General features: G+C 40.2%; 1 protein-coding gene, 1 non-coding gene and 1 pseudogene across 2 annotated transcripts; 2 read left to right on the top strand and 1 right to left on the bottom strand.

Moving 5' to 3' along the window:
- Positions 1-47104: 47104 nt before the first annotated feature.
- On the bottom strand, positions 47105-129559 carry RNF144B (ring finger protein 144B). The gene is made up of 8 exons (XM_032140538.2): positions 129305-129559; positions 117277-117477; positions 89189-89293; positions 77227-77287; positions 58839-59043; positions 56443-56587; positions 52817-52906; positions 47105-51281 (listed from the first exon to the last, which is right to left on the bottom strand). The coding sequence occupies exons 2-8, from the start codon at positions 117439-117441 to the stop codon at positions 51141-51143; spliced, it is 912 nt and encodes a 303-aa protein (XP_031996429.1). The 5' UTR covers positions 117442-117477; positions 129305-129559; the 3' UTR covers positions 47105-51140.
- LOC116460548 (small nucleolar RNA U13) lies at positions 114956-115057 on the top strand. The gene has a single exon (XR_004245850.1). It is a non-coding gene; the product is annotated as a small nucleolar RNA U13 (small nucleolar RNA).
- Positions 129560-143922: 14363 nt separating the features above from the next.
- Positions 143923-144179, top strand: part of LOC116460426 (inosine-5'-monophosphate dehydrogenase 1-like) — a 1687-nt pseudogene continuing 1430 nt past the window's right edge.

Here is a 144179-nt window from a genome sequence, read left to right as displayed (position 1 = left end):
TCTCACAATTCTAACCTATCAGAACATTCACAAAGTTCACCAGCCCAAGTGGCAATTGCAATAGCAGCTTCCCTAATGGCTGATGTTTAATCTTCTTGAAAAAACATAAAATAAAAACAGGGTCTAACGCCAAGTCTGGACTTGACAGCCTGCAGTCAAAATCTCCCTGATATATGCCATCAGGCACTGGTAAACAAGCAGATCCTGTTCAGTACGCTTAGCTCACGGAGAATGGCAGTGCTAAATCCCTCTCCCTTCCTGCAGATTTATAGCACAAGAGAAAGTCGAGTCAGATTCTTACTTTGGAGGCATCATAACTAGCCATTATGTTGTACATGGCCCAGTAGATTCACACTCAACCATCAGCAATTTATCTTCCTTTGGAGAGGATAAGTAAAAGGTGATCAGAGAAACAAGAAATGTTCACTCCAGAACTACCTAGAACTGAAGCGATTCTGTGAATGACTAGGTTAGAGGCCTGATAGAATTGGGTACCTGGACACATAAATCTTAAAAACCACAATTTACTACAGAGCTCAAAGGATACACTTTCATCACATGTTTATAGAGTACATCAAACTGGGGAGATGCGTGGGGAGGGGGAATTTGCAAGTGACCTTGGTTTCTGATACGAGGTATGCACAGGTCAGGGGCAATGGTATTCTGGCCATCCAAGGAGAAATCTTGCCAGGTTGCCAGAAGGCCTGCCACTGTGAAGCTCTGAATAATTGCCTTATATGGCTGCAAAAACTAACACTAGTCAGCCACATTAGTTGGCTCTACCATCCAGTTCTTTTTTTCTTTTTTTTTTTTGAGACGGAGTCTTGCTCTGTCACCAAGCTGGAGTGTAGTGGTGCAATCTGGGCTCACCACAGCCTCCGACTCCCTGGTTCAGGCAATTCTCCTGCTTCAGCCTCCCAAGTAGCTGAGATTACAGGCATGTGCCACCATGCCCAGCTAAATTTTGTATTTTTAGTAGAGACGGAGTTTCACCACGTTGGCCAGGATGGTCTCGATCTCCTGACCTCATGATCTGCTCACCTCGGCCTCCCAAAGTGCTGGGATTACAGGCACGAGCCACCGCGCCCGCCCTACCATCCAGTTCTTAATGCACTTACTTACAATCCCATTGGCATCATCTTGCTTTATTGTCCAGACATTCAATCATAAATTAGCCATCATGTGACAGTTGTGAAAAGACCAGTCCATGTGCAGGCTCAAACATGTATCTATAAGATCTAAGAAAAACTGAGCGCAGTAGACCTACTCTCTTTTCTATTGTCCCCATATTAAAGACGAAAACAATCAAGGGAGAAGGTGGTTACATAACTGCCCAGTGTCATAGCTAGTGTGTTATAGAGCCAAAAATTAAACCCAAGTGATCTAGCTCCAGAGTTCATGCTCTTAACCACTGCCCTGTGCTGTATTGCAAAACTATGTATATATGTTTCTAAGGAAAAGTTCCCTACTCAGATCAAAACGAAGAGTGAGCTTTGCTCTGGTTAGAAAAAGAAAATTCGTTTCCATTCACATTGTCACCTCAAACCACAAACTTAGAATTGGTGAAGCTAAGTTGTCTAATCTTTGTCTAATCTCCAGTCCAGAGCATAAATCCCCTCTGTAAAACCCCCAACAGATCATACGTCTCCTAGTATTGCCACAAATACCACAACCAGAGAATCTATTGAGCATACTGTGTACCTGACTCTCCTAAGAGCTTTATGTAAGGTATCGCATTTAGTCACTATCAGGTAAAACGCACAGAATTCTCATTTTACAGACAGAAAAATTAAAGCTGAAAGGGGAAGATATTTGTCTAAAATCACACACTCTGTAATTAGCAGGCTCGAGATTGCCTATGGAAAAGGATCCAGACTTCCAGACTAAAGGTCAGAGTGCAAGCCTGTGCCCAGGAGGAAAGGGGTGCACTGTGCAGATCACAGCTGTTGTCTGAGCCTCAGAGCATGGTACACGTCTCAGCAGGGCTGCTGCTGGTGTTCTCTGTGCTACCAGCTTATTCTTTTTGTGAGTTGCCCTTTTGCCTCTCTCTTATTTGTTTGTTTATTTATTTATTTATTTTGAGACAGAGTCTCCCTCTGTCACCCAGGCTGGAGTGCAATGGCGCAATCTCAGCTCACTGCAACCTCCGCCCCCACGAGTTCAAGCGATTCTCCTGCCTCAGTCTCCCAAGTAGCTGGGATTACAGGCGCCTGCCACCATGCCCAGCTAATTTTTGTATTTTTAGTACAGATGGGGTTTTGCCATGTGGCCAGGCAGGTCTTGAATTCCTGACCTCAGGGGACTCACCTGCCTCAGCCTCCCAAAGTGCTGGGATTACAGGTGTGAGCCACTGTGCCCAGCCCTCTCTCTTACTTAATCTCCTTGTTTTCAGCTTTCACTCATTCAACAGATACTTAATGAGCACCCACTATGAGCCAGAACTGATGGAGGCACTGAGGATAAAATGAACAAAATAGAAATTCTTCCTCTTTTGAATCTTGTATCTCATTGGGTGCAGAAGGAGGGGTGTGTGTGTGTGTGTGTGTGTGTGTGTGTGTGTGTGTGTAATTTAAAGAGAGAGATCTATATCTAGATATTTATCAATAGATAATATAGAGATTTAAAGATAGATATAGATGGATGATAGAGATAATACAGATTTAGAAATATAGAGAAAGAAAGATTTAGAGGTAGAGAAATTGAGAGACAGAGATACAAAGAGAGAGGGAGATACTTGGTAATAAGTGTTATGATAAGAAAATAAAAAAGAATAAGCGGGATTGAGAGTAATAGAGGGGGGACGGAATTTTATATCAGTTGATAAGGAAAGGCTTTGTAGTAGCGTGACCCTTAAGCAGAGACTTAAGTTAATATTTTATGTATTTTGAGGTCCTTTTATCAGGAAGAGAATGGGGTCAATATGTCTCATCTTAACATCTCCTGAGAAATGCCTATATATCTTCATTCCCATTCACCTTGGAGTCAATTTGCGATTTCATTATGATAGACCCTGTGGAATGCACAAATATGAAGAACAGCAGTTGGCTTCTTTGAGTTGAGTTTTCTGGAAAATAGACTCTAAAATGAGATTTTTATGCAGGAAAAAGTTTTACTGGGGAGTGGTCCCAGAAATGATAACTGCAAGAGGTTGAGGGAAGCAGCATCATGTGGAGGGGCATGTTGACTGGTCTGATAGGAAGCTCTGGCACCGCGATGACCCTACAGGGACCAGGAACACAGGCTTTGATCTCCACATCAGGCAGTCGCTGGATTGAGGCTGTCCCCAAGAATGGAGTGAACCCTGGGTCAGCTGCTCCATTCAGATGAGGACTCAGCTCTGAACTAATAATAGCCAACAATCCCAGCAATTGCGTATGGGCCTTGGTCCCAAAGGAAATATCCAGCAAACTAACTTTGTCCAGTGCTTTTGAAACGGGAGGAGTTCCTTTATCCCCCACGCAGGGCATGCGACAGGGGTGTGGCTTGCATCTTCAGTGCCCCCCTAGGAGGAGCATGCAGACGGGCAGGTCATAGGGAGCCTTTTTAGGCTCTGACCCCACAGCAGCATCTATGGTTGGCTGTTTACAACTCCTGAAGCCCCAGCGGGCACGCGTTACAGTGTGCTTTTTCAGCTTTTGCCATCTGCAGGCAGCTTGTGTTAATCAGCTCAATTAGACCCTCTGCTTTATCACAAGGACAGAGGGCTTTGTGTGTCCCTGATTCTTGCCCTAGTGTACCGGCAAAGTCGGATCACATGTAGGCCTGAAGAATGAGTGCAAGGTTCTATTGAGTAGTTCTCAGTGAGATGGTTGGGGAGGCCAGAAGGGGATGGAATGGTAAGGTGGTCTTTCCCTGGAGTTGGGCCACCCAGCGGCTAGACTCTCCTCCAACCACCCCCCCAACCAAATTCCACATCTTCCCGCCATCTATGGCCAGCTGGCATCTGCTGGTGTCTGAGCCTTCTGTTCCTCTGCTCCTCTCAATGTCCAGCCGCTTGTGCCTGTGCCTGGTACGGTCTCAGGTTTTCATAGGCACAGGGTGGGGGGCATGGCAGGCCAGAGTGGTCTTGGAAAATGCAACACTTCGGCGTAAAAACAGAAGTTCCTTTTCTCACTTAGGTCTGTGGGCACAAGCCCGAGGGTGGAGCCCTCACTAGGGACCCAGCCCTTCTCTACCCAGCACTTCCCTGTCCGCTCCCATATGACTTTCCCAGTAGACAGTATCATAAGATGGTTAAGAACGTACTGAGTGAGAATACCTAGGTTCAAGTCTCGTCTCTGCCAATTATCAGTCATATAACTGTGGGAGAGTTACCTAATTTCTCTGTGCCTGGGTTCCCTTGTCTGTAAAATTAAGGTAATAAAGGTGTCTATTTCCTAGGGCAGTTCTATAGATTGGGTGAGTTGATATATGTGAAATGCTTAGAAAAGTACCTGGCTTACCATGGAACTAAGTGTAGGTAACAGTATATAAATTTTCTCTTTTTGCTCTCAAAAGTCCCCCTGTACATATTACTAATTCCATTTTAACAAAGGAGTTTAGATGTCACTAAAGACATCATATGTGTACTGTCATTCAGCTTTCTCTCCCTTTGCTCTTCTTCAGTCCTCGTGGTTTTAGATGGGGGCAGGGGGGTGGGCACGTGACTCACACCTGACCAATCAGAGTGGCGCATTTCCTGCTGCTGATCCTGAAATAAGTATTCCACCTGAACTGAGCATGGCGCTTTCCTGGGGTTTCTGCTGGGCTTTCATATTATCATGCTCTTCTTCTTTAAAAAGCCTAGCTCTGGGATCACACAAAGATTCTGGAATGTCTAGGAATCATCTTTTCTAAAATTTGGAGAGGGCCAACCTAAAAATGAAACCCAAGAAAAACCACAGCCAATACATGAGAGTTTCTGAATGCTTGTGATTGAGTTCCTGGATCTTGCCATGCCTAAAAACAGTATTCTGGGTTTTATGGAAACATGAGTCAAGAAATTCCTTTCTCGAGTTGGTTTGAGTTGGATTTTTTTTTCCACTGGCAAGGCCAGCAAAGCTGAGCCAGCCAAAACTCAACTCTGAATTCTGTGGCAATAGGCATAACTCTGGAGCATCAAAGGCTGGCAGGGGTCCTGATATACAGAGAATGATGAGATAGCAACCAGTTCACCACCTCAGCTAAGGAGAGCCCTGTCAAGGATAACCCCTAATATGGTGTGATAAAAGTGGCATTCCACCTCTGTGGTTTTCCTTCCAAAAACCCATGATCCTAGTCTAATCAAGAGGATAAAACATCAATATTCAACAGAGGAGAATTCTACCTGACCACTGCTCTTCAAAACTGTCAAGGTCAATTATGTTAAGTGAAATAAGCCAGGCACAGAAAGATCAATATGACGTGTTCTCACTTATCTGGAAGCTAGAAACATAAACTGGGTTCATAGAAATAGAGAACAGAATAATGGTTATTAGAGGCTGGGAGGATAGAGGGAGGGAAGGATAGGGAGAGGTTGGTTAACGGAAACAAAATTATAGCTAAACAAGAAAAATAAGTTATAATGTTCTATGTAGCTCTGTAGGGTGACCATAGTTAATAATAATTTATTGCATATATTGAAAAGCTAGAAGAGAGGATTTTGAAAGTTCCCAACATAAATTATCAATGTTTGAGGTGATGAATATGCTAATTAACCTGATTTGATCGCTACACAACGTACGTGGGTATTTCAGTCTAAAAACATGTAGCTTTCTGGCCAGGCACGATGGCTCACACCTGTAATCCCAGCACTTTCGGAGGCCAAGGCGGGTGGATCACTTGAGGTCAGGAGTTCGAGACCAACCTGGCCAACATGATGAAATCCCGTCTCTACTAAAAATACAAAAATTAGCTGGGTGTAGTGATGGGCACCTGTAATTTCAGCTACTCGGGAGGCTGGGGCAGGAGAATTGCTTCAACCTGGGAGACGGAGGTTGCAGTAGGCCAAGATGGCACCACTGCACTCCAGCCTGGGCCACAGAATGAGACTCTATCTCAAAAAAAAATAATAAAATAAAATAAAATAATAAAAAAAGTAGCTTTCCTGTCTGAGTAGATAAATATATATACTAGCTTTTACTTACCAATTAGGCAATTTCTCCCTCAGAATTGAAACAAACAGAGGGTGTAAGGAGAGATTTTCCTGGATTGACTGGGTAAGATCTAGAAGATAAAAATGGAAGAATAGAGTTGGACAAAAATATGGATGGGTGTGATAATACAGACACAGGTCTGTGAGTAGATTACTGGTCTGTAAGTGGAAAAATTAAGAAATTAGTTGTATTGAAATATCACTCTGTACCCCCATAAATATGTGCAATTATTACATGTCAACTAAAAGGAAAAAAATCTGTCAAGATCATCAAGACCAAGGAAAGTCTGAGAAATTATCAGAGCCCAGAGGAGTCTAAGGAGACATGATGACTAAGTGGAGAAAGGATATTACAGAAAAACTATACAACTGAAATAAAGGATAGAGTTTAGTTAATTTTTTTTTTTTTTTTTTAAGGAGGGGAAGGGTAATCTCTACATTCACTTCCAGTTGGTCTTTCCTCTGAGAGTTCAGTGGCCTGGTGTGATGACGGCAAAGGTGACTTCCTCAACTCTGGAAACTGGAGGTCACTTGGACCTTGATGACACTTTTTCCTGATAGGAACTTTCCCATTCATTCAGCACACAGGGCTACGTGTAAGCTACTGGGCCTCAAAGTAGTTCAAGCTATGGCTTTGTGCCCAAGGAAGCTGCAATCTGGGGAGCACCGGACAGAGAAGGGCTAAAGTTCTTCCCCAGTAGTGGCTCTCAGACCCACTGCCTCCCCAGCAGAGCTATCCTACAACTAAGTTGATAATTAAAGCAAAACATGAATATTCACTCGAAGTGGGATAAATATGATGAATGTAAAGCCTCACATGAACTCCGGTTAGATTTTGCCACCAATGAGTTTTGGTACCAAACTTACAGTAAAATTCCTATTTGCCAGAGCTTCGGTGACATTGAAATTTTAGATAAGGTACGGTAGACCTGATTAACACTTTCAGCTTCAACCCCAAGAGAAAATCGGTGGTAGTATCCACCATCCTTTCCCATTGCTCCTCAGGCTGTGTTTAGTTTATTTCCTAACCCTGAGGAAGATCATTCTTGAGATTCCTTTCAATTTTCTTTCAGATATATAATAATGTTGGTGTTTTGGAGTGAATTAGCCTGAACTGGCTTCTCCCCTTAGCCTAATTCTTTAGCTCTCCTGACCTCATTCACACATTACTCGGTGGTTCTCAATATTGAGCTTGCATCACAATCCCCAGGAGGATGTATTAAAACACAGATTAGCGAACCCTCCTTCCCAAGTTTCTGATGCAAGAGGTCTGGAATGGGGCCGAAGAACTCCTTTTTTGTTGTTAATTTTTTAATTTAATTTTTAAGTTCCAGGATACATGTGCAGGATGTGCAGGTTTGTTACATAGGTAAACGTGTGCCATGGTGGTTGCTGCACCTATCAGCCCATTGATATAGGAGTTAAGAAGAAATCACTTAGGCAGATAGTAAGGGTATGGGAGTCCATGGTAAGGCCTTTTTTTTTTTTTTTTTAATGAAAAGCAGCCCAGAATCATGTTCTAACAGAGTAGCCTGTAAAGTCACGCTGCAGACATAGACAAGCAAGCTGGGAGCTTGCCTGGGTGAATGCTGGCAGGAACTAGGGACTAGACATGTTCAAGATGGTGGCTCCATCTTCCCTTCTCTTTGTCAGCCACGTGTACAGTGAGGAGCAGACAAGATGTCCCCAATCAACTGGAAAGCCCATTTGCATAATAAGACTAGGGTGGGGAACCAGCCTTCCCCATACACTATGTAAACATCGTACCTAATCGAACCAATCTGTGAGTCCTATGTAAATCAGACACCACCTCCTCAAATCTGACTATAAAACCTGGCACATTTACCGCTGGCCCGGTCCTTTCCACTCGGAGACCCCTCTCCCTATAGAAAGAGCTGTTTATCTTCCTCTTCTCTTCTGCCTATTAAAGCTCTGCTCCTAAACTCCTCATGTGTGTCTGTGTCCTAAATTTTCCTGGCACACCACAAGGAACCCCAGGATATATACCCCAGGTAATGTAGCCGCTTCACCATCACCTAGGGTATTAAGCGCAGCATGCATTAGCTATTTATCTTGATGCTCTCCCTTTCCCTCCGCAACCCCCCTCCCTGACAGGCTCCAGTGCGTGTTGTTCCCCTCCCTGTGTCCATGTGTGCTCATTGGAGAACTGCTTTTTTAACAAGTTTCCTAGTGATGCTGACATGGCTCGTCCCAGGACCACACTTTGAGGGCCCACCGCGTTACTTAACAGAGCTTATTTATCTTGCACTGAAGTGAAGACATCAATAAACACTCAGACGCAGTTTTCATCTTTATAAAGATTAACTCCCAAATGACCCCGGTGTGTATTTGATGACTCACAGCTGTCTGCCTGTTCGACACACACAGAGATAGAAAGGCAGCTGAGTACTTGTTGCGAAGAGCTTGGTTGCCATGGGATTTTATTGGGATGTCATCCTGGGAAGCCCCAGTTAGGCCCTTCACTGCTGGTATCAGAATAAAAAATAGCAACTTTAAAGGAGTTTAGGGAAGGCAATTGAATTTTGATTTTAAATAAAATTCCTGAATTGAAATTCCTTTCCCAAATCACTGTATAATGTTGATGTGTGAAGAAAAAAAAAAAAAAACTTTGCAAATGACTTTCCAAAAGTCATTAAACATGTAAAATGTTGTTCTCCTTTTAACATATATGACTGTCAGTCAACATGGAAACTCCAGAAGATAAAGATTCTCTTCTTTCAGGAATCAGGGAAGTGTGCAAACTCTCATGAGTTGATTTTCTTAATTTTTCCACTTACAGGCCAGTAATCACTCACAGACCAAGATCACGCCCATACATATTTTTGTCCAACTCTATTCCTCCATCTTTGTCTTCTAGATCTTACCTAGTAAGTCCAGGGAAATCTCTCCTTACTTCCTCTGTTTCAATTCTGAGAGAGAAATTGCCTAATTCGTAAGTAAAAGCTAGTATATATATATCTACTCAGACAGGAAAGCTACATGATTTCAGATTGAATTAGCCACAAGAATCAAGGCACCAACATCTCAAATTCTTGGAGTTCTTCAAGCTTTACAAAAATCTCTCCTTGTGTTTTTAATACTCAAACATTTACTCAAAACATCTTAATGAGAACTAAACACATATTTCTACTCAACATTTTTATCTCCTTTATAATTTTGAACATTCTATCAGCATTCTTCTTACTTGTTTTAGTTACAAATGTTATTATTTCATCTGTATCATAGATTTAATTGATTTTGGAGAGTTGATCTGGAAACCAATTTATAATGTATATTTATAATATCAATATTATATAATTTTGTATAGATAATCTTATAATTTTATAAATAAGAACATGTATTTTTGCCTCAATACTTACCAGCTAATCCATTTCTTGGTCAAAGGCTAAATGTTCTTCTATATTCCCTTAAACATATAAAATGTGGGTAACAACAGAGACCTTTTAATGAATACATCCTAGCTAACTCATAGATTATCAATTGAATTGTGTCATGATTATTTACTTTGCAAAAAGATCCTTTGCTTTTCAAAAGAATTTAGTTTCCTTTAAATAGTCACACGTAAAGGCATATTTTAACTCACATACCTGTTCATGCACATAGCTGTTTGCTGAATTAAGTGTAAAAATAAAATGAAGGGGAAATATCATCACTCTCATTTTAGGCCTGTAGACTCTGCCTCCTCAGAGATATTCCCATTTCCTAACAGAAAGGCCCCAAGCCATTCTATGTGAATGTTAGATTCAACATTAGCAGATGCTGCTCCGTACCCTCCCCACAGCCCACAAGAAGTAGCTGGGTGAAATCTAGGGCTAAGGATGCCTGGCGATGCCTTACACAGGTGGTTAGCAGGAGCAAGATGTCCAAAGAACAAACTATTTCCAAGTCTCCCTTCTGTATCTTCTCATTAGAGGCAAGAGATATATCTTGGGAATCTCTGCCCCAGTGGAAACTTTTCTAAACTTAGGAACTATTCTTGCCCCATCCCTCGGCTAGAGTCCCTGTCTCTAATCCTAATTCTGGATGTTAAGAATGCGGCCTACAAATGGATTATGTCACATTCTCTCCATTTTATGGATTAAATGCTGTCATCTTTTCATATTCCTTAACTAGCCTCTAAAAACAAAATCCAGCCCTGTGCTTTGTAAAGAACTGGATTGGTATTTGTCTCTTAAAGGTGTATATCCCCCATGCTCAGGCTACCTGCCTCCGTGGAAATAAGAGAAGAGTTCCATAACTCACTCATGTTCTGAAAAGACTGCTGGCCAGGGCGGATGTACATAGTCTCATCCATATGCCACTGTGCCCAAAATTGTACCATCAGTGACAGAATGAGCATATATTTCGCTGGTGCCCACAACTGGTGGCAGGCACTTGATAGGTTAGTGGTATGAAGATAACTAAGTTGATTCTTACCCTCAAATATCTCAGAGTCTACTGGAGGGATCCCTCCTTTGGAATGAATTATTGTTCTTTCTCTCTATCTCTCTTAACATGCAACTATTCATGGGTGTAATTAATAGCATAGCATACCGTGAGTTGCGCATCAGATCTTTCCTTGCAATCCTAGTGTCTTTGGGAAAAGACAGCTTTGAAAAAGTCCTCATAAACCACTGAAATGAGTAAAATTACCTACACACACCCCAGTTTGATAAAAACTCAATCCTGTTACCCTAAAGACGCACTTACGCACTTCACTACAACCACTGCCCTTCTTCAACTAAGAGCCATTCGTCTGCCATTACTTGAATAGAGCAGCAGATGGCACCAGAAAACTGCAGCATGAGAGGGACTGCACAAGCATTCTTGGCTTCGAACGTTCCCTTTCTTCTCAGGGAGTCAGCATTTCACGTAACAGTGCCTCAGATTTGTCCTCAGGGGTACTATTTTCCTCAGAGAAGAGCCGGAGAAATAAACTGATATTCTAGTAAGAGAAGCACCCACCATCGTCATTGTCAACAGTAAGATTTGGTGCAAGGGTGAGCCGTCTTGCTTCCGGGCAACTCCATGACTTTCCAAATGAGTAATCTTAAGCAACTCCGCATTCTTATTTCCTCATCTACTAGAGGAATTAAAGTCAGAATTTCATCTAGCACCCTGAGAGGAACACATGAGAACCAAATGCCGTGCTGGATTTAAAAGGTTTTTGTAAACTGTGATAGGTTATTTATTAATTACCATTAGCACACATTTCCCTCTGAGATCAGAGTGCATCTGGGGCGACACAAGCTGAGGCGGAAAAGCATTTTCTCTGCAGAAGCATGAGGTGTTCAGCCTGGGAATGTGGTGTTTCCACCATGCTGGGCCAACATACTCAATAGCATACAGTGAGGGAACAGAAGTGCTATTCAGCTTCTGGATACCAGGGATTTGCCCTCCTGGCTCTCTGGTTAACATCTCACCCCTTCCTCAATTCCAGTCTCAGGCAGACACCCTGGGACACTCATTCCCTGTCCTCTCAGCAAATCCCAGTGAAAATAAAACCTAAGCAAAGTGATGAAGAAGAAGAGTCTCTAAAGTCCTCTGCTCCACATCCTGATTTCAATTTTCCCTTTCCAGATAATTCTGTGCCATCGCTTTTACCCAGGCTGCCCCTGTCAGTAGGAAAATGAACAGGAAAAGGAATAGATAGCTTAACATGTTACCCCTTCAAGAAGTATCTATATTTTAAATGAGAATTGTGGTGAAAGAACCGTGTTTCATCCAAAGGAAAAAGTCTCTAACAGTCAAATGTGAGCCCCTGTAGGGAGAGGGTTTTTAAGTCACCAGCTCCTCCCACTAAAAAAGTCATCTCTCATAGATTTTAACATAAGGCCCAGATAGCTTTTCCCCCTTTCTGCCCCCCAACTTCTTCCCTCTGGTCTATATAACTGACCACGCTCTGTGAAAAGTATCCACTCTGCTCTTTTTTCCCTCCATGCCTGTCAGCAGCCACATCTTTGTTTTTTCAGACGGAGTCTTGCTCTGTTGCCCAGGCTGGAGTGCAGTGGCACAATCTCAGCTCATTGCAACCTCCCCCTCCTGGGTTCAAGTGATTCTCCTGCCTCAGCCTCCCAAGTAGCTGGGATTACAGGCACCCGCCACCATGCCCAGCTAATTTTTGTATTTTTAGTAGACACAGGGTTTCGCCACGTTGACCAGGCTGGTTTCAAACTCCTGACCTCATGTGATCCACCCGCCTCAGCCTCTCAAAGCGCTAGGATTAGATTACAGGTGTGAGTCACCACGCCTGGCCAGCAGCCGCATTTTTTTTTTTTTTTTTTTCCGAGACGGAGTCTCGCTCTGTCGCCCAGACTGGAGTGCAGTGGCACGATCTCGGCTCACTGCAAGCTCCGCCTCCCGGGTTCACGCCATTCTCCTGCCTCAGCCTCCAGAGTAGCTGGGACTACAGGCGCCTGCCACCACGCCCGGCTAATTTTTTGTACTTTTTTAGTAGAGACAGGGTTTCACCGTGGTCTCGATCTCCTGACCTCATGATCTACCCGCCTCGGCCTCCCAAAGTGCTGGGATTACAGGCGTGAGCCACTGCGCCCAGCCCAGCAGCCGCATCTTTAAATTTTCTGAACTTGTGCTCGCTTCCATAGCACATATACTACATTTTCTGACCTTTAACTCCCTGTTGAAGTTCTTCTCCCACCACACATACATGTGCTCAACAGAAATCAAGCTAGCCTCCATGTAAGCACCAAATCTTAACAATAATATTTTAACTCTGTGTAATACTTTATAGTTGACAGAGTGTTTCCATTCAACACGTCCACAGGGGAAGGGGAGGGGATGACATGTCAGAAATGGCCTGAGGTCCCAGGGCTAACCAGAAGCAGGATTCAGACTTCAATGCAGACCCCTGTCTCTCAGTGGTCCAAAGACCATTCTCTTCTAACACTAAGAGCTTTCCAGAAGCTGTGGGAAAGGAGCCTTGAAGAACAAAATGGTACTGCCAGGGGGGTTCCCTGATGTCCCACACCTGCACCTCCAGGCCCACAGACGTTCCATGGGGACCAAAGGTAATCATATCTACAGCCAGCATTGGTCATCTCGCTGCTGGCAACAGGGGAATGAGGATGAAGGTAGATGTTCTCGCAGCTCATTGCCACTGCCCTCTCTTGAACTTCCTTGAATACCTAAGACAAGGTGTACCTTGAGCTGAACAAAACCCAGAGTGACCTTCCTAAATCCCAGCTTCAACCTTGGACTTTGAATACCTTGAAAAACCCCAAGATAAGGGAGGAAAGAAGAGCTCTAAGAAGCAAAGAAATCAGGGCCTAAAACCACGTCCTTAATTCCTTATTTCTTAATCCTCCCTGAGGATGCACTGTATGGAAAGTGCATTCTAGGCTGTTGTGCAAGAAGGGGAACCACCACATTCTTTTTATGTGTTTACTGGAATCCCCTAATGTGACTTAGCAGCACGCCCACCAACCCCTGTTCCTCCCCTCAGACCATTCTTACAGAGCTTCCTCTTGGGCCCACAACAGAGCTGCTGTGCTCCCGCTGGGCGGGCCGTCTTCTGACACACACACAAAAGCCTCGTTAGAGCTCCTTCCTTACTAGGGACAGCCCAAGGCCAAAAGAGAGATTCCCTGCCCCAAAACAGGGATGAAGAGCCCAGAACTTCTCTGTCACTGAGAGTTTCAATGCGGCAGAGGTAACCTGGGATGGAGAGGAATTGAAAAGAGCTACTGAGAAGGGCCATTCCTCATGGGGCGCCGGGGGGGGGGGGGGGGGGCTGGCGGGGGGGCAGGGAGGGCCGTTCCTGCCAGTGGCCCTTCTAAGAAACTCTATAACATCCATGTAAATGCTTTTGTCTGAGAGCTGGGAAAGGGGCCGTGGCTCTTCAGGGCATCCCATTCCCCATGCTAACCTCCAGGTTATATCCCTGAAGTGAATTCTTATTTTATGTTGCCTCAACATCCATTCTGAATATAAATTTAACTTTCTCATACCAGAAGCAGGGCTTAGTTATCCTTGGCACAGTTTCTAGTTCTGTACTCCCAAACCCAGTCCCCCAGTGTGGTCCATCCAGATATCTGCCTTATACAACTTCCTCCTGGTGACCCCCTGCCCACTGATAGCTAGATATAGCCTGCTGGACAGGCCCTGCTGACTCCCACAGCCCACACAGACTGTGCAGATGTGTCACAGTGACCACCGCTCATCACAGCATGACTTCCTGAACTCATGCCTGCTTGCGCTAAACCCACTGGGTAAAACTCCCACTGGAGACCTGCCCGGATAACACCCTGGACCCAGTAAAGTCATTAGTGAGTGGGTTCCTCTCTCTCTCTCTCTGTCTTTGTGTGCTCCCTGACTTCAGTGTGTGTCCTCTGGGCATGACATGTAACCTCCAGGACCTGTAAGTAATAAAATCTTTATTTCCATTTTGTGTCCCTCTAATCAATGAAGGGGTGCCCTTCATCTTAAAGATCCTAAATTATAACAATCCCTTACCAGATGATTTCCACAGAAGTCGTCCACAGAAGGGCAGAAACAGAAACAAGGCATGAAGTTCATTTGATCATCCTTGGGGACATACCAGGAAGTCTTGTCAGCACAAAGGCGAGGCTGGTGGTAGTCCTGGGAGTTATCAGCACCTGTGATTGAGCGGTTGCTCTGTGCATGGCATAGCACTCTTTAGGCTCCAAAGGCCTTGCTTCCAAGGGCCCAGTGGCTACCTTATATACATATACATACACATGTGTATATGTAGACATATATTTTTATATATTTCTGTGTATATAAATGTACCTATCAATATACATATAAATAAATACCTAATTTATAACACACATTTATAAATATGTTATATTTATATAATTAGGTATTTTATAAATACATATGTACCTTTAAATATGTACAGGTACATATATATACACACACATACACAATCCTTCATGACTGGGACTGCATAAAAACAAAAACAACAATACCCCACAGTATTAGAAATAAAAAATTTGAATTTTATCAAATAGGTTTACATCTATTATTGTTTAATTCCAAAATTGTGAGGTTGGGCAGATACCATGATTAGCTCTATTTGACAGATAAGGAAATTAAACTTTCAATACAGTGCTGGTCTGAATCAAAACAAAACTCTAGGTTCAATGCTTTATTCATATCTTCATGTCCCTGACACATATTGCTTTAAAATGTTGTATAGTTTGAAGTATAAACTTTTGATGTTTTATAAACCTATCTTGGGAATTACTTTTGCTGACAATACCTCCCAGATTACCCTTAAGGCTCTATAATTGAAATAAACATAGAAATGAGTAAAAATCGCTTGGATGCAACTCACCTTAAAATTACGATTTGGTCAATTTTTCTCAAATCTACCTGCGCACTAGGAATCACTCGAGATCTTTTTTAAAACTTCAGTGTCTAGGATTCACATCTGATCAATTAGAGCAGACTGTCTGGGAGGGGACAGGGCAAAGTATTTTCTAAAACTCAACATGACATTTTGATGTGCAACCGTGGACTTAGATGGTTCGGGAGTGCACAGCCTCATCCAAAGTACCGCATGATGCCAGATACTTTTGCACACAATTGTGTGTGTGGATGTCCCATTTAGATAAACCAAATGTCCCCAGGTCTACCTAGGGTCACCCTTTTCACAGTTTTCTGCCATCTTCCATCCAATACCCTCCCTAATTTTTCCAGGCATCCAGAAGACATGTTCTCCTGGTTCATCCCACTCCAAATTCCTGCTATTACAGATTTCTCAGTCTTACTTCTCACTTTGCTTCCTGTGGATACTGCTCTGATTTATCCCATTCCCACACCTTTGGCCACCACCTTCCCTCCTCCTTTCCAGCACTCAAAGCAACACTATCACTACTACCTCATGGAACAAACTTTTACTAAAAGCTTAGGTTTAATAGAAGACTACAGCTCCTAAACAAAAACTTACCATTGAGTATTAGGCAGTGTTGTTCTCAAAGTTTCTGCCCTAGAGGATTCTGTTTTGCTTTTTTTTTTAATTGTCATCAACAATTTTCTATGTTTCAATATCCAAGAGGTCTTTCCTGCTATCCTCCCTCCTCTCATAGTCCCAGGGGTCCTCACTACCTTTCTACCAAGATATGACCCAAGAAAACTCACATTCCTGGCCAGGTGTGGTGGCTCACACCTGTAATCCCAGGACTTTGGGAGGCTGAGGCAGGAGGATCACTTGAGTCCAGGAGCTCAAGACCAGCCTGGGCAACATAGTGAGACAGTGAGACTCCATCTCTACAAAAAATTTAAAAATTAGCCAGGCATGGTGGCACACACTGTGATCATGCCACAGCACTGCAGCTTGGGTGACAGAGCAAGACCCTGTCTCTCAAAAACGAAAAAATTAAAATTTATAAAAAAGTATGTGTGTGTGTGTGTGTAAGATGTAAGATTAGGGGCCAAAAACCATTGGATGCTATGTAGATGAGTGGTTAGAACTCTACGTGAACAGAGCACATGCTGGGCAGTATTAGAGACTCCCTGAAAGCAGCACTAGCCCTAAGACCTGAAGTAGCAGCCTGAGGGAATTAGCAGTTCCAAGAGGCAGCCAGAAAAGGCTGATCTGTGGCCCAAAAGCGAAGTGGCTGAGCACTGAGCCATTAGGGAATGTCCCTCGGCCAGTTTCATTTAACACCACCTGAGTCTTGCCTCAAACAATCAAAAATACTTGCCAAGAGCCCTCCATGACCTCTACCAGGTGAGAGGTCCTGTGAGAGGAAGGGGACTACCCTTCCAGGGCAGACACTGAGCAAGGTACCTGTAGCACAACAAGCCTTCAAGACAAGGGATGAAAGAATCCTTTGGACAAGATGTCTTTGGGACAACCCATCCATCTCCAGATTATGAAATCTTCCTAATCAGCTTCTGGTAGGGGAAGGAAGGCAGCCTTGGACTCACGATTCTCAGGGTGCTAATGAGCAAACCAGGCAATTCTGGACTGTATGCATTAGCAGCCGTTGCTCTGTGTGGCAGAATACACAACCCAATCAGAATGGTTTCAGGAACAAGGTCTCTTGCTCTAAGTGATAATCTAGAATTTCAAAGCTAGAAAAAAACCCAAGAAGTCATCTTAATAATTCACATCTTCAGGACACTGATAAAGAAACTGTGGTTTGACTGGGTACGGCGGTTCATGCCTATAATCTCAGCACTTTGGGATGCCAAGGCAGGAGGATCTCTTGAGGCCAGGAGTTTGAGACCAGCCTGGGCAACATGGTGAAACCCCATCTCTACTAAAAATACAAAACAGCTGGGCATGGTGGTGCACGCCTGTAGTCCCAGCTACTCAGGAGGCTGAGGCACAAGAATCACTTAAACCCAGGAGGCAGAGGTTGCAGTGAGCTGGGATTGTGTCACTGTACTCCAGCCTGGGCAACATAGTGAAAAACAAAACAAAACTGGAGGTCAAGGGGTAGAAATGACTTGTTGGGTGCTCTTGACTTCTTAGTGGCACAGCTGAGGCTACTTGGTCTCCTGGCTTCCCGTCAAAAGACCTTTTATGAACACATAACCTGCCATAAAACACATTGTTAATTAATCTTTATTTTCCTTCTTATCAGAGGAAGCCTTAAGATATTAGATAACCTGTATTTCAATAAAAAGACCATAATAGAGAAGAAAAATATGTTTCTTGACACAAATCATAAATGCCATTTCCTTCCTGGCTACACTGCTCTCTCCTTCTCTCCTTCTCTCTAATACCACACCCTCCCCTCCTTCAATATATATCGCAATGCCTAAAGACAGAGAAGCTCTTCATACCATTGCCCGTGAAAACTGCCTAGGGAAAGCTAATGTTCCAGTCTGACCCCAGAATGAATTAATAACAAAATTCGGTCTTGAATGAAACATGGCTTTAGATTTGTTGACTTAAGAGATTTTATCCCAGCACATTTTCTAAGCTTTATTTATCACCTCTATATCCGCTACTAGCTCTGCCAGAGGTGAAATCAATGCCAACCCTGCCTATTAAACCATGAGCTTGTAAAATTCCCAGCATTTTGCTAAAATACCAGGCAATCCTCAAAGGAAGCCTATCGCAACCAAAAAAAACAAAACAAAACATAGACTTTCCAAACCGGAGCATATTCAACAGAACCATGAATTGAGTGAGAGTCAGGAAGCCCAAATGGAGGCCCAGTTCTTTTGCCACTTGGCAAAAGACATCAGCCAAGGAGCTTTGCTTTCCTTACCTGAAATCAAGAAGGTTGGACTAGATAATCCCTAAGGTTCCTCCATCCACAAGTTTCTATCATTCCATATAACCATATGGATATCCTCCATGATATCTGGAGTGATGTGACTTAGGTTGGTTCATCCAGAAGGATAGACAGGCTTCCAAGGGCCGCCTTGGCAAAACACTTTAGAAAATTCAATATTTCTGAGAAAGATTAATGTTGAAAAAAATGGGATCACCCGAGTTGGAATTTGCCCAGTAGCCGACTTTACTTGGAAGAAAAGACACAGAATTCTGTTGGCCACAAGCTATTATTCAGGTTGTGGGATTGTTTCTCGTCAGCCCAAGCACCACCTTCCCAGCACCACAACAGAGGCCTCATCTGACACTGACTCAGAGGGCACTTTCCCCATCTAAACCCCCACACTCTGTTTTCCTTGGAACATTCTCTGCAAACATTTAACTACAACCCAACCCTGCTTATCTCAAATGAATGTACCAGGTCTGGCTCCTTCTGGTACACAGGCAGAAAAATAAAGAAATAAACAACTCACTACTCCTTTATTCATGTCTTCCTGAGCAAGGAGGAAGAGGCAGTGAAGAAGAATCAAATAGGAGGAAGATGACACTAGAAATACTAAGTGGAAGAACCAAGGAGGGGGGAAAAATGTATCTTTAAGGCAGTCAGTTGGGAACTGACAGAGTAGTGGCTTCTCTGCTACCCCTATGTTAAATAAATGATGGAAGCTGATGGATAGATTGTATGATTTGCACAGAGCAGTACACATTTCTCAAATGCATGCATTCGAGAGGCCTTAATACTAAACACAAAAATTTAACATTCAGAGCCTTGATTTCAACTATGGCAAAGATGCTGAAATCAGTGTGCCCTTGAAAGAACTGAGCACATCAAATGATAAGGATAGAGTAGCTAGGATGTACTTTCTCTGTAGCAAAGTTCACTGAGGAAGTGGACCCTCTGGTAAGCTTCTCCCTTTCTCCTTTCCATCATACAACTTGAGCATAATAAGTGTTATGGACTAAATGTTTGTGTCCCTCCAAAATTCATATGTTGATGCCCCCAATGTGTTGATATTTTGAAGTGGGGTCTTTTGGGAGGTTTAAATGTGGTCATGAGGGTAGAATCCCCATGATGGGATCAGTGCCCTTATAGGAAGGAAGGAGACCAGAGTTCTCTCAAAGAAGAGGTCATGTGAGCACACAGCAAGAAGGCAGCTGCCTGCAGGCAAAGAGAAGTGTCTTCAGAATGAAACCTTCCTTGCCAAAACCTTGATCTTGGACTTCCTTAGCTTCCAGAACTGGGAAAAATAAAATTCCTATTGTTTCAGCCATTTTGTTATGCAGGCTGTGCAGACTAAGACACCAAGATGCAGAAGTCATGATCCTTCGATTAAGTTATTTACCAAGACCTTCAGTGGGTGCTATAGTGCATGGGTTGTCTTGAGCCCCGAGTTTAATCAACACCACAAAGAAGTTCAAATAAAACCCAAGGGTTACAGGTTACTGAGTAGAGTTTTCCAGCTAAACAGACCTCTGGTGCTTCCTCATTCCTCTCTCTGGTTTCCAACATAGATGTTCCTTCACAGACCATGAGGCAGGTCTGAGTTCCTCGGACTCTTCTCACCATTCAGTTTTTCTCTCATGGTCTGCAGCACACCATTTAGCACTAAATTACATGCCATCCTGTAATGATGGACTTTCCCCACCCCCCCTTTTTTTTTTTCATTTATATTCTCCCTGAAGCTCAATTATAAGCACCTAAAGTGCAGAGAGCATGTCTCATATTTTTTCAGCCTCCATAAAAACCTGGCACAGGCTGGGCGCAGTGGCTCACGCTTGTAATCCCAGCACTTTGGGAGGCCGAGGCGGGCGGATCACGAGGTCAGGAGATCGAGACCATGGTGAAACCCCGTCTCTACTAAAAAGACAAAAAATTAGCCAGGCATGGTGGCGGGCGCCTGTAGTCCCAGCTACTCGGAGAGGCTGAGGCAGGAGAATGGCGTGAACCCGGGAGGCGGAGCTTGCAGTGAGCCGAGATTGCGCCACTGCACCCCAGCCTGGGTGACAGAGCAAGACTCCGTCTCAAAAAAAAAAAGCCTGGCACAATGCTTAGCATATAATAAGGAATCAGTCAATAATTGATTTATTGGTCAAGTATAGAGTAACAGGTTTTGTGAGCAGGTATAGAGCAGCAACTTATTACAATCCTCATTTGTGCCGTGGAAATGCCTGCCATCTTTTTTTTTTTTTTTTTTTTTTTTTTTTTGAGACGGAGTCTCGCTCTGTCGCCCAGGCTGGAGTGCAGTGGCGCAATCTCGGCTCACTGCAAGCTCCGCCTCCCGGGTTCACGCCATTCTCCTGCCTCAGCCTCTCTGAGTAGCTGGGACTACAGGCGCCCACCACGACGCCCGGCTAATTTTTTTGTATTTTTAGTAGAGACGGGGTTTCACCGTGGTCTCGATCTCCTGACCTTGTGATTCGCCCGCCTCGGCCTCCCAAAGTGCTGGGATTACAAGCGTGAGCCACCGCGCCCGGCCGCCATCTTTTACAATCAAGATAAAGAGCCTTTCTCTTAGCACCACATCTAATAGTGATCATTGCTTCTATCTGCCTGGCACATTATAGCACAAAAAGTTGCTTCAAAAAGATTGTGCCTGCAGGTTCCTTCCTGCAAATCTGGGAAGCACGATCTTCAGATGGGGTCCCCTTTATGGAACCATAAAGCCCATCTCATCAAACACCACCTCTCTCCCCAACCCTCTTGAACACTATGTGGGTATGGTAACAGGGATCACCAACTCTAGCAAAAAATTCAGTGGATGAAATTTAACAGTGCTGTTTTAAAAAGCAGAAGTCATAAGGGAGAAATCTATATACCTAACCCAGATAAGGGAAAATTTTTTAAAAAGCAGACATGATCAGCTTTCTCACATTCAAAACTCCTCTATGATTGTGTACACATTAGAGAATAATTGTAGTTTAGCTGTTCCTTTAAAAAGAAAATTCATATAATACTTTAATAGGAATGAGCAACTGCTTTTCCAAACTTTTGCATCTAAAAATAGTCTACGCCCCACAATAGGGGTAGGACCAGGGAGCCCTCTTCATGCGTTAACCTGCCTGGTATGCACACACCCTCAGAGCTGTGTCTGTGTGAATGTCGTCCACAGATTAGGGCTACACTAGCGCCTTTTGTTCTCAGGAAGGTGAAGATGTAGCATATATTATGGGATGTAACCCTACACACAAGTAGAGTGAATGAATGGCTCTCGGAGATCATAGAACCAGACAGCCTTTATGGGAAAAATAAGTCATAAAATGGTAACCTTGGGTCCTTCGCCAGAGAAATGAATGCAAAAGAGGAAAGACGCTGTGAAAATTCCTTTGTCCAAAAGTGCAAACAAATCTCCAATCTGTTACACCCAAAGAATGCTGTTACTGTGCAGACCACCCCCAACCTGCAGAATCAGGATCAGCATTTTATCTTTTTATGAACTAATAGATCAGATTACTTCAGTAGAAGTCAGAGCACTACCCACTTACTAAACACAAGATTTGCTTCATTTAATTCCGTATATAAAAATGTGAAGATTTATATTTACAACTGCACTGGGTCTTCCTTTAAAATGTATTTCTTACTACAGTGGTGGACAAAAAAGTTTGAGAAGTCTTGCCCTAGCAGCAGCAAGGTTGTTGGAGGGGTAGTACTGTTTGCACTTCCTCCTTTCCTGGTATTAGCAGAATGAAAGAACAGCATTGTTTGTTTTCTGATAGAGCATCTCTCTCCCCAGGGCAGCTGAGCAAGTAGTAAGCCTTGGAGTCTGGCCTGCAAATAATGGCTGCATCGTTGCTGAGTAGACGAGCCCTAGGCAAGCTACTTAACCACTCCGGTCTCAGTTTCTTCATTGTTACATAGGGACGCCACCTATTTCACTCAAGACATAGTGGAGACTAAGGATTGCCTCTAAAGTACCCAGCACAGTGCCTGGTGAATAAAGTTCTTCAAGAAATGTGACTTTCTGCCCTGTCCACATTCCACACCCCACCCCTCGTCTTCTGTAGGGCTTGTGGGTTGGCACCTGCATTTCTCCACTTTTCTTAGGATGGGCTTTGTTGACTGTGAAAATTCCACATAATACTCCAACCCAATCACCTCTAGAGGCAATCGCTGAATCAAAATCAGGCAAGCGTATAATTTAGTCAAGTTTTCCGAAATGTATGTCTCAAAAAATATATAAAGCAGGACTTCATGAAGGCCTGTTCTTTCATGGCTTGCACAGAATAGAGGCCTAAGAGAAAGGCTTTGATAGATGAATGGTTTCAGTATCTCCAGGGTCTCTGAAACACATCAGTGTCATATTTAAAGCAATAAAACCAGCTTCTGTATCTCCTCCATCTTACTTCACATTCCTTGTGATTGGGGGATTTCCACAGCACCCAGGAAGGACTCTTGATAAATATTAACTAAGGAAAGACAGACCAGGAAAAACTCTTACTTTTCTCCTGTCCTGGCACAGTCATTTAACTGTGAAAGATCAGAGGAGCCTTTGTATTTAGTCTGTTCCTGGGGAACCCCCCCATCCCCAAAGAGGAGCAGCCCTTCTTTAGCCTGTCTCAGACTCTCAGTCGGGTGTTAAACTTTTCTAAACATGAAAGAGCAACTGTCCCAATTCCAATACCCTGAGAGAAGCAAGTTAATCACGGAGGGCTCTCTGCCGTGCCACCCTCCCCAGCAGTGTTTATGTGGGGACGTTTACTCTCAGAACATTCTAGTGCCTTGTCTATCTCTCACTGTCGCCATCTTGCTTTTGCACTCTCTCTTACTCCATCTTTCTACCCAGGTCAGTTCTTTCCTGCATCTCTCCTATGTCTCTAGAAGAATACCTTCACTTGTCTATCTTGTTTATATCTTTCTTAGAGCACTTACTACAGTTTGATTTGTGTAAGAGTTACTTTAAAAGATGCCCGTCTTCCCCGATAGACTGTGAGCGCCTTGGGAATATGGACTGTGTGTTGTTTTCACCACCTCCCCTGACCTTCATCCATAGCACAATGCCCTACCCATAGTGAACATTCAACAGAGGATGCTGAACTAGATTGCACAGAACTCCTACTACTTCATTTGTTCATTTGTATCTAAAACCAAGTCTCAGGGAACTCTTTTTTTGCCATAATATCAGGAGAGAGGTTGTTGTTGTTGTTGCTGTTGTTGTTGTTGTTGTTTTGAGATGGAGTTTCACTCTTGTTACCCAGGCTGGAGTGCAATGACTCAATTTCGGCTTACTGCAACCTCCACCTCCCTGGTTCAAGTGATCCTCCTGCCTCAGCCTCGCAAATAGCTGGGGTCACAGGTGCCTGCCACCATGCCCGGCTAATTTTTATTTTTTTTTTTTAATTTTTAGTAGAGACAGGGTTTCACCATGTTGGCCAGGCTGGTCTCAAACTCCTGACTTCAGGGGATCCACCCACCTCAGCCTCCCAAAGTGCTGGGATTACAGGGGTGAGCCACCGCACCAGGCCAAGAGATAGCATTGTTAATGCACAAGAAAGAAAGATCCAGAGAATTAAGGAAGGTGGAGAGTAGACAAAAAAGCTTTCTTCTCCAACATTCATAGCTATCTTTCCTATTTCTTTGTATGCCACATCTGCCTATTTGCCTAATGCTGCACTACCAATTCAACTATGGCTTGGGGACTGGTTTTACCTGAAAAGCAACTAACTCAGTCTGAAACTTTCAAAGACTTCCTGGATCTAATGAGAATGACACTGCATGTCAATTTATAATCCTTTCTGCCATATCTCTAAGCATTTTCTAACTAAAGAACCAATCTCTCTTTAAATAATGTGTTCCGTTGGCTCCCACCCACAATTCTTTCCATTCAGGCCTTTAGAGGCATGCTGAGCGGAGCCCCTGTGGAGGAGGATGGTGTCCTGCAAAGCCATAACTGCCCACACAGCTATCTGAGCATCTGTCCACTGCCCCCCCAGTGGTCATTCAACCTGTGCGGCTGCTACTGTCACCAGCATAACACATGATGTTTCCTGGGAAGCAATGCTGGGAGCCCTTTTGCAGTGGCTGGAACAATATTCCCAACATATGTTCCCACGGCCAGAACAATGCCGAGGCTCCTTCCAATTCTCCTTCTCCCTCCGCGGGTTTGGTGATTGCTCTTTGTGGGGCCTGGCTGAGTCACAGATGGACACAGTGTTCTGTGCCCTCACCGCCAGGATGCCTAAGGCATTTGCATATGGTGAATCCCCCAGCCAGGATATTTACAAAAGCCAAAGAGAGGCATTTTTCTCCTTCAGAACTGACAATGGCTTTGATGCCTAGAATATGTTCCATTAGCAACAGAAGCCAAAAAAGGTTAGACAGAAAAGTTTCCCTCACAGTGGTTTCCACCCAGTAGTATTTGAAAAGACTGAGTAGCCAGGGGCTCTGGGGCTACGTCTGAATTCTATCTGGCCTGGGCTCTTCACTTGTCCTTCAGACAGTCAGACCATGGACCATGGGTATAAACTGGTTACAGACTTTGCATAGACCCTACCATGACTTGAGCAACTAGGATACTGTTTGGAGACTGTCGCTTTTATTCAGCTTCTTCCCATCCAGCATATCTGAAAAATAAACAAGACACCCCAGATTCCCATGTCCATGCCCTCAAAAGCAAATGCAGGGAAATATGTTATTTATTTATCACGATCTGTGGCCTTACCATGCACACAGCTGCTGAAATAGAAGACCAGAGTCATTCTGGTTGATTTACTCTCCCCCGTATCCAGCAGGTTCATTCTATCTAAATGGCTCTCTTACTCTTCTTCTCTTGTTCATACCCACCATCATATGCTATATCCAGCTAATTGTATCAGGTTCATTGCTTTTCTCCCTGCTTCTCCCTCAACCTCCTTCCACAAAACTATCAGCATAATTTTTCTAACATGTGAGTTTCATCTCATCACTTCCTTGCTCAAACTTCAGCAATACCCCAATTATCTTGGAGATAAAAGCTGATTTCTTCAAGTCACTTCAGGATTTGGTCCTCTCCTAACTCTCCATCCATCCTTATATCCCCCCTACTCCTTATACTCCAGTGATTCTAAACAACTTTGGACTAAGCAAACTTGCTGGGCTCTTGCATACCTCCAAAGATGTTCCTCTCCCTAGAATGCATCTACTCCCTGGTCTGTTCCCAGTCTTCAGGACTGCCAAATATTCAGTTGACTTGCCCAGTTTCATCCTGCTTCCCACTCGCCAACCAGGACACGTTAGTCCATTTTTTATCTGTGCTCTGTTTCTTCAATTGGCCAGGGTCAGCAAAAGTTTGAGGAGGAGTTAGTTCATTTTCCCTATTCCACCATCCCAAGCAAGAAAACCTTAAGGAGCACCCCATAGGGTGGTATCTGACAATGAAGATGACCAAGTGATAGGCAGAACAAGGAGGCAGAAAGGAACTGGATTCTTGGTAACTTTGGGTGCCTGAGTCAAGCTTGCCTGGAGCCTACTCTATATCAAGACTTTTCTGTTTCATCAGCCAACAACTTCCCTGTATTGTTTAAGCTTGTTTGAACTGGGTTTTCTATCTCTTGCAACTCAGAGGAGCTTATCTGATGCAACAGAAGTTAATATTATTCTCTTTGAAAGAAATAGATTTCCTCAAAATAAACGGTAAAATAATATAAACTTGCATGCACCAAAGGAGCTCAGTAAATGTACCACTGATTAGAGTCAGGAAGATTGAATTCTACATGAAAATTTGCCTGCAGCTTCTTGAGGCCCTAACCTCTCATGCTTTATTCTTCTATCTATAGATTGTACTCCTACCAACTCATTTCTTAATGTATAACATAGTTGCTAGTTATAAAGTCTGGAAAGAGTTCTATTGTTCCTTTACATGTGCAGTTATTTAAAAACATTTATTATTTATTGAGCACTTACTATGTGCTTGGCAGTGGGTGTCAAACACAGAGAAAAACCTGAGATATGTTCTAAGCCAAAGTTTGGCAAACCACAGCCCAGGGGCGAAATCTGGCCCCTCTCTTGTTTGTATAAATAAAGTTTTATTGAAACGCAACTGTACCGACTCATTTATGTGTTGACTGGCTGCTTTCACACTACAACAGCACAGTTGAGTTGCAACCACAAAGACTGTATGGCCTGCAAAGCCTTATGTACCTACGGTATAGCATTTTACAGAAAAAGTTTGCCAACCTCTGTTCTAGGCTGTTAACCACAGCTAAATAAACCTCCCTTCCCTGAAAAACTGTAGCAAAGTATCCTTCACTCACTTTGGTGTAATGCCGACCCAAATGTCAAATTACTTCCCTAGAAAATAAGTACAGGAGGGAGAAAGAAAAAAATTTTAAACATAAATTCAAATGAGTACGCTTTTAGTTTCCAGAATTAATTGGTACCACAAATAAGATTCAGGCCCTGTGAACCATCATTAAGGTCTTCCTTGAGAGAGGAGGGGCAGAAACTGTCCCAACTGGTGTCAATGAAAATCCAAGTGCAGGCAATATGACTCATTACAAAGAAAAGAGGTTTGCTAGGCTTTTTTCTCCTTCATCCTTTCCCCTTGCACAGTTTACTTCTCAGAACAAGGTTCTGGTTTCGGAAACTATAGGCAAAGACTAAGATAGATAGATAGATAGATAGATAGATAGATAGATAGATAGATAGATAGATGATAGATGATAGATAGATAGATAGATAGATAGATAGATAGATAGATAGATGATAGATAGATGATAGATAGATGATAGATGATAGATAGATAGATAGATAGATAGATAGATAGATAGATAGATAGATGATAGATAGATAGATGATAGATAGATAGATAGACCGACCAGCTTATTTCTAAGTACTAATGCAAAGGCTAAAATCTAGAAATTAGGTTTCTGATTTTTTTTGTATTGGTCTATGATGACTCACAGGTAAGCTTCTAGACTAAATAAGCTGTTCAGAATAGTTCCCATTCCCATTGTGCATTCAAGGTTTTCATAAAGCTCTTTTGCAGTACCAGGAGGATTAACACCATAATCACTTGCATTGTTATACCGTGGAGTGGAAATACCACAGGCCATTGAGGCCAACAGTTGCCTGTTTCAACTTGTTTTGCCACTTACAATGTGCACAACACAGAAGAATGTATTTTTCTCCCTCTCCTCTGAAATGCAGTTTCCTTAAGAATATGTGGAATATGAATCCTCGTTTTCTAGAGTTGTTAGGGAATTGGACGAGGTCACGTGGGAAAGCATCTAACACCGTTACGGGCACGGAGCTGTTTCCATAAACATGGTTTATTTCCTTCTCCCTATATCCTTCTGTATCTGAGCAAACAAAAAGCATGCCCTAGTCTGAACAAGAGAATCACAACTTCCTAATATTCAGAGTCTTTCCCGTGTTAAATGGAAAACAAAAGTTACAAGCTGAGAGATACAAAGAGATTTAATTGTGTTCCGGGACTTTCTCCTCATTACCTCAACTCCCAACCCCAAGATTAAAGATGAGAATAGGTTTCTATTTGTACATGAACAGAAAGCTGCAGGCATCAATCAGTAGTAACCACTAATGGAAACTTGGCCACTAGTACCCTCTCTGAGTCTGTCTGACACATTTGGATCTAATTGGCAGTCTGCTTTAGAACAGCCAAAAAATATATTGTCATACACATCATGGATCAAAGCGGAGACAAACTTGCTCGCAGCCACAGGGTTTTGGTTGCCAAAATTAGGCAAGCAGGTCTGTGGGTTTTGTTTCAAAACAGGTAAATGCTTGCTAGCTTATTTAGAGAAAACCTCTAAAAGACCCTGATTTAGCTAGTTTGGATCCAAAACATGAAGGGACAAGAAAAAGCATTCAGGGTGGCTGGCATCTTGGGTGGTCAGAAGGAGAGACCAACCTATTATTTTCATCCTGCCTTCAAGTAAATTGGAAATTAATTAATATTTTCTCTGGGCTTCTGAGTGACATAGGTTTTTCAGTAAGAGAAGTGCCCCAGGCCTAAGCTCAGAAATGTCAACTATACCTAAAAACAATTTAAAATTCACTACGTGTAGGACAAAATGAAATTTCTCCTTTTAGTAAAAATCAACAAAAAGAATGTGTCAAGTCCAATATTACACAAAAATACCTATTGAGATCGAGCAGAAGGTAGATGATAAGTGTTCTCACTGAATACTGTTAATCTTTTTAGTGTCACAGCCCCCTAGAAATGGTGTACCCTCCTCCCAGAAAAATACATCACGATACAACTTTACATGCAATTTCAGTAATCAGTGGGCCTCCTGGGAACCTCCCATGAACCCCCCTGGGTACGATACTTCCTAGGTTAAAGATTCCTGTATGAAATCTATTAAATGGAAGGACAAAGCCATTTACTAAATGATGACTTACCTCTCTAGGTCTGCCATGAGTTCTATATAATTATGCCAGCCTTACCCTATTCCCACCTGCAAGGACTGCCAGCAGTTCAACATTACTACCTTCATCTAATATCTTCCTACTCTCATAACCCATTGGAATATCCATTATAGAGAACTGGGAGAACCATGGCCCAAACTCTTAAATAATCTCAATATGAAATACTGAAAAAGAGGGAGTAAAAAACATTCAGATATGGGAATCATTAATCCAGTGAACAAATGTTTACTGAGCACCTATTATGTGATAGACACTCTTCAAGCCCCCAGGGGTACCAAGTGAACAAAACAGCTAAAATATCTGCCTTCACAGGTCCAAAACTTGGCCCACATCAAGTTATCTAAACTTTGTAAGACTCAGTTTTCCCATAAAAAATGATTATAACTTGCATCTTATAAGTGGTGGTAAATAATGTTTCAAATAGTACTTAGCCCATAGTAGACATTCAAATATATTATTATCACTGCTATGGGAAAAATAAGATTATGTGACAAGCATGAATTCTTCAGATGATGTATCACAGCAAAAAAGTCTTATAAAATCTCCATTCTCCAAAATCTCTACAAGCATTGAAAAGAATTCCAAAAAGGAGGTTTGGGCACAGTTCTATAGTTCTCCCAGCCTTTTATGGATCACTGTTTCCAGAATGTTTTTTCAATATTAGTCATTAATCATCGTTGAGTTGCTTCTTAGTTACTATGGTTCCTTCAGCGTGTATGTCACACTGTTTCTTTTTAAGGGCTACCATCTTCCCTCTTCTAACACATCAGTGTCTTGCGCCTACATTTCTTGAAAGTTCTCCTTAATCAAGTTGCCAACTGCAGATTTCCCACTTCCATTTTTTTCCTCACTGAAATCTCCCATGTCACAATGTAGCTTTTAACATATAAGTGACTCCATACTATACCACATCACCTGCTAAACTTCCTCTAAACCAAGAAACAGAAAATCTGTAGAGCCAAAAGGCCTGACATTTACTTGCCAGGAAATATACAATACCTTGATTACAGGGAGTAAGGTTGTCTCATATCAGTATCATGCTAGACACCACATTTGGAAAGTGTTACATTCTGTGCAATACTTTGAGAGGATGATCTTCAATCCTAAGGGATTCCAATTCCAATTCCAACTCTCAGCTACAAAAAACCCCGGGCTTCTTGGACTATCAAGAAGACTAAGGCAATAGCATATAGTGAGAAAGGAGGGACCAGAGAAAGAAAATGATGAGCAGAGTTACCACAGAAAGATTCAGTGAAAGGTTGGATTAGTTAACCAAGGAACCACAAATACAGAATTCTGTAGATAGAAAACCACAAAATGCTATTGTTCTATCAAGGGAGAGAAACAACACCTTGAAGCCAGACATGCTTCTAAATTTTAGACCTCAAGAGAAATGCCAGAATGAAAGCGTCAAAAGTTTCCTAAACAAATATTGCAAGTAAGAAAACCAGTAAACCATCAGTAAGACATCACTAAGATGAACACTGAAATACGATGTGAACTTTCAAAGAGATGATTCATTTTAAAGAAAGTCACAAAAATTTATCCTGTTGTGTCAGTTATCAATTTACTTGCCTCGAGGCTCAAAATCTATCTTTCATACCCTGCTCTGTAAAAATGCATATGGGTCTTTTACAATTTCTTTTTGCCAGCTAGCACATGTTAAGCTTTGTTGGTGGAGGGAGAAGGAGAGACAGTGGAGGAGAAACGGTATTGTTCTCTTGGTGGTTCTTATACGCTCCTCTTCTCAGGCTGCTATAGCACCCAATTTCTTCAGCACTAGGCTTCTGCCATCATGGCTTTGCCACTGACACCTACAATAAACAGTTCCCATAGTGAAGAGCTCCTCTAGCACCTGGCTTCTGGCTCCAGCAGCCAGAAGCACTCAGTGGCCAATACCTTCCCCAACAACCCCTCAGGTAACGTTGCAATGAATTGCAAAGCACAGCATGTCCCTGTCAATGGCTTTCTCAGCACCGCAGAGGAAAGATTTCCAACAAGTTCATCAAGGTATTTCAGGGACTCCTCCACTATCTGGTGAGCCGCAGCTATGCCCATTCCAATGAGATATGTATCTTAGCCCTGAGAGAGAGGAAATCCTTTTCCTTGGGTGCTGTATCTCAGTCCTATACATAGTGGCTTCTCCTTGTATCTGCAGTTCCTAAATTCTTTAGAGTTCTCTTTACTTTTTACTAGCCAATCTCTTATCATTCTAGTCCCACATGGATAGTTATTCTTCATATTAAACTTCCCTTATTCTAATGACTGTGTGGCTTTTATTTTCTGGTTGAATTCTGACTTATACACCTGAGAACCATCTGTGAAATTCCAGATGCACAAAGGCCATTGTTTCAGAAAAGTAAAATCCAGCTGTTTTTCCAGGTATAAATACCACAGAACGAATCTTTGTAGTCAAGATAGAAAATTCAAGCCACAATTATTTGGAATCTTTTTGGGGCCAACTCAAGGAAAACTGCTCACTCCCTCTTCTGTTCCAGGACTTCACTTAGAATAGACTCTATTATTACGCTTAGAACACTGTATTAAATTATTTGGTTGCAAGTCTATCTCTTTATTTAGACATCAAAGCATAGCTCATGTTTCATTTGTCTTTGTACTCCATACACCCACCAAAGTTTTTAGTACACAGTAGGAGCTTCACAAACCTTTTGTCCAAGATAAAACAAGTTAATTGTAGAACTAATGTATTTTTTCTTTCCAAAGCCATATTGATATTTATCCTTTAGAGTTTTCCAGTGATAGAGATTCCAGGACCCTCTATAATTAAAGTATCTCTGAGATAAGGGACCTATTAAGTCTTCTCTATTATTAGTATTGAACTGTTTCTCTAGATTTGTTTGGGTTTATTCTTTCCTGTGACTACTATCACTGAAGTGTTCCTGGTAATCTATGAGAAATCATATTTTCTGCCTGACCAGATGTTATATTTATCTTAGCATGAAAACTCTAAAGATTAATAATAGAGAAAACCACATGTGAAGGAGAAAGGATTTATGAGAACTCTGTACTATCTGCTCACAATATTAAATAAAATAAATGCTGAAGATTTAAAAATTACGGCAGTTAAAAAGACAATGAAAGCTGTAATATTAATATCAAAGTTAAATTCAAGACAAAAAGCATTAAAAGGGACAAAGAAAGTAATTTTCTTGGCCAGGTATGGTGGCTCATGCCTGTAATCCCAGCACTTTGGGAGGCTGAGGCAGGTGGATCACCTGAGGTCAGGAGTTCGAGATCAGCCTGGCCAAGATGGTGAAACCCCATCTCCACTAAAAATACAAAAAATTAGAACCCCATCTCTACTAAAAATACAAAAAATTAGCCGGGCATAGTGGCACCTGCCTTTAATCCCAGCTACTTAGGAGGCTGAGGCAACAGGATCGCTTGAACCCAGGAGTTGGAGGTTGCAGTGAGCTGAGATCGTGCCATTGCACTCCAGCCTGGGCAACAAGAGCAAAAAAAAAAGTAATTTTCTTTTTGCACAAGGTAGAATGTAAAATGTAGGTATGACAGTCCTGAACATATCTGCATCAAACAACAGAGCATGCATGTTTAATTATATAAAACAGAATTCCATTTCTGAATGGTAGGTCTGAAGAAATATAAGTTTCTATTTTCTTTCTATGATACCTCATTATAACTATAGTAGTAATTTTTAAAAGTATAAACCTCCAAAAATAAAGAATAATGAGAGCATGCCATCAGTGGATTAAAGAGTTTAATAAATTGTTGGAATACAGAACACAGATGGAGAAACATTGACCAATGGATAAAGCAGAGCTAAGAAAGCAGCCGCTTTATATACAAACAAGGAGGGGAAGGTGCTGCTGCAATGAAGGGAATTAACTTACTTGGCTTCCTACTCCAGGATCTGGAGTAGGAAGAAGCATATACAACAGAGATAAAGAGTGAGAACCAGGTCTGAAAACAGGGGAATTTGTTGAAGGTCTATACAAGCAACAGACAACCACAGCTTCCTATCTGCCTCCTTCTCTTCTTCCAGCAGAAGCTGAAACAAGGCATTTATTCCTAGGCCAAAAATAAATAAATAAATAAATAAATAAATAGTCTTTTCAAAAGAAAATCGATAAAATGTCTGGAGGAAACTAGGGCAATTAGCATGGGTATTGGCACATTAGAGAAAATCCCTCCTAACTGTGACACTCAGAGGGCTACTGTGTAAGGCATAAATTCCCCGTCCACTCAGCTCAGAGAGAAGCCTCCCAGTCAACAGAACCCAACTGTCTACACAGAGCTCCTGACCATTCAGTTCACTCATTCCAAATATAACCAGACAACCAAGAGACATCAAACATTTCAATGAAGCCTGAAATACAAAAGAAAAGAACTGTGGAGAACCTTTTTGAAAAGTAAAATTCTTGTTCATATCTTTAGAGAAATTAGAGATTGCATCTATAACAGGATGCTATGGAAAAGGAGAATATGAAAATTAAAAAGAGCTCCTGGAGATTAAAAACAAGATCGCTAAGATACACAATAAAATAGAAAGGCTAAAAGGTAACAGTAGAGGAAGTCTGTCATAGAGGAGAACAAAATGACAAAGAAATGGAAAATGGGAGCGAAATGGCGAGACACATAAGATCAACTCAGAAAATTCAATATTTAATAGGGCTTTTATAAAGAGAAAATGGAGGCAAAGAAATAATAGAAGGAGGTTTCCAGGGCTTATTAAGAAACTGTCTTCGAATTGAAAAGATGTACCAGTTAATAAGCAGGATGAAGGAAAAGGGCTCACAGCTATAAACATTACTTTGAAAGTTAAGAACAGAGAAAAATCCCCTGCAAACAAACTAGATATTGAAAGATACAGAATTCATATCTTTAGAATTCTTAGTATACAGTCTAAAATTCAATACTTAACTGAATAATTAATGAAATGTGGAAGAAGACAAAAAAAATTTCACACAAGTAAGGACTCAGAACACCTGCCTCCCACACACATTTAAGTTAAGGATTTACTCCAGCAAAGTAAAGAAGGGGACAAACCAAGAAAAAAGAAAGAAAGAAACACAGGCTCCAGGGAACAGTAAACCAGAACCAGGAGCAGGGAAGGGAGGTCTCAGCATGACAGCTATGGAACTGACCATAAAGCTACAGATGGAGGCAGGAAGAAGGAGGGCTCTGGGTGGGAAGTCACTGGGGAAAGGGAAAATACCATTGACTAGATAGAATTTGAGAAGGGGAAGTACCTGAATACATGATAAAATCACAAGTGCAAAAAAAAAAAAAAAAAAAAAAAGATACGCAACACTCAGAGAAAAGCAAAAAGTTATACAAAAATTTAGGATATCAATATAAAAGGAATTAACCAGTAAGAACAGCACCTTGGCCAGGCATGGTAGCTCACTCGCATAATCCCAGCACTTTGGGAGGACAAGGCGGACAGATCACTTTAGGCCAGGAGTTTGAGACCAGCCCAGCCAACATGGCGAAACCTTGACTCTACTAAAAATACAAAAATTAGCTGGGCGTGGTGGTGCACTCCTGTAATCCCAGCTACTCTGGAAGCTGAGATTGCAGTGAGCTGAGATCATGCCACTACACTCCAGCCTGGGTGGAGATTGCAGTGAGCTGAGATCATGCCACTACACTCCAGCCTGGGTGACAGAGAGAGACCATGTCACAAAAAAAAAAAAAAAAAAAAAAAAAAAAGGCACCTCAATAGATTCTGAAACAAAAAATAAATTTCAAGCAAATATAGAATAATTAGGAATTTAAAAAATCATAATGATCTAATACTAAAGATAAATGTTTCTTTTCTCAATTGGAAAAAGAAAAGGCAATCAGAAAATCCAGGATAAACAAAAAACTTTTTAACAAAGACATGGTCCAAAATACGGCATTTTGAACAATTAGTGAGCGTCAGAAATAACAATCTAGTTCAACATTCTCCATTAAATGTTTATCTAGTTAAGGAAACATAATCATAGCACACAGCTTGACTCTATAATGAGTGCTTGACTCTATAATGAGTATAGTTAAATATTCATACAATGAAAATATTTCCTTTTAGAATCAATTGACAATGTAAGTGTAAAGGATCAAATTATATTACAAGACAGAAAATAAGGCCGGGCGCAGTGGCTCATTTCTGTAATCCCAGCACTTTAGGAGGCCAAGGCAGGCGGATCACCTGAGGTCAGGAGTTCGAGACCAGCCTAGCCAACATGGCAAAACACTGTCTCTACAAAAAATACAAAAATTAGCTAGGCATGGTGGCAGGCACCTGTAATCCCAGCTACTTGGGGGTCTGAGGCAGGACAATAGCTTGCACCTGGGAGGCAGAGGTTGCAGTGAGCCGAGATCATGCCACTGCACTCCAGCCTGGGCAAGAGAGGGAGATTCCATCTCAAAAAAATAAAAACTAAATAAATGCAGTCTACTTTGATATGTATTAATAATAATAAAAACAGCAAACCCTTAATGAGCATTTACTATGTGCCAGACATCGAACTTAGAAACAACCCCTATTCCCAATCTACAGATAGAAAAAAAATAAAGCACAGTGAGGTTACATAACTTGCCCAAGGTTACACAGACAGTAATGAGTGAGTGGGTCTGGCTCTTGAGGCAGAGTTCTTAGTTATGATACTATATACCCTACTCACTACTTTTTCAAGGCTTTTTCAAAGCAGCTTTAGGTTCTCAGAAAAATTGAAAGTAAGGTATATTAGTTTGTTCTTATGCTGCTAGTAAAGACACACCCAGGACTGGATAACTTATAAAGGAAAGAAGTTTAATTGATTCACAGTTCCACATGGCTGGGGAGGCCTCAAAATCATGGCAGAAAGTAAAGGGGAAACAAGACATGTCTTACATGGCAGCAGGCAAGAGACAGCTTGGGCAGGGGAACTCCCATTTATAAAACCATCAGATCTCATGAGACTTATTCACTACCAGGAGAACAGTACAGGGGAAATGCTCCCATGATTCAATTATCTCACCTGGCCCTGCCCTTGATACATGGGGTTTATTACAATTCAAGGTGAGATTTGGGTGGGGACACACCCAAACCATATCAGAAGGTATAGAGATTTTCTATATACTCCCTGCTCCCAAACATGCATAGTCTGGCCCATTATCAACACTCCCACCAGAGTTGTATATTTGTTACAAATGATGCACCTACACTGACACATGATGACTACCCAATGTCTATAGTTGGCATTACTGTTCACTCTTGTTGTACATTCTATGAGTTTGGGCAATGAGTAGATATAATAATATGTTTTGAGATACATATTATTGTATCTACCATTATAGTATCATACAAAGTATTTTCATTGCCCTGTTCATAATAATAAACATAACATTAACAGCAAATACTTAATGAGCATTTTAGTATGTACTAGATATTGATACTTCCTCTTCTGTTTTTACTCTAAAAAAATATTTTTAAGTAGGACTGATAAACTTTACAAATTAAAATGGGGAGAGGATGGAGAGGTAGAGAAAAGGATAGAGATGTGCATAGCTTTATTTTATAAAGTACGGAGTCAAGAGGTGCTATCTACAGTTGATGGAAAGAGGAATGGACGTCTTAATTCCTAAGACTGGAAAGATGGCCAAGAAAGGAATGAAAAGTAACGATGTAACAACATTGGGAGGAGCCAGGAGGGTAGGAGAGAGTGTATAAGTGAGTTAAATCCTCACAACTCATGGCAAGAAATCAATTGATATGGTGGTTATGTCAAATTTGAATTTCCCAAGCAAGAATCTGTGGTGTATACATACCATTTAGATATGCAGAGGCACCACCAAATAAACTCAAAACCAAAATCATTAAAAGGGGTTTCCTGGGGTCTACTAAAAATAGAAAGAAGAGGTCAGAGGCTCTTTTTTTATTTTATCCTATCATTTTTTAACTTTGTATTAACAAAATATCCTAATATGTTAAAATGTCAGTGTTATTTTGATTGAAATTAAATAATTTTAAAACACATAAGCAAGAAACACTAGAAATACAATGAAATCGATATAAGTGAGAGTATGTGGAGAGATCAACATCTTTCCATGTAGATCAAGTAAGCTAATAGTAAACAAAGACAACATGGAATTGTATAATAGAATTAATAAGCAAGATTCAATGTTTATATGTCAAACTTTGTGCCCTTCACAGAAAATACTTATGAAATATTTTCTCATTTTTTCCACAAATAAATTCTCAGTGAATTTCCAAAAGTAGAGCTTGTACAGGCAACAAGACTCCAATGCAAGAATGAACGAGATTAGAAATTTGTCAACTTTTTATGGAAAAACAAAATATACTTGAAAACCAAAGCCTATATAACCAAAACAATTGTTGAATGAAAGTAGAAATCAACATAATGATTACTTATCTTGCAGAAAAGACCAATGATAACATTATTTATTCAAGGCTATCAAATTATATTGGAAGGAAAATTCAGTTTTAAACAAACAAGAAAGAATGAAAATAAGTGATGCAGCCAACTCAAGAAGTTAAAAAAAGGCAATAAAAAAACAAGAAAAGCAGGAGGAAAAATCAATAAAGATTAAGACCAAATTAATGAATTAGAATGCAAACATAAAATCAATAAATCTAAAAGCTCATTATCTGAAAAGGCTAAGAAATAGACAAATATCTGGCAATGAAGAAACAACTATGAGGAAACCAAGAAAAATTAATAAAGATTAAGACCAAATTAATGAATTAGAAAGCAAACATCAAATTAATAAATCTAAGAGCCCATTATCTGAAAAGGCTAAGAAATAGACAAATATCTGGCAGTGAAGAAACAACTATGAGGAAACCAGATAAAAACACCATTCTGAGATTCAGAGCTTGTTTTTACTTATTAAAGACCTCTACACAACTCAATTCTTAAAATTTTCACCCTCTCAATACGACAGATAGTATTAACATAATGGATAGAGGAATATTTGCATAGAGAAGTGATGCACATGTTTTAACACATACATATATACATACAACCCATGTATGTATTAACAGAATTGATAGAGGAACAATTCCAAAATTTATGGAACAATTTGGGAAAAGTGTTCAAGCATTTCTCCAAGTTTCACTTATCCTCCCTAAGGATTAACTGATCAGCACACAAGAAACCTAGGGAGGCTGAGCTTTTCTTACACTTTTTGTTGCATTGAATGCCATGCTCGTCTCTGATATGACAGGCATCTTCTCCTTTCTTTCCCCTCCTACAGTAATGGATATTGATTAACAGAAGGCCAATTTGGCCAGAATACAGCGTTCCTCTTCTCTCTTCCCAGGTCTCTGGGTTCAATCACATTAAGCAGAGCTCTAGCAGCTACTCTATCAGACTTAGAGAGAGCAAAACGTTTCCATGGGCATAGGGCAAAAGAATATTCTAATAAGGACAAGCTAATCATCAATTATAGCAGAATAATTAAGTGGTTTTGTGACAAGCTTTAGTTCTTCACATACAAGATGGAAGTATATAACATCAGATTGCATCAGTTTATCTTATGAGCAGACAGAGTGGCAGCGGAGGGGAAGACACACCTCATGCACTTTCAAAGAGAATTTCTTTCCAAGTAAATGAAAACAACATGGTCTATTAACTTCCTCAAAGCACTTTCAGAACTCAACTCTATTTCCCGTCTTTGTCAAGCTAGTTATGTACTTCAGTGCTCCTGGCTTTCCCCCAAAAAGGAGAAGGCATTTGGGTTGAAAGCATTTCTTAAATGAATTAATTCATCACTCTAAGAAACTCTCCTCTACCCCCTACTTTCATAAGAATTAACTAAAGTTATAAAATCAAGTAGAAATGCATCTCCCACTCAGTTTTTATGTATCCAATCTGGCTGCTCCTTCAGCATACCCTATGAGTAATTGTATTTCTTCCCTGCTTTGTTCCAAAAATGATTTAAGGGTGAGTCCTATGAGTAAGCCTCACATTAATGAAATCCTTTCTAAGCTGGCTCTGGGTAAAGACTGATAGCAATTGTATGGAGGTTTTAACATTCAATACAGTAACATGTTCGAGTACCAAACAACATTACAATGGAAAACTTTTTTAAAGCACTAGTTTGGTGGATGCTGTAGTTACCAAAGTGTTATTGGGTTTGGTTTTGTTTTATGTAAGATCTTTCTCATTTGCTTTCCCCCGACAGTCCCTGCAGACACCAACCTGGATCAGGCTCTCATTAAATGATACCTGGACTATTGTAGTACTGTCCTCAAATTGGCCACGCCACTTCCAGCTTCTCCCCTTGCAATTTAACCAACAGACTGTTGTCAGATTAACCTGCTAAAATGTAGCTTTGCACATACCATTTTTTTTTTTTTTTTTTGAGACAGGGTCTCACTCTGTTGCCCAGGCTGGAGTGCAGTGGCACCATCACGGCTCACTGCAGCCTTGACCTCCCAAGGCTCAGGTGGTCATCCCACCTCAGCCTTCCAGGTAGCTGGGACCACAGGTGCATGCCACCACACCTGGCTAATTTTTGTAACTTTTGGTAGAGACAAGGTTTTGCCATGTTGCCCAGGCTGGTCTCGAACTCCTGGGCTCAAGTGATCCTCCCATGTCAGCCCCCCAAAGTGCTGGGTTTACAGGCATGAATTACTGCACCTCGCCCCACTCTTCAAGCGCAGAACCCTGAAATGGCTCCTCACCCCAAAAAGAACCTGTCAATACAGGAGGCTGGCACTCAAGGTTCTCTGTTTCTGCATCCCACAGGTGCTTTATTTCTGTTTCATTCAGTTATTTCTCACTCCCCATGCCATACTGTTGTCATCATGCCTCCTCTCTGTAATGCCCTTGCTGATCACAATCCTGTCTTTCAACACCCTGATCAGCATCATCTCCATGAAATATGAATTGAAAAGTTCCAACAATCTTGGTCCTTCTCCACAGGTTCATGGCACCTGTCTACACCAATCATCTGGCATGTACCAGGCATGACCCAATGCAGTCATTCCTCTTTCTGTAGACCAACATGTTCTTTCTCCTAAACCCAACTAAGCCACTTGAAACAACTAATTGAGACACATTTGTTTGTACAAAGAAGGCATTCAATATATGCTTAGTGATTAAAATAACAACCTAGTAGACTTGCTCATGCTTCTCAAACAGGTGTATGTGCACCCCAAGGGTATTGTGGGGTACTGGAGGATACAAGACAAAGCATCTTTAAGAAGTTAATTTTGGCCAGGCACAGTGGCTCATACCTGTAATCCCAGCACTTTGGGGGGCCGAGGCGGGTGCATTACCTAAGGTCAGGAGTTCAAGACCAGCCTGACCAATATGGTGAAACCCCTTCTCCACTAAAAAATACAAAATTAGCCAGGCGTGGTGGTGTGCGCCTGTAGTCCCAGCTACTCGGGTGGCTAAGACAGGAGAATCACTTGAACTCAGGAGGTGGAGGTTGCAGTGAGCCGAGATCATGCCACTGCACTCCAGCCTGGGTGACAGAGCGAGACTCTGTCTCAAAAAAAAAAAAAAAAAACCAGAAAGAAAAAAAAAGAAGTTAATCTTACTTCAGTAATTTAAAATGTAATCTTTAAAATGAAATCAGGCCAAGTCTGGTGGCTCACACCTGTAATTCCAGGATTTTGGGAGGCCGAGGCAGGAGGACTGCCTGAGCTCGGGAGTTCAAGACCAATCTGGGCAACATGGTGAAACTCTGTCTTTACAAAAAAATTAAAAAATTAGCTGGGTGTGGTGGCATGCACTGTAGTCCCAGCTACTCGAGAGGCTGAGGTGGGAGGATCACTTGAACCCAGGAGGTCAAGGCTGCAGTGAGCCGAGATCATCACGCCACTGCACTCCAGGCTGGATGACAGAGCAAGACCTTGTCTCAAAAATAAAAATAAATAAAATCAGGCCAGTTGTGGTGGTTCACACCTGTAATCCCAGCACTTTGGGAGGCTGAGGTGGGAAGACTGCTTGAGCCCAGGAGTTTGAGGCTACAGTGAGTCCTGATTGTGCCCCCGTACTCCAGCCTGGGCAACAAAGCAAGATCCTGTCTCTACAAACAAAATTACTTAATTAAAATCAAAATAGTGTGGAGGTTATAATTTTTAATGAATGTTTAAATGAACAATAAAATTAAAAAATAAAACCAGAGACCTCAAATAAGTATCTAGCCCTCAGCAGTTAACTTGGGACAATGCTTCCAGGTCATCCTCTGTTCCCTCCAGTAGTAAATTAACATTCTTACACCAGTTGAGGATATTTATTGTTTGAGAAATACCCTGCAGATTATGAATGGGGAGTGGGAGAAGAATACAACCACTTATTTTTATCATTTTCATTTTAAGGTGTAATCAACACACATTTTTGTTTTCCTTAAGATAGGTAAAAGAAATTAAGCCGGATGATTTTTTTCAAGTTTTTTGTTTGTTTGTTTCTGAGACAGAGTCTCGCTCTAACACCCAAGCTGGAGTGCGGTGGCGCGACCTCGGCTCACTGCAAGCTCCGCCTCCCGGGCCAAGCCATTCTCCCGTCTCAGCCTCCCAAGTAGCTGGGACTACAGGCGCCCACCACCACGCCCGGCTAATTTTTTTGTATTTTTAGTAACTCATGCCTGTTACTGCACTGTTACTCCCACCTCGGCCTCCCAAAGTGCTGGGATTACAGGTGTGAACCACCACAACTGGCCTGATTTTATTTATTTTTTAGTAGAGACGAGGTTTCACCGTGTTAGCCAGGATGGTCTCAATCTCCTGACCTAGTGATCTGCCCACCTCGGCCTCCCAAAGTGCTGGGATTAGAGGCGTGAGCCACCGCACCCCACCTCAAGTTCTAGTTTTACTTCCTTGGCGATGATACACTTGTGATACCAGATGTAAATATGAGGACTGAGTTTTAGTATGACCACTCTTAAAACTTTTAAAGCATTCTTTGAATATTTAATTAACTTGTTTTTTATTAACTTATTTCTTAATTTACTGTTTTCAAAATTCACAGGTAGTTTTGTGTTCTACTTTTGAAAATCGAATTCATTAAAGACTGAATAAAAATTTTGCACCAAAGTCGATGTGCCTATTTATCTTCTCATTCACACAAATATACATGCTTATATATACTATCCTATATGCTATCAATATATGTACCTTGAATTTAACTCAATTCGCAGAAAATACAATGTATACTGAAAACAAAAAATAACAAGCCACTTAGACTAACACACTCATAATAATCCATGGTGTGCTTCAAATAAGGAGAGTGAGGTCCTGATATTTTTTGTATAGGTACTAGAAGAAACATGTCCCTAGAAATTCCCCAAGCAACTTTGATTATAGGTCTTTTTAGCCACCAAGAGCTGTAGACAAACCATGAGGTTCAACCATTACTCTTTGAATTTGCTCATTTTAAGTAAATTGGCAATATATTTCATATGCTTCTGGCATTATCCATAACAGCATCTGGAAGCTGCTTCTGAGGATTACTTTGTCTAAGAAGGAGAATTTCTCTTGAGCTAACTACTGTCATGCATATAGAGCTCACAGAGGGGGCTAGAGTTTTTTTTCATCTTAGTCAAAATATTAGGTTTGTACTGAACCTAGAAACAATTACTTCCTAATTTTCTAGATGAGGCAACTGAAGCCAAGAGAAATTGTAACTTGTCCACAAGAGACTAGGAGAGCTATCAAACTTCCCTCTAGTCTTTCATTTCTAGTCAAAAGCATGACTATGCTAGTTTAAAACATCTACAGCATCTGCCCAGGGTCTGTATTGCTGCACTGGGGGGGTGGGAGAGGGGAAGAGGCAATGACCTTGACTTTTGTTGCACGTCTCTCAACAACAGGCAGTGACTGCTTAACTCAGATCCATCTACTTTATTGGTCTGACTTGAATGGAAACACCATCCTGTACTTTAAGCCAGCTCTTAAAAGAGTTGTCCTTCCTGAATCCAAAACAAGATTCAATCCAATCCTGAATCTTCTGAAGATTTAGAAAGCTCAGATCAGGTTTTCTTCTGAGTCCATTTAAGAAAATCTGTCCCACATATAGACCAAATGGACCTCCCAAGGACACTAGCCAGAAGCAGAATTACTGATCTCCTTGGCTATACTAGACCCAATTCCAACGGTAAGTCAACAGTTCCCAGGTAGAAGTTAGATTTTGCTAACTCTTCCCCAAGTTTGTGATGTCTTCAAGCAGATTCTATTACCTGTGAAAACTCTTTGCCTTCATGGGGCTGGGAAACAGAACAGATTTTAAAAAGCTAAATTTCCTTTTGAAAATGACAAATATACATACTCTCATAGCCACTTAAAATGTAAAATGGAAGCCAGAGATGTGTCAGAAAGGAAGCCAAAGAGATTTGAAGTATGAGAAAGACACAATGAGCTGTTGCAAGCTTGAAGATGGAGGGCGCCACGTGGAAGGTGTGAGAAGGAACTGAATTCTGCCAACACCCAGAGAGCCTGGAATAGGACTCTGAGCCTCCCCTCAGAGGAGAACACAGCCCCATCCAACACTTTGATTTTTTTTTTTTTTTTTTTTTTGAGACAGAGTCTCACTTTGTGGCCAGGCTGGAGTGCAATGGCACAATCTCAGCTCACTGCAACCTCCACCTCCTGGGTTCAAGCGATTCTCCTGCCTCAGCCTCTTGAGTAGCTGGACTACAGGTGCCCACCACCACACCCGGCTAATTTTTGTATTTTTAGTAGAGACAAGGTTTCACTATGTTGGCCAGGATAGTCTCAATCTCGACCTCGTGATCCACCAACCTCAGCCTCCCAAAGTGCTGGGATTACAGGCATGAGCCACTGCACCTGGCCAACACCTTGATTTTTAGCCCAGTGAAACTTCAAGCAGAGAACCCAGCCACATCACGTCAGACCTCTGATCTACAGAAACTGAATAAATGTGTTGTTTTTAGATGCTCTTAAGAATTAAAATAATGCTAAGAGGTCCTGAGTTAGTTCATACAAGATGTGGGTTCAAGTTCTAGCTTTGCCACTCATCTGCTGTACGACCTGCACCATGTCTTCTAACCCCTGAGTCTCATCTCCCATCTGTACATTGCGGGTGGGGGGTGTGAATAGTAGTATCTACTTTCTAGAGTAGTATGAAGAGCAAAAGGAAACTGCATACTATAAGGCATTATGTAAATACTAAGTTTTTACCATAAACCTTCCCCCCAAAATCAATGTGTTGATATAAATTCTGCATTTCTCTCCACATATTCCCCTTATTTTAATGAAGCATAAACTTAGATAACTATTTTGTGAAATATTTTTTAAACAATGACATAGGTTTTTTTTTTTAAAACCTAAAAAGAAAATACATTTAAGGAGGGGGTCATACTTCTCTCAACACAGACAAGCTTGAAATGTATTTCAGGACTACCCTCCTCCTGCCCCAACTTTGCCCCCTCTTCTCCTCTCAGAACAATGTCTGGCTAAAAACTGATCGACTCGGCCAGGCGCAGTGGCTCGTGTCTGTAATTTGAGCATTTTGGGAGGCCGAGGCAGATGAATCACTTGGGGCCAGCAGTTCAAGACCAGCCTGGCCAACATGGTGAAACTCTGTCTCTACTAAAAATACAAAAATTAGCTGGGCGTGGTGGCACATGCCTGTAGTCCCAGCTACTCGGGATGATGAGGCAGGAGAATTGCTGGAACCCAGGAGGCAGAGTTTGCAGTGAGTAGAGATAGCACCACTGCACTCCAGCCTGGGCGACAGTGAGACTGTCTCAAAACAAACAAACAAACAAACCACTGATCAACTACACTTACAGCTGCAAGCACACCTAACTCAGTGGCTCGCTCTCCTCACACCTCCCTAACAACCAACACTCAGAAGCACTTTGACATTCGGGATTTTACTCGATCCACCTAAGCCTGACCTGAGATAGGGATGAAATGACACTATACAATAAAGGGCTGGCCCCAGACCATACCACCAGCCAAGAGCACAGCCAGGCAAAGAACTGAAGCCATCTTATTGCCAGCTGGGCGTCTGCCTGCAACCCCACACCACCTGGATTGGCAGAAGGCCAGGAGAACAGAGGACGCTGCACACTTGTTCTGTGGCCAGGGTGGCACCAGGTTTGCCAGCCGTCTCCCAGCACCCTGTTCACATGCCCTTGTGGTGCCAAAGTCCCAGGGCCAGGCTGGAATTCAGGACACACCACGCAGGGTGGTATGTGGGTTTCTGAACTTGTTTTAAAATGAATTGGCTTGTCTTCAAAACATAAGTCGAGGCTGATCAATAATCAGAAGTCCCACAACTTACCTCAAAAACACCTTCATGTTCATTTTATCTGAATGTGTTCAGATAACCAACCCTCCACTCCCCACAAAAGAAAATACATCTTCTTGAATCATGTCAGGTCCTTAAGGAACTACAAGATAAAATGCATTTGACTTAATTTCCTTCTCATTGAAAGCCTGAATTCCAGATTTAACATCTAAAAAAAAGCAAAACTGAGGGCAAACATAGCACTGATAAAAATCGAAAATCATAAAGGCACAAAATGGAATTGAAAGGACTTCTTTATGTATGAGAAATTAGGTTCATTACTTGGAGTCCCCTTTCTAGCTTTGGAAACTGCCAATTGATTTAATGGTAGGCTACAAATACACATTTGAGTACAAGTTGGTAATGTTAATAAGAAAGGAGTTAGATCTGAGTTAACAGTCCCTTTGAGTCTTGATTGTAAATATCAAAAGGAACTTGTGAGAATGTACTTTGTAGGTAGGGGAGAGGCAAGCACTTGGGCATTTGGGGTAAGTATATAGATTCAGCTATAATTCTGCTTCCAATATTAGCAAGTCAAATGCAGACCACCTTGTTATTTTTCTAATTACCTTCCATCTCCTGTCCTTCTCTAGCCAAACCTCAAGGAGTGAGGTCAGGGGATCTCAGGGGTACCCACCAAAACACAGCCTCTAAGTGATGATTTGAAATATGTTCTTACATACATCTGTACTGATGCAGATAAATGAGAGGGCACTATGTTCTCTTAGGACTTACAGATTTGGGAGTGAATGACTTGAAATTACTAATGAAAGAGCATTACAGAACCTTCAAGTCGTAGTGCATTCTTTTCCTGGCTGTCACTCATCAGTATGACCCTAAGCAAGACATGAATACAAAACATTGCTTTCTTCATAAAATGGATCTAATCTGCTCCATTTATCTCAAAGGATTGTTCTCAAAAGTTCTTTAGTTTACATAAAAATATACAAATAAAACATTACAATTGCTATTAACTCATTTAAGCAGATTCCTTTCCTTTTTCTCATAGAGTTGGGCATTATCTTTAGGGTCTAAAGAAAACTAGATTTATTATCTAACAAATGAAAATAATTGAATTACAGAAAAACCTAATTATTATTCTCCTCCAAATCACCAGATTGATAATTTACATTGCAATGAGTTTGCTGGTTAGGGCACTGATTAAAATCACTGTTATATGAAATGGTTCATTCAATATTTCTTTGGGAATGCAAATTCAAGTTTAGCAAACAATAAGCACACTTTCGAAATGAAATAATGTTGACATTCTAGGAGATGATTAAGAAAATTAAGAAACCATAACCCAAAAGTATTTTTAAATGATCTTATTGGTTTCCTCAAAACTGAATGATTAGAAAATGAAATTTGAATTGTACGTCAATTGTAAACCTTTGTATGCAGGTACCATTTTAGAAGCATCTAGCCTTCAACAAAAAGGTTTCAACACCAGTACAGGAGAGTGAGCTTTCGGTTTTGTGGAAACACAAGCTCTAGTTGTTAAGTAATCTTTGGCACCCAACTTAAGGCCTGCCTTGAATACTAATTCAAATGGAAATGACTTTAACACTCTAAATCCTTTCTTAAAAAATCGTAACAAGGAAACACATTCCTCTAGCAGACTTTTGAAAGGTTAGAACTGACCTTAGCATTTAGTCCAACCTTCATTGTACAGAACAAATGGCTTTGATCCTTGGCAGCATTTTTTATTAGAATGATCAAAGATCTGTATTATTGGTTATTTCTCTGGGTAATGATCAATTTCTATGCACTGGCAGTGTAAACTATCACACCTACAAAGAAGAAAGTGTGTAACAAAGGCATTACACTTGCCCCCCTACCCCCACCGCCCCGCCCTTTTTTTGTTTTTTTGAGACTGAGTTTCGCTCTTGCTGCCCAGGCTGGAGTGCAATGGCACAATCTTGGCTTACCATAACCTCCACCTCCCAGGTTCAAGCAATTCTCCTGCCTCAGCCTCCCAAGTAGCTGGGAGTACAGGCATGTGCCACCACGCCCAGCTAATTTTTTTTTGTATTTTTGGTAGAGACAAAAAAATTAGGGTTCTAATTTTTTTGTGTTTTTAGTAGAGACGGGGTTTTACCATGTTGGCCAGGCTGGTCTCTAACTCCGCCCACCTTGGCCTCCCAAAGTGCTGGGATTACAGGCGTGAGCTACCACACCTGACCCCATTTCTTTTAAGAAGTAGCCAAGAGTTATTTCCATAGGTGGTATTGCAAATTCTGGTACATTTTGTAAATTCAGAACCTAGGATTTAATAGTGACTTGGTTGGTTCTTAGAGGATAAAACTGAACATGCCTAGAATTGTGCAGCACAACAAAGGTTAACACACTTGATTTCCTGCTCACATTTATTGTGGCTAGAGAGCCTAAACAGCTATTTTCTTCTCCAAAAATTGGAAAAATATAACACGATAGCAATTTTTTAAATACGTAAAACTTCCTGGATCATGAATCAACATGAGACATAATAGCCTGTAGATATCAATTGTGATCGCTTTATAAAATGTCATTCATCTAATGCATTTCTGAAATTGCCCTTAAAGCTACACATACACACATGACTCTATATCACATAAAGGCATCCATTCATGAACAGAAAGAAAAATTTTTTATAAGTACTGTGTAGGGAAGGCTAAAGTAATACATATTTAGATTCAGAATAATTTTTCAGAAAAAATGTGGTGTTCCAAGAAATGGTGATTTACATTCAAATGAACATGTACATTTGCAAACCTGGATAAGTAATATTTTCATGAAGCACACTACAAGAAAATTCACACTGAATTATTTGTTTTTCAAAGCCCTCTTTCAAAGTACAGACTCCAAGTCCAAAGCAAATACCCATGGCATGAACAAATAGGATGCCTAAGATTCTAACATTTGCTTCGGCATGGCTTTCCTCCTCACTTCCCTACCTCGCAACAAGAAAAAATTTCCTAGATGGGACAATGGCAAGATATTGTGCTAATACATTCCATAGGATTTCTGGATGCTGGGCTATTACATCCAGGTTACAGTTTGGTGACGGATTTATTTCTATTGCAAATGGACTATAGTCCAAACACAAAAAGATTCTTGCCATAGCGTCCAAACATCCCTATGTAGACCCACACTTCCTCTTAATACAGAAAGAGAATCACTCAGAAAGGACAAAGCTGGCAGACGGAGAAAGGAGGCAAGGGTAAACTCTGTCACTGGTCAATTATCTAAAACAAAAATAGCAGCCTCTGTTATCAAAGTTGCCAGTTAAAATTGTCAGCTGTCAGGCACGGTGACACACACCTGTAATCCCAACACTTTGGGATCCCAAGGTGGGTGGATCGCTTGAGCCCAGGAGTTTCAGACAAGCCTGGGCAACACAGAGAAACCCCATCTCTACAAGAAATACAAAACTTAGCCAGGCATGGTGGTGTGCGCCTGTAGTGCCAGCTGCTCAGGAGGCTAAGGTGGGAGGAATGCTTGAGCCCAGGAGGTAGGGGTTGCAGTGAACCATGATCATGCCACTGCACTCTGGCCTGGGTGACAAAGGGAGACTCGGTCCAAAAAAAAAAAAAAAAAAAGTTGCCAACTGTCTCCTTTATAAACAGTCTCTAGATTGGTTTGCATCATGTCCTTTGATGTACCAGAGATATGTTTCACCAATCTAGTTTTGTTGATTCTGACAATCTCACACACATTTAAGAATTTACCATTTTTCAGGCACTTTTCAATGTTAAAAAAAATTAAATCCAATTATTGAAAATCAGTTTGACAAACAACCCCACTCCATCGCCCTGGCCAAAAAAAAAAAAAAAAAAAAAAGTAGCTAATTCGGTGATACAAACTGTGTAAGGTGGCAAATTCCTTCAACTTGCCAAGGAAATAGCATATATATTTTCTTCCATCTTTACTCCAAATTTGGGACCTCTTCCTCTGATAACACAGCCTTTTGGGTTACTTGAAATCAGCTCCCATTTAATGACTCTTTGTGGCACCAAGCTTAAAGACTTTACTAACAGAGGACATTGCCACTATTAACATTCTTGTTACAAAAATTCAGTTTCAGTTGAGTTCCCGTAATCCCCTGAGCAGTTATAAATGCCTTTTACCTATAATGAGGCAGCAGGCTATGTGTAAAACAAAGCAAATTAACTATTCAAATATATGTAAATCTATAATTATACTAACATGAACTACACTGATAGAGTGTTTTTTTCTGAAGTGTTTAGAGTTTCAAAAGAAAAAGACACAATATTGAGACATTTCTAATAAATGATTAAAAATGATTGTGGTTGGCTGCCACTCCCAAGTTTTCCCAGAGTTCTCATCTATGTTCTATACAACGTGTAAATTAAAATGTACATGACCAATAAATGTACTATACACACATCAGATATCAATATATACATGTGAATTAAAATTCCTGAAATATATACAACCCCACTTAGGATATATCCTATTACACAGGCAAAGCATCATCCTTTAACAATAGGTCTGAGATAGCAGCAATTTGATACTCTATTACCCAGTTACCTCAGAAAATATCATAGATCCTAAATAGTTCCTGACATGGTATCCCTGGCTTCAAGAACTCTCCAGTAACATTTAGCATAGGTCTCAGGAAGCACCAGGCTACATTGCCAATAGCAATTATATAATCCTGTCATTGGAGAAAAGGTTTTATCCTTTCAAAACCTCGTTATTCAAATCTGACTAATGGTATAATGGAAAAAATAAGTCACAATGAGGTGACATATAAATTTAAACTAAAATATATAAAGCATTTCTATTTTATTTCTTACATGTTTTTGTTGCTGTTTTATCAGTGCCTTGAAACAGAAAGTATTCAGACTGTCCTAACAGATGCTGAAAGAGCAATAATAAATTATACTGAGAAAGGAGCTGCTCTGTGTTTGAAAACCTGTAAATGACTCGGTTATCAATTAGTGTTTTTATAAGGATGGCAGGATATTGTACTAAGTACTGTTTTAAAAGAGTTATGAGTCTATACCCTTGGGTAAGTTATGAACTCACAACCAAAATTCACATATATAATATGCAAAAAATCTTTAGGCAGATTTACAATAAACCATTTCAGTCACAGAAGGCTAGAATGGCTCTTAAGTAAACATTTATTTTGTGTGTACTATTGGGTATATCCATGCATGCTCAATGGATAGAAATTACAGGCAGGCTGCAAGTCACATGGATGCTAGATGTACATAATACGCACTTTAATATTTACCCTCCATGTGTACTCTTAGGCCCGATTCCAAATCTATTGGGCGTGTGAACACAGATCCTGAGGAAGGTCCCAGTTATCTATGACGAAAGTTTTGAAACTCTACCACTCTACCGGTATTTCATATGAAACAATTTTGTAGATCACAGCTACCGGCTGTAAGAGACAAGTTGGCCAACTTAGAAAACTTACATTTGCCAAGGGAGAGACACTAAATTAGACCATATTGTTTAACAGGCTGCAACTCTTTTACTGGGAAGGGGCAACTCCCTCTGCACAGCAGTTTCTCCTGCTTGAAGCTGAGATCACACAAGGAGAAACCTATTGTGTTTCTGCCAAATCACAGTGGGAACATGGGGACAGCACACCCAGTAGCCAGCAGAGGCACAACCACCATATCAACTGCTGAGATCAGCAGCCTGCTTTATAGCTCCTATGAGGATTTCTCCTCACACAGTCTTATCCTTCTCATCAGGTTTCCCCTGTGTTTCTCATGGTAGTCAAATCAACACAGAACAGGCTTCGGCTTCTTGATTATCTTGTATGTTGCCAACCATGACAACACATTTGTTATATCAAATGTTCCTGCAAGCTCCTTGAATTTGGCTGGAAGTTGAACAGTCCAGTGAGATCCTTTGGATGATAAAATGATATATTCATTCATCTCAAGGAACCCCAAAGCTCCATAGACACAGCTGGACTGTTGAGCCCAGTTCTTGTTACACAGGAACACTCACACCCAGGACTTGGCCTTTCCTGATGCTGAAGGCTGACAGGCAAGTTCAAAGTCTGGACACAGAGGCACTTTCAAAGTTGGCAAGGAGAAGGAGGCAAGGTCACTAAATGGGGCTTTATCACGTGCCATCTCATGTAACTCACATATCTGGGGCGTATGAACACAGAGATCTTTAGGTTGTGGATGGGTCATGCTTTTTCTTCTTGCCCCGACAGGACTTGCAGACACAACAGATTATACACGGGGAGGCCAGGAGTAACAAGGGTGAAGTAACCAAGGCAATGATGCCCAAGCCTACGAGAATCCCCACCACCTGGAAATTTCAAAGAAAAGCATATTTCAGCAATTAAGTCTTTCAATATGTATACTTCTTCCAACTATACTATCTGCTATCTGCTGTGGGCCAAATGTTTGTGTCCCGCTGAAGCTCATATGTTGAAACCCTAAATCCCCGATGTGATGGCATTTGGAGAAGAGGCCTTTAGAAGTTAGTTGGTTTATGAGGGTAGGGCCTTTATGATGGGATTGGTGCTCTTACAAGAACAGATGCCAGAGAACTTGCTTCCTTTCTCTAAGCCATGTGAAGACACAGCAAAAAAAATGGCCATCTTCGAACCAGGAAGAGAGCCCTTGCTAAGACACGACCATGCTGTCACCTGAACCTCAGACTTCTCAGCCTCCACAACTATAAGCAGTAAATTTCTGTTCTTTAAGCCTCCCAGTCTATGGTCATTTGTTATAGCAGCCTGAACAAGACATCATCTCAGGCACACAGAACAGTTACATTTCTGGGACCTTTCAGCTAGTGCCCAGCAATGATCTGAATTGGAGAGAAGCCAGAGAGATACAAAGGACCAAATCAAGGATGGAAACCATCCAAATGCTAACTCAAGCTGTCGCAAGCTCAGTGTAGTCATGAATTATTGGTGTTGGTGGTCTCTCTGCTGAATTTCCTCAACTAGCTCATAGGGATGTTAATGATTACTAGGATATTAGCACTGACTCCCTCCAAAGGAACACGGCCTTTAATAAATATAAAACACTATTAAAAATAAACCATGACTCCTTTTGAACCTGCCACATAAACACACAATGGCATGTACAGAAGGATCTAAGCCCCAGCAGGGGCTCACAGGGTTTTAGAGCACTGCCTGATATGGTTTGGCTGTGTCCCCACCCAAATCTCATCTTGAATTGTAATAATCCCCACGTGTCAAGGGCAGGGCCAGGTGGAGATAATTGAATCATCGGGGTGGTTTCCCCCATACTGTTCTTGTGGTAGTAAATAAGTTTCATGAGATCTGATGGTTTTATAAATGGGAGTTCCCCTGCACAAGCTCTCTTGGCTGCCGCCATTTAAGATGTGACTTTGCCCCTCCTTTGCCTTCTGCCATGATTGTGAGGCCTCCCCAGCCATGTAGAATTGTGAGTCCATTAAACCCCTTTCCCTTAATAACTAACCTAGTCTCAGGTATGTCTTTAATAGCAGTGTGAGAGCAGACTAATACACTGCCTTTGATAGGTAATATGCCTTAAAGGGCTTTAGGAAAGTCATTCCACTGTTTCTCAAGAGGAAAGACCATCTGCCTGCATTCTGCACGTCACTATTGATTGCCTGGCAGCCCTGGTGCCCCTGCTCCTCCACTTGTCCTTAAGGAGACTGTGCTCATGAGTTAACTTTAGGTAGTTACCCCATTACTTTTCCCTAGCCCTGCCCTAACACTCCCCAGAAGCTCCCAGGCTGGGATGGGACCTCCCAGGAGGGAATAGTGAGGGAAGGGGAAGAGGTGGGCTCTTTAAGCCATCACGATTTTGGTTTATGTCACGCTCCCTATAAGGTCAGGGTACCTGTGTTCGGTTCCACATCACTGATGCTCTTGAGTGACCAAGTTTATTCCTGCATGGCCCTTTGTCATAATGTCTGAGGAAAATGTCATTCTGAAAAATAAAAAGATTGGTTTCAGTAAATATGCAGTTTTAAATTGAGAAATGAATACAGACCACATCAGATCACCAAATGGAAGGCAAAGTCTTTCTCTGGTGATATCAGTGACCCCCTCAAGGAATTCCAAGCTGGTAATCTTTATCTTGGTAGTTTTGTAAATCACCAAGTGAAAGCAGATCATAATCAATACGAATCTCAATTAATTATTTGAAAAAAGAAAAAAAAAAGAGTAGTAGTGACCTGACTACTTATCTTAGCAAGGTAGCTCTGGCAGAGGTACAATGGAATGGGAAGACGAGGAGCAAGGCAGCTGAAAGGCTGGTATGGCAAACCAGGAGAGAGAAAATGCCAGTGACTGAGGATGGATGGAGAAGAGGAAGTTACGGTCCTAAGATATTAAGAAAGTAACTAGAGAGAAACAAGGAGAAGCAATCACAGAGGAGGGAAAGTGGTTGGGTTGAAAGAAGGCAGTGGCTTTATTGAGAGAAGTGACAACATAGAGATGGAGTTTGTTGGGAAGATAAGTTTGGACATGTTGAACTTGAGAGATGGTTGAGACATCCAAGCAGGGCAATTCAAAAGGCAGCTCATCACAAAGATCTACACTGAAAAAAAAAAAAAAAAAAAACCAAACTTGGACTTCAGCAGAGAAACTAGCTCAGGGTCCAAATTAGGTGTAGATAATCTATCTAATGGTCTGTTCATTAGACAAATGGAGAAAGGGGACTCAATTGGGCATCAGTGTACGTGGGGTAGAAGAAACCATAGAAGAGACTGAGATTAACTAGCAAGAGGGGTAAACTGAGAAGCAAAGAGGCTGCTGAACACAGGTATTTAAGACTGGATAGAGGAAGAGGCTAGAAAGGGAACTGGGATATGGCCAGAAAGGTAGAAGAGAAACCAACAGAGGTGGTATCACTGAAATGGACGTGGTCAAGATGTTAAATGCAGCAGAGAATCTAGGTACGCTAAGAACAAGTACTATTGGATTCTGCCAATAAGAAATCACTCAAAATCTGGGAAAGGGGTACAGTCGAGGTGTGACTACATGGCAATCTGAGCAATTGCAGTATTTGGAAGGTAAGTAACGTCAGTAGCAAGAGGTGGTTAGGCTTTTTTGAAGCTTGGCTTCTAAAGGAAAGATAAATAGAGGGGTAGCAAGGAAAAGATGCAGGCTTTAAGAAAAATGTTTACTCGTGTTTAACTGTGACACAGCCGAATGCATGGATATGTTGAGGGAGTGGAGAGTGGAAATTGAAACCACAGGAGAGGAAAGAGATAACTGAACAGCTCAAGTCTCTAAGGCTATGGACAGGAACAGGATTCTAAAGCAGATACTTCAGCGTAACTCATCCTCTGAAACTACAGGGGTGAGAATCAAGGCAGGAACAAGCTCAACTCCAACAACACTCAAAATTCCTGTTTGGTGTCGGTCTCAGGGCTGCATTTTAGACAATCACCCCTCTCCTGGCCCCATGCTGTCAAACTTTCCTATAAACAGAGATCCACACCACCATCTGATGTAGAACTCCACTTGCGTAGAGAAAAACATCATTACCAACAATCCAATGCCCCTGGCTAAAACTGAAAATGAGATCTTAGAAAACAGTCATCAGAAAAAAAGATGCTTCAACATTTGAAGTCTGTGTATTCAGCCATTTAACATCTGCACCATTTCATCTCCAGAACCAGAACAGCACAAGAGACAGAACAGCATGTTCTTTGCAACGCCATCCCCCAAACACATTTCAGCCAAAGGATGGAGATCTGGTGCACATATTTGTTCCCTTACACTCTGGCCTCCTAAAGAGAACTTCATGGGCTCAGCCTCCTTGTGGATATGAACCCAATTAATATTCTGGTGAAACCTGAAGGAAAACAAAAAAAAATTGTTTTTCATTTGTAATGCATGTAACGTACAATCAGTAAAATCTTCATCCAGAATATCACTCACTTAGATGCATGCTAGGTCTTAAATATCAAACATAATTGTAACTCAAGGGCCTATGATATATCAATTTTTAAATAGAAAATATTTCTTCCAAACTGAGCTGCTGAACTTCTAGATTCTAAAATGTCCATTTTCTTCTCCCCAGTTTATACCTCTTCTTAAATCACTAAGATGGAGATTATTCTTATTCATACATGTCATCTTAAACAACGTATCTAGTTTTCAGTTAAAAATCCAGCAGGTGGTGGCCAGCAGACATTACATGCTAACTGCACACTCACTCACTAAGCATGTCTGAACTAAAGCACTACACAAATCACTTGTTGAATTAAAGCAAATCAAGCAATCAAAACAAAGAGCTGAGAAAAGAATAGCAACTCAATGGTAACTGAGGGCTTACACTGATATGGACATATTTTAGAGATCCAAATTGCCAAAACAGAGTGTTATCTATAAACAACTTATGTTACCCCAAACTTTAAAAGACCAGAAGTGAAGTAAGACCTTCTCACCAACGCTTCGCACCGCAGTTTTAACTCTGAAGTTACCATTAGCCTTGGCACAGAGCTGAATAAAACTGCACCTCCATTTGAGACTTGATTCATGAATGGTGAGAAAAAGTTAAGCCAAGCCCCTTGATCTGGGAAGGGAACACTGTCAAAACAGTAGCAATACTGCTGCATGCTCATGAACAAGAGAGAGAGGGACAGAGAGAGAGCACTCAAGAGAGCATGAGGGAGAGAAGAGAGTTAGGAGACACCATTGGTTTGAACCATTTTTGTTTAAATTCAAAATGAAGAAAAAACCTAATAGTGGTAGGCAGAATAACTACCTCCCAAAGATATCATGGCCTAATTTCCAGAATCTGTGAATGTGTTACCCTATATGACAAGAGGGATTCTGCGAGTGTGATTAAATTAAGAACCCGAGATAAAGGAGATTATCCTACATTATCCTGATGGGCCCAATCTCATCACATTGGTCCTTTAAGCAGAGAACCTTTCCCAGCTGTGGTCAGAGGGAGCAACGACTAAGAAAGAAGGGAGTGACAGATCTGATGTTGCTGGCTTTGAAGACGGAGGAAGAGGCCACAAGCCAAGGAAAGCAGACAGCCTCCAAGGCAAGAAAACAGATTCTCCCCTAGAGCCTCCAGAAAGAAATGCAGCCTGGCTGACACTTTGATTTTAATCCAGCAAGACCTATGTCAGACTTCCAAAGTGAAGAACTGTGGGATAGTAAGTTTGTGGTATTTTAAGCCACTAAATATGTGCTAATTCGTTACAACAGCAATATAAAATGAAGACACTAATAGTCCTTTACATAATAGAGACAATGCCCAAAAGAAATGTCCCTAAAACAAAAGCTTGCCTGTAACATCAAGGTGGCATATGTAAGGTCATCAAAAAGATGTTTTAAGATATCTAAAGTATCAGGCTTAGGAAGTCTCATTAAGAAAAATAAATTCCTTTTGCAGGACAAAAATCACCTCAATATTTTAAAGGAAAATCTGTAGGATATTGGCTGTGGTGCAGACACAGTATAGGGAAAAACCATACAACAAACCTAGGTGGAACTTACGTCCAAGTTCTGGAGGCAGTACCAGCAAAATGTATGCTTGCAGTTTTTGCACATCATCTGAGCGCAGCCTTCGTTGCGTTCAATATAAACCCGGCAAACTGGGCATTGCTTAATGGGGGCTTCTGCATCTGTCCCAAAGAGGGTTCTAGAAATAAAATGGATGAGAAATGGCATTCAGCTGATGGTCATCAGTTGAATTCCCAGGGCTCCTGATGGTTAGATAATGAACTCACAGTTATCCATACTTAATTCACTTCCAAAAGAAAGGGTGTGGGCAAAAACATTATTAGATGTACAGATAACTCATACAAGAAGGAATCTATTTATTTTGGCTTTCAGTGAATTATATAATTACAGTTTCCATCACTGATTTAACTATTTCATCAAATTAATATTTCATTCCCTAAGCACCCATTGCCTAAATAAGAATGGCAAGGAGTTGGCTACACAGCAGAGAAACTAGGTCAGGGTCCAAACTGGGCGTATATAATCTATCTAATGGTCTGTTCATTAGACAAATGGAGAAGGGGGTCTCAAATATAAACACTTTAAAATAATGTCCAATATTTTCAAAAGACCTTCTCCAAACAGACGAATAGACCAATACAGGCTTACAGACCCAAGGGGCACAGAAAATAAGCAACAGGAATTGGAGAGGGAGAGAGAGAGAGGTGAGCGATAGCACCATGTAACACTTTAGCTACTGCCCATCAAAACCGCCACCCAGCACACAGAGTTATCCAATTCACAGAGTGTTGTCAAATCTATTACCAGATTTCGTACAAACGATAACCTCATATTGTCATAAGGCAGTTATTAAAGGTTGAGCATCCCTAGTCCACAATTTGAAATCCAAAATGCTCCAAAATCTGAAACTTTTTGAGTGCCGACATGACAAAGGAAATGCTCATTGAAGCCTTTCTGACTTCTGATATTCAGAGTAAGGATGCTTAGCCAATAAATATATCATGAAAATATTTCAAAATCTGAAAAAACTGAGATCTGAAATACTTCTTATCCCAAGTATTTTGGATAAGGGATGCTCAACTTGTATCTTAATTCCCTTATTTTCAGATAAGGAAACAGTCTCACAGAGGCTGAATGACTTCTATGAGACACACAGATACCAAGTGACAATGTCAGAACGCAAATCCTCCTATCCTCTTGGTTCTTTACATTGCCCTGTGATACCCATGGAGCTTCCTGCTATGGCTACGAAAATGCAGGCAACACTGGTTTAAATCTGGCTAAGAGGGCACATGCCTGCCGTGTGTATTAGCTCTTTTATTCCTCTCCATTTGTTTGTTCTGAGATTCAAGCACAGCATCGTAGCCAAGTGGCATTACTATTCCTGAAGCCTGGTTCTACACATTCTGGGTGCACTGTGTGATTAAGCCAATGGGATTACAACACTGGTATTTTGTTCTTGCTGATGCAGAACAACTATAGCCTCAAGCAAAGCTGGAATAAAACACAGAGGTCTCTCACTCTGGGCACTGCTGTTGCCATAAAAACCCTCTGTATCGTCCAAGTGTGGTGGCTTATGTCTGTAATCCTAGCACTTTGGGAGGCCTAGGCGGGTGGATCACTTGAGGTCAGGATTTCAAGACCAGCCTGGCCAATATGGTGAAACCCCATCTCTACTAAAAATACAAAATTAACCAGGCGTGGTGGCAAGTGCCTGCAATCCCAGCTAATCGGGAGGCTGAGGCAGGACAATCGCTTGAACCCAGCAGGCAGTGGTTGCAGTGAGCCGAGATCGTGCCACTGCACTCCAGCCTAGGCAACACAGCAAGACTCTGTCTCAAAAACAAAACAAAAAAAACCCCACTGTACTAAAAAGGTACAGTTTTAACTGCTTCCTATCACAACAAAATCTCAACCTTTACAGAGCATAAAGTATCATGAGAGAACTCTCCTTTCTATGTGCTGAAAGAATTTAGGACCATTGTTTCTATTGTTGCATTCTTTCTAATATGACTGTCACACATCATGAGCTGGCAATTTAGTCAGGTAAGAAAATTTCTTTCTCATTTTGCAAGCAATAAGAATGATATATACCAATACAGGCAGATACGGTATCTGAGCAAAGAGCTGGAACAAGTCATGATTTCCTACTGAGAACCAGTAGACCACGGTGGCTCGCTACCTAAAGAGAAAGCAAAACTCATACAAACTTTAATTCCAGCAATATCTGGAAGATTCCTCTGGGGCAAACAACTAGAAATGCTTTTTTGTTGGCAACTTACCAATTCTGAAACACTTCTCAGGGAAGTTCTGCAAGAAAATAACCGATCTCTAAACGCCATCACAACGTAACTCCTTCTACACGTAAGGTATGTTGAGTTTCTAAGAAAACTAGTGAATAATCCCAAAGACAAAGTTTCCTTTCTTACCGGTGCTCTGTTGGCAGGACAATAGGCTGACTGTCTCTACAGGAGATCTCTGCATGCCAAGCATCCTTGCAACATGAGCAGAATTTCAGGTGGCAAGAAGGGCATTCCACCAGCACAGGCTGTCCTGGGTCACTCGATGCAACAGGGCACACTGTCTGACAGTCTGCAACAGGACACCATGTTCGATAGGGGTCCAGATGAACTTCTAAAGTGTAAAGAAAGAAAATGTGATGGTCTGTCCGATTCAGATTTGAGTCTTTCTCACCTTCATTTGCCCTCTTATTTATTTATTTGGAACCAGTCTCACTCTGTCACCCAGGCTGGAGTGCAGTGGCACGATTTCAGCTCACTGCAACCTCCCTCTCCTGGGTTCAACCAATTCTTCTGTCTCAGCCTCCCGAGTAGCTGGGACTACAGGTGTGCACCATCACGCCTGGCTAATTTTTGTATTTTTAGTAGAGACAGGTTTCACCTTGTTGGCCAGGCTGATCTCGAATTCCCGACCCCAAGTGATCTGCCTACCTCGGCCTCCCAAAGTGCTGGGATTACAGGCATGAGCCACCGCACCTGCCCCATTTACCCTTTTTTTTTTTTTTTTTTTTTTTTCCCCCTTTTTTTAAACTGACATTTATGGAAGTATAACACAACAAGGGTGGGGATTTTCACTATTAGTCTTCATAATGGATCCAAACCTATCATTTACAAGGTTGCTAAGCCCTGCCACATTTCTCAAAGTAGATACTAATGGAATAGCTCACCATTGCCTTTATGAACAGATAAAAAGTGTTCTCTGTAAACAAAATTCACAAAACTTTTAGAATATTTCCCACCTTTGAGCACATAAAATAGGCAAAAATCTCAAATCCCTTCTACAATTATTTGGACACTATCTTGGAAGAGAATTGGACGTAAAAAGCAAATTTTTAATAAGGTATTTTTCCAAAAAGACTTTGTCCTTTCAGGCACTGAGAAACAGATAGAGAGGGTTCTTCCACATTCCCAGGAAATTAAAGAACAAGGAAGAAAATAATCAAATAGTTCAGGGACCAAATAGTATCTGGTGTGGCTTAGCCAAGAAGTCGGATTACCTGTCAGTTTGGATATTCTGCTCCCTGACCAATGTGCAACTTAGGGACAATGTGTAAAAGACCCACATGTGGGCTGGGCACTGTGGCTCACGCCTGTAATCCCAGCACTTCGGGAGGCTGAGGTGGGCAGATCAAAAGGTTAAGAGACTGAGACCGTCCTGGCTAACATGGTGAAACACCGTCTCTACTAAAAATACAAAAAATTAGCCAGGTGTGGTGGCGGGTGCCTGTAGTCCCAGCTACTCGGGAGGCTGAGGCAGGAGAATGGCGTGAACCTGGGAGGCAGAGCTTGCAGTGAGCTGAGACTGCACCACTGCACTCCAGCCTGGGCGACAGAGTGAGACTCCATCTCAGAAAAAAACAAAACAAAACAAACAAAAACAAAAAACAAACAAAAAAAAACCCCACATGTTCTAGAAACAAAAGGCAGAGACTTTCACAGACCATTATAATAGCCAGTCATAACACATTGGCTAGTTCCATATGACACACAGGAAAGAAGATAGAGTTGGAGAACAGACAGCCATCTATTCAAGTGTTTGCAAATCTTGCTTGGTATCTCTTTTATTCAGTAGCAGACCCATGTTCTTTCCATATACTATGACCTTTAAGGGAACATACCATGTAAAAAATGATGTTATTTGAGGTGTAGAGTACCCCCTTTTTCTCTGAACTCATGTATTTTGCAAAATTTGAACTGACAAGATTCTAGTTTTAAACGTCCTAGGGCTCATGATTCCTAGAAATGTACACATAGGAGGCAAACAAATCCAAAGGATGGTGCAAAAAGAAAATAAAGGTATTAAGTAGGAATTTAGTTTTTAAAGTTAATAATTTTACACATTCAGTATCAAGGAGAAAGTCTGAAGTGTTCCAATAAAATACTGTCTCCACTAATGTCTTGCCTAGAAATGAAATAATTGGATCTATCTTGTTATAAGTTTTCATTCAAAAATTGCATCCTTAAACATATGGTCTTATGAGGAATTCTGGAGGGTGGGGGTCAAAGAACAATGAGCCCTTCACACAAATGCAATCACAAGGAGGAAATCCTATAATTCATAGATGCCCAGACCCCAACAGAGATGGACCCTCCAAGATCCCTAAAACCTTAAGAAGTCAAGGAACCAGTGGAACACATAGGACCCAAGGTCTTGGTCTTTTATTTCTACACCATTTAACATTTTCTTCCAAACTATTACAACTGCTTCACAAATACTAAGCCCAAAGAAATGAAGGTTAGTATGTAACTTAGAGTGAAAGAGTCCCATATCAAATATCTACTTAGCTTCCCTTCTAAATCAGAGGTCTTTTAAAAGTTTGATGAAAAAGAAGGAAAAGTAAGGGAAAAGAAGTTAAAACACATATTACTGTTAAAATTTATAGCATCCCTAGTGATCACCTTAAAAAGATACAAGGATGCAATTTGTTCTCATAGCTCTAATCAATTAAAACTACTTGGTAGAAGTTCTGACTTGCTTCTACCAGCTTATTATTTCAGGTATCTGGGGTGACAAAAGGGAAGCACAGACAATAAATAAAGGAGCAATTATAGGTTTTGATGAATTACTATAAGGAAAGGACCTTAGTAAGCAGTACAGCTATGGCACAGTCCAATGAAAGCAAGGAAAGAGTTTGAGCCACAGAAAACACTGACCCTCCGTATTTTTCACTATTGTGACAGCACATAAAGGACCATGCAAAGGAGTGTAGAAAAAGAAAAAGGAGGAAAACTTTACAGCTTTCTACACATTTCCTTCATTAGAAGTCCTTATTCCTTAGGAATGGCTTACAGAGATTAACTAAGAGCATTAGTGGAGTAACTAAAAGACAGATTTTGACTCTATCCAAAAAGGAAATTGACTACTCTAGCCAACTCTGTAGAGCGTCTATTCAACATCTCTCCCAACCCCCTTGAACCTTCCTTATGAAGACCTATCACTATAAAATCTGAATATTCTAGAGATATTCTTTCCCACAATTCCATGAAATTAAGTCTTGGGCATGTGACACGATTCTAGCCAATGAGAGGCAAAGGCAGGTCCACTAAGGGGCTTCTGGGACTCGATCTCCACCTTGATACGTAGGAAAGAAAGGCCTTTCTGTCCGTCTGCCTTTGAACCCAACTGTGTGAGGTTATGATGCTTGGACCATCAAAACAATCTTGCAACTCTGAGGGAAAGCTAAGTGATTCAGAGATGCTATTGGGTTGGTGCAAAATAATTGCTGTTTTAATTAAAAACATTAAAAACATGGCAAGAACAGCAATTTTACCAACCTAATAAATTAACCAAAACCCGTGACAGCCTACCTCTGGACTTGTGAGTGAGGTACTGAAATGCCCTTGCTGTTAAAGTCACTTTTAGGCAGGCATTCTGTTCCTTGCAGCTGAAAGCATCTTAGCTGATGTGGCTATTTCTGGTAATAGCAAACAAGTACCCAGTTCAAACAAGGACTGTTCCTCGTGTGTGGTAGGTATTTTATCAACGAGATTAAAGCATCATGTCCAAGATGAGTTTTAAAGTCTTTTCCAAACCAATGATTTTATCATTCTAAATGTGAGGCGCATGGAAATGTGTACGTAAGTATGTAAGTAGAAATTTAAAAATGCATCCACATACAGTATCTTGTAGAAAACATTGTGTACAATAAAAATTGATACACCTTTGTAAAAAGTTAACATGCTATGCCACGTCTATAAGATTTCTATGTAGGTGAGCAAATAATATACATTCATACAGTCGAACGCCACATAGCTTTTTTTAAAAAAAATAAATCAATATAACAATTTGGAAAGACCTCTAAGATATATTGTTAAGTGTAAGAGAAAAAAAAAAAAAAAAAAAGTAGGCTGGGTGCAGTAGCTCATGCCTGTAGTCCCAGTACTTTGGGAGGCTGAGGTGGGTGGATCACCTGAGGCAGGAGTTGGAGATCAGCCTGGCCAACATGGTGAAACCCCGTCTCTACTGAAAATACAAAAATTAGCCAGGTGTGGTGGTGGCCACCTGTGATCCCAGCTATTAGGGAGGCTGAGGCAGGAGAATCGTTTGAACCCGGGAGGCAGAGGTTGCAGTGAACCAAGATCATGCCACCGTACTCCAGCCTGGGTGACAGAGTGAGACTCCATCTCAAAAAAAAAAAAAAAGCAGACAGAAAGAGTATAAATGAAACATGTTTATAAAAACATGTATATATAGGCCAGGCACAGTGGCTCACTCCTGTAATCCCAGCACTCTGAGGGGCCAAGGCTGGCATATCACATTAGCCCAGGAATTCAAGACCAGCCTGGCCAACAGTGGTGAAATCTCATCTCCACAACAACAACAAAAAAGTAGCCAGGCATGGTGGTGCACACTTATAGTCACAGCTACTTGAGAGGCTGAGGTGGGAGGATTGCTTGAGCCCAGGAGGCAGAAGGTACAGTAAGCTGAGATCATGCGACTGCACTCCAGCCTAGGTAACAGAGAGAAACACTGTCTCAAAATAAATAAAATAAAAATATGTATATATAGAAATATACTTTAACATTTGCAGAAGAATATTAAAAAAAAAACAGTTCCTCTTGAGTAAAGGCAGAGGCTAGGAGAGGAGGCAAAGATTCACTTCATCTTTAAACTTGAGATTTTTTTAAAAAAAGGTCAAGTACTACTTTTGTAATTTTTTAAAATTGGTTTTAAAAAGCTACTTTGATCTGGCATATGTACAAACAGATAAAGCAATTCTAGAACTAAGCTGTCCCCTAGAAAAATCATTTACTTTTTTATAATACTGAAACACATTCAAATTTCCCCTTTGTTTCACATTCTTCTCCATATATACAATTCTCATCCTATGCTTTTCCTTTCCCCTAGAAATTCCCTTTCTTCTTCAAGTCATAGCCTATCTATTCTTAAGTGAACTACCTTCTATTGTTCACATGCCTTAATTTAGGGGAAGGGGCATAGAATCGGCATCTTGTTAATTGCTGCTCTCTATTCATTTCATGGAGATGGCCTCTCTGACTGTAGGCAAGGCTGTTTGTTACTCTGTTTGTGTGCTCCAACTTACCTGAAACAGTGAGGGGATGCCTACCTATTGATTCAGAGCAGTAATTTCTGAGTTTTTCAAAAGCATATAGATGTATTTCTATGCCAACAATTGACTTATAATGCACATACTAATAATACCATCTTGAATTGCCTTGTATTGGAATTTTCCAATTCACTTCTAGTACTTTCATCAACAGATGTGCACAGCATGTTAAAATCATCCAATATCAGTCCTGGTGTTGAAAGTATGTTATGATTTCTATTAGACCATAGCTCTCCACCCACCTCAATTAGGGCTCTCAAATTTGGGAAGTCATTGATTTGGCAAGACTTGGAACTTTCCATATAGCACTTAAAAATTAAACCTCCTTTATGAAGTGTCACAAGGGCAACAATGAAAAAAATTTTAACATAAAAACAAATAACTATCCCTTTTAGAATTCTACTCTCTATATATAACTTTTATTTTACTTCCTATCTCAGCTTAGTGTTGGATGAGCAATTCACATTCACTGGTTCTCATTCCTATCCACTCAAATCCTTAAGTATCTGAAATGAACTTTTGCTCTAAACACATTAATAAACTGCTCTCTAAAAATTACAAGTGACATCCCTCTATAGTCACATTCAGCAAATGTTTCCAAATCCATCTCTGACCCTGGACTCTTCTCGTCACTCTGTCTTCTATGTGTCAGGCCCTGCCCTCTCTTTTCTTCTCATGGTCCTTTCTCCTTTATCATCAATACTGCTTTCTTTCTCCCATCCATGGATGGTATCCAGGTCTTACTCCTAGGTTTCTTTCATACTTATTTATGGAATTCATATCGTAAGTAAGCCTCAGCTTCAATTAAATTTGGATTATTCCAAATAACTTCTCCAGATATGACCTCTTATGACAATAAGACTGAAAATTAGGCACATGTCCATTATTCATTGTTTATTCAACAAATGATTGGTTTCAGGTACTTGTTAGAGACCCTGGGCACATGGAGATGAAAAATAGAGGCTTTCCTCCTCAGAAGCTTCACAGTATGAAAAGGGAAATAGATGTTTAAAACGAATACAATGTCAAAAAAAAAAAAGGGAAACCAAGCAATGCAAATAAATGACAGTGCATCCCATGAGATAACAAAAACGAAATTATCAACAAATATTGATGAGGATCTCTTAGGGGTAGAGGTAAGAAACATTTAATAGTTATATATGGAAAGTTTGTTATGATTTTTTTATCCAAATATCCAAATAGTTTCCCCTTTAATCAACTCTAAAAAACGGGGTAAAACTAGTCCCTCCTAATCATAAAACAAAGCAGGAAACACATGCTAAGACAAAACACAATGACATTAGATTACAAAGAGATAAAGCACCATATAAACAGCTCTTTTTAAAAAAAAATCCCTGACGTAGCAACTTTGCAGGCAGCATTTAGAAGCTGTAGAAGAGAGAACAGACTTTTTCTGGATATTAGAATTAAGATTCTGTCCTTAAAGAAAACACTGAACAAGGGCACTGGCATTCACATCCTGAAGTGGGATCTTGCCAGCTCATGAGAACCAACTGCGTCTCTTTCCAACTCCAAGTTCAGTGACATTACCTTGGTAGCTTAAAATTAGCCATGGTGGAAGTATTAATATTTACACCTTAGAAACTCAGCGGGGTGTGGTGGCTCACAACTGTAATCCTAGCACTTTGGGAGGCCGAGGTGGGTGGATCACCTGAGGTCAGGAGTTCGAGACCAGCCTGGCCAACATAGTGAAAACACCTTCTCTACTAAAAAATACAAAATTAGCCACGCCTGGTGGCACACACCTGTAATCCCAGCTACATGGGAGGCTGAGACAGGAGAATCACTTGAACCCGGGAGGCGGAGATTGCAGTGAGCTGAAATATTGCCACTGTACTCCAGCCTGGGCGACAGAGCAAGACTCCATCTAGAAAAAAAAAAAACTGGCAAGCACTACAAATCAGAGTTGTTCCCCTTATCCCGCCAAAGACTGTTTACCAACACCTTATTAAACACAGGCCATGACATCAGAGAAATGCAAATCAAAACCACAGTGAGATACCATCTCACACCAGTTAGAATGGCCATCATTCAAAAGTCAGGAAACAACAGGTGCTGGAGAGGATGTGGAGAAATAGGAACACTTTTACACTGTTGGTGGGACTGTAAACTAGTTCAACCATTGTGGAAGTCAGTGTGGCGATTCCTCAGGGATCTAGAACTAGAAATACCATTTGACCCAGCCATCCCATTACTGGGTATATACCCAAAGGACTATAAATCATGCTGCTATAAAGACACATGCACACGTATGTTTATTATGGCACTATTCACAATAGCAAAGAGTTGGAACCAACCCAAATGTCCAACAACGATAGACTGGATTAAGAAAATGTGGCACATATACACCATGGAATACTATGCAGCCATAAAAAATGATGAGTTCATGTCCTTTGTAGGGACATGGATGAAACTGGGAAACATATTCTCAGTAAACTATCGCAAGGACAAAAAAACAAACACTGCATGTTCTCACTCATAGGTGGGAATTGAACAATGAGAACTCATGGACACAGGAAGGGGAACATCACACTCTGGGGACTGTTGTGGGGTGGGGGGAGGGGGGAGGGACAGCATTAGGCGATATACCTAATGCTAAATGACGAGTTAATGGGTGCAGCAAACCAACATGGCACATGGATACATATGTAACAAACCTGCACATTGTGCACATGTACCCTAAAACTTAAAGTATAATAATAAAAAAATAAAAATAAATAAAAAAAAACACAGGCCATGAAAGTAATGAATTGGAAGTAAACATATCAATATATTAATATAAAACCTGCATCCAGCACTGGCAAGTCTGGGAAAGTGCAGAATTTGCACAGCACAAAAAGAGGAGAAACCAAAACTGGAACAGTGTCAACTTATCCCTTACAGTCAAACGGCTACACACAGATCATTTGTAGAAATTCATAAATGGCATTTTTGGATAAGAAAAGGGAAATTGGTAACACTGTCTGAAGGCACAAAGAATACTTATGCAATTTGTTTTTCCATCTACTTTCTCTATTTTTGATTCACAGTAGGGACCTCTGAGCTCAAAGTACATTTTTTGCTCTTTCAACTGGGTAACTACTAACTTAGAATTGCTAGAGATTATTGTACAACATCGTGACTATACTTAATATATTACATTCTTGAAAAATGCTAAGAAAGTCGATGTAAAACGTTTTCATCACAAAAACAATGACTATATAAGATAGATAACGCATGTTAATTTTAGTTATATCCACAATGTATATATATACTTCAAAATACAGTGTAGACAGTAAATACGTACAATTTTATCTGTCAATTTTTAAAAATTCATTAAATAGATGAACACATAAGATAATCTCTTTGTTTTTAGTAAATATACATGCAATACAAATGAATAGAGCTAAAAATATTAAGGGTAAAGCAAACTTCAACTGATCTTTAGATAAAGGGATTTTAATTCTTTACTTTTGTATATTTCCCAGATTTATCTCTTGTCTACGTATTATTGATTTTTGTGAAATAAAAATGTTAAAGCCTTTATAATTTTTAAAGAAAAAAATTGGTAGAGATAAAGCCTTTGAGATAATTACGCATTTGTGAGAACTGGATGACACTCAGCCAATTCTAAGCCTTGCTTTTGAGAGTTACTGACAGCTGCACATTTTTAAAAATTGCACTTAAACCTATAGGTTAGAACCATGAATAAGCAACTCATCTACAGATAGTTTTGATCTGAAAGATTTCCACATTTTATACAAATAATACAAATGTAAATGAGATTCTCACATGTAATAAAGCAGTTAAATTTTACAAAAGCAGAAAATCCCAGAATGGAAGTAGTCTTTAGTTTTCACTGAACCCAGCTAGGGTTATCATAGGAGAAAGTATGGTTCTACTCATTATAGAAAAACCATCTAACACAAGACTTCTTTCTTCCCTATAGAGATGTTCAAGATTGAATAGACACTGTAAACAAGACACTTAACACGGTGCCTGACATGAAGCAGGTTCTACACAAGAATTAGTGAAATTTCCCCCAATCCTCAACCTTAATGTGTGACTTTAAACTCTTTGAAAGGGGACACACAAATCTGTATTCTTTATCATGATGCTTTTCAAACAATGGGGATTGAGGTATCAGTTTAATAGGTTGTGACCAGCATAAAAATGAAATAGATTAGAAAAGAAAATAGGGTGCCTCTCACATTAGTTTCATGAAACTTTTGCTGGTTCTGTCTTCGGGGGTGTGTGTGCGCACATGCGCACACATGCGTGCTGGCTTTCAAAGAAAAATGCATTTATTACTCTGGATCACAGTTCTATACTTCGAAAAACAGTGACTTGCACAAAGTTGGTACTCTGTAAATATCTGCTGGATGATTTATGAATGGATGCAACCTGGGAGGTATTTTGTAAACTTCACATTCAATATTCCTAGGTTCACTATACTTTCATATTACATAAAGCTCCTCGTTTTGCTTCAAATCTGCATTACCCCTTTTCTCTTCTCACTCAGCTGCTGACCCTCCTTCTTATTGCACCTAGGAAACAAGCAATTAGAAGAGAACCCATGCACACCAATCTACTAGCCTGCCTGCATCCACGTCCATAACCTCTCCACCTTCTTTCCTGATAGAGAAGACGACCTAAACCTATCCCCAGGTAAATCCAATCCCTTTATCTGGTACTGAAATCCGTTCCCCTCACACTCTCAAGGATTTGGCTTCTGCAGTTACCTCCCCGCTCCCTCTCCTGTATCATCCCTTTCTGCTGGATCATAAGTTCCTTTCAAGAAAAAACAAAACAAAACAAAAAACACTCCCTGAAAGAGTTAATATATTCACTGTACCCATTTTTCTTCTCATAGTACCCTGAACCCTCTCCAAGCTGGCACTTCTCTGTCATTCCACTAAAACCCACTTGTCAAGATCACCAAAGACCTCTGTTATCAACTCTCAGACCATATCTCTCCTCATCTGTCAGTAGCTTCGGACCCAGTGGACACTCTCTCCTCCTTAAACACTGTCTTCACCCAGCTTCTGGATTCATATTTCTGGCCATCATTTGTCAGTCTCCTTTGCCAGATCCACCTCTTCTTCCCCACCTCTAAAACCTATAGTGTTCCAGGGCTCAGTCCTGAAACTGCTTCTTTATCTATGTTTAATTCTTAGATGAGCTCATTCAATGTCACAGCTTTAAACCTGACCTCTATGTTGATGATTCCAAAGTTTATACTACTGATCCTGACTCATATAATCCAGATGTATCTCTACCAGGAAATCCTGACAATTCCACCTTCAAAATAGACTCCAAATCTGGGGATTTTCAATGCTTCTGCTTTTAACATATAATCTACTGTACTGTCTTGGACTGGATCACTACCACAGCCTCCTAATAAATCTCCCTGCTGCCATGTCATTCCACTACCATCCACTCTTCTGCAGCAGCGACAGTAATCTTCTAAAATGGAAATCATTTCACGACATTCCCCTGATCCAAACCCTCCAGCGGCTTCTCATCACACTAAGACTTCATCTTCATAATCTATGGGATCAGGCCCTTGACTATTACTTCCAAATTACCTCCCATGACTCTCCCCTCTGCTCACTTAGCTCCATCACGAGGGCCTCCTTGCTGTCTCTCAAACAGAAACCAGGCTTGTTCTTGCCTCAGGGGCTTTGTACTACCTTTACCTCTGCCTGAAATGATGCTCTTCCCATAAGTATCCACATGGCTTGCTCACATCAAATCAAGTCCTTTTTCGGATATAACCTCATCAAAGAGGTCTTCCACAAAAATCCTATCCAAAATAGCCTCCCCCATCTATCTCGTTCCCCTTACCCTTATTTATATAAAAGGATATACCCCCACCATCTAATATTACTTATTATCTCACCTCCCACATACACACATGCACATACACAGGATCTTTTAGGGCAGGGATTTTGTCCTGATGATCACTGTATTCCCCATCAGCTAGGAAAGGATTTCTCAACAGCAGCACTATTGACATTTGGATTGGATAATTTACCATCATGGAGATGTCCTGACATATTTGTTGAGCCAACAAACACACAACACACACACACACACACACACACACACACACACCCTAAAATAGAACCAATAAAACTTTTATGAATGATGCATTCGATATTTAGCAGCATCCCTGGCCTCTACCCACTAGCTGCCAGTAGCTTCCTACCCAAGTCATGACAATCAAAAATGTCTTTGGACATCACCAAATGTCCCTGGAAGATCCATTCACCCAGCTCTGACAATCACTGACCTAGCAAGATGCCTAGAATGTTGCATTTGTGTAAATAAATGGAGTGACATAGCAGAAATATAAGACATAGCATCAGTACATCAATTTCCCATAGTAAAAAAGATAATGGTAGCATATATAGCCAAGTTCTACATTGTTCAGCCCTACATTCAGGTATTTCCAGAGAACAGCAATAACAACCCAGAGAGATATTTGCAATAAGGCACTTCTGTAAAAGTGCTTACCCCAGAGAAACAGGGATCCAGACATAGAATTCTGGCCAGATTCCACTGAAAAGATATCTGAGCACAGCATGGCACCTACACTTCACAATGCCCTTCAGCTCCGCTCCTAGAAGAGCAGATACAAGGAAAAGCCAATGGAAGGTAAAAGAGCTGGGTTTTTTAAGGAAATGTATTATAATTCCAGTATCCCATTAATAGTTTTGTCTTATATACCTCATGCAACAGAGTATACACATGGCCTAGAGGCCAAGTTTAGTAGAAATAGAAAAAAATGCAGAAGAGTCATCAGACATCAGCAGCCCTGGCATCTAACAGGACTACACAGAACCCAAGCTAAAAGGAACAAACTGATAGACAGCAGCTGGAAGTCAGATTGCTATCACATGAAGAGCTGTTCTTCTCCTCATTCTCTCCTCACACTAATGACCTATAAGGAATTTGAGACAAAGTAGAGCACCCACAGGAGTCACAGGATATTTTTTTTCAACACCTTTTATTACTTTTATTGTAAATTCAATTCTACCTCCTGGCTTTTGGCCTAGGAAACGCAGTTGTAATATAGATATACAAAATGCACAATTATCCAGAAGTTTAAGGTCCGGTTGCCCTCCCTTCAAATTTCTATTCCAATGTTGGAAGAGAGTGAACTGATGCCTAGTCAACTAATTACTTCTGCATCAGCAGTGATGAAAACATCACGTAGCTTTGAGATGGGAAAAAGTTCAGAAATCTAGTAAAAGAGAAACCAGGGACCTGTAAGTCAGCCCCTAAATAATAGTGCCTTCAAAATTTTATATTACTATACATGATTTAGAAGTGGTTAACTCTGACATATTTACATCATAGATAGACAAATTCAAAGACTTAAGCTGCAATTTACTTACAAAAAGTAGAATTGATTACTGAAGCCAAGCCCCACAGCTATTTGATCTTGAGACTCTGCATGTTCATGTCAATTATGCAAGGCAAGAAATACTGTTTAAAACTATTTTCTACTTCTGTATTCTATTACTGGGAAACAAACATTCTGGGAAATTAAAACTGCCATGAGACCTAAAGACCACATCTGACCTTAATGATTGCTTTTAGTTTTCAAAATCTCCATCTAAAACCCTTGGTTTTCCCACCTGGCACCATCAGCATTACATATGCTGAGTTTGCTTTTGATTCTGTTGTATATTCTCTGTCCTAGCAGGAGTGGTTTTTCTGCCATTCTCCACCATTGTGCCAAAAAGACATCACACGAACTTTTATTATTGTGGGAAACACCATGCACTTGAGTTAATTATCAGCTGTAATAAATAAAACTGTTTCAGTAGACTAATGAGAGATGGGAGGTGTTAAAAAAAAAAAACTGAGCAGACAATAAAGTACTTAAGCATCACACAGTCTACAAAGAGGGAAAAAAAACACTAAAAGACACTACATAACTACATAGGGAGCTCTGATGGAATAAAACCTTTATGATCAGATACAAAAGCTGGGGTGGAAGCATTTCACCAAGGACAAATAAAAAAGCAAGGTGAAACCAGAGTAATATCATAAATGTGAAGACATGAAATGAAAGGAGGCTTGAGGAGAATGCTGAGAATAAAAGGGCTTTCAAAGAAAGATGGAACCACAGCTTGAAGAAGCATTGGAACGGCACCTGGCATAGGATAGAGATGCAATACATAAATAAGCACATACTTAATACAGGAGTAAAGTCAGTAACATTAACAGACAACAACAGAAAGACAACTTCCTATTTCACTTTTTTTTAAATGAAGGAGAACAATATGACACAACCCATCTGTAAGAGTTCTTAAACTGCTATATGATAAAATAAATAAATATTCAAGAACAGATACATCAACCTAGCAAGGAACGGAAGCAACTTGCAGTTACAGAAAGTCAAACAGGGTCACAAAAAAAGGAAAAGTGCTTAAGAACTCGAGATGGATCATCTTAACCCAATTTTCAAAAAAAAAAAAAAAAAAACTATTTTGAAAAAGTAGACTCTGGAAACAAGAGGCAAGAACAATTCTTGCATTAATAATCAGGCATGTACTTTGAGAACCACTGGAAAGTAAAGCAGTGATCATTAACCCATGCCAAACTTAGCATTCCCTTTTCCTTGTTAATATTGGAAAGCTGATGCAGAAAGACAAAGCCAGAAACACAGTGGCAGCCAGAGGAAAAGTCACAGATGGGTGGAAAGTGGGTGGAATAACCAACCAATATCAGATAGTATTTCTTTGCTTCGTGTAAGCAGGAGGATGATTTTTGTGCAATCCTATTCAAAATATTTTCCATCAGACTTAAAGACATAAAGGACAAGCTAAGCAAACACATAACACAAAGCAGAGGACAATTCACACACTGAACAACAAGCTAAAGACTAAAAGAACTTGGCAAGCACTAAGAATTGGAAAAACCTAAGGATGATTTTTTATAACTAAGAAATAGTACTGCATCGACTCTAATTCTACCTTTTTCCAGAGCAGCAGCAATCTCCACAATTCTGTCACACAGTCCAGCCAACGGTATTTTCTTTCAGTTGGTTAGTCATTTAACTCATTTACAGTAATAGTGGCTATTTAATGCACCCCAAAGTCCCCTTACAAATGGTTTCACATCAAATATATATTCACAACATAGTCTCAAAGTCACCTAGCTGATGAAGGTCTTGAGTTTGAGGTAGATCAGAAGTCTATTTTACGTAATTTAGATAAAGTTTAGACAGAATTAGATAAAGTGTATTCCAATCATGTAAATTCCATTATGTAGCACTTTATTAACTTAAATTTACTCTTATTTGAAATGTCTATTTTCCAATAATAATTATAATGGATGGTAATGAACAATTAACACGATTACAAATCGCCTTCCAAAATCACCTAAGAGGCCGGGCACAGTAGCTCACGCCTATAATCCCAGCATTTTGGGAGGCCGAGGTGGGTGGGTCACTTGAGGTTAGGACTTCGAGACCAGCCTGACCAACATGGCGAAACCCCATCTCTACTAAAATATGAAATTAGCCAAGTGTGGTGGCAGGCACCTGTAATCCCATCTACTCGGGAGGCTGAGGCAGGAGAATCGCTTGAACCCAGGAGGTGGAGGTTGCAGTGAGCCAAGTAAGTGCCACTGCAATCCAGCCTGGGCAACAGAATGAGACTCCATCTCAAAAAAAAACAAACAAAACAAAAACAAAATCACCTAAGAGGAAACTGTCTCTGGGCCTGTTACGTTTTTCATAAAATGAGGGGGTTAAATCAAAAGGTCACTAAACTTAATACACTGCAATACTTTATAGTAAGATGTCTATTAAATTTACATTTAAATTATAGGGTTTTACAATTTGGTAGTTCCTCAAAAACTAAATGTAAAATTACCATATGATCCCGTAATCCCACTTCTAGTTACTTTACCCAAAAGTACTGAAAGCAGAAACTCAGATTATACCCCAGTGTTCACAGCAGCATTACTTACAGTAGCCGAAAGGTGGAAACAACTGAAATATCCATCAACAGATGAATAAACAAAATGACGTTAAAAACATACAATAGATTATTCAGCCTTAAAAAATGAAATTCTTATACATGCTACTACAGGAATGGAACTTTGAAAAACATTTATTAAGTAAAATAAGACAAACACAAAAGGACAGATATTGTATGGTTCCACTTATATGAAATATCTAGGATAGGCAAATAAGAGAAAGTGGATTAGAGGTTACTAGGGGTTGCAGAGAGGAGGGATAAGGACTTATTGGTTAACGGCTACAGAATTTGGGATCATGAAAGAGCTTTAGAAGCAGTGGTGATGGCTGCACAACTGTATGAATGTAACTAATGTCACTGAATTGTACATCTAAAGATGTTTTAAATGGCAACTTTTATGTTAGGTATATGTTTAATAACAAAAAGAAAAGTATAGAATTTTAACATTTGCATAGATGAGGAAGTTTAGCCACAGTCTATGTGGTCCCAGGCAAGTCTCAATCTGTCCTGCTTTCAGTTTCTTCATCTCTAAAATAAGAATAACAATACGAATTGTCATGCATGGGATCCACAGTGGGGCATCTGCCTAGAACTCGTAAGAAAAAAAATAAATTCCATGTGTGAATAAAACTATTTGATCAATCTGTATCAAAGCAAAGTAGAAATATGCATCACCACCTAAAAAGACAGACTGGCTCAGAGGCCTGCCCAACTTAATTGTAGCAAGACTGACTATATTATCACATCTAATGAAAGAATAAGCCAGTCACAAGTAGGTTTGAATACTACTTGAAAACTCAAAAAGCCAACCACTATCTGGGGAAAGAGTGGAAATCTTGGCCAATGATTTTCCATATCTACCTTGCCCCACATAAAGATGGATGTTGCCAATTATCTTCAAGTGTTCTAATCCCACTGACAACAAGACGGTCAATAATATCTATTTCAGTATGACGATATTTCCTGAAGAACGGTATGATTACCTCATTGGGAAAAAAGTGTATAGGAGAAGAACATTGAGAATAACTTAATTTAAAAGTGCTACTTTCAAGTTATTTTTATTGCCAACTGTTAAAATGTTGAACACTCAGACACAGGAAGCACTCACAGGAAGTGCTTTACAAGTATTAATTCACATAATCCTCACCACAACCCTGTGGTACAGAGATGCTTGTTATCCCCATTTCACAGATGAGGAAGTTGAGATGCAGAAATATTAAGGACCTTGCCATGGTCACATAGCTTACCAGTGGTGGAGCCTGCAATTGCACTCAGGCTCTTAGCTACCATTTTAAAATAAACCAAAACTTTATATTCATCAGTGAGAAACAACCCACAGAAAGTTGTAATTCCTGGTAATATTAGACTATTCTAATTACAAAAAGACATTTGAGCTAACAGATATGTTACCTAAAATGTAAACAATTAGGAATAAGGCCTGTTGCTGACATATGGGGCAGTGAAGTCAGCCAGGGAAGTAACAGGCAGTCATGGGAGAGGAGAAGTGCTGATGGAGGCATGAGAATACTATAAATAGACTGAGCCCCAGCGACTGAGTAGGATTGATGTGGTTGATAGGTCACATCTCACCATTTAAGCAGCAGCCTGAAAATCCAACCTAACTCTTTAGGCTTTCTCCAAGTAAAAGCCCTCAAATCATGGTACTCGCTACCAGCCAGGCATCCACAGGGTGAATACTGGGAATGTCCGTGTTCTAATTATAATTGATTTTTATAGTGGAGGATATTGGGATAAAGTGGGAAAATGGCAGGGCAGATGGTTGATGCTCTTATCTTTAGCTATCAAATCTGGTGTTATAATGCTCAATCTAATCAGCCCATGTGGATGGATTAGAGAGGGTCAATATTAACTACCCCCATCATTAACTTATCACAGGACAGAAGCATCAGATTACGTCATCATCCATTAAACCAAAAATCCTTCTGACTCTCTGGTTCTGATTCCATGTTCAACATTATAAACTATTTCCCACTTCACATCTGGATATAGAGCAAAAACGGACCCACCATTTGGAATTCAAATAACCTAGTCCAAGATTTTTTTTTTTTTTTTTGGTAAATTTAGCTTAATACATCAGCCTTATGAGTCAAGTAATCCACCCATGAGATGAATCTGGTTTTGGCTGCTGGATTTAAAAACAAAACAAAACAAAAAAACACAAAAACAAAGTCAGCGTTCTTCTCCTATAAGACCAAGCCAGCTCTAGATCTAAGGTTGCTATTAACAACCTATGTATCCCCAACAGCATTCCTACTCTACCCCCTTCATGCTCTGTATGTTTTTTTCTTTTTTCCTGTAAGAATTATTTTTCAGGGTAGTTGTAAAAATTAAATGAGATAAAGATAATTGTACTGACCAAACTTATTGGCACATGACAAATATTCATTTCCCCCCCACCCACTCTCACCTCTAGACTTTATGAATCCATATTTAAAAGTTAGCAATCAGAAAACTTTATGTTCATGCTAGATTCAAGTTTAATATACTCAATGAGACTATACCAGTCCAATAAGTTCTGGGAGAAACAATTTTTTTCCTACTTCTGAGATACTAAGAAATAGTCCATTGACCTCAAAAATAGATTAGGGTATGACAAGAGGGAAAGGCCTCCTAAAAAAGACCTGTCAAAAGCCAGATGAAGTAAAAATATAATTCTTATAGCTAAATAGAAAAGCTATATAAGTTACCCCAAGCCCAAAGTCAGAAAGAAAATCAGTCCAATACATTGTAAATTGCACAAGAATGATACATATCCACACTCAGTTATTACCATGATTACAAAAGTGGTATCAAAAAAACAGATGTTGAGTATTCTGAGGAGCAGTAAAAACGTTTGGGCTGGTAATGTTTCGAAGTGATCTTCAAGAATCGAAAATTAGTGGTAAAACCCATTTTGAGGGTCACTTTCTTTTGTATTAGTGTGATTATAAAGCCATCTAAATTTTGCAAAACCTTTCTTACATGAGCCAAATTAAAAATACAAAACAAACAACATAAGGAAAGTTCTGTTTCCTGCTAGTCTGCATTTTTTTCTGGTGGTAGCTGAGAGGCTTGAAATTTTATGTTGCAATTACAGCATTCTCCTTTTGGAGTACCCTTGAGGCTTTGTTGACAGCCCACAGCTGCCTTTATCTTCCATGCGGGTTAGTGTAAAAATGACACATGTAAAACCACATTCATCATCAGGAAAAAAAGAAGAGTTCATACCTCTTTCAAATTTTAACCTCTGATAAAGCTGAAACTGGTCCACAGGTACCAAACAGGCAATCTGAAACCAGAGACATAAAAGGTTGAGACTTCGGTCATCATAGGGCCCTGAGTTACCAGCCTTTGAATTTCTCTTTCTGGCTTTGCTTATTATACTTTCTCTACACCAATTGTTTGCAAACCTCTTTTTCTCCACGCTGTTCATGTAGTAAAACACATGCAACAATTTTCAAGTCATCCCCACTCCACCACCATAGCTGAGAATCACTGCTCAAGGGAGCACTTACAAAACTCATTGATCACCTTCTATCCTTCAGTCAGTGGCTACCAAGACCAGACAACAAAATTTTATTACAGGGACTTCTAAAATTATTCATATTCATATATTAAAGATGCTTCCTTTCTCTATATCTTCATTTAAGAATTTTTTGAAATTATAGTTCCAGCTTTGGAATCCTGAAAAACTAAAGTCAGGTAGACAGCATCTCAGGAATTATTCAAATGTCATCCGTCACCTAGGAAAGAGTACCTTTTAAACAATATAAAAATAATTTCTTCTGACAAGAGTCACTTCCTGGAGCCCTCGGTTATGGGACATTGACATCCCAGACTCTGGTAGAAAAGAAATGCCTAAAATATTTCTTGCAACTAGACTCCTATTTTCCATTTCAGATGGCAACATAAACCAAAGGTTTACTAGTAAACAACAACAATTCATACTTAACTGAATGACATTTCAAATTAGTCATTTTTAAAGGCAGACGCAGGAAAAGCTAACTGCTCTTAAACCAGCATTCTAAACATTTTAATTCCATTGATGTCAAATGTAAATATATTGACATAGCTTAAAGATTTATATATGAGAAAATCAAAGGATTTGATATTAGCCTTCCAGACATCCAGTAAGTTGATACAGGACAGAGTTTTAGCCCTGACAATTCAACTCTAAACTGTCACCTTTTTTCGGCACAAAATACACCTACATTGACGTTCTTGCAACTAAGGAAAGGACATCTGCTTTGAGAAAACTGGAGTAAGAAAATGATGCAGCTAAAATTGTATTTAACAAATATTATACCTTTTATAACGCATTCCAAATCTAATCCTTTCCCTTATAAATAATCTCAAGTTGTTTATTTCGCAAATGAATCTAAGTTAGCTAAAATGTATTAAGGACCACGAAACAAGTTTGGTCTTCCCCATTCCAAATAAAGTGTGGTAAAACATAACTTTAATTATAAAAATATTTTTATCCAAATTTTCTTTCTCCAGTTGGGGAGAAAATGTTGCATTTTCATGTGGTACCTTAAAGCTCCTTAGCAATCTTTACAAAAAAAATTATGCCCAATATCATGTTATATGTATTTTACCATAGTTCTTTCAACAGTGTGGTTGGACTTTTATTACAATGAAGGTCAGCTTTATTCATCTGTTATAATGCTACCCAGACATCTTTCCTGAAAGACAAAGGTGTCTCAAATAAAATTCAGAGTTGGAGACAGAAGGTACAAGCAAATGAAGTGATAGTAGGCATTTAGGAACCAGAGTTCAGTTCCTGACTTTGTCACTAATTCATCATGGGTGGAGGACAAACAAATGCTACGTCAACTTCTGGACCAACATGACTTGGGGGGTGATACCATCTGGGCCCAAGAGACCTCAATAATATTCTATGAATCTTTTTTTAACCACCCACCCTCTTTGATTCTAGAAGACAGTCTTGTACCCCACTCACCTTCATCTAAAATAGTTTGTGGACTGATGACCTCCTTTTAAATCCTTCAAAGTCAACCCCTAAAAATTCTGATTTTTTTCGATGATGAGCAATTTATATAAAAGTCAAATACAATTTATGGAAGACAAGGCAAACAGAAGATGTTTTAGATACAAATGAAATGTTAATGTGAAAAAATGACAGAAATTAATGCAGTAAAAAGTAAACAGCTGTAGAGATGGATGTTTAATTTTAAATTAGAAAAATAAATTTCACTGGAGTACATACTACTGCCAACAGGGAAGTCATAGATTTCTAATTTTTTTGTCTTTTATGCTACTTTGGATTTCTCCTTTAAGTCAAAGGTTTGTATGGAACTAAGACTTACTAAGGTAAATCAATTTTTTAATTGAAAGTTGTGATTACAAGAAGTTAATTACTTTGCTTCTCATTCTATTTGGTCCTTTTGGAATGAAGACACCCATAGAATGCACCATTCTCTTCCCCAGTTCCCCTCACTTAGACTTACATCTTTTGTATTATTGTTTAAGAGATGAGGTCTCACTTTGTCAACCCAGGCTGGATTGCAGTGGTACAATCACAGCTCACGGTAGCCTTAAACTCCTGGGCTCAAGCAATCCTCCCTCCTTAGCCTCTCAAGTAGCTGAGACTACAGGCGTGCACCATTATAATTGGCTAATTTCTTAATTTTCTGTAGAGATGGGGTATCGCTATGTTGCCCAGGCTGGTCTCAAATCCCCAGCTTCCAGTGATCTTCCTGTCTTGCCTTCCCAAAGTACTGGGATTACAGACATGAGCCAGCTGCACCCAGTCACGTTTTTTCTAAACATCTGTTGACAGCTTACCATGAATAAAGCTTTGGTCTGGAAGCCTGGCATACAATGAGACAGGACATACAGAAGCTACAATCAAGGGGCTGAAATTACTTAGAAAGCAATAAATATAAGATTTACAAAAGATCTACCCCTTGATCTTGTCTGTTGGATTTTGCAGATTAGAACTAATTTTCTGAAATATTTCTATTATACTTTTGGCTTTAGATGAGAGCTGTACAAAAAATAAAAACAACAAATGATACAAAAGGTTAAATTCCTGGTTCCATTATCATTTGGAGCTAAGTCACTATTGCTGAAGACCTCCATTTTTACAACTGTAAAATTGAAATATTAACACTTGTGTTAGGATGATTGTTAGAAGGCTAAATCAGGCTGCAGGTAAAAGGGCTACAACCAATTTTTTGAGGATATTCACAAGTACTGTAAAATTGACTGCTACACCTGACAACCCTAGAGAATAAAAGAGATTATGAAGAGGTATCTTGTGGTATGCATTTATCTTCTTTCTGCCAACCGAGAATTTCCAAATCATTCAAAATCACACCAGACCATTATATAAAAAGTTGCTAAACTTGTATAGAGTTACCAAATGCCATTCCCCCAACTTCCCCTAATAACACTTTCTAAATTTAGTTCCTAAATGTCATTCCAACTTCCCCTAATGATAATCATAGTATTGAAATAATGAAATTTGTATTTCGATACAATAGAATTAGAGCATCTTCGGGCCTTATTCAAATCTCACTAACTGTTCCACTAAGGTTTTTTTTTTTTTCAGTCTAAGATCCAATCCAGGTTACCAACTTGTACCTAGTCGTGGTATCTCCTTGACCTTCCAATCTGGGACAGTTCTTCAATTTATCTTTGCCTTTCGTGACTTTGATGAGTTTGAAGAGTCCAGGCCAGTTATTTGTACAGTGTTCCCCTAATTTGGATTTGTCTGATGCTTTCTCATGATTAGATTGAGGTTATGCATTTTTGGCAAGAATATCACAGACGTGTCCTTGGGGCCATCAGGAGTTACATGAGGACAACATGTCTCATTATTGATGATGTTAACTTTTTAATGTGGTTAAGGTGGTATCTGCCAGCTTCTCTATCATTTGGAATTAGCAAGTATCTTGTAGGGAGATATTTTGAAACTATGCCAAATCCTGTTTCTAATCAAACTTTGCCCACCAGTTTTTGTATCCACTGACAATTCTTGCCAAAAATAATTATTACTGTAATATTTGCTTAGTGATTTTTCTACTTTCATCATTCATTTTGTACTTGGTGATTAAAATTCCACTCTAAGAAAAAGCTGTCCCTTCTCTATTCATTTTTTAAATTTCAGTCAGCATAGACTGCAGACATTTATTTTATTCAGTGGCTTCTAATTCACTACTAACCAAATCCATATTCAAGCAGTAAAAGCAAAGCTCTCTAGGTATATTCTCAGCTATCAAGAGACCACTACCTTCAGATCAACTACTTAACGGTCTTTAAAGTTAATTTTTGCTACTTCTCCTTTGAAAGCTGTGCTAATTTATTTATTGTTAAACAGAAATTTCTCTCTCCTATCTAAGCACAAAAGACAACTTTTGCTCCTCATGATCATTCTAGAAACTCTTTCCAAAGGGGGGAAAAAAAACCCAAACTTTAATTCAAAGATAAATTCAGTTTCATGTTAATAGAATAAGAGCAATAATATCAGAATAACGACAACAAAAGCTACTAATTGCCCAAAATCACTATTTTGTTTTGTTTCATTTCTGATAAAAATGAACCTTATGATCCTTATTAAATACTCAGTTCTGGCCAGGCAAGGTGGCTAACGCCTGTAAGCTCAGCACTTTGGGAGGCCGAGGCAGGTGGATTAAGAGGTCAGGAGATCGACAGGTGAAACCCCATCTCTACTAAAAATACAAAAAATTAGCTGGGTGTGGTAGCAGGCACCTGTAGTCCCAGCTACTCGGGAGGCTGAGGCCGGAGAATGGCATGAACCCGGGAGGTGGAGCTTGCAGTGAGCCGAGATCACACCACTGCACTCCAGCCTGGGTGACAGAGCAAGACTCTGTCTTAAAAAATAAAAAAAAAATAAATAAAATAAAAAAATAAATTAAAAAAAAAAACAACTCAGTTCCTACTCAGCTGAATGTCTTTGCTTTTCCATTTCATCCCTAGCAGAGAATATATCCAGGGAAGCCAGACCACACCTACACATGGGAGTGCTGTAACAGTTACACATAATGAATTAATCTCTCTAACGTCCACAACCAGGAAGAAATGAAAAGTGAGGCACACCTGTTAATCAGTATTAACCACGATCATATTTAAACAAGCATCACCATCTACACTAACACTGACCTTACCCCCTCTCAGAAAAAAACAGAGCAAAAAAAGGGAGGCAGAAAGTGAAGCCTGCTCACCACAGAAGTATTTATGCCAAAAGTAGTGTGTGTTCCCATAAGAAATGTTAATAAATACAATGTATATTGCTTTTTACTAAAGAAAAAAAGACTCAAAAAAATGAAACAGAAATTGGGGATAGGCTTTAGAGAAATGCTACCCCTCAGAGTCTGGAAAGCCCAGACAGAAGGAAAAGGCACCCAGACTTTCCTTAGGTTTGGTCCTTCAAATCATGCTTCTGCTACAGTTGCTTTTAAAAATTAAACAAACAGACTGAACAAATAATAAAACATATCAGAACATCTGGAGATGGAATTGACCACTAGTAAGTAGATCATTACAACCTGTCAAGGTTTGGGCAATTTGGGGGATGCTATGACTTGCAAAATGCAGGGCAGGGGAATTAACACTCACCTTGCGGATCAACGTGTAATCACATTAACACAGGAACTAAAAATGTTTTCACAACCCAGGGAAGGAGAGCTGCTCTCCTAACAGAGGAGAAAAACAGCACATTCACCCATTCGCCCGAGTGAAACTAACAAGCTGAAGTGTCTCACCTGATACTAGATAAAAAATCCTGATAGGAAACTGTATTTGGGCATCACTGAGAGGCAGAAGGCAAGAAATGGAATTCCAGGGCCACTGATCTTCACAGTCCACTGTAGAGGGCGGCTTTCACTGTTCTTTGTTTCACATGTGCTACAGAAGTCTCTGTACATTATCTAACCAAGATCATCTTTCCATATGTCATCCCCTGCCTTTTCTCCCTCCACTAAGTCATAAGTAAAAGGGACACATCCATACACTCATGTGACACATTCGACCCATTGTGGCTTAGTTTTCTATGTGCCATTAGTTAAAGATTTATCTTAGAAACCTTATTACCCACTTATACAGTTTTAAGTACATTTTAAAACAAAGTTTTAACTACTTTCTAAAATGTAATTCAGCCAGGAAACTGAAAAATATCTGTTAACTCTGGCTTGGCAGATTCCTCTATCACCACCATCTCAAAGGTTTACTTTTCTCCAGCCAACATGTATTGCAGTCAAAGGTTATTACAGACACACTCATCCCTTCCCATTCAGAACCTTACACCACAGTAACAGGAATATGGCCTCTTGCCTGGGCATTCTCATCCTTCCTTTGCCCTAGCTTCCCACCATGATAATGGGAAGGAAGAATGTTAAGAGATGGCAAGTGGAGGCAGAGGATTTGGGAAGAACACCTGGATTCCCTATCACTGTAGCCAACTTTCCCAAAGCCACCCAAATAAATATGCCATCTGAGTAAAAACTATATTTATTTTGCAAACATAGCTTCAAATTCCCCAGTACTCGATCCCTCCTCCACCATACCTCCACCCCAGGTCTCCAGAATGCCCTGCCCTAAATCCCTTCCTACAGAAATTCTGAAGCCTCCATTCAGCTGCACCCACCCTTTCTCTGGTGCACACTGGGGCACTAGCAGTAAAAGGCAGGCTGGTCATTTCACTGCTCCAGGGCTTAGAAAGAAGATTAGTGAGTGGGAAGCTCTTCCCTGCCCTCCACCGACACCTAGCAATTGGAAGAAGTTAAAACTCTCAGGCCATGTAATGGCAGGTACTATTCAAATAGGAATATGCACTCACCACTCAAAATTCGCACAGGCCAGACAAATGGTTCAGGCTTTCCCAGGAAGTGATGGATGCTACTTCAATAACACTACATGGGAACTGCTTAAATTAGACATCACTTTTTTTAACAGGGCTACTAACTTCAAGCAAGGGCTTTGCCTGACGTAACACTATTGGAATAAACAATCTGTGTCCTGCCTTTCATAATTTCATGTTGGACACCATTACAAGATCAAGTACATTGGAAAAGCTCTGCAGAGCAAAAGCTAAAAGTACCAGATGATGCAATAGAGGAAAGTTTTACACTTTTCCCTGGCTCCTAGTGTGTTCACCTCTAGCCACAAGTCCTCCTGAGTCACTATCTCTCACCAGCTTCCATGACACTGAAAGGGAAGCTGCCATTTTCTACCATTTCCTATACAAGGGAACAGTAGAGTCATCCCTCAGTATCTGAAGGGCACCTGTTCCAGGACCTCCCACAGATGCCAAAATCTTCAGATGCTTAAGTCTCTGATATAAAATGGGGTAGTATTAGAATATAACTTATGCACATCCTCTCTCCTGTATAGTTCAAATCATTTTTAGATTACTTATAATACCTAATACAATGCGAACGCTAGGTAAATCATTATACTATATTGTTTAGGGAACAATGACAAGGAAAAGTCTGTATGTGTTCGGTAAAAATATTTTTTCTGAGTATTTTCCATGTGCAGTTGAATCCCCAAATGCAGAACCCATGGACACTGAGGTTCAATCGTACTTGAACTGGGCATTAAGTGTGTCACTAAGGAGGCTACTCTTCATAGATAAAAGTTAGGAGGCATAATCACAGCTGAGCCAATTTGGAAAAATCAAGAAGGCAGGTACATGGAGCACAGCCAATTCTGTAAGCTAGACCTGCACAAGGAAGCACTCAGAGGAAAGAGCTTACATTCCTGCCATCCTTTGAAGATGAAGAAATATTAGACTTAAATGCATTTGGTAAGACAATGAAGAATGAAGAATCACGTGTTGTAATATAAATAGCAGCAAGACAAAGGGAACCAGGCTTAATCAGAATTATTTTTAACAAGCAAACTATATTTATGTGTTACCTGTCTAATTAAGCATTTTTTTTAAAAGGCAGAAGGAAGTAGTAGTCATGGAGATAGAACCTAGTCAAGCATATGTGAATGAACCCCATTGTGGTATACTCAATAATACATAGATTATAAGCCACATGTTACAACTGTATGCAATAAAAGCTTGATCTAAAGCAAGTTAGAAATGAAGATGGTACAGTCCAATTCATGTGTGTGGTATTTACTTTCAAAGGAGGAGGCCCATGTAAACTGATGCAGCTACCCATATCTCCAGTATAATCTTCTATACCATTCTCAACTCAAAATGATTATCAATCACCACTACCACATATTTTTATCACTGAAAAAGACAGTAGCAAGTTGATAGAGAACATTTGATTTTTTTTGTTTTGTTTTTGTTTTTGCTTTTTTTTCTGAGATGGAGTCTCACTCTGTCACCCAGGCTGGAGTGCAGTAGTGCAATCTTGGCTGTCTACAACCTCCACCTCCCATGTTAGGCTGTGTAATCCCCGCTGGGATTACAGGCGCCCACCACTATGCCTAATTTCTTTGTATTTTTAGTAGAAACGGGGTTTCACCGTGTTAGCCAGGATGGTCTCGATCTCCTGACCTCCTGATCCACCCACCTCGGCCTCCCAAAGTGCTGGGATTACAGGCATGAGCCACCGCGCCTGGCCTCCTTTTGTAATTTTTAAGACTCGTTATGGGTTTGTCTGGTTTTAATGCCTAAAAGTAAAATTGCTTGTATAGTAAAACTGGATAAAGAGAACCAGAAGGACAGAGAAGGTATAGAGTGGGGAAAGGATAAGGAGAACAAACGAGGGGGGAAATACAAAGAGAAACTGTCTATTCAAAGAAAATGAAGCCGGATGTGGTGGTTCACACCTGTAATCCCAGAACTTTGGGAGGCTAAGGCAGTAGGATTGCTTGAGCCCAGCCTGGAAAACATAAAGAGACCCTGTCTCTTTAAAAAAAATAAAATAAATAAATAAATAAAAATTAGCCAGGCATGGTGGTACACACCTGTAGTCCCAGCTACTTGGGAGGCTGAGGTGGGAGGATCACTTGAGCCTGAGAAGTTGAGCTGTGATTGCACCACTGTACTCCAGCATAGGCAACAGAGGAAAACCAGGTCTTAAAAAAACAAAAAAAAAGAGAGAGAGAGAGAAAGCAAGGAAAAAAAGAAAATGAGAAGACTACTTAAGCTCTGCTCTAGAGAACTGCGAGACAGACACTACAGCCCGTCCTGATCCGCTTATCTGGGCACACTGGCCCCTTACATTAGATACTCAAAATGTCAGTGCCTAGTGGCTACCATGTACTGAAAATTCTAAAACACTATGCATTTGAACTTTCTGCACTGATGGAAATATTTTATTCTGTGCTGTCCAGTCTGGTAACCATTAGCCACATGTGACTGCTGAACACTCAGCAATTACTGACTAGCATGATTGAACTAAATTTTTAATTTCATTTAAATCAATTTAGGTTTAAATAGCCACATGTGGCTAGTGGCTACTGGATTAGTCAGCACAGGTCTAGAACACAGGAATCTGATAAATGTCATGGACTTTTTTTTGAAATTTCACCAAGCTATTCACTTCATTTATGTTTAATAGATTTTATATGCATGAATTCACCAAGATTTCACAGCAGACACAGCTCCTGCTGCCTGCCCCACTTCTTTCATTTCACTTTTATAATTATCTGACTCGTTATAAGTTGACTGTCTCTCTGCTGGACCAGAAGCTCCATAAGAAGAGCACTAGTGGGCCTTTCTTATTCTCTTTTCCAGCCCAGCCTGGAATGGGGCCAGGCACACACTGTGGTCTTTATTAAGTACTTGTTGACCCATCAGACACCTGAGAAGCAAGTCAAAAAGGAAGCGTCTTTCCTGGAAGGATTATGCGTAGAAAGATACACCCAAATACTCAAGACTCATTTTAAAAACAATTCTGAAGTGACACAGATCAACAATATTCTTAGTAACTAGTCCAATTTCTCCCCACTATAGCTCCTTTTACCCTATAAAAGTCAATAATATATCTCTCCACAGGGTTTACATACTCGGTATTAACTTTTTACCAAAGAAGTTATTCCATGATTTTCTTAAATCACTTCTAAACAGATATGCCTTTTATACTTCCCTAAAAAACGTGTATATCTCACTTGTACCACTCAGCTACTAATCAATAAATTGAACACAGGATGCCCAGACACAAATTGTTAAAAACTGTCTATACTAACTTTCTGACTGCTTCACTTACAAAGGATATATATGTAAAAGCACATATATTCATAAACAAAGCATGTACAGTACATATATCTATACACACACAATCTACATGTGTGTCTGCATACACACACAAATTGAGCTTCCAATTATTAAGTCCTTTATCATACATTCTATCTACCTACCTAGTTCTATGCCCTCACTCCCATTTTTTTTAAGAGATGAAATCTCACTCCAGCCCAGGCTGGAGTGCAGTGACGTGATCAAGGCTCACTGGAGCCTTGACCTTCAGGGCTCAAGCAATCCTCTCACCTCAGCCTCCAGAGTAGCTGGGACTATAGGCATGCACCACTATGCCTGGCTAATTTTCTAATTTTTATTTTGTAGATACGGGGGTCTTGCTATATTGCCCACGTTGGTCTCAAACTCCTGAACTCAAGCAATCCTTCTGCCTTGGCCTCCCAAAGTGCCAGGATTACAGGTGTGAGCCACAGCACCTGGCCAACCTAATTCTACTCAAAGCCACATAATTATGGCAGTCAGAAAGTAATGGATTAGAATCCTATCTCTTCTACTTTCTAGATATGCAGTTTTGGGTAAGTTACTTAAACCTTCTGGGCCTCAGTTTCCCTATCTGAAAGCAACACCCAATTTCATGAGGTCCGTTGAGAGGATGAGATAGTATACTGGCAATGAAAACAACTGCGGGGTGGTGGTGCCTGGTGCAAAGCAGGTGTTCTGTGTTTGCTAAATGAACAACTGATTTCATCTGTTTCTTGGGATGTCATTCAGAGGCTTACAAACACCCTAAGAATAAACAAGAGTCCATTATATTCTAATTTAAAGTGAGCAAAGTCTGAAGATTTAAAGGCAAGCCAATAACCGGTGATTGAACAAACAAGGAGATAAATCAGTGTCTTTTTTTTTTTTTTTTTTTTGAGACGGAGTCTCACTCTGTTGCCCGGGCTGGAGTGCAGTGGCACGATCTTGGCTCACTGCAAGCTCCGCCTCCTGGGTTCACGCCATTCTCCTGCCTCAGCCTCTCCGAGTAGCTGGGACTACAGGCGCCCGCCACCACGCCCGGCTAATTTTTTGTATTTTTAGTAGAGACGGGGTTTCACCGTGGTCTCGATCTCCTGACCTCGTGATCCGCCCGCCTCGGCCTCCCAAAGTGCTGGGATTACAAGCGTGAGCCACCGCGCCCGGCCAAATCAATGTCTTAAGAAAATGAGAGCACTCACTCAAAAATGAAAAAAAGAAAAAGACATTTCAGATGCCTGCTACAGATCAATTGAAAGGTCTCTGCTCTTTGGAAATGGTTCAACTCAGGCTATCATTGTGGAATCACAATAGTTTATATTTTCCATAACTGCAGCTAATCCATGGTCTATTTATCTTTAGGGTATTACAATTTACAAGACCATTCACTATTCAGCCTCTGTATGTGTCCATTCTCACACTGCTATGAAGAAATACCCAAGACTGGGTATTTAATTGACTCACAGGTCTGCAGACCTGGGAAGGTCTCAGAAAACTTACAGTCATGGTAGAAGGGAAAGCAAACACGTCTCCACACGGCCACAGCAAGGAGTAGTGCTGAGCAAAGGGCAGGGAAGCCTCTTATAAAACCATCAATTCTCACGAGAACTCACTATCACGAGAACAGCATGGAGGAACCGCCCCCATGATTCAATTATCTCCACCTGGTCCCACCCTTGACACGTGGGGATTATTACAATTCAAGGTGAGATTTAGGTGGGGACACAGAGCCAAACCATATCAGCCTCCTAACTTCACATATGGTAAATTTGATTTCTGGTACTTTTGCCTATTCTATAGCTTCTTTAACACTCAAGATGGTATATGTAAATAGAACTGAGATAAATGACAGCCTTAACAGTTTGTATAAAAAGTCCAAAGGTATGCTGCAATAAAGTGCCCCTTTAAAAAGTTAACCTCTGTATTTTCTTGCTAGACTCCCTGGTAGGGAAATACGTAAGGACTCAAGATCCTAATAAATAACGTAAATAGGAAAGAGGGGAAGATGATGGCAGTCATTCATACCTCAGCTTCCTGCAGGGTCCCGTGGTTTAGGCACACCATGTCAGGGCAAGTGATGGGAGACCCACAACCTTCTCGGATTGCCAGCTGCATGTACTGTTTCAAGCACTGGAAGTTAAGAAAAAAAAGACAATTACCCATTCCCTTACGGTAGCAGAAAGGTTACATAACAGAACCACCACTGCCTCTTCTTCCTTAATTGGCTGTCCTGAGGCTCTTGTACTCAAGAAACATAACTTATCATAAGTGTGAATACTAAGAGCCATCACTTTGGAAAGAATGCAGAGACAGGCAATTAATTATGTATGACTTCATCTTAAGAGTTTATTCAAGTCAGATTTCCCTATGCTCACACATTTCAGCCACCATAGATTAGGAAAAGAAAAAACACTATTTTCTAACACTAAAGGCCCCCTCCTTTAAAAAAAAAAAATATGAGTTCCTAATTCCATTTTTACCTAGTGGTCCTCTCCATCAAAGTTTGCCCAAAACTAGAACAGAACGCTGTGACCCTTGCACTGAGCTAGCCACACAATCAAAGTAAGCTTAAGGCAGTGACCTTTCTAGGACCACGCTTAAAAGCAGATGCACCCGGAAAAGATAATGTCAAATTTGGGAAAGTCAGGTGACTTCCTGCTGACTCGGGACAGCAAAGATAACTTGCTTCCCAAAGACAGTGAGACACATTGTCTCAAAGACATTGTCTCAAAGACATTATCCCAAAGACAATGAGACCTTCTAAAAAATATGGGCCTTGGTGGATGCCATGTTAAGGAGGTTGGAGTAGGAAAAAAGGCACTGGTCCCCTGGGGAAAGAAGAAATTAAATAGAAAAAAAGAACCCCAGAGAAGAAATTGAACAGAAAAAAGAAACCCAGAGAAGAAATTGAATAGAAAAAAGAAACTCAGAGAAGAAATTGAATAGGAAAAAGAAACCCAGAGAAGAAACTGAATAGAAAAAAGAAACCCAGAGAAGAAACTGAATAGAAAAAAGAAACCCAGAGAAGAAACTGAATAGAAAAAAGAAACCCAGAGAGAAGAGGGAGAACACCAGGAACAAAGTTGGTCTGCTCACTGCCTGTTGTGTCTGGATGTTGGACAGTGGGTGAAGATGTGAGTCTGACTGAAAAGTAAGGAGAGGGACTGATAGCTTTATGGAAACCTCTAATGCCTCCCCCTATTCCTCTCTACGCTCCGCACAAGAAATTGAAGGCAGTAGTTCCAGGAAATAAACCTCTAAGTAATCCAAAATTGGTTCTTCAACTTCTACTAATTTGCTCATAATTGGTAAACCTTTTCTACATGCATGACAAAAAAAAAAGTCAAGTTCAAATGTTTGAGGGGTACATTCCACCAAAAATACATAAGCCAGCCACTGAAGCAACGACTCTTACAAAGTGGTGATTATTTACAACTTGGTTTAGATTTTTCAAATTTATACACTTATGTATCAACTTACTGCATTAAAAATATTGCTGTTGCACCAACCTTTTATAAAAGCATGAGCCAAAAGTAAAATTCTAGGGTCAGAATACTGATGATGTAATTGTGAAATCTATCCCTGTTATTGACCATCTTTACTCATTTTTTCCATCTGAAAATAAAACTAGTATCACTATTATATTACTTCAGAAAACTAATCATGTATTTATCTGGTTATAAATAACTTACAATGTACTGATGAATCAATGACTAGGGCAAACCATTTAAACCAGACTTGTATCTCTTCAAATAGTTAACAGGTTTTTTCTCCAAGGAGTTAATTTTTTCTATAACATTCATCACAGCAAAAACTAGAAAATAACCTAAATACCCAAAATAGAACACTGAAATAAATGTTGCTAAATTTATGCGATAGAATGTGCAGAATCATGAAAAGAGTCTTCAAATGATATTTAAAAGACATGCACAAATGCTCATGATTTAGTATAAATTCAGGAATAAAAGGTCTGCAGTCACTCCTCTCTTGCACTTTACCGCCATATAATTACTGTGTTTTAACCCTGACTTCCTTGTTCAACGGAAGGGTGAAAAATCACTTGCTCTAGGATTCACTGTGCCAAACATGGTATCCAGCAGCAGCAGCAGTGGGACATAGAAGAGAGCAGCAGCAAGGAAATATGGGGAAGAATGTCAATGGGCAGGCGAACACCCAGGGGAACAGTCAAGGCGGCTCACCAAAAGGAGTGTTTTGCCAGGGGACAAATGAATAAACAGTGTGAAAGCCTGTTTATCCTGTTCTGCTGCTGAGGTCATCTCAGCCTTCCATCAGCCACACCTGTTCCATTGTTACCACCTTGATCTTTGCGCTGACCCCCAGCAGCCACTTAAAGAAATTTAAGTAAAAAGACTGAAAGATATAGTCTCCAGGCTCAAGGAGAAGGCATTTGAGGAAAACAAAGTGAACAAAGCAAAGAACTTCAGATCCTAATACCTGAGTGAAGGGTCCACTTCACTCAGGGGACAATGGGTAAATGACTTAGCCTATGACCTAGACTTGCCTTCCTTAATTTAAAAAGTAGGGACAATAATACCTGTTATAGTTACCTCACAGGGTTTAACACACACACACACACACACACACACACACACACGAAATTTATATATGGAAGCCCTTCATGAATTTGCAAATTACAGAATAATAGGTCATGTTATTACTCCTCTTCTCCTAGTCTTAGACTTTCCATCAAAGACTTTGTGGGAAAATGTTAATCCTTTGTCCTTCTGAGATATCCTTTCTCCACTCCCTGCAAAGGATGAGTTAAACCACTTAAGGTGGAGAAGCTGTGTAGACAGAACAGATATTTGTAACAGAATATTCCAGGTGCCTCCATGCGAGGCTCTTCTTAGAAATATTTGGGTTTACAGAATAAGTTTAGCATTAAATAGGAAATAAAGATACTATGTGAGTCCTTATAGGCAAACACATTCATTTCAAATATAACTGCAAATGTGTTAAGTTGAAATATACACCTTCCCAAGAGCTGATAATGGATGTGCCTCTTACTAATAATGTAATGTTCCTAGGTACACTACAAACCACAATATATCAACTAAATGAATTTTGAAACTTCCTATAAGCACTCTCCTGGCCACAATATTATATGACCCATGATTTTGGGTGAGAAGTTAGACCTCTGTACACTGACTCCAGGGTTTAAGTACACATACCCTTTGTTTTTAATGCTAAGAAACACTGGTTCAAGATAGAGATTTGTAAGGGCAGGTTGCTAAGTAGTCCTACAGCACAGGCACTTGACACTCCATCAGTGTGGGCACGCATTTCTATTCAAAGGCAAAGAGGGAAAACAACCAGCCCTAGTTATTGCTTTTTACTGAATTTTCACTGAATTTTTACTGAATTTTCAAGTACCCCAGGCTTGTTATATGCCGTCCATTAACTTTCACTAAGACATTTAATCTCTCTTCTTCTGTATCTCTGGCTAAAAAGTGCAAAATAACTGAAAACATTCACATGAATCCCATGAGCATGTCATACAAAACACAGGTAAATGGTTAACAATTCTAGGGGGAAAACTGGCATCTAGCTTATAAAGAGAGAAACAAAGAAAACAAAAACAGATTATAGCAATGCAAGAATGGCAAAATAAAACAATCACTATTAACAAAGAGAACTACCACCATTTAGTCACATTTTGAAACTTACATTTATTAAGTAGTATTCAACAGATATTTAAATAAGCAATTTTCTTAACAGGTAACAAATTGCAAGGAAAATGTTTCAAATAGAACATCTCAAAACCCAAATGACCCGAGGAAAAAAAAAACTTTTTCTTTTGTATAGTCAACATTTTACTTAGTTTGGTAAAACACAGAATTATTTTTAGGCCATAAAGGGTCATGCAAAATAATAAGGATTGTTCTAAATGATGAGCTAATGGGTGCAGGAAATCAACATGGCACATGGATACATATGTAACAAACCTGCACATTGTGCACATGTACCCTAAAACCTAAAGTATAATTAAAAAAAAAAAAAAAAAAAAGGATTGTTCGTCAAACTCACTCCACAACCTTTAAGGATTCATATGGGATCTAACCAAAAAATTAACCAAACACCTGGTGAACCAGATGACTCATATTGTCTCTTCCAATTCTGAGAGTCTATGAATTGTATGCAATGGAATCTTCTCAGAAACGGGTGTCTCCTAGACCCCTTTCAAGGGTATTAGATTCCGATGTACCAAAGTCACAGGCATTCTTCATATAAGGTGTTCTCACCTATTATGATGGACGTAGCAAAAAGGGTCACAGTGTTAAGACAAAGCTACTATGTACCCACCCAAGATCAAATCACAGGAGCAGGCAGGGAATATATGTATATTTTTAAAAACTTACTATATAGTTCCTCATTCTCTATCACTAAATTATGCCCTTCTTAAAGTTTTTTTCTAAGAAAAAATAAAGCATTATAATCAATAGCCAATGAAACTGGATTCCAGCCATCTAGGTTGAAGCACAAGCTCTAAAGTCTCCTCCACATCTTGAGCGAGTCATTAACCTCTCTAGCTACAATGCTCTCATGTATAAAATGGGACAATATCACCTGTCTAGGCTGCTCTCAGGGAAAATGGAGAGTCCCCCATTCACTTTGAAAAGTGAAAAGAGGTATGCAAACGTAAAGTGTAATTGGGGAATGGAATAGATGTTTCTGAATAGGCAGGCATGCAGAAATGAAAGTCCACAGACAAATAGGAACCTTAGAAAAGCTTCATGAGGGTGAGGTGAATAGGTAAGAGAATAGGTACTGTTAAGAGGAGGGAGGTAATGAGTGCCATTAGTTGATTTTTTTTTTTTTTTTTTTTTTTGAGACTGGGTCTTGCTCTGTTGCCCAGGGTGCAGTGGCACAATTATGGCTTATTGCAAACCTCAAACTCCTGGGCTCAGTGATCCTTCCACCTCAGCTCCTGAGTAGCTGAGGCTACAGATGCCTGCCACCACACTCAGCTATTGATTGATTGATTTAAATGGGGTCTACGTTGCCCAAGCAGGCTGGTCTCAAACTCCTGGGCTCAAAGAATCCTGTCGCCTCAGCTTCCCAAAGTGCTGGGATTACAGGTGTGAGCCACCGCAACTGGCCCATTCATTGAAAATTTAAGTTGACTTCCAGGATCTTAGATGCTTCTGGATGCAGGCACTGGGGTCCTGTGGTCAAAGGAGGACTGTCAGCCCACCTGGCCTGAAGCTGAGTTGGTGAACTATCGACCTAGGTTTTCTCATCCATAGCTCAGCCAAGTGGGAAGGAAGGTGATGAGGGGGAATGTGCCTAAAGGCCAAAGCCCAGACAGGCCTTGAGTACCTGTTTTGCTTTTCATCACTCCAGGTACAATGCAAACATTGAAGTACAAATTCCATAAGATGTAGACTAACATTTCCCTGCCTCAGTGCACAATGACATCACAATGTTTCCAGTGTGTTCCAAATAACATCTCACACTGAGGCCAATATTCTGTTTATTCCACTTCAGACTACGATCTGTACACATGATCCAAGAATAAAACCGCCTTTGTTAGATGCTGTTGAGTTAAATTATTATAACAACTCAAGATAGTATCTCTCCCTACTCAAAAGCCTATCCAACACACCAAAAGCATCCTGGTTTGAAAAAATTCAAACAAATTAACAACCTATAGCTAGGCAGGAAGTGTTTCCTGGTATAGTCTGATCCTAAAATTTTTCTTACAAAACCCCTTTCAGATACCTTGGCTTTTTCACCAATATGAGATTACTCAGGTGACCAACCTCCCCCTTGTAGGTGTTGGCCAACCATATAGGACATGAAAGGACTGATAGGAAAACCTGGCACCAAATGATTAAAGGAAAAAGCACCAAATCAAACAGCAAGCCATAAATAAGCAGTTTAAAAGAGACCTTGGTTTGACAGTTCTCGTCCCTCGGCCCTTTTTATTCCAGAAGCCTTCCCTGCCTCATCCCCTAGTGTGGCAGCACACCCAGCCCGTCTGCCCTCATAGCACCCTAAGGCCCAGCTCACACTGTATTTTTCAAATTGCGTGCAAGGGTGTGTTCTTGGGAACCCAAGAGTTCTTCATGGTAAGATTTTCCCCATTTTATGTTTATTCAATGCTCTTAATAAAAGCATGCCTGGAACCACCTCAGGAAATTTCCTATTTCCACCCAGTGTCTGTGCTAAACCTTGGTCTGTGGTGCCATCCTGCTTTGCCAGGTAGGGGTGCTATCATTGTCACAGGCAAATGAAAAAAAGAAGAGAAGAATCTGGGCCCAGTGAATGCTGAACACGTCAACATTTTTAGTGATTCCAACAGAGAAAGGTGACAAGATCACTGAATTACCACTTAGTCATTGGAACACATCAAACTCAGAGCCTAACTGGAAAAAGCAATTTAACCAAAGTTAAACACCACTCATCACATTAATGTTAACTTACATTTTATTGGTCCGTAATTTTATTGTGTGTGTGTGTGTGTGTGTGTGTGTGTGTGTGTGTGTGTGTGTGTGTGTGATATATAATTTTTTTTTGAGATGGTGTCTCACTCTGTCACCCAGGCTAGAGTGAAGTGGTGCGATCTCGGCTCACTGCAACCTCTGCCTCCTGGGATCAAGCGATCCTCTCACCTCAGCCTCTGAGTAGCTTGGACCACAGGTGCGCACCACCATGCCAGGCTATTTTGTATTTTTGGTAGAGACAGGGTTTCGCCATGTTGCTCAGGCTGATCTTGAACTCCTGAGCTCAAGTGATCTGTCTGCTTCAGCCTCCCACAGTGCTAAGATCTCAGGCATGAACCACTATGCCTGGCCTTATTGGTCTGTAATTTTAATCAATATTAAGTTTGTACATTTATTGTGGTGTTCTTATTCTTTGAGAGATATATGCCTAAATATGCTTATATACTACTTTGTATCATGTTTGTATAAGTTTTGGTAAGACTCTAATAAAGAAAATTTTAAAATAGTTTGATATTAAGTTCCAATTCTTTTCCCCTTCAAAAGGAAGCCACATAAAATCATCAAAAGGAGGGAGAATGGACTGATTCTCAATAGCAGTGAGGCTGGTGGTATTGCCTTCTCTCTTGGGGACATACTAGAATATCAGACTATCCAGAGGGAATTTTATAAATGATGCAACCTCCCCTGCTCCCCAAATTCTCCAGAAGACTTGGCTTTTCCTCCTCTACTTGCCAACCTTTCTATGATGACTGTAGGTAACACCAGATGTTTATTGTACACATGAGCAATGTAGCACGCCCAGCATGCTGCATTGCAAATGACTATCAACTTGCCTGCCTCCTCTATAGCCTAGAAGCTCCTTCAAGATCTAGATTATATCTGCTCCTCTTCATGTCTCCTACAAGCACCTAATCAATCACAGGACCTGGCACATAGTAGACACTCAGGCTTCTCTGAGAGCTGGAAGACTGAATCCAGCACTTACTGGTTGAGTATCCCTAATCTGAAAATCCAAAATCTGAAATGCTCCAAAATCCAAAACTTTTTAAGCACCAATATGGCGCTCAAAGGAAATGCTTATTGGAGGATTTTAGACTTCAGATTTTCAGATTAGCGATGGTAGACTAGTAAGTATAATGTAAATATTCCAAAATCAAAAAAAAAATCAGAAACCCAAAACACTACTGGTCCCAAGCATTTCAGATAAGGGATACTCAGTCTGTGCTCAACTTTGTGGCCAAGCTCCTTCACCTCTGATAACTGAAACATATAAACCCACCCACACACACATCCATCCTCTGTTCTTCTTTTCTTGACACATAGGAGCCAACTCTGCTTTTCTGGTTCCCATCTCCTCCTGCCTTTCAGGAAATTTACCTATTCATTACCTGTTTTCTTTCCTATGTCTTGAATTTTGTCCTGTCTATACTTGAACATGTTCAAAATATCCTAATCAAAGAAATCAAAGAAAAGTCATAATAAAACAGCATAGAACAACAGCCCTCCCTTACTCCTCTTCCTGGCTGTATACTGCCTTCCTCATTCCTCAGCTCTTCACAATCAAATGTTTGAAAGAGTTGTCTTCCCTCACTCCTTCACCAATCCCATCCCAATCCCTCCCTACCACTCAACTGAAGTGGCTCTAGGTCACTGAATCCAATACACATTTCTTCCTCCCCAACGTCTCAATAGCAGTATCACACACAGCTAACCACTCCCACCTTCCCGAAACCTGTTTTCCCCTTGCCTTCAGGATTCCATACTCTTCTGGTTTTCATTCTTGCTCTCTAGTCATTCTTTCTCAATCTTCTGCATTTCCTGCAACTCAACTTTTAAATGCTGGAATTTCAGGAAAGGACCTAAACTCTCTTCTTTCTACACTTTCTTCCCGGGTCACCTCATTCACTATATAGACCCAGTTGGGCTAGTCCACTGCCTATTTGCTCTCAGGAGAATATATCCCGAAAGGCCAGTGGTTCCCTAGCAGAGAGCAGTGCCCCCAAAGAAAATGATCTAAGCCTGGTATGTTTTTATAGACAAGAAACACTGGAAGATATGGGACACTACTGGGAAGAGTATCCTTAACAAACAGCCATAGGCAGGAGGAGGAGGGGTGGATGGACAGAGGATAAGGAACTTTAAAGATAACATTCGCCTGCCTTACTATTCAACTACCTTACTGAGAATGTTTCTCAAACTTGAATGTCCATCCAAGTTATTCGAGGATCCCATCAAAAATGCAGATTCTGATTCAGCGGATCTTGGGCGGGGTCTGAGGTTTTGCCCTCCTTGTAAGTTCCCAGGTCTCGTTGGTGCCACTGGCACACAAACCACACTTGTAAGTACCAATACCCATGTCAAAGATTCTCCACATCAGCTGTTTAATAGAATTATCTAGGGAGGTTTCCAGAAGTCCAATGCCCAGGCCATACCACAGACCAATTAATTCAGACTCTCTAAGAGAAGGATCCAGGTGTCAGTTTATATTATATATATAGCATTATTATATATGATATGTAAATATTATATATTTTATATTATATGTCATATGTTTTATTGAGATATAATTCAGATATCTATAATTCAGATATAATTCATGTACCCATACAATGCACCCATCTAAAGTGTAAAATTCAGTATTTTTAGTATATTCACAGTGTACAACTATCACCAAATTTGATTTTAGAACATTTCATAATCCCAAAAGAAACTCTGTGCCCATTAGTACATGCTCCCAATTTCTCCCCCAGATCCTCCATGCACAGCCCTAGGCAACCACCATTTGACTTTCTGTATGTATAGATTTTCCTACTCTCTACATTTCATATAAATGGAATGATACAATGTATGGTCCTTTGTCAATGGCTTCACTTAGCATAATGTTTTCAAGATTCATACATGTTGTAGCATGTATTGGTACTTCATTTATTTTATTGCTGAATAGTATGCCATTGTGTGAATATACCACATTTTGTTCATACTTTTATCAGTTGATAGACATTTGGGTTGTTTCCAGTTGAGTGGTATTATGAATTATGCTGCTATGAGCAAGTTTTCATGTGGACATACATTTTCATTTCTCTTGGATATATACCTAGGAGTAGGTATAGTATATGGTAACTCTATCTTTGCCTTTTGAGGAACTGCTAGATGATTTTCCAAAGCAATTGCATCATTTTCCATTCCCACCAGCAGTGTATGAGAGTTTCAACTTCTTTAAATTCTCACCAAAACTTGTTATTTTCTGTCTTTTTTATTATAGCCATCTTAATGTGAAGTCAAATATCATTGTGGTTTTGATTTGCACTGCCCTGTTGGCTAGTGATTTTGAGCATATTTTCACGTGCTTATTGTTAGTTTGTACATCATCTCTGAAGAAGTCCCTATTCAGAACTATCTATACTTTCATCTATTTGTAACTGAGTTATTTGTGTTTTTGTTACTGAGTTGTAAGAATTCTTTATATATTCTAGCTGTATCCCTTATGAGATATGACTTGCAAATATTTCCTCCCATTCTGTGAGTTATCTTTTAACTTTCTCGATGATGTCCATTGAAGCATAAAGGTCTTTAATTTTGATGAAGTCCAATTTATCTACTTTTTCTTTTGTTGCTTATGCTTTTGGTGTCACATCTGAGAATGTCTTGCCTAATCCAAGATCATGAAAATTTTTCTATTTTCCTATGTTTTCTTCTTCTAAGAGTTCTATAGTTATAGCTGTTATATTTAGGTGTATGGTCCATTTTTGTTAATGTTTGTCTGTGGTATGAGGAAGATCACAGACATCTTAATTCTTTTGCAAACAGATATCCAGTTGTCCAGCACCATTTGTTGAAAAACATTTCTTTCCTCTTTGAATTGTCTTGGCATCCTTGTTGAAAATCAAATGACAAAAAAATAAGATTTATTTATTTATTTATGGACTCTCAATTCTATTCCATTGATCTATCTGTCCGTCCTCATGACAGTATAACAATGTTTTGATTACCGTCACTCTGTAATCAGTTTTGAAATCAGGACTAGAGCTCTCCAACTCTGTTCTTTCTCCAGATTGTTTCACTATTCTAGGTTGCTCAAACTTCTATAGGAATTTTGGGATAAGCCTAGAATTTAGTTGGAATTTTTACCTTAACAAGTCTTCCAATCCATGAAGATGGGATATCTTTTATTTAGTCTTTTAAAATTTCTTTCTAGAGTATTTTGCAGTTTTCAGAGAATTTTCTACTTTGGTAAATTTATCCCTAAATATTTTATTCCTTTTAATGATATTGTAAATGGAATTATTTTCTTATTAATGCAATTATATTCTTACTAGTATATGCAAATACAATTGATATTGTACATCGATCTTATATTCTGCCACCTTGCTGAACTGTTATCAATATTTTTAAACTCTTGAAGTGATTCCCATTTGCAACCAAGTCTAAGCACCACTAGTTCAGTACCATCCATGCCCTCCATTCTAATCAGGGAAGATATGTTTATGCCCCTCATCACTCTTTTCTACCCAGCCTCTCCATAGAGAATACAAGCATTCAGCTAGTTCCAAAAGAAACAGCAAAGGAAGCTTAAGGGAGAAATTATATATGCAAAATTTAAAACCCTGATTGAGAGCCTTTAAATACTTTAGCCCAAAATAGTGCCATTACTTTTTCTGGAAAAGATTACTAAGATCCACCTTGTAAGTTTGAGAACAGTCATTCAATATGGGAGATTAAATCTGGACTCCAATCAAAAGTACCTCCAGTTCCCACCAACCAAGAGTGATCAAACACGTCTATCTTTATCTCAAATGATCATGAAATATCTAAATTAAGAAACTCTATGACAGAAATAGCTCTGAAGAGAAACTCATTGGAAATGCTGCAGCCTGGTCCAGGCTTCCTAAGAAAGCCAAATAAATTTGCTAAAATGGAAGAACATCCCAAACAGAGCAGTGAACGGGCACTAGCATTGGAAAAATCTGCTTCCAATTTGAGTAATTCGATCACTCATCCATTGACCTTTCAGAGGAGTTTCCTTTTGTCCCACTTGTCCTGCCTTTCTTAACAGAAGGAGGCCCCACTTTTTATACTAGTCCCAAAGAGATCCCTCTGGCCCAGGTGCTATCTTATGACACAGTATGCTCAGAAAAGCAACTGACTGTTCCAGGAGAAAGAAAACAAGAATACTTGCCAAGTTTACATTCTTCTACTTCCTCCAAAGAAACATTAGCCTTCAGAACTGTAAGCCCTCAGCTGACACCAAAGCCTTAGCACACAGACCCAGCACAGGCAGTGAGAATAAGCATACCACGGATTCAGCATAGCCAGATTCCACTGAATTCATTTGTCACTTCATTCTTCCTCCTACTGTAAGAGTCTCTGCTTGAACTGTTAGTGCTTCTGAATCTCTAAAAGTGCACTTACGGTCTCAGCAACACAGAAAAAAAAACAAAACTCAAGTTAGTAAAGGTTCAAGAAACCCCTTCAACCATGAGGTATGGCTACACTAGTCACCTGAATAAAATATAACCATTCAACCCAATCTAAGCAAACACATTGAGTACTCACATTCCACTAGAGAATGCAGAATGAATATTAAACTACACCATGCAAAGGACAGCAGGCTAAATAGACGGAGAGATATGTGATAAAGCAAGCAAAAAGTTAATGTTAGAATCTGCTATGATTTGAATGATGGTGTCCCCTTCAAAATTTATGTTAAAACTGAACCCCCATGGGAGGTGATTAAGTCACGAAGACCCCACTTTCATGAATGGAATTGGCATCCTTATGAAAGGGCTCAAGGTTAAAGGGAGTGCTCTCTTGCCCTTCCATCTCTTCTGTCATGTGAGGACACAGAATTTCTCCCCTCCAGAGAAGCAACAGTAAGGCGCCATCTTGGAAGCAGAGAGCCGCCCTCACGGGACACCAATCCTGCCAGCACGTTGATCTTGGACTTTCCAGCCTTCAGAACTATGAGAAGTGGATTTCTGTTGTTGATAAATTACCCAGTCTCACGTATTTTGTTATATCAACACAAAAGGACTTAGGCACAATCTAAGAGATAGTTGGTATACGGTCAGCCCCCCATCCTCAGATTTCACATCCATGGATGTGAAAAAATATATAAAGAAATATATAAAGAAAAAAATATATATTTTCTATCCATGGATAGAAACCATGGATTCTATCCAACCAATCAATCATGGATAGAAAATGTATTTTTAAAAACACAATAAGAAATACACAAAAAATACAGTAGAAAACCCATTTATATAGATTTACACTGTATTAGATATTATAAGTTACCTAGAGATGATTTAAAGTATATGGGAGGATGTACATAGGTTACATGCAAATACGACATCATTCTATATAAGAGACTTGAGCATTCATGAATTTGGGTATCTTTGGAGTGGGTAGTAGGAAGGGGCTTGGAACCAATATCCTGAAGATACCAACGGATAACTCTATAGGTATTTGTTGTAAAAATCTTTATCTTGTTTCATAACAAACTGTTGTACAATTTTTTTCATCTTTTTAAAAGTTTTTGTTCTTTTTCACCTTCAAGAATAGAAACAGGATGTTGTACAATGTTTTAAAACTAAAAGCAAAAGATAAAATTTATACCATTCATCAAACCTCAGATTTTAATACTGCTTAAAAGCAGAAATCCTATATTTTAAATAAAATCTGTCTCAGTATTTAAACCAGAGTTTGAATAAATTATAATGAAATAATGTCTTAAAGCTAATTATATATATATACACCTACTACATATCTATACAAATTAAAATATTTTTAAATAAAACTAGTGGTAGCAATATTAATAACTATCTGAATTTTTGAAATTTTAAAAGAATATTAACACTGTATAAGTGACAGAATAAAGCTAACTCATCACCAACATTTTTTTCTACAGGATATAACCTACAAAGCCAGCATGCAAAATAGCTCATATTAATGACCCAAAATTGGGAAAGAGTGACGCTTAACAGTTTCCTCAAGAAGATATTGTTTCTATACATGGAATGATAGGAACAAGGGACATCAGTTAAGAATAGACCTAACCCTTAAACTTCCTCTCGAGCTACATTACAAAAGAGAATCTCTTAGATTTAAGAGAACTGAACTCTGAAAAAGTAGAAAAGGTTGGACAATGACTAGGTTGGTTATTAGAAATCTCATTTTATTCAAAATTATTTTTAAATAATTATATTCAATGACTCCATAGCAAAATCAGAATCTAATTATAATTTACATTGCATCAAGACCGCAGCTATTCCTCACCTCACAATATTCCCCCAAAGATTTACCCTGCCAAACCTGGAATTTTTTTAACATTTTCTAAAAAGCAAGTTTTTAGAAGTCAAGGGGCTTCATATTGAGTGGGCTTTTTTTCATATTAATTGCCATAATTTGAACCAGTCTTCCTTTTCTGAAGGTTATCAATACCATAAACCATAAGATAAAGTTTTTCAAAGGCTAGACATCATTCCATATTAAAACAGTCTTTTTTTTTATTATTATACTTTAGGTTTTAGGGTACATGTGCACAATGTGCAGGTTTGTTATGTATGCATCCATGTGCCACGTTGATTAACCCATTACTTAGGGAAAGCAGATGTTAAGCTATAAATTTTTTTTCCATTTGCAGAAAAGGTCTCTGTGCTCTGCAGTAACCCATGCATTAAACACCCTCAACACAGAAGAATCACTTGGAAACAACCGTCAGACTGAGGTCCTCTTAAGAACACCAGTAACTTCCACAGACACAATGCACCTGGAGGGTGGGAGAACATCAGTCATTGAGGCAGAAGGCCTGGCCTTGAACCTTGACTTCAGTTTCAACATCTGAAAATATGCCAAATGCACTGGGAACTTCCAGTTGTGTAAATCAGACCTCTGAATGTCTCGGCCTTGGTTTCCTCAAATAACTTACCCGAAATCACACAGTGGAAAGTTCACAGAACACTCATGTTCATGCTCAATCTCTAATATGAGGCCATGGCCACCACTATATTCTGATTACATACTTTCTGTTCTCCGAAAAGCTCCTTGGATTTTTTAAACCAGTAGTTCTTTACATTTGTTTTGTACTGACTAAACTTGTATGTATATAAAATCAGTAGCCAGTTGTTGATTTTGCATTATATAGGCTATTGTCAAGCTTTAGACATTTCAGGTTAAGATCACAAAAGCCTAATATGGGCCTTCATCCATTTTCACGCTAACAAAAAAAAATTTAGGAACCACATACTATGTGCTAGGCCATACATTATATATTTTCACAGAGCTTGTTTTTATTTCCTCCAAATGACGCTATGATGTAGGGATTAACATTACAGATCCCGGGCAAGTTATTTAACTCTGAATTGGTTTATCTGTAAACTGGAAGAGTAAATGGGGGAAAAAATAGTACCCTTGCATATTACATATTATAAGAAAGGTACTCAAATGCCCTTGCTTTTCCTTCCTTAATTTCTTTAAACAGATGAATAAACTGAGGTTTAATCAGATTGAAAAAATACCCTACATTCATTAGTAAATACCTCACACATATTTTCCAGAAGAGTCAAACCAAAAAGACCTCCTTACTGTGGGTGGGAAACGATTCAAAACCATGGAGGCTTTCAGTTAACACAGAGTCATATATTTCCATGGAAATGAGGCACTGTGTCTCACCTGATTCCAAGGGGTATGCTACATATCTGGAATCCACATAGATAAGCCTTATATAACCAATCTTTAATGAACTGAAATATACAGAAAATGGGATTTTAAAAAACTGAATTTTCTAGTTAACTCACCACCCTTTTTCAACTTGCCTAAATTTTTTAAACCTCCTTTTCCTACTTAGTAACATTTTGTCACTGGACATGAATTTTTGTGTGTGATAAGGCATTTCCCACAGTCTGAACACCAACATTTTTTCATTCATTATGTCTTCTATGTGTAATATACTTTTCTAGATATGGCCCATTTTTTTCTAACTTGATTACTATTAATACCAAGGTATAAAATCAGTTGAAACTATGCTTGCACTGAGCATACTGTATGTTTTTTAAAGATAGAGTCATAAGATGAGCTTCTCTTACAACAATTTGCTTCCTCCTAAAAAGAGGAAGTATGGAATAAACAATGAGATATGTTCTTTTCACATACCAGATTAGAGAAGGTGAAAAGTTTGAAAATACCCAGAGTGTCAAAAGAGAGGCCTCTGTTCATACTCTGTTGATGGAGTTGCTAAGCTGGTGCGACAGTTTGGAACAGTAATTTGGTAACACATATTGATTTCAAATGTACATCTATTTTGGTTAGGCAATTCTATTTCTAAAAAGTTATCCTAAGGACAGGTATTTTCACATTTATATAAGTAGAAAAAATTTATTCATAATAGCAAAAACTGGAAACAACCTTAAAATCCATTATTTAGGAGGGGCCCAGTTAAATAAATTTTCATACAACCATATCATAGAACACTATACAATACTTAAAAAGGAAGGTTGGTCTGCATATTTTTGCACAGAAACTTGTCCACAATGTACTATGTTTGTAAAACTCAAGTTAAAAGTATCTGTAGGTAAAGATCCCATTTCTCTATTAAGTGATGTGCGTAAGTACACAGGGAAAGAGTCTAGAAGAAAGTACAGGTGGGCTAGGCGCAGTGGCTCACGCCTATAATCCCAGCACTTTGGGAGGCTGAGGTGGGCAGATCACCTGAGGTCAGGAGTTCAAGACCAGCCTGGCCAACCCCCTCTCTACTAAAAATACAAAAATTAGTTGGGTGTGGTGGCACATGCTTGTAATTCCAGCTACTTGGGAGGCTGAGGCAGAAGAATCACTTGAACCCAGGAGGCAGAGGTTGCAATGAGCCAAGATCACACCACTGCACTCCACCCTGAGCAACAGGGCAAAACTCTGTCTCAAAAAAAAAAAAAAATATATATATATATATATAGGTGAGTCATGTACATACTTTTTGAGGTTTCTTTGATTTTTAAATTAGCATGCATTACATTTATAATTAAAAATTATCTTCAATTTAATAAACCGAGAGAGCCCTGAAACATGATACTTTGAACTTTCAGGGTCCTATTTCTTCTGTGAGTACTAGCCATGATTTTTAAAAATGTACTTCACTGGGCACGGTGGCTCATGCCTGTAATCCCAGCACTTTGGGAGGCCGAGGCGGGCAGATCACGAGATCAGGAGATCGAGACCATCTTGGCTAACATGGTGAAACCCCGTCTCTACTAAAAATACAAAAATTCCCTAGAAGCGGTGGCACGCGCCTGTAGTCCCAGCTACTCAGGAGGCTGAGGCAGGAGAATTGCTTGAGCCTGGGAGACAGAGGTTGCAGTGAGCAGAGATCACACCACTGCACTCCAGCCTGGCAACAGAATGAGACTCCATCTCAAAAAAAAAAAAAGAAGGAAGAAGAAGAAGAAAAAAGAAAAGAAATCTGACAGTATTCCAAATGGATAGGAAAAAAAGAGAAATTAGGGCATAAAAATAATTTAAATACTCCAGACATCAAAACTGCAGTCTGCCATACACATGTATCCTAAGTTGATAAGGACACTGTTCTGCGAGCTCTGCTTCAGCCTGCCACACTTCCCTCCTCCTGCTCCAGCCTTGCCCACTTTCAGTCCATTCTCTATCCTGTACCGATGCCATCCTCCCTATCTCATTCCCAAACAAAGCCTTCCAGTGGCTCCATAATGTTTTTTTAACACAGCATACCAGGCCCTCCATCTAGTCTCTGCTTGCCTCTCCGGCCTCCTGCCTGAGCACACCCACACTTCCAACAGTGTGTCCCAGGAACATCTTCCGGTTTGGTTCTTCAGCAGGTCACTCTTCCCTGATTCAGTGTTCTCACATGTGGCTGGCCTCTTTTCCTGGAGCACTGTTCTTACCCACAGCCCCATCAACAAAGCCATCAAGCAATCCCTATTATCTTTCAGTCTCAGCCCTTAGGAAACATCCTACCTCCCTGAGTCTATTTTAGGTGGGTTCCTGTATGCTTTATAACACACTGTACTTCCTTTATCAGAGGGTCTACTGCCCACATAACAGCAGGGTTGGTTATGTCTGATGACTGTCACTTGCTCCACAATTAACACCATGCCTGGCACACACTAGTACCAAATGGATCAGTAGAGTCTGGACAAAGGTGGGAATAGACTTAGAGAACATTGGAATAAGGGTGCAACTTCAAAAGAAGAAATACATAAACTTTGTGACTTAGTGGTGACAACGGAAAAGTTCTCTCATCAGAAACCAACTTTTGCCTGCTCTCTGGTCATGATTTGCATGTTTGGCCAGCCTATTACCTTCTGATACGTGGTTTGAAGAATTAAACTTTGGCAAAAGCATGCTTAACGGGGGAAAAGTCTACACAACATACAAGCACAGATCACCGAACTACCTTTTCATAACTTTCTTTGTAAAAAAGAAATAAAATCCTGTTCCACATTATAACATCACCCCTTACCTCAATACCAAGCCTAAAGCACTTGTTAAGCCTATGATTGAAGTAAAAAATGTTACGTAGGCCAGGGCGCAGTGGCTCACGCCTGTAATCCTAACAGTTTGGGAGGACAAGGCGGGCAGGTCACTTGAGGTCAGGAGATCAAGAGCAGCTTGGCCAACATAGTGAAATCCCATCTCCACTAAAAATAGAAAAATTAGCCAGCGTGGTGGCACCTGCCTGTAATCCCAGCTACTCAGGAGTCTGAGGCAGGAGAACTGCGTGAACCCAGGAGGCGGAGGTTGCAATGAGCCAAGATCGTGCCATTGCACTCCAGCCTGGGGGACAAGAGCAAAACTCCACCTCGAAAAAAAAAAAAAAAAAAAAAAAAAAAAAAAGTTATGCAGGTGAAGTTTGTCCCAAAAGAATTCTGTCAACCCAAGAGGCTGGGGGAGGGCATAAGTTACTATTTCTTAATCTACCTATGGCAAGAAGGTAAAATATGTTAAAGTATGTTCAAAGAGATCTACCCAGAAAAAGAAGAGTTTTCCAGGGTCCTTTTTTTTTTTTTTTTTTACAGTCTCACTCAGGTGCCTGGGCTGGAGTGCAGTGGCAATGGCAGTATCTCAGCTCACTGAACCTCCACCTCCCAGGTTCGAGCAGTTCTCATGCCTCAGCCTCCCAAATAGCTGGGATTACAGGTGTGCATCACTGTGCCTGGCAAATTTTTGTATTTTTAGTAGAGACAGGGTCTCACCATGTTGGCCAGGCAGGTCTCAAATTCCTGGCATCAAGTGATCCACCCACTTCGGCCTCCCAAAGTGCATAAGCCACCACACCTGGCCAAATTTTCCAGTTTCTATAGAATTGTGTAAATATACTAATAAAGCAGGAATATAACACACTTAAGGAATATATCACACTTTATTAGTTAACTTAGAGGCAATGGGATGAAAGGCAGACCCTGTAAATGTCATGAGATGCTCATTTTGCAGAGAAAAAAAAGCACTTTTCTGGACTATATAGGTAGAGGCATTACCAGAAGAAAAATAATAATTCACAGATTTGTGTCTTTAACTGTGTTCCCTAGAAATTGATTCAGGGATGGAGAATTCCATTTAGAAGATTACGGGGTATACTCTCACCAAAGTCATGCCTATAAGGAAGTAAGGAGAATAGAAGTGGGCAGAGGGAGATCCTGACCCACGATGCAGCTGCAGCCAGGTTCTGATCTGGTCCTACATTCCAACAGGGTACTCTCAAGGTAGGAAGGGCCCTTCGCAGCTGCACCTCATTAAGCTGAAAGGGAAAGACCTTTATATCCCTGTAGCAAACAATCATTGTTCCATAAGCCAGTCCCTGGGAAATGGAGGATAGAAACATTGCCCTGAAGAGGGATCCGAGTGAATGCTACAGTTTCCACTGCAGTCATGTTTGCATCCAAAATGGAATAAGATCATGCTAATTTGATTACAGGACCTAAATGTAGAAGATAAATGCATATTAAAATAGTAACTAGTAAGATGAATATCTTCCTTACCAAACTGAAACCTCCCACAGGAAAATAATTTGGCTCGTTAAAGTAATTGAGGATTCTCAGCTTAAAGAAGAGAAAATGATGGAGAAAAAGAAATCATGGTTTTAGAAAAATCTCAGGCTGGGTGCAGTGGCTCACACCTGTAATCCCAGCACTTTGGGAGGCCAAGGCGGGAAGATCACTTGAGGTCAGGAGTTCCAGACCAGGCTGGCCAACATGGTGAAACCCCATCTCTACTAAAAGTACAAAAATTAGCTGGGCGTGGTGACAGGCACCTATAATCCCAGCTACTCAGGAGGCTAAGGCAGGAGAATCACTTGAACCCAGGAGGCAAAGGTCACAGTGAGCTGAGATCGCACCACTGCACTCCAGCCTGGGCAACAAAATGAGATTCTGTCTGGAAAAAAAAAGAAAAAGAAAGAAAAAGAAAGAAAAAGAAAAATTCTAAACCAAGCCACCATTTTTACAAATGAGGAAATTCTAGAGAAATAACTTGATTCAAGTCATAGAGTTATCGATAGAATTGGAACTAGTGTCAGGCCTACTTATCTCACTACTAGATAGCTTACTATTTCCTACATTGGACTGAGCACTATAGGATAATTTTTCATGAGTAATCTGACGTCCGCCCTCTAAAAAAAAGATAGCCTTCATTCAAATAATATGCAGCTAGTGAGTAGAATTAGATTTCAACCAGGAATAGTAAAATTAGATTCTAGCCAATCTTATTTAGAGAGCAGAAGTAACACTAATAGTTAGAATTTACATAGAAACCAGTTTCAAATGAATGTAGAGCAAAAGATGGTTTCAATTCAGAAATTTCCAATAATTGAATAGTCAGTACTATGGTATGTCCCAATCCTGGAAATTATCAGTCAAAAGCTAGATGACCACACTAAAAAGAGTAGAGCTATACATGCTAGCTGTATTCTGGCACTGTACTAAGTAATTTATCTAGATTATCTACTGTAATCTTCTATATAATCTTGTGAGATGATTTCTTATTATCCCTATATTACATGAAAGAAAATGACCCAATAGATTGCCCAAAGACATTAACAGCTACCATCTGCTGGTCCAGGCCACTATTATCTCTGGCCTGGATTATTACATTTGCCTTCTAAGTAGTCTTCTTGCTTTCACCCTGGCCCTTGTAGTTTATTCTCTATGCATAAAGGTTAATTTTGTGTGTCGTCCTGGCCACAGGATGCCTCCTATATGCCTCATTTCTGGGCATGTGTGTGAGTGTTTCTGGATAAGATGAGAGATATAGTTTGGCTCTGTGTCCCCACCCAAATCTCATCTTGAATTATAACCCCCAGATGTTGAGGGAGGGACCTGGTGGGAGGTGACTGGATTATAGGGGCAGTATCCCCCATGCTGTTCCCATGATAGTGAATTCTCATGAGATCTGGTTGTTTGATAAGTGTGGTGCTCTCTTTCTCGCCTGCTGCTATGTAAGACGTGGCTGCTTTCCCTTCCACCATGATTGTAAGTTTCCTGAGGCCTTCCCATCCATGCAGAACTGTGAGTCAATTAAACCTCCTTCCTTTATAGATCTCAGGTATTCTTTATAGCAGTGTGAAAACAGACTAATACAGTCAGCACTTGCATCGGTAAACTGAGTAAAGCAGTTTACCCTCCCCATTGAGAGCAGGCATCATCCAATCCATTAAGGGCCTAAAAAGAACAAAAAGAGGAAAGAATTCGTTTCCCTGCCTGACTGCCTGAGCTGGGACATCAGTTTTCTCCTGCCCTTGGACTGGGACTTATACCATTGGCTCTCCTAGTTCTCAAGCCCTCAGACTTGGACTGGAAATACACCACTGGTTCTCCTGGGTCTCCAGCTTGCAGAGAGCAGATCATGGGACTTAGCCTTCATCTCCTACTACTCCCCCTATACACACACACACACACACACACACACACTTTTCCAGCCACACCAGCCTCCTTTGCTGTAACAGGACACACCAAGCACACTCCCAACTTAAGACCTCCATACTGCTTCCCTCTGCCTACAACCCTCTTCTCCCAGATATTTGTATGGCTTGTTCCCCATTTCCTTCAGGTCTCTACTCAAATAACACCTTATCACTGAGACTTCCCTGATCATCTAACAAAGTAGAAGTCCCTCTTCCCCACAGCACTCCCGACCCCCCCACCCTATTTTTCCATAGCACAAACCATCACCTGACTTCTGTATTTACTTGTTAGCATCTATGTCTCATACTAAAAGTTGAGTTATTTGAAAACCAGGGCTTAATCTGATTGTTCACCACTATATTCAAACCATCAGAACTATGCAAGACACAGCAAATATTTGTTGAATAAATAAAACCTAAGCTACCAAACTTTAGACCCATTCTCTTAAATGCCAAACCATACTGGCATCCCAGAAAATGACTTCTTTCATTAGGAGGGTGGGGGAACTAGAAGATCTAAGGTCACTTCCAATTCTAGGACTATGATGCTATGACAAAGACATTAGGGCCTTAATAGTATGGTTTTCTTCTGCTGTTCTTTCCTCTCTTGCCACATTTTACTACTTCCCTTGAATAAGTAAGTGGTAAGCATTAGGCATGGATGAGATCATAGGTCCAGGAAGCCAGCTCCTCCTTGAGTCATCTCTAATCCATTTCTCATGTTGTTACTGTTTGCTCTTTTTCCACAGATGCCATCTGACCCTGCAGTGGCTCCGCTGTCAGTGGAAAAATATAGTGCCAATAAAACTGGCATTGTAAACCTGTGACTTGACCGATAAATACAAAAGTCACCATAGTATTGTCATTAAATCTCTTAATAGATATAAGCAGTGAGTACACTGAAGTTATTCCACAAAGAAAGATAAATTCACTGATTTACTGCTAACCACCCCAAGCAAAGTTAAGGGAAAGCATAAAACTAACCTTGCGGCTGGGCACAGTGGCTCACGCCTATAATCCCAGCACTTTGGGAGGCCGAGGCAGGTGGATCATGAGGTCAGGAGTTCAAGACCTGCCTGACCTACATAGTGAAACCCCAACTCTACTAAAAATACAAAAAAAAATTAGCCAGGCATGGTGGCATGTGCCTGTAATCCCAGCTACTCCAGAAGCTGAGGCAGGAGAACCGCTTGAACCCGGGAGGCGGAAGTTACAGTGAGCCAAGATCATGCCACTGCACTCCAGCCTGGGCAACAGAGCAAGACTCCATCTCAAAAATAATAATAATAACAATAATAAAATAAAGAAAAAAACTAACCTTGCAAGCAAGCATATTTGGGTACCAGAAACTAACAGAATAATACAGCTCTTTGAACTGGCAGAATTTAGTTCAGCCCATTTAATAGTAGTAGAAGACATGAGAATCTGGAGCTGGAGAACTTGAAAGCTTTGGGAAAGGTTGGCAGGTCTCATGACCAGAAGAGGGGACAGAGAATCGTTCTGTGGCATTGGCCTTGAATAAGATCCCTCACTATTTCTTGTGGTTCCAGAGAGTTCTCAATAAAAGGTACTTAAAATGATACTAGACTAACATATCAAGCCAACAAGTAATTATATTATTATGTTCTTGGAAGTAAGCAAGTTCTTAAATATATGGTACTTTGAAACACCCTTTCATCTGAATCTTTTATATCCACCATAAATGTGCTCATCTATTTACTGTCAAAGTTGTACTGGTGCTTTTTTTTCCCTATTAAGTCCTAATTCTAGATATTTAGTTTAAATATTTCAAAGCCACACTTTGAACAAATCCAAAAGAGACATTTCTCTCTATCCTAACTGCTAATCTCTGAGTATCTCAGAATAGCAGTGAGGTTGTAATTACCTATATAACCACCTTTTTATAAAAGGCTAGTGAGGAAGCCAGTCAAATCATTATAGGCTTTCCTTTCTCTGAAATCTTTTTGAAGAACGTAACAGCTCAGCACACTGATGGATCTTAGGAAATAAAGGTAGGTATTGTCAACTCCTCCCTCCCTCCGTCTTACAGGCAAAGAAACTAAAGTCTAGAGAAGGCAAACAACTTGCCCCAAATCATACACCATCAAATGACAAAGCCTGAACTTGAGCCTGGGTCTTCTTATCTCCATATCTGCATTCTAACACACTATGCTATACTGCAAGGGAGAAACAGAGGTGGAAATAGGAAAGTGGCATTCCTTTCTCCTAATGCAGATAACAGTTAGAACCCAGGAAAGATCCACCACAGATTCATGCTTCATTTGAAAGTTACCAAACTGTGTGTGCACATACACATTGCAAATCCTCCCAAACTGTAAATGTCTCTGCTATGGTTTGGATATGGTTTGTTTATCCCCACCAAAATTCACATGGAAATTTCATCCCCAATGTGGTAGTGTTGGGAGGTGGGTCCTAGTTGGGAAATGGCTTGGTGCCACTCTCTAGGTAGTGGCTGAGTTCTTGCTCTGGTGAGAATGAATTAGTTCTTGTGGGAATGAATTCTTAATAGTTCCTGCCAGAGTGAGTTGTCATAAAGCCAGGATGCCCCTTGGGTTTTGTCTCTTTTCACATGTCCACTTTCCCTTTGACCTTCTCTGCTGTGTTTTGACCTAGCATGAGACCTTCACCAGAAGCCAAGTAGATGCCAGCACCATGCTTCTCTAACTTTCTACCTGTAAAACTGTTAGCTAAATAAACCTCTTTCTCTTTTCTTTATAAATTACTTAGCCTCTGTATTCTGTTATAGCAACACAAAATGGACTATGACAGTCTCCCAAACCAACTGTGGGCTTTTCTTAAAGGTCACCTGACAGGCCCCAGGGGAAAGAAGGGCTTGGTCTAAAATGTTTTATATTTCCTCTCACTTTTTAAACATTGGAAAATCCATTTGGCTCCAAGAAATGAATAGTAAAAGGAGTTCTAACTACCTAGAGCCAATAGAACGTAATGGAAAAAAGGCAAGAATATGGCTGGACTTTATTTTCTTTTTGCTTAGCACATCCTGTATTTAATCTGAAAGGTAAATAGGCCATGCCCAACATACCGACTCTTTTCAGGTGAAATTATCTAGGTTATAAAAACAAGCAACAACTGTGTTTTCACTATTCCTTAATTCACGGCTGACAGAAATCACTTCTAAAATAAATCAGAAGCAAATATTGTACATAAGGGAGCAAACTCACAAATTTCCATTACTTTGATAACTGACTTGTGAATTTATTTTGCTTGAATTAACATTGTGTGGCATTATCTGAAAGAACATGTTGCAAACCCAGAAAAAGAAAGTTAGAATTTTCATATTTGGGTTATTTAAATATACGGGCAAAAGAGAGGAAGGAAGAGACAGATACTCTTTGCATGTCATTAACAGACAAGCATCCTTGAGATATTTAACCTTCAAAATAAAACAAGTAATTATGCTACATCTTTTTCTCTGTAACCTCAAGACATCAACCTCTTTGGTTCTGTAATACCAATGATGTCAGTCATGCCAGTAAGAACTATGCCCAATTTTTCCTGTATATGCAGCTTCTCTTGCTTTATATTACACTTTATTCTGCATATTAAAACTAAGCAAATAGTCTAGCAGAAACCGTCTTCACAGCTAGAACATCCTTTAACAAGAACCTAGATAATATTGATGGCTTATTTGAGACAACATCTACCACATTCCTTTCCCTGGATGTTATTTAAATCAAGAATTACCTACATGAAATAATTTAAAGCAGTGTTCTTCAGAGCACTGGTTGTGGGCAATAGATGTTCCACTCAAAAGGGTGGCACGGTCAAAGGGAAATGCTTCATCAGAAGAAGCTAAACAAGATTCCCCCTGCTTTCCCTTTAACCACAAGATTTCACAGAGCCTCTAAAATGCAAATGTGCCTTACATCCCTCCAAGAAAGGAACAGAAGAACATCGCAGTTCCCAAGCTAATTTGGCCATGGAACATTTCATTCAAGGATATCTCTGTTTCCCACAGCTGGTGGTCCATGGAACACACTTGGGGTGGGGGCATCTATTTAAAGGCCAGGTCTCTCTAAAGATAAGGAAATAACTGATTAACATTCAATGGTCAAGTCAGATATACTCCACATCTGTCCCTTCTGCCTACCCAGAGTATACTGCACCCCCTATTTGGAGCACTGTGAAGGATCCTAGCACCTTCATTTTACACAGGAGAAATCAGAGGCCCAAAGAGATTAATCATGTGCCCAATTACACGGCTGAGTTGGGGTAGAGCTGGAATTGGAGTGTGGTGATCTTGAAAACAACAACAAAAAAGGCTAGGCTCACAGCAAAATGGCCAGGGATGCCTCTTACAGAAGACAGGACAATGACAGAATGTTGTTAAAGCTTTATGAAATCCAAGAAAATATACCAGTATGGATCCTCTTGTAGTTCATGAGCATGATGATTGGCTTCTCACAGTCACGTGAGATATGCCTCCCTCAAACCTGGTTACACCATAAGCACATTATCCATCTAACATGAAAAGAAAAAATATATACATTACATATACCAGTATATGCCAGCATAACATCAAATCTAGCAGGAAGATCATTACATGTGGATACTCCCTGGGGCAGGGGGGTGGTTCTCAGTAAAACCATTTTAAATATATGGTAGGCACAGGCAATTGGGAGATGTCATCCAATCCTATTTAAAAGTAGAAGTCAGTAGTATGTGGCATATGAAAAAGTTACACATTTCTTTTCAGTCTCGAAAATACAAAACATTTGATACTGAATACAGATGCAAATTAAAGTCTGGGAAGTATGAGACACATTTGAAGTCATTTTTTTAAAAACAAGAAATAAATCTCTAACCAAAAGAAAGTTAGAGTAGTATTTCAGGTGAGTCTGATTCAAATTACGATCTTACAGACACTAATGTAATCATACACTGCTTACTATTTTGGCAGCTCACAGGTAACAGGATGACAGGGAAAGTTAATGTTTCTAGGTGCAAAAGGATCCAAAATTGAGGGATACCAAAAAACATTAAGCTGTTTGACTTTCTGCTTTTGAGCACTCCCTAACAATGAGGAAGTGTGAATCTAGATGACTGAATAAGCTAACTGTACTAACTCCTACCCTCAAATTGCTGAAAGAGAAATGAGAAGCAGCCCTGCTGTTTTGAATCAGGAACTAAAATCTATTGAAACAATAACAGGACAGTGTTAGCTCCCTGAGAAGATGAAATACAACCTTCACCGTGTATTAGTTCCCCAATGTTGATGCACACGCTTAAATTCTGCACTGTTAAATGTCATAGCAAAAATTGAATTCTTTTAAACAGCAGTAACCCCCAGTGAAATATTTGCATCCTGATTTTCACCAAATGTTGCTTCTGACTCATTTGTTTCAAGGATTAGCAAAGGTCTGCAGCAAGGGTGAGAAAGTCAGAGAAATAACTGTTTTGAAGGACAGCCTTCAGAAACAAAGCAAGACCAAAGGAAACTGAAGTTGCTCTGGGATGACAAGGCCATTTCCTCACTTCCTATAAAGCAACACACACTAACAACAGGAGGAAGGAGAAGCAGCACAAACATTACTCCTCAGCAAGGCCTACTTCTAACCCCCCTACCTAAAACAGCAACATCCTCTCAGCCTGAACTCCTACACAACGTTCTTATACAGAATATACGCTCCTAAAAGCAAGAAACTTCGCTGGGTTTTGTTTCCTTAATTGATAAATCCTCGTGCCTAGAACCATTCCTGGGACATAGTTCCTGCTCAATAGATATTTGTTGATTAAATGAACAATGCTATTCTCTGTCATCACTGAAGCCTACAGGAACTCAGTCTATTTCCTACCTTTATACGTTAACCGACCAACCTTCAAAGAAAAGTGGCAGTAAAGGTCACAGGTGTTGATACCAGGTGTCACACTAAAAGAGATATGCCCACTTCTGCAGGTCTATAGGGCTCTCATTAAGTGGAATAAGAAGGATTCAGCATACTGTGAAAAATTTATACCATGTGCATTGTAGAAGATGAACAAGTATATGAATGAAAATTCAGTATATAAAGTAAATTACTACTTGACTTCTCCATCATTTAAAATACCTGGTGAGTTTCTTATAGGTGGTAGTTAACTACAGCATGTTAAATTTTTTTTTTTTTTTTTTTTTTGAGATGGAGTCTCGCTCTGTCGCCCAGGCTGGAGTGCAGTGGCACGATCTCGGCTCACTGCAAGCTCCGCCTGCCAGGTTCACGCCATTCTCCTGCCTCCGCCTCCCGAGTAGCTGGGACTACAGGTGCCCGCCACCAAGCCCAGCTAATTTTTTTTGTATTTTTAGTAGAGACGGGGTTTTAGCGTGTTAGCCAGGATGGACTCGATCTTCTGACCTTGTGATCCGCCCGCCTCGGCCTCCCAAAGTGCTGGGATTATAGGCGTGAGGCAACGCACCTGGCCAGCATGTTAAAATTTTTCTATTCTGTTCCATAGTTTGAACCTTAACAGAAAGACTATTTATTCAACCAACAATTAAATTTCAAACATAAATTATATTTAGCTAAAACAAGTAAACCCAGGATTTACCATTTAAGATGCTATTTGGAAATAGGTTCAAATATGAAATGCTTTCCAAAGCAGGATCATATTGTAGCACACTCTGGCTTCTCAGTAAACCACAGAAATATATCCTACTTTTATAATTTTTCCCTTTGTATTTTCTCATAGCGAAAGCATCAAGGAAAACTTACAGCTGTGCAAAAGATGCACTGGCATTCCTGGAGTGTGGTCATCTTGTCCAGAGACTGCTCACACAGGCAGAGTTTGCAAGTAATGAGGGGGGCCGGAGCCAGGTCTCCGGGAGTGGGATTTTCAGCAGTCATGGCGAGATAGTGGAGCCTACCAGCTGAGCCCATCAGCCTGTCTTCAGCGTTCTTCAGTCTCCTCAATCCCTATAGAAAGGTCCAAAGCAGAAAATATTATATGGATCGATAAAGCTATTGTTTAGCCAACACATCTGGAAGCCAGCTGATCAAATTCTCACCCTCAGTTATCCTAAAACTTACAGATAATGCATTTCTGGGAACGACGGGCTAGAGAGTGGTTCACCTACCTCAGCAAGGTGTCCCTGAAGTCCTGAAATGTAAGCTGACCTCACTGTCCTGATTCACATCATGTGAGCTATGGAAATTAAAAGACCACTATGGTGGGGTGGGAATGGGGAGATGTTGGTCAAGCTTACAAAGTTTCATTTAGATGAGATGAATAAGTTCTGGGGAGCTCTCACACAGCATGGTGACTAGAGTTAGTAATAGTACACTGTATACTTGCAAATGGCTGAGAGTAGATTTTAAATGATCTCACCACACACACACACACAAAGAAAAATGTGAAGTGATGATGTTCATTAGCTTGATTTAAGCATTTCACAATGTATACATAGAGCAAAACATCACATTGTATACCGCCAATGTAATTTGTCAATTATACCTTAATAAAGGTGGGTGGGGGCGGGAAATATCACTTTGAGCAAACATATTTAGGAGTTGCATCACTACAATCAATTCAACAGACTCAAAAAGTACTTAAAATAGAATGTCATTCAAAAAGTTAAACAAAGAGGTAACATATGATCCAGCAATCGGGTATATACCCAAAAGAACTGAAAGCAGGGTCTCAAAGAGATATTTGTACACCCATATTCATAGCAACATTATTCACAATAGCCAAACAGTGGAGGTGACCCAAGTGTCCATCAACAGAAGAATGCGTCTGGGCGCAGTGGCTCATGCCTGTAATCCCAGCACTGCGGGAGGCCGAGGCAGGTGGATTGCTTGAGGTCAGGAGTTCAAGACCAGCCTGGCCAACATGGTGAAACCTCATCTTTACTAAAAATACAAAAATACAAAATTAGCCAGGCACAGTGGCACGTCTGTAATCCCAGCTACTCAGGAGGCTGAGGCGGGAGAATCACTTGAACCCAGGAGGCAGAGGTTGCAGTGAGTCAAGATTGCGCCACCACACTCCAGCCTGGGTGACAGAATGAAACTTCGTCTCAAAAAATAAAAAATTAAAAAGACAGAAGAACAAACAAAATGTGGTCTAAATATACAATGGAATAAAAAGAAATAAAATTCTGACACATGCTACAACATGGATGAACCTTGAAGACATCACGCTAACTGAAATAAACCAGACAGAAAATCAAATATTATATGATTCCACTTAAATGAGGTACCTAGAGTAGTCAATTCTGAGAGATAAAAAGAAGAATAGAGGTTACCAGGGGCAGGTGGGAGGGGGAAATGAAGAGCTACTGCTTGTGGGGGTTTTTTTCCTAGAGACAGGGTCTCTCTCCGTTGCCCGGGCTCGAGTGTGGTGGCACAATCATAGCTCACTGCAGCCTCGAACTCCTGGGCTGACATGATCCTCCCGACTCCACCTCCAGAGTCAGCGTATGCTTCCTCACCTGGCATGTTCAACAGGTACAGAGTTTCTGCTTGGGATGATGAAATAATTGTTTTCCTCATTTTATAGATTAATTGTGGTACTGATAAGTTAGGTAATCTGCCAAAGTTCTCAGAGCTTGTACATGGCAGAGCAGAATACAATCCTCAACCTTGAGGCCACCAACCCAGTGCCAGATCCATTACACCAGAGCTGCCTTACATGGATATCACATGGACAGATGAAGCAGAGAAAGGAAGGAGGAAGAGGGACAGAAAGAGGAAAAGAGAGTTGAAGTCCATGACTACAGCTATCTTTAAGGTCCCTGAAGCTGCACAGGAACAAAATTTGTCTCCCCACACAGCATGACCATAGGAAAAGATATCTTAAGACTGAAAAATAAAAACTACAGCCAAAGTTCTTCCACTAGATTGTTTTTGTTCTGAATCTTTATCTTTAAAAGAGACTAAATAATTGTGAAAATAATTTCTCTACATATTCATATTTTATATCACATCAGGAAATTCTGCCATAGAAATAATTGCAAATACACCTCCCCCTACAAGAACCAAGCTCTTTTCCTCTTAATTTTCGGACAAAAGAAACTACATGTAATCATTTGCTACCTAGTTCCAACGATAGCTTAAGTCTCAATAGGTAAGTACAAAAGTACTAAAACAAGTAGGGGACAATCAAATTCAATTAGATGGAAAGGGAAAAAAATCAATGAGATATTTGCTTGTCAATCTGTCCACATTCACTTTCTTAATGTCATACCAGAAAGTCAACAATTACTAACTCTAGCAACCTGAAGCATTTAAGGTTTTTCACCTACTCCCAGTACTCAGTACCAGAAAACCTGATTCAAAATAATTAAATAGGAAGCTAACTAATGGTTAGTTTCCATTTGGAAGACATGGTTTTTTCTCAGCAAATGCCCGATAAAGTTCAAGACACAGCGTTATTCCATTAACTACTGAGGAGCTGTCATTCAAGAGCAAATTAAATTCAAATAGACCTGCACGTCAAATTCAGGATTTTGAGTTTTTTAAAAGAACCTCTCTTTATGATAAACAGGGGTAAAAATGAATGACTTTACCTTTTCCTTCCTCCCAGTTCATGCTTAAACAACTATCATAAGCTTGCGTCTCCAATACTCCCCGGCTCATGGCACACAGTCCCACCAACTTCCCCATCTGCTGTCTTCTCATCTCTACATTCTCAACACTGCTTCACTGCTTATGCAACCTATTCTGAATTATCTTTCTTTCAAGAGAAATCCCAAGTAAAACAACAAGAAGAAACATAGGTAGTAAATGCTTCCTGAGTAGGAGAAAAGGGGTAATGACACAGGCCAGAATCATCCCACACCCCAAATGTCAAATACACTTAGCCATTTGGAGAAAGCTGGTGTGAATAGCCAATCCTGATGTTCTGACCTAGCGAGAGATCTAGGTACTCTTCAAGAAATCCAAGTATTTCTCAGTCTTACTCTATATTATTTTTTTAGAAGGAAACATTAAACAGGCCAAAGTTTTAATGTACTCTTGAAAAACAAAGACATAATTGGAAGCCTCTTAGAAATTAATTGGATACTCTTGAAAGACATATTGGATTCCTCTAATAATACCTCAATTGTTATCCATAATTGAATACCTATAATTAGATATTTCTTAGAAATAGTCTTCTTTTGAAGGTAGAACTAAAAATTATGGTAATCAAGACCATGTGAAACATAATTGTCTCTTACTATAAACAGTACGTAAGTTTTTACTCCTTAAAACTAAGGAGTTACATGCCTATAGGCTATGAAGTCAGTTATAAAAAATATATATAATTTTTATAATAGAAAAACCTTTACATAGCAGAGATGCATTTTGTTTTTTTAAAAATTCCAAGCATTCCAAAAAGGCAGGACTTATGACTCAGTGACATAGAGGAAAAATGTTATATATTTCATCTCCTTGAGACGTGAACAATCCAAAACGATTCTTCAAAAAGTGATTTATTTTTCTGTGTACAATAACACCAATTCCCTAAAGCAATGGCTCTCAGACATTTTTCAAGCAATGAACTTTCAAAAAAACAAAAATCTTAGTCAAACCACCACTGTATAAAAGAGATTCAGGTAGATAAGTGCCAGCACCCAATAGTGGGTGTCCAGAGCCAGTCCCCTTGACCTTCCCCACTCAGCAGCCCCCCAGGCACCATCGCAGAAGCCTAAACCTGCACCATGCACAGATTAAAAACCAACCCTTTCGTTTTTCACTTTGGGCAAAACCAACAATGAATGTTTAAAAAAATGAATGAAATGCAGTGAGCACTTCATTTAAAAAAAAAAAAAAAAGAATATCAAACAAGAAATCCTTTCACCATTGATTCATTGCAAAATGAGCTCTTCAAGCAGTAAACAGGAGAATCCTGAAAGCCCCTGATGAATTTCCCCACACCTGAGATGCCAGTGAATGGCTCCAAGGTTTCCTTGCATTTCTTCCTTTGTGTCATATTAAGATTCACTGGTCTTCACAGCATGAAACCCCCAATAGTAGAGCCTCAGGAAGCTCAGGACATTTGATAACACACTCCCAGCTCCTCCTGTCCCTCCCATCAGGCCAAAACTTCACAGGGGTGCAGGCAATTCACATCCACTCCCCTCCAGGTTTCAAGAAAAGTCTTCATTCCAGAGAGAGGCTAACTCACTCTTACTGCCTCATACCTCACATTTCTATCAAAAATAAAAAAGTGACTCGAATTATCCACCCTACCACTTGATTTTAAAAGCTAACAATTATAATTACTTTTACAGTGATTACAGATGTGACCGTGCCTCTCACTGAGTGTCAAGAACCCCTTGTGAAAGGAATTTTGGCAGAGAATGCAAGGGGCACCTTGAAATCTGACAGCTGCCTTTCAAGTTTAGGCATTCTAAGGTTGGTAGCAGGTATCACTTGCTTACATATACCTAATCATAGAACGAGACAGATTGGTTGGGCCATGTAAGGAAGGAAAGCCATTCTAAAACGTCTGAGTTTGCACTAAATTACCAGGAAAGGAGAACCAGCAGTTGTACGTGCTCTATGTGTCTCTTACACTATAAAGTGTTCATTATATGAGAAGCAAGTACTATCTGATAGGAAAGAACGGAAAGTCACCTTTTCCCTCATGTGTTTTCATTAGAATTGCCAAAGAAAAGAATACTTCAGCACAGGATGTGTAAGGAATTTTCATATTCTGCTGGTGGCCTGAAAAAGCAATCTGCTCCAAAAATGCAAACGATGGGAAAGCCAACATTCAAAGCTTTTTTTTTTTTTTTTTTGGGGGGGGGATAGGGGACGGAGTCTCGCTCTGTCGTCCACGCTAGAGTGCAGTGACATGATCTCAGCTCACTGCAACCTCCGCCTCCTGGGTTCAACTGATTCTCCTGTCTCAGCCTTCCAAGTAGATGGGATTTCAGGTGCCCGCCACCATGCCGGGCTAATTTTAGTATTTTCAGTAGAGATGAGGTTTCACCATATTGATCAGGCTGGTCTTGAACTCCTGACCTCATAATCCGCCCACCTCGGCCTCCCAAAGTGCTAGGATTACAGGTGTAAGCCACCGCGCCCAGCCATTCAAAGTATTTTTAACCAATGTAGTTTATGTCTGTTTGAATATCCAAAATCAACACAGTTATTCCCTTACACAAAAAGATGGTGTAATTGGAAGGGATAATGTTTTATTAGGATTCTTACCCTAATTATTATTAGGACACTTATCCCTAATTATTTTGGAATTTTTACATTATTATGCAGAAACTTTAAAATTTGGAGAAACTGCTAAAGCACAACTAAGGTTACTAAGAGAAATAGAAAGCTACTAAAATGAATCAACTAGATATTACTGATGCCACAGGATATTAATGTCAATAAAAATCCAGTTGATCTGCACTGAGGTCTTAATTCCAAGCTATGCTATGAAATTCTAAGAGTTACTCAAGTACAGGAGACAAAACAGAACAGGAGACATATGAATACTCTCAACGTGTTTATATGCCTTTGTGAGACATGGAGTCATTGCTGTGAAGTAGCTAGAATAACAGATATGAATGCATAAATATGGGAAGGACGTAGCAAAGGGGAAAGTTTTCGAGAAGGGTGGGTGGTGATGAAGAAAGGCTGAAGTGTTGCCTTGTAAAATGGAGACATATTCTCGGGAAGCTAATATTCTAATAAAGCAGAAAAAAAAGAGCAGCAATCTAAAGGTCCCATCCTTCCCTTGTTAGGAAAGCTATCCCCATACCAGCTAAGAACACACCAGGCAACCAGTTTCCACTCAACACAATCTGAAAATCAGCATTATGTTGATCTTGGTACTTCTGCCCAATAGAGTGGTTTAGTTAACTACTGGTTCCTTTTCCTAACAGGAACTATTAGTGAACCCAGTGGTACTAACTGAGTCTAGTAAAGTGCTGACCATTATCAGCCATTAGCTGAAGTTCTACCCTAAATACAATCCAAATACAATGGCAGGGTGACCTGTTGGCTGGTAGCAGTAGCAAGAGCAATGAAGGAAGCGAGGTCTTATGGTAGACCTCCTTTGTGGCCAGTGTTGTAGCTCTACTCTCTGCTTGCATCTCCAACCAGCTCTCTGGTCATTCAAGGACAAGATGAACCAGCGTACATTCTTTCAATCAGAAAAACAGTTCTAATGCATGCCCTAACTTAAGAGGACACGAACAAATGGAAACATAGTCTGCCCCTCTCGTAGTCAGGGAACTGCAATTACTCAAATATACTGTATATCTATTAATTACTTTTTTTTTTTTTTGAGATGGAGTCTCACTCTGTCTCCAGGCTGGAGTGCAGTGGCGCGATCTCGGCTTGCTGCAAGCTCTGCCTCCTGGGTTCATGCCATTCTCCTGCCTCAGCCTCCCTAGTGGCTGAGACTACAGGTGCCCACCACCACGCCCAGCTAATTTTTTGTATTTTTTAGTAGAGACGGGGTTTCACCATGTTAGCCAGGATGGTCTCAATCTCCTGACCTCATGATCTGCCCTTTTTAAAAGAATAATGCTGAAACCCAATGAGTACATACATGGTATTACACGTAAGTTGTCATTATTTGAAAAACCGAAATAGATTAGAAAATATCCTCTAGCATAAACAAACCCAGGAAACATTTAGGTCTTAGACGTAAGAAAGTAAATATTCACCTATTTAGGCTCTGTGAGGTGGCAGTATTATATCACTGTGCCTCCTGTGGTAGAGAAGAGGACTTCTGTTTTCTCTCCACTGTTTCATGGCTTAAAGTGCTCAAAAAGTACTTTATTTAGTCTACACTTCCTTAGTTTTAACATCGTCATCTCAACAGTTTCTAGGATGGCAATGAGATCACAACTTTGTAACTTGGAGACTATTAATCTTCTAAAAATGGAACTGATATGCAAATATAGCCCTATTAACCTTTTTGTGGGTTAAAAAAAAAAGCAGGCACTTCACCAGGAAGGAGAAGCATCTTAAAGTATTAGCAAGAACTGTTTTCCAAACAATCTCTTTGCTGCTTGAAATTAGGTTATGAATAAAGTCTGTTACAACTAATTTAGTGAGATCTAATATTTTTTCCTACAAAATATATATTGGTGCTGATGTCCAAGCATGGCCAACAATGTACATGATGTTGTGATAAGCTAACTCCAAATCCTACAGAGGACAGAACATCTGGCACATCTAGTTTTTTGTTTTTTTTTTTTTGAGACGGAGTCTCGCTCTGTCACCCAGGCTGCAGTGCAGTGCTGTTATCTCAGCTTGCTGCAAGCTCCGCCTCCTGGGTTCATGCCATTCTCCTGCCTCAGCCTCCCGAGTAGCTGGGACTACAGGCACCTGCCACCACACCTGGCTAATTTTTTGTATTTTTTTTTTTTTTTTTTTTAGTAGAGATGGGGTTTCACCGTGTTAGCCAGGATGGCCTCGATCTCCTGACCTCCGTGATCCTCCTGCATCGGCCTCCCAAAGTGCTGGGATTACAGGCATAAGTCACTGCGCCTGGCCCTTGGCACATCTAGTTTTAATATTTGCAAAATGCTGCTTTTTTTTTTTTTTTTTTGAGATGGAGTCTGGCTCTGTCCCCCAGGCTGGAGTGCAATGACCCGATCTTGGCGCACTGCAAGCTCTGCCTCCTAGGTTCACGCCATCCTCCTGCCTCAGCCTCCCGAGTAGCTGGGACTACAGGCACCCACCACCACACTTGGCTAATTTTCTGTATTTTTAGTAGAGATGTGGTTTCACCGTGTTAGCCAGGATGGTCTCGATCTCCTGACCTCATGATCCACCCACCTCAGCCTCCCAAAGTACTGGGATTATAGACGTGAGCCACCGCAACCGGCTACTTTTTCTTAAAAGCACATTTCTTCTTGCCTTCTTTCCATGTTCTCATTACCCTACAGGGTAAGGCCCAAGAGGTGGAAATCCATTCCCAGTTTTCCAAACAATATAAACTTATCAAAGAAGGTAGGAGTCAATATGAGAATAATAGCTCAATGATATTTTTGGCATGGCAATTTTGCATTCATCATGGTAGCTACCTCTTCAATGTCACCACTATGCCTTGCCCACTCCTGTTTTAATCAGTGGTTCCCTGCCTCCCACAACTATTCACACAGCCCTGCTAAATAATTTTCTTCCCTCTGCCTGGCATAACAACAAAGCTCAGATGCAGGAAGGAACGCCACTTAAAGGCAGGTCAGACAATGATGTAATTAACCGATCAAGGAGAAGTGGTATTTCAAAGAGCCTTATAGAGCAAGAGCCAGGCTGATTTCTTGGGTCAGGACATTACCAGAAAACCAGAGCCGCTAAAGCACGAATATCTAAATCAAAAATTTTTTTTCAAATGAATAAAAGCATGTGCCAATATTACCCCCTCCTGTTAAAGTTAAAAGTTTCATATAGAAATTTTAATTAGAAACAAATTGGAAACCAGTTTGGAAGAGGAATCTTCATCCCACCTGAGCAAAGTGCAGGTGTAGATTTTTTTATGTCTTTGCCAATTAATTTCCTATAACAGGAATTTATCATGAAGGAAACAAAGTCAACACACAAAGAACCAATTCTACACATTAGGTGCTAGGGATGTAAAGGTGATTAAACCCAGCTCCTACTTATTAAGAGCCAACTAGTTGAGGAGGTTTTCAACAGAGGATTTCATATAATCATATGCAGGAGAATGTGTGGGTTTATGGTTTCAGCCACAAGTCCAACAGAGAGAAATGAGTTGTCTTGTTCTATCTTCCCAAGAAAAACAAAGAACAAGTTGATGAAGGGCTGGGACTCAAAATCGTGACTTCAAAAGATTTGGAAAACAATGGGACATGGCTTTCAAAGTATGCTCTTAATAAATACTCCAAGCCATGTGATCAGAAGTATCTCCAGCTATAAGAAAAGTCTATTTCACTTAGATTGTTGTGTTTTGAATTCAAGAAAGAGATCTGATCATAGATGAGAAGCTCCTCATTCCACGTTGCAGAAGCATTGGTCATTTTTACTCATTTTATATATAGTTATCCATTTTTTAATAACAACTACGGTATGATGCATTAGGTTCCAAAGTACTCACCGACTGGGTAAATAGCAAATGCCAAAGTTAATAAAACTAAAACTTTAGTCCAAGACCTCCCACATACACCTAAAGGTAAAAATTATGAATTGAAATATTTATATAAATTAACTTAGGTGTCATACCTCTTCGGCTACTTAATGGTCAAATGGTCAAGGTAACACTACCAAGAAAATTAAGATGATTGAGGTGACAAACATCAAAGTACTTTTTATAATCTGGCAAAGCAACGTGAATTCAGAACTACCACTCTAGACCCAAGTCACTTCTGAGCTTATGAGAATTTCTTCAGGACACAGACCACATCTTAGCCATCTTTATATCCCAGCATCTAACCTAGCACCCAGCAAATCATAGTCACTCAGTAGTAGAGTGGATAATTTTTCTGATTGTACATGGAGAAGAGAAAATATTAAAGGCCTGGTTCTCATCTGTATTCACTTCCAGAAATTCACAAGCTGAAAATATTGACCATTTGTTTCAGGTAAGGAGCTTCTATAAATTAAGGTAGGCACCCCTGAAAGAAATGTTTCAGTACTTAGGGGCAATGGCTACAGATACCTATTCCCCAAAGTCCAAGTGAAAAGCATGACTTGTCTGGCAGCTTGGCCCTTTTCCCACATCCAAAATAATCAGTTGTACAAAGTAGACTTAGTCCCAAAACTGCTCGGACTTTGTTCCTTCACTAACACCTGGGTTCAGCATGATTCCTGACCTCTATCTCAAACTGGAGATTTCAAATACTAAGAATTTCACTTTCCAAGAAAGTAATTCATAAAGTCAAGGCCATGGAAAACAAAGAAGCCAGGATTAGCAGAAACACTTCAGAGAAAGGATTCTGACATACATATAAATGTTTCTAAATGTCTAAAATATTGAAATGACTTTTCAAGAAGGAAATTTTAAGTGCACCTCCTCAGCTGAAAAATATTCATACTATTGAAGAGAAAGACGTTTTTCAGGAAGTTAAATGGTCATACCAGGTAGATAAAATAAGCTTTTTCTTTCCAGAGAGCGCATACTTTTCTCTCTGCTGTAGGGTTTGGCTCCGAAAACCTGGTTCATAATCTGAGACCCGAAAACTGATTATTTTAAAAAGACATGTCTTAAGCTGACCTAGTTTGGAAGCCTGAATGCCTTTAAATTGCCAATGAACTGAAACCATTCATGAGAACGGGGCTTTTGAATGCTGAGAATGTTCTTTGGGGCTCAGCACAAAGATATTTGGCATAGATGACTGTAAATATTTATAAAACTCTGGGTAAATGGGCAGGATTTGACCACACTCAAGCCCTACTTCCAGCATAGTAGTGTGGAAGAAAGTTATCTAGGGTGATTAGTTTGGGGTTTTGGGGGGTTTTTTTGGTTGAGTTTTGTTTGTTTTAAATAAAAAGCCAAGCAACCCAATTCTACTACTCAACATCTTTTTCACGTTCACTATACATGTTTACCTTTTTTTTTAATCATCAAGATCATTAATTAGTCAGAGACTACTTTCGAAACTGAGGTTTCTCCCTTTCCCACTTTTCTAAGTTTATGCCCACTACAAAAATTAAAAATAAAATAAAAATGCCAGTCAAAGGAATGCAAGGGCAGAGCAGGAGTTGTGTGAAACCATGACCTTGGATTTCATAATACAATTATCTACAAGTGGCTTTGTGGATCTGCTATAGGTTTTTCTCTCCCTCAAGATAGTTTTAGAAGTATTTAAGGCACTGCTGCCCATGAAAATGACCCAGGTTGTGAAGGAAAGATAAACTAAGGAGAAGGAGGGACTCACAGAGGGATTCGATGTGAAAAGGACCAAGAGGCTCATTTCAGTGAAAGCTGCGGCAGACAGATACTCTAATTAGCCAGCAACTCAGTTAGGACTGGCTAGGTTCCTTTTGCCTCTTGCCCACACCCTAAAAACTGAGTCATCCCAAAGTTCATTTATTTTGCTTCTGGGCACAGACACCCCCTAATCTGCTTCTTCAGAAATGTTATATACATTGTCATTTAATTTATACCTCTCAATGTTCAAATAAACGTCCAGAAATGCCAAATCGGAAGAGCAGAGATAGCCCTGTTAAGAACCTCAGAGCTAATGTTTTGATAAGATACATGTGGCAGAAAGCAATATGAAACTGACAGTCTGTTACGGGAACATGAAAAAAGAACATTTCCCAGAGAAGGGAATTAATTTCTGGGAAATCTTTATGTGAAGAGTATACACGCATGAGGAGTAGACTTACAGCAGCATCCTTGAAACTCATGAGAAAAACAAAAGGTGTTCTAGAAAGAACAAGCAAAAGATACCTTTTCGCTGTAGAAACGACAATCAGTTCGATTTTAACTTGAATTTGAGAATGGCTCTTGTAGAATCAGAGTTTCACTGTTTCATCAGCAATTACCCGATAAAATAAGCACTATAATGCATAATCCGAGATTACGCCAACTTTTGGTCTCCCCTTAAGACCTAGGGAGAGGTCTGGTCTAATCTTGGATTCTACAATACATTCTATTATAGAAACTGTTTTATTAGAAATGAAACTACTTTCCTTTAACAAAGGCATTTTTCTTTTAAGTTAACAGGTGTTTAAGGCATTCAGAATGAATTCAGTTCTGTATGGTTTGAGCACTAGAGACAGAAAATCGAAAAATTGTGGTGTCACAGACAGTCGCCAGTCCTTTTCCCTTAGTCCAGCAACACCATTCCGGTCTTGCAACGCCTGTAGCCTTTAAAAAGCTCGCTAAACCTACCTGGCAGGAGACCTGCGTTCCTCCGCCGCCGGGCTTCTCAGTAGCGTCCCTCGCGCTCACCGCCAGTCCGGGCTGCTGCTGGCACACCAGACAGGAGGAGCTCTTTCATTCTCTCCGTCTTTCCTCCGTTTTCTGCGGCTGACAGCTTTACACTTTGCAAGATTACAACAGGACTCGCGCTCCCAGACCTATGGGTCGGGAGGAGGCGGAGTCTCCGACCGCCTCCTCGCCCTGACTGGCAGCTGTGATGCCCGGGAACGTTGCAGCGCGAGCGTGGGGCACAGCTCGCCAGCAGCAGCGGTAGCAGCGCGTTTATTTATACAGGAAGCTCAGGCGCCGCACTTCCTACTTCCCAGCTGGGTTGTACTTCAGCTGCAGGTGATGGCCTTAACCCTATCCGAACCAGGACACGCTGCACAGGCTCTACTACTTGTCAGGACCTGTCTCTTGTTCTCCTGGGACCGCTGTTGCAGGAATTCAGAGCAGGGAGTGCAGGCAGCTGCCCCTAGCGCCCTTCTCCTGCCCAGACAGGGGCACTCACCTCTTGGCCTTAAGCGCCTGCTACCTCACAGGCCACCTTTCTTTATTTTCTCCCTCCTTCCCAGCTCTTTAAATCTCTTTCTTCTACTTCTAACAGCCCAGACCTGCCTTCCCACGTGACAGACAACTGTTTTATAGAAACACTTCCCATGCACATCTCATCAAAAAACAGCTTGTACCTGACTTGTCCTTGTGCATCTAATGATGAAATTAGAATACCCGTGAATCAAATCGGGAATAATCTTAGTTTACCTCATAAAATACAGACACTTCTTGATGAAACAATGATTTCACTTGAAGTGCTTTGTAACTTAACTGGTTGTACCCTCAATTAAACAAAAATGAAACAAAATAATCCAGAAGCTGTGAGGTATTGTGAAGTGCTTCCTCGCTCCAAAACCTTGGACACTTCGTGTGACATTCATAATGAATCGCATACCTACTCATTCCCCATATCCCCCATAGATCACAATCACCTAAGTCTGCTGAACATTGCCATTTAGGAATGTCGCTCTGACACAGGAATCTGTGTTCACTCTGCAACCCCTCTCTACTTTTGCAACCACTGTCAGGAATGTGCTTCCTAAAAGGAAGGGACTCACAGGCCCTTTGTGGAAAGGATCTGTGCACGCCAACAGGCACCATTCCAAACGACACAAGCAAACACTGCTTCTCAGCCCTCCAAGTTGAAGAAAACCTCTAGGTCAAAGTGAAGTGCTGAAGAACACAGTGTATCTACATGTGCCATGCTAGGACAGGTAGGAGGACCAGCTCACCAGTCGGGGAGGAAAAGAAAAAGGACGGGGGCAATAAGATGGTAAGAGAACCCACAGTAGGATATTTGAGCTTGAAAAGTCTCTTAGCTATTTTAGCAAATAACCTGATTTTAAAGATAAGGGAACTGGGCTGGGTGCTGTAGCTCACGTCTGTAATCCCAACACTTTGGGAGGCCAAAGCGGGCAGATCATCTGGAGTCAGGAGTTCAAGACCAGCCTGGCCAACATGGTGAAACCCCGTCTCTACTAAAAAATACAAAAAAGTAGCTGGGCGTGGTGGTGGGCACCTATAATCTCAGCTACTCGAGAGGCTGAGGCAGGAGAATCGCTTGAACCTGGGAGGCAGAGGTTGCAGTGAGCCGAGATTGTGCCATTGCACTCCAGCCTGCGCAACAAGAGCCAAACTCTGTCTCACAAAAAAAAAAAAAAAAAGGAAACTGATGTCCAGGGAGATTTAAGAGATTGGCCCAAACCAGACACAGGCCAAGCTAGAGTGAGACCTAAATCTGAGTTACATGAGGAAGGTGAATGTAAATGAAAACCATCCCAAAGGATGTCCAACCTTCAGATTTAGCAATGGCTTAGGTTCTGAGATAATCTATTTCAAGGAATTTTCTTGGTATAGTGACCATTTTGGTGGACAGGAACTAGGAAAGATAAAAAGCATCCTCTAAGAGGTTAGTTTATTCATTGGTGTTGATGCAAATCTCCTGAGCCTTTCAAAGTTCAACACAGAGTCCACTTTTCAAATTACCATTCATAAATTATAATCTCTTGTTAACAGGATAAGGGAAGAAGCTGCTGCCAATATGAATGAGAACATAGGTTAAGCATGAATAGTGCTGCCTATTATCCTAAATATTTTGCACAACTGAGTAACATCACCGCTGATTATTTTCAACCACGCAACTATGCAAATTTTTTTAACTGCAGTCAAAATTTAACAAGACTAAATAAATATGTTGAATGCTATAATATTATGTGAACAAACTCTCTCAGATCTTCCTAAGGAGTCTACAGTGTGAATGGATATTCATTCTCTGGAGCATGTATTGATCTCCTCCCAGACAAGCTGCTAGGTTCTATTAAGATAATGATATTAGACATGGTCTCCCTGTCCTCAAAGACCTCTCAATCCAGGGAAGGAGTAAGACAAGCAAATCAATTATCAGGGTACTGATAGTTGTACCCAATGTGTGAGTGATACATGATATGTGATATGATAGACTTAAGCATGATGTGCTATTGGGAGCACAGAGAAGAAGAATTTAAAGGAAAGGAGTTGATGAAAATAATCAAGTCTTCTCTGAGAAGGTGATTATATTAATCTGTTCTCACATTGCTATAAAGAAATAACTGAAACTGGGTAATTTATAAAGAAAAGAGGTTCAATTGGCTCATGGTTCTGCAGCTGCACAGGAAGCATGGCTGGGCAGCCCTCAGGGAGGTTACAATCATGGTAGAAGGCGAAGGGGAAGCAGGCACGCATGTCTTACGTGACTGGAACAGAAGAAAGGTGGGGTGGGGCAGGGAAATGCCACACATGTTTAAACAACTAGGTCTCTCAAGAACTTCTTGTCACAAAAAACAGCACCAGGAGACGGTGCTAAACCATTTATGAGAACTCTGTCCCTATGGTCCAGTTACCTCCCACCAGGCCCCACCTCCAACATCGGGGATCACAATTCGACATGAGATTTGGCTGGGGACAGAGATCCAAACCATATCAGTGATTTAAATCTGAGTCTTCAAGTAGCCCAACAGGGGTAGTAGAGAAGGGTAAACCAGGCTGAGCAAACAGCTAAAACAAAGGCTTAGACATGAGACTCTGGGTGAAGTTTTTCATAATTCGGACAGAGCTGATACATCCAGAATAAAAGAATGAGGGTCTCAGCTAATGTAGTGACAACTACCTGGCAAAGGAAGGGAACCAATGGAGAGAGATTTCAGAAATAGAACTGAGGGAACTTGGTATCTGATTGGATGTTATATTAGTCCATTCTCACGTTGCTATAAAGAAATACCTGAAACTGGGTAACTTATAAAGAAAAGAGATTTAATTGGCTCACAGTACTGCAGGCTTTATAGGAAGCATGATGCTGGCATCTGCTTGGCCCTCTGGAGAGGCCTGTCACATGGTCAAAGTAGGTGCAAGAAAGCGTTTTGGGGGGAGGGGGGAGGGGGGAGGGGGGAGGCGGGAGGGAGGCGGTGCTACACACCTTTAAATGACCAGATCTCACAAGAACTCACTCACTATCCCCAGGACAGTACCAAGAGGGATAGTGCTAAACCATTCATGAGAAATTTGCCCCCACGATGCAATCACCTCCTACCAGGCCCCACCTCCAACAACGAGGATTACATTTCGATATGAGATTTGGGCAGGGACACACATCCAGACTATATCAGATGCAGGGGGATAAGAGAAAAAGAATAGCCCCAACTGCTGGCACCACTAAGAGGGGGAATAAAAGAGAAGTGATGGTAAGGAAACCATGATAATTCAAATTAAGATCTATAGAATCAGAGGTGCCTCTGGGGCATACTGGAAGAACTGACTACTAGGCTATCAACAGAGAGAGATCTAGGGTGGAGAGTCATTTGGGAATTGCCATCATTTCGGTGGTGGCCATAGATGAGATTACCAAAAGCTAAGACAACCCACATGCTATAGAGGGAAGCAGAGGCTTTGGACCTTGGCAAACTCCACTACCTACTCATTATTATGTAAACTTAATGAAGTTATTTAACATACCTGAAACTCAGTTTTCTCATCTATAAAATCGGAATGATGACATTCATCTCATAGGCTGTTGTGAGGGTAAAAGTGGTTTTCTAAGTAGCTACCAAAGTGCCTGATACATGGAGATGCCTGCATGATACAAATCTTGATGGGCCGGGGTGGTGGTTGGGGTGGAGGCAGTGACTGGCAGCTCCTGGAATTGTGTACTGTACAACCTGCTCAGCTGTACACCATGGTCCTGGCCTGATACACATTAGGAACTCAGTCAGTGTTATTTATCTAAGAAAGGGAAAGGGGAAGGAAAAGAAAGGGTTAAAAAAAGAGAACCCAAAAGAACATCAGTATTTAAAGGGTAGGTAAAAAAGGAGCCCTCAAATAAGTCTAAGAAAAAATTGCTTATTTTATACTACAAAAATAAAGGTAGGCCAGGCACAGTGGCTCATGCCTGTAATCCTAGGACTTTGGGAAAATCGCATGGCCTAAGCCCAGGCGTTCAAGATTAGCCTGAGCACCTGTGATAGTGAGACCCTGTCTCTACAAACAATAAGAAATAAATTAACAAGACATGGCAGCACACACCTGTAGTCCCAGCTACCCAGGAGGCTGAGGCAGGAGGATCACTTGAGCCCAGGAGGTCGAGGCTGCCGTGAGCTGTGATCACACCACTGCACTCTAACCTGCGCAACAGAGTGAGACCCTGTCTCAAATAAATAAATAAATACGTATATTTTTTAAAAAAATAAATAAATGTAACATTTCATATTTCAAACTGAGATGTAAAATCCAGACACTACAATCTACAAAAATATTTTTTAACTTTCTGAGCAATGACATATTACAGATTGTTCACCAGAGATTGTGCCTGTAATCCTAGCACTTTGGGAGGCCAAGGCAGGTGAATCATTTGAGGTCAGGAGTTCAAGACCAGCCTGGCCAATGGCTCATGCCTGTAATCCTAGCACTTTGGGAGGCGAAGGCAGGTGAATCATTTGAGCTCAGGTGTTCAAGACCAGCCTGGCCAACATGGTGAAACCTTATCTCTACTAAAAATACAAAAATTAGCCGGGTATGGTGGCACATGCCTGTAATTCCAGCTACTCAGGAAGCTGAGGCAGGAGGAATTGTTTGAACCAGGAGGCAGAGGTTGCAGTGAGCCGTGATCACGCACCACTGCACTCCAGCCTGGGCAACAGAGCAAGACTCTGTCTCAAAAAAAAAAAAATTGTATTAACTGATAATATACCTAAAGTCATATAAAAGCAGATCAAAATAAATCTAAAACATATTTAAGTTTTCCCTGCATGTGAGGCCAAAAAATAAATATAATTTACAGATCCTATATATGTGTAAGACACTGAAATAATATATATCATACTACATAATATATAATATATAATAGGTATATATTATAAAGTGCATTATACCCCTACATAAGAATCAACAAGTAGAATTTCTTCTTTGGAAAATTATTCTCTTTAATCAATAAAGAAAAGTCTAGAGTTGTTCTTGATATTATCCTTCTATTCCACCTTAGTACCTACGTTAGAAACACATACCTTAGACTTTACATCTTCCTTACATCCTGTGGTTAAAACATAATTTTTTTAATGGTTTGTTCAGTCTCAATAAATCAGATGTAAGAACCCAAGTATTGGGAAACAAGCTTCTGCAATAGATGCAAATCTCTCTCCACAGGAACAGATACAAGGCAAAGGTCATGGTGTTCTGAGAGTTTGGTCATTTCTCATTTCCAAACAGCTACAATTTAATTTGCATTTTTCTATTGCATCTAACGGGGTGGATCTTATTCTTTCAGCATTATTGAGTGTTTGCATCTAGAACTAAGAGTAAGACAATACAAAATAAGACTATTACAAAATAGTATGATAGAAACTATACCGGAGATGTATTCAGGGTAGCACAGCAGTCAAAGAACAGATATCAAACTACAGAGAAAGTGAAACTGTGGGCCGGGCACGGTAGCTCGTGCCTGTAATCCCAGCACTTTGGGAGGCCAAGGCAGGTGGATCACAAGGTCAGGAGATCGAGACCAGCCTGACCAAAATGGTGAAACACTGTGTCTACTAAAAATACAAAAATTAGCCGGGCATAGTGGCGCATGCCTGTAATCCCAGCTACTCGGGAGGCTGAGGCAGGAGAATCACTTGAACCCAGGAGGCAGAGTTTACAGTGAGCTGAGATTGTGCCACTGCACTCCAACCTGGTGACAGGGTGAGACTCTGTCTCACAAAAAAACAAAAAGAAAAAGAAAAAAAAAAAAGAAAGTAAAACTGTGACCAGAGGACATCATCCAGTTACATACACACATATAGGACATACACATATAGGACATACATCCAGTCATGTAGTATGATAACATAAGTTTCACAAAACTTGAGACATGTCATCTTGGTTCTATTTCATACTTAACGTGAAGCATCTCAACGTCTTACAGATCAAATCAAAACCAACTGGGACCCAACAAGAAAAAACAGAATCATCTCCAACTGCCATTGCCATTATTCCACATGAGAGCCCATAATGACTCAGGATAGAGAGCTGAATGAGAGAGCAAGTCTCCACAGGATTCTGTCGTCCAGGACTCTCATATCCTATATGACACCACTAGCAAGTTATGGTTAAGGACCAATGACATCTCGGAGTTCAGCACCTCACTCTCTCCAGAAAAAAATGATTCTGCACGAGCCCTGAATTAAAATTCTCCACTACAGAGTCAGATGAAATTGTCCTGATAATCCTTATGTTTGCAAGGTTTATGGTAATCCTGCTATTACTGTCACCTCCAAATTCCTGCATAAGACAATCAATTTTGGGGGAAAAAAATCCCCAGTGTTCCCATAGTCATCACCACAGCCAGTGTATTAACTAGTTTACAGGAAATGAAGCACTTCGTACTGTGCATCTGCATCCAGCATTGACACAGAGGACTGCCCTGAATTAAGATTCAAATTACTTCTTGGCTTAACAGATGGGGAACTCAATTCTTGGAATTCAGACTCCACCCTACAGACACCAAATTAGTCACAGATAGGAATATTATAGATGTTAACTTTCCAGCAGGACTTTATTTTGAAAGCCACCTTGAAAACTTGTTTTCTCTATGACAGAAATGTCACGTCCTTCTTTTCTCCACTTCTCCTTTCCCCATCTCCTCCCTCTTCCCGCAAAATAGTGAATCACCAAGTCCCCAGTGAAACCAGGAAACCAGAGTTAACAAACACTACCATCTGCAACAGATCAAAGAAACACAAGTGAAGACATGGAAGCCAGGGATGGATGGAGTATGGAGAGGAGCAGAGAACCACTGCGTGGGGAAATAAATGCAGGTACTTCAAGGGGGAGGGATCCTGTCCTGGATCCTACAGGAGAAACAATATCCCCTATGCTGGCAAAGTCTATTTCCCTTCTACAGTTACTAGCGGGTACCTGCAGCCCTCTATACCCTCCATACCCATACCTTGAGAATATGTCTATTTAAATAAGCAATCATCACAGTCACGTGACATGTCTTTGCAAAGCGCATTTTTCCAAGGGTCTCAAAAATAACTTTTAAACTCTTATTATGCCTGATCAACAAAACTATGCTAATCTCATGAAAGTCACCATGTCCCTAGACGCAAGGAATTATCTCGGAAGGCCAATAGTGAAGAAAACACCTTCTTGCCCAGGGTCATCTCCACTCCAATGCACAGTCTTTTCCTCCCTCCTCCAACCCAGCTTCCTGTATTCCTCTTCTGTGGCACGTATAAAGCACTCTCATTGTTTACATGCCCATCTCCTTCAACAGTCCTGCAAGAAGAGTGTCATCATATATATATATATATATATATTTACTTTCTATTCACATCAGCTCCTCACTCACCTATTTTCCTAGGGGGTCTTCTAACCATTTGCATTGTTCTCTGTGCTCCTTCATCAGACTATGTATGGTATACACACACACACACACCTATCTTAACTCTGTGAATCATCTATTTATTCCCTTTATCCATTTTGCCTTAGTATAGCTTATTTTCTCCTGTCAATTTATAAGAGCTCTTTGTAAATTATCGTTAATAGTACCTTTCCTGCAGTATATTTTACAAATACTTTTTCCAGACATAGCTGATGTCTATTGATTTAACATTACTGCTGCCACACAATGGGTTTTGACTGCATATATCTGATATTTATTCCTTTTCTTATATAGTTTCTGGGGTTTCCATCCTTTAAAAGGTTTCCTAAGCTTTAGCTTGTACATGTGTGTTTTTCTGGATTTTCCTGTGAAATGGTAATTTGTTAAATTTGTTTTTCATCCATCAGGGAATTAACTTTATATCATTTATGATGAGTCCTGTTGTATTTTAACCAGATAGAGAACTACCTATGCCAGAATAATTTAACTCATGATTTTTCCACTGAATTGGACTACAATATGTATCAAATATTATCTGTATTCTGATTTATCTATTCTGAAGCATCTATTTTTGAATCTATTCTGTTCTAATGTTTGTGTATTGCTAGGCCAATACTATCTTGATTACAGTGACTTTATAGCATTCTTATTTTTCATACTTTTCTTGAATAGGGCGTTTGACAATATAAAGTTTTAGAGTCATTTTATGTAATTTTTGAACACTAAGTTGCTATTCTATTCTGAATTGCAAGAACTTTATATGTTTATTTTTAGAGTTTTATCATATAATTTGAGGGAACACATATCCCCATTTCTTGGTGCTCACTGGTAAAATAGAAGATTTCAGTTCATATATTTATCTTGCATCCAGCCATTTTCCCAAATATTTTAGTAATTCTACTAGAGTGGATTTTTAAATTTAGTCTCATGTTTGGTGGTATGTGCACAATCATGTCAGCAACAAAAAAAAGATGCTTTTATTTTTTATTTTCCAGTAAATATATCAAAAACACAACTTTTTATCTTGTTGCATTTGTTAGAACACAAAAGGTAATGATAAATAAAAAAACTGATCACAGGCTTTCCTATCTAGATTCTTATGTAATTGTTTTAATAGTTCATCATTTATAATGAAGTTTGCTAGTTTTTTCACAGTCTTTATTATATTTAAGTAATTTCCTTCTATTCCTCCTTAAGAGTTTTATTAGGAACAGTACTTTGTTAGGAATAGAACTTCATTAGATGGCTTTCAGAGACTATTGATATAATCATATGTTACTCATCTTTTATAGTTTTTATATAATGGACTAAGTGGCTGGATTTTCTGATATGAAACCAAATTCATATTCCTGGAATAATACTTTCTTGATCATATTGTGTTATCCTATACTGGTATTCAAGACATGCTGGCTTCGTAAAGCAAACTGGGGGAATACTTATTTTTTTCTATAATCTGGGATAGGTTGAATAACACTGTAATTATCTGACTTTTAAAGACAGAATGACCATAAATTTCTCATTCAAACCAGGACACTTTGACAATGAAAGAAGATGCTAATAAATAATGGAAATGATGGAACTTTTAAAATATACACTAATTGACAAAAATAATTGGTTTTATTGTATTGGTGGACTAATAAAATAGTTCAAAAATGATCTTCAAAAATAAAACTTTTCTTAAACTTTTTTTTAAGAGATGGGGTCTCATTCTGTTGCCCAATCTGAAGTGCAGTAGTGGAATCATATCTTACTGCAGCCTTGAACAATTCTCCAGCCTTAGGATTGCAGGCACATGCCACCATGCCCAGCTAATTTTTTAAATTTTTTGTGGAGATGGGGTCCCACTGTATTATCGAGGCTGGTCTCAAGACATACTCCCACCTTGACCTCCCAAAGCACTGGGATTACAGACATAAGCCACCACACCCAACCTAAAATATTTTTATATTGATTAATGTTTATATTAAAAATATAACAAGAGGCTGGGGGGCCCATGCCTGTAATCCCAGCACTTTGGGAGACCGAGGTGGGCGGATCAACTGAGGTCAGGAGTTCAAGACCAGCCTGCCCAACATGGCGAAACCCTACTGTGCATGTATAATATTTTTTTTTTTTTTGACATGGAGTCTCCCTCTGTTGCCCAGGCTGGAGTGCAGTGGCGCAATCTTGGCTCACTGCAAGCTCTACCTCCCAGGTTCATGCCATTCTCCTGCCTCAGCCTCCCGAGTAGCTGGGACTACAGGCACCCGCCACCATGCCTGGCTAATTTTTTGTATTTTTAGTAGAGACAGGGTTTCACCGTGTTAGCCAGGATCGTCTCAATCTCCTGACCTTGTGATCCACGTGCCTTGGCCTCCCAAAGTGCTGGGATTACAGGTGTGAGCCACTGCACTCGGCGTTTTTTTTTTTACTTTTTTATTTTTTTTCTTGAGACGGAGTCTCACTCTGTGGCCCAGGCTGGAGTGCAGTGGTGCAGTCTCGCTCACTGAAAGCTCCGCCTCCCGGGTTCACGCCATTCTCCTGCCTCAGCCTCCCAAATAGCTGGGACAGGTGCCCACCACCATGCCCGGCTAATTTTTTGTATTCTTTTAGTAGAGGCAGCTTTTCACCTTGTTAGCCAGGAGTGTCCATGTATAATTCTTATAATTCTTTCCATCTTTTATGCATCTGTAATGCATTTGTTTCCTTGTTCCTAATCTTGTTATACGCTTGCTCTTTTTCCAGTATTTTGTCTTATTTAACCTTCCTACATTTTTTCCTTATTCCATTAATTCTCACTTGTAACTTTATCATCCCCTCTTCCTACCTGGTATGTATGTTGTTTGTTTGGTTTATGAGGGGCTGGAGGCAGGTACGTGTTTTGCTGTCCTCTTCTTTATGAATAATAAAGATATTTACTGTTATAAATTTTTTTCCAAGTAAAGTTTTGAGTATATGCTATGCCTTAAAGATTTGGGTATAAAGTATACTTTGTTATTCCTCTCCAAAGAACCTTTTGCTTCTCTTATATTTTCTCTTTGATCAAAGGTTTATCTGGGAGACTGTTTCTTAGTTTCCAAGTAGTTATTTTCTGGTCATATGTTTAGTATTGGTTTCTACTTTAATTGGATTGTGGTGAAGAAATGTGATCTACAAAATCTCTACTTTTATATTTGTTATAGTTTTACTTTATTTTGGCCAAGTAGGTTAATAGTCTATTTTTCTAATTATTGGGGTTTGGAAAATTACACATATCCAAAGAAATGCTCCCTGAAATCCTCATGGTGATGTGGCCAGGCAACCTGCCCTGCCCCCTAAACATTAAATCACAGTAACTACTGCCCCTGTTTCATTGTCCCACTGCAAAATGCATTCTAACTTACAAATCTGGAAACATTATACCGCTAAGTAGAAAACAAGGCAATTAATTATTTTTAATAGTCAGATGATTATTTTTAATAGCCTGATGAGTGTATCACCTGGGAATTTAATCAAAACAAACCAAAGGCATGCAATATTCCTGGGTTATGCCCAGCAATAACTTGGTTTAAGTTTTCATTTTCCAACCTGGCATCTCAATTCCTACTCAGTATTAGTAGCTCAGGCAAACCTGCTGCCCACCCATAAATCCAAAAGAAAACTATCTGTCTCATACATCAGGAAGGCCTCAGCATGATTCACTGAACCCTTGAGGTGAAAGAGATCAGAACTAATTCTTTTTTTCTCAGCTCACTGCAACCTCTGCCTCTCGGGTTCAAGTGATTCTCCTGCCTCAGCCTCCTGAGAAGCTGGGATTACAGGTGTCTGCCACCATGCCTGGCTAATTTTTTGTAATTTTAGTAGGGACAGGGTTTCACCATGTTGGCCAGGCTGGTCTCAACCCGACCTCAGCTGATCCACCCACCTCGGCCTCCCAAAGTGCTGGGATTACAGGCATGGGCCACCGTGCTTGGCCAGAACTATTTCAAATACAAGTAATCCTGAAATATTTAGTCCCACTGAGGCTTGACGATTCTGTACTCAGATCAGCACTGGTGATACAGGACTCATACAATGAACACACTTGAGAACGGAAATCTTGTTTAAAATCACCAAGGAAATTCCAAACTTCCACAAAAGAATTAGCGGATATTTTAGCAAGGGTACACTTGGAGGCAGGATGTTATTTCTTCTGAAACTTCATAATGATAAAGTGGAAGCTTCCTCAGCTCTCTGGAAGTTTGAGAAAAAAAACATATTATATTACTGAATACCTATTGTGTGCCAGGCATGGTACTTGGTACTAAGCATTCTACATACATTATTTCTTTTAATCTTTACAAAAGTAGTCATTATTTAAAAAAAAAAAAAAAAAGCTTATCTACTTATAAACTGCTGATAAGTATCACATTTTTAAATGGTTAGTGACTGATACAACAGGAAAGCCTCATTGAGGCATAGTATTAGCTATAAAGTTGTCCCACAAAATGGGACATTCACTATTTAACCATTTAGGGTTAAATTGAGACTCCAGTATTTTTGCCTCTACGTCAGGCAGAATTACCTTAAAATTTCTAGGATTTCAGTTTGTGATTTCAGCAAACATTTGTTTCAAACACAAACTGTTATACCCACCGATTTTTTTTTTTTCTTTAAAGAGACAGGAATCTCATTATGTTGCCTAGTTTGGTCTCAAACTCCTGGCCTCAAGTGATCCTCCTGCCTTGACCTCCCAAAAGTGCTGGGATTGCAGGTGTGAGCCACCATGTCCAGCCCATTTACTCTGAGGTAATTGTTACATAATGAATTAAATATTCAAGCTCTTCTAATCAAATGAGCTCATGAAATCTAATCCCACACCTAACTTTTATTTATACTATTGACCTAAGCACCACAGAGGCAATTCTAACTACTAACCTAAATGATTTTTTAATTGGCACAAAGTTCAAATATACAACCTACTTTCATTTTAGATTCATCTTCTTTTCCTCCATCTTCACTTTGCATCTCAGTTTCAGCCATACTACACATTTCCAAGTACTCTAAATTTCACACTCACAGATGGTTCTCCATTTACCAAGGCCATTCTTCCCTGCCTTTTCCACCTGACCAATAGCTCTTCATCCCACACACACACACACAGAAAAAAATGTCACTCAAGGTGTATCTTTTCTGGAATCTCCCTCCTACTCACCTTTCCCCACCATATAGTCAGACACCCTCTTCTAGGCTTCCTCTCTTCTATAATGCTCTTACTTTCATTGCTCTATTCAACAAACACTTCTAAAGCTCCTATTACCTACAGGTTATTTATTAGGTACTGGGAATACAAAGATAAATAAAACATAAGACTTCAAGTGGTGTCAAAAAAGACAATTAGGCCTGTCAGCTGGTCAGAGTAGCACCGAGTTTCAGGAAGGCACTCAGCATTTTGAGCCCAGCCCTGTAAGACCTGGAGAATTTAGTGGGTAGAAATGTGGGAAGACAATGGAGAGAAGGAGGAAGAAGAGCCTTTTGGGCAAACGGAATTACATGAGCAAAGTCAGAGAGGTGGATAAGCGGTAAGCTTTGTTGATGACAGAGAACAAGTTTCTCCATCCCAGGCATTTAATTAAAAAAAAAAAACTTTAAAACTCAGGAGGCTGAGGCAGGAGAATTGCTTGAGGCCAGGAGTTCAAGACCAGCTTGGGCAACATAGTGAGACCCCAGGTCTTAAAAATATTTTTTAAAAACTTTAAAACGACTTACTTATAAACTTCTTCAAGCTATAATAAAAGCAAAAGATAATCATGGAAAGTAAACCCTAGTTTTATTCCTAATTGTTTGTTAATTTCTAGTGCTTTCTTAAACCCAAAGAGGCTCATTAATGATATGTTAGTAACACATAAATTTCTAATTTTATCAAAAGACAAAAGAAGTATTTTATACTCCTCTGATAAGCACTGTGAATAAAGATAAGTAGTTCAGTCATAACTAGTTCACCCTCACCTCCCCATGCAAGGGTGAGAACAAATCAAAACAAATAAGAGAAACTTTGGTGCAAGGCTCCCAGACCATTCTATCAGGATGAGGGGGTCCTTGCCCAGTATCTGTCTTCCTTTTATAGGACCTAATGCATACACAGGCTGAAGCTCTCATTTTCAGTGGTTATGTTGAAAATAACCAATCCAAAATCCTCTTTTGATGGAAGTAATCCACGAACTGACCAACAGAGACAAAACTTTTGAGAGTGAACGATGTTACTACACAGGGTTAATCCTTAAAAATATTTTCCAATCTTGTCAACCTGCGATTTTTACACATAATTCTACAGGACCTTGGACGATATATATGTTGCAGCATATACCTGAGGCTATCAAAATTGGGGAGAGATAAAAAAGCAGAAATCAGATGCCATCATGCCCAAAAGAATGCTGTAAACTTGGATGGCCATCTGCCCAGTTCATGATTATATCAGTTCAACAGCTCAAATGGCTTATGGTGTTCCTTTGATATTACATCAGTTTATGTCTCTTACCAGAAAGTGTGACGGCAATAAATAACCCCAAGTGAGCAGGATGAGGCATTGTGATCCACAGCATGCCCTGAATTAGACTATATTTTATATTGCATTAAAAAAATGGAGGCAGCAGCAGCAGCAGCGGTTGTGCAGGTGTTTAGGTGGGGTCCGGGGTCTCACGGCAGCATGGCGGACTATCTGAGCGACTGCGGCACCAGCCACGTGCCTGAGGATGGGCTCATCCCGTAGCAGCTCTTCACCAGCACTGACGGCCTCACCTACAACGACGTCTGGATTCTCCCAGGATTCACAGACTTCATAGCTGATGAAGTGGACCTGACCTCAGTCCTGACTGACCCGGAAGATCACGCCGAAGACGCTGCTGACGCTGATCTCCTCCCCCATGGACACTGTGACAGAGGCGAACATGGCCATTGCGATGG

Source organism: Hylobates moloch, unplaced genomic scaffold (genome assembly GCF_009828535.3).
Source record: "Hylobates moloch isolate HMO894 unplaced genomic scaffold, HMol_V3 SCAFFOLD_20, whole genome shotgun sequence".
In the NCBI taxonomy this organism is placed as follows: Eukaryota; Metazoa; Chordata; class Mammalia; order Primates; family Hylobatidae; genus Hylobates; species Hylobates moloch.
The sequence above is the reverse complement of the archived record's forward strand: the minus strand, read 5'-3'. Positions and strand labels throughout refer to the sequence as shown.

Excerpts from the sequence above, each read along its gene's own strand:
- RNF144B (XM_032140538.2), bottom strand. The coding sequence starts at position 117,441 with ATGGGCTCAGCTGGTAGGCTCCACTATCTCGCCATGACTGCTGAAAAT. Across the intron at positions 89,294-117,276 it reads AGTGCATCTTTTGCACAGCT|TGCTTGAAACAGTACATGCA; the intron begins GTAAGTTTTCCT and ends CTTAACTTCCAG. Across the intron at positions 77,288-89,188 it reads GGACCCTGCAGGAAGCTGAG|ATTGCCTGTTTGGTACCTGT; the intron begins GTATGAATGACT and ends CTCTGGTTTCAG.